Source organism: Oryza glaberrima, chromosome 1 (genome assembly GCF_000147395.1).
Source record: "Oryza glaberrima chromosome 1, OglaRS2, whole genome shotgun sequence".
In the NCBI taxonomy this organism is placed as follows: Eukaryota; Viridiplantae; Streptophyta; class Magnoliopsida; order Poales; family Poaceae; genus Oryza; species Oryza glaberrima.
Window position 1 is genome coordinate 4,138,538 of NC_068326.1, and position 117,640 is coordinate 4,256,177.

At 41.5% G+C, this 117,640-nt stretch overlaps 12 protein-coding genes and 1 long non-coding RNA gene across 19 annotated transcripts; 6 read left to right on the forward strand and 7 right to left on the reverse strand.

The window, feature by feature from the left end:
* The first annotated feature begins 3,940 nt into the window (after positions 1–3,940).
* Positions 3,941–15,350, forward strand: LOC127775157 (uncharacterized). The gene is made up of 22 exons (XM_052301482.1): positions 3,941–4,977; positions 5,841–5,956; positions 6,261–6,469; positions 7,532–7,651; positions 7,764–7,892; positions 7,973–8,098; positions 9,033–9,088; positions 9,187–9,286; positions 9,377–9,494; positions 9,910–10,119; positions 10,208–10,520; positions 11,117–11,210; positions 11,432–11,540; positions 11,820–12,091; positions 12,178–12,305; positions 12,413–12,647; positions 13,150–13,338; positions 13,425–13,708; positions 13,798–13,978; positions 14,066–14,308; positions 14,484–14,566; positions 14,699–15,350. The coding sequence occupies exons 1-22, from the start codon at positions 4,145–4,147 to the stop codon at positions 14,844–14,846; spliced, it is 4,296 nt and encodes a 1,431-aa protein (XP_052157442.1). The 5' UTR covers positions 3,941–4,144; the 3' UTR covers positions 14,847–15,350.
* Positions 15,351–18,700: 3,350 nt separating this feature from the next.
* LOC127760380 (zinc finger CCCH domain-containing protein 17-like) lies at positions 18,701–23,215 on the forward strand. The gene is made up of 7 exons (XM_052284629.1): positions 18,701–19,253; positions 19,516–19,611; positions 20,197–20,286; positions 20,403–20,651; positions 20,755–20,934; positions 22,622–22,722; positions 22,811–23,215. Exons 1-7 carry the CDS (start codon positions 18,828–18,830, stop codon positions 22,998–23,000), a joined length of 1,332 nt encoding a protein of 443 aa, XP_052140589.1. The 5' UTR covers positions 18,701–18,827; the 3' UTR covers positions 23,001–23,215.
* An 8,164-nt stretch (positions 23,216–31,379) lies between these two features.
* On the reverse strand, positions 31,380–34,298 carry LOC127755391 (cytokinin dehydrogenase 1). The gene is made up of 3 exons (XM_052281061.1): positions 33,558–34,298; positions 32,081–32,771; positions 31,380–31,985 (listed from the first exon to the last, which is right to left on the reverse strand). Exons 1-3 carry the CDS (start codon positions 34,168–34,170, stop codon positions 31,691–31,693), a joined length of 1,599 nt encoding a protein of 532 aa, XP_052137021.1. The 5' UTR covers positions 34,171–34,298; the 3' UTR covers positions 31,380–31,690.
* A 7,130-nt stretch (positions 34,299–41,428) lies between these two features.
* On the reverse strand, positions 41,429–49,166 carry LOC127756939 (uncharacterized). Of its 2 annotated transcripts, XM_052282326.1 has the most exons (3): positions 48,828–49,164; positions 43,819–43,868; positions 41,429–41,597 (listed from the first exon to the last, which is right to left on the reverse strand). In XM_052282326.1, the coding sequence occupies exons 1-3, from the start codon at positions 49,099–49,101 to the stop codon at positions 41,565–41,567; spliced, it is 357 nt and encodes a 118-aa protein (XP_052138286.1). In that variant the 5' UTR covers positions 49,102–49,164; the 3' UTR covers positions 41,429–41,564. The 2 variants fall into 2 exon arrangements, 1 of the variants encoding a protein (XP_052138286.1); XR_008013336.1 differs by lacking the exons at positions 41,429–41,597; positions 43,819–43,868 and adding an exon at positions 47,047–47,619 and having other exon boundaries at positions 48,828–49,166.
* An 877-nt stretch (positions 49,167–50,043) lies between these two features.
* LOC127767435 (transcription factor MYBS3-like) lies at positions 50,044–54,065 on the reverse strand. Its single transcript, XM_052292795.1, has 3 exons — positions 53,633–54,065; positions 50,960–51,168; positions 50,044–50,830 (listed from the first exon to the last, which is right to left on the reverse strand). Exons 1-3 carry the CDS (start codon positions 53,949–53,951, stop codon positions 50,258–50,260), a joined length of 1,101 nt encoding a protein of 366 aa, XP_052148755.1. The 5' UTR covers positions 53,952–54,065; the 3' UTR covers positions 50,044–50,257.
* A 2,246-nt stretch (positions 54,066–56,311) lies between these two features.
* LOC127762790 (uncharacterized) lies at positions 56,312–57,455 on the forward strand. The gene is made up of 3 exons (XR_008015665.1): positions 56,312–56,470; positions 56,575–56,660; positions 56,782–57,455. It is a non-coding gene; the product is annotated as an uncharacterized LOC127762790 (long non-coding RNA).
* A 4,427-nt stretch (positions 57,456–61,882) lies between these two features.
* On the forward strand, positions 61,883–66,571 carry LOC127772271 (2-oxoglutarate-Fe(II) type oxidoreductase hxnY). 3 transcript variants are annotated; one of them, XM_052298303.1, is made up of 11 exons: positions 61,885–62,218; positions 63,631–63,826; positions 64,077–64,175; positions 64,633–64,684; positions 64,903–65,039; positions 65,121–65,221; positions 65,313–65,371; positions 65,526–65,582; positions 65,717–65,762; positions 65,891–65,970; positions 66,074–66,571. In XM_052298303.1, exons 1-11 carry the CDS (start codon positions 62,132–62,134, stop codon positions 66,162–66,164), a joined length of 1,005 nt encoding a protein of 334 aa, XP_052154263.1. In that variant the 5' UTR covers positions 61,885–62,131; the 3' UTR covers positions 66,165–66,571. The 3 variants fall into 3 exon arrangements, with proteins under 3 accessions (XP_052154254.1, XP_052154263.1, XP_052154271.1); XM_052298311.1 differs by having other exon boundaries at positions 64,903–65,024; XM_052298294.1 differs by having other exon boundaries at positions 61,883–62,218; positions 64,903–65,221.
* Positions 66,572–66,934: 363 nt separating this feature from the next.
* Positions 66,935–72,869, reverse strand: LOC127772262 (uncharacterized). The gene is made up of 7 exons (XM_052298283.1): positions 72,710–72,869; positions 72,178–72,617; positions 71,904–72,089; positions 70,942–71,049; positions 70,285–70,488; positions 68,072–70,200; positions 66,935–67,843 (listed from the first exon to the last, which is right to left on the reverse strand). The coding sequence occupies exons 1-7, from the start codon at positions 72,786–72,788 to the stop codon at positions 67,294–67,296; spliced, it is 3,696 nt and encodes a 1,231-aa protein (XP_052154243.1). The 5' UTR covers positions 72,789–72,869; the 3' UTR covers positions 66,935–67,293.
* A 1,648-nt stretch (positions 72,870–74,517) lies between these two features.
* On the reverse strand, positions 74,518–79,701 carry LOC127778863 (NADP-dependent malic enzyme, chloroplastic). The gene is made up of 20 exons (XM_052305508.1): positions 79,566–79,701; positions 79,207–79,445; positions 78,033–78,153; positions 77,875–77,949; positions 77,591–77,742; positions 77,389–77,494; positions 77,253–77,318; positions 77,053–77,148; positions 76,891–76,962; positions 76,699–76,782; positions 76,475–76,573; positions 76,327–76,374; positions 76,177–76,230; positions 75,985–76,083; positions 75,772–75,861; positions 75,603–75,680; positions 75,346–75,420; positions 75,164–75,254; positions 74,943–75,071; positions 74,518–74,850 (listed from the first exon to the last, which is right to left on the reverse strand). The coding sequence occupies exons 1-20, from the start codon at positions 79,617–79,619 to the stop codon at positions 74,762–74,764; spliced, it is 1,917 nt and encodes a 638-aa protein (XP_052161468.1). The 5' UTR covers positions 79,620–79,701; the 3' UTR covers positions 74,518–74,761.
* Positions 79,702–89,800: 10,099 nt separating this feature from the next.
* Positions 89,801–91,875, reverse strand: LOC127767814 (uncharacterized). Its single transcript, XM_052293267.1, has one exon. The coding sequence runs from the start codon at positions 91,837–91,839 to the stop codon at positions 90,298–90,300; it is 1,542 nt and encodes a 513-aa protein (XP_052149227.1). The 5' UTR covers positions 91,840–91,875; the 3' UTR covers positions 89,801–90,297.
* Positions 91,876–93,552: 1,677 nt separating this feature from the next.
* Positions 93,553–95,697, forward strand: LOC127760866 (clavaminate synthase-like protein At3g21360). Its single transcript, XM_052285190.1, has 3 exons — positions 93,553–94,035; positions 94,153–94,406; positions 95,182–95,697. Exons 1-3 carry the CDS (start codon positions 93,652–93,654, stop codon positions 95,540–95,542), a joined length of 999 nt encoding a protein of 332 aa, XP_052141150.1. The 5' UTR covers positions 93,553–93,651; the 3' UTR covers positions 95,543–95,697.
* A 12,761-nt stretch (positions 95,698–108,458) lies between these two features.
* LOC127775629 (auxin-responsive protein IAA2) lies at positions 108,459–110,559 on the forward strand. 2 transcript variants are annotated; one of them, XM_052301900.1, is made up of 5 exons: positions 108,459–109,292; positions 109,382–109,668; positions 109,766–109,895; positions 109,976–110,039; positions 110,112–110,559. In XM_052301900.1, the coding sequence occupies exons 1-5, from the start codon at positions 109,108–109,110 to the stop codon at positions 110,157–110,159; spliced, it is 714 nt and encodes a 237-aa protein (XP_052157860.1). In that variant the 5' UTR covers positions 108,459–109,107; the 3' UTR covers positions 110,160–110,559. The 2 variants fall into 2 exon arrangements, with proteins under 2 accessions (XP_052157860.1, XP_052157869.1); XM_052301909.1 differs by having other exon boundaries at positions 109,385–109,668.
* Positions 110,560–111,465: 906 nt separating this feature from the next.
* LOC127775599 (hexokinase-8) lies at positions 111,466–114,998 on the reverse strand. Of its 3 annotated transcripts, XM_052301861.1 has the most exons (10): positions 114,607–114,998; positions 114,292–114,513; positions 113,996–114,146; positions 113,694–113,876; positions 113,357–113,431; positions 113,106–113,261; positions 112,866–112,964; positions 112,640–112,770; positions 112,381–112,504; positions 111,466–112,307 (listed from the first exon to the last, which is right to left on the reverse strand). In XM_052301861.1, exons 2-10 carry the CDS (start codon positions 114,480–114,482, stop codon positions 111,987–111,989), a joined length of 1,431 nt encoding a protein of 476 aa, XP_052157821.1. In that variant the 5' UTR covers positions 114,483–114,513; positions 114,607–114,998; the 3' UTR covers positions 111,466–111,986. The 3 variants fall into 3 exon arrangements, with proteins under 3 accessions (XP_052157821.1, XP_052157836.1, XP_052157830.1); XM_052301876.1 differs by lacking the exon at positions 114,607–114,998 and having other exon boundaries at positions 114,292–114,604; XM_052301870.1 differs by having other exon boundaries at positions 111,519–112,307; positions 112,381–112,462; positions 114,292–114,994.
* Between the last annotated feature and the right edge of the window lie 2,642 nt (positions 114,999–117,640).

The following is a 117,640-nucleotide window of genomic DNA, read 5'->3' on the forward strand; positions in this document are numbered from 1 at the left end:
AGAACATTGGATTTGACCTATTGAAAATGAGATCAGAAGAAGCACTCCTAATGGTGTCAATGTGATGTTAGTACCCCTTTTCTGCCTAATCTCCACCCCAGATTCTCTCCCAGGTTGAGAAAAAGAAGAAAACCTAGAAAAAAAAGTGGCTTTCTGTGATGGACGGTTTTGTTTGGCATGTTTGGCTGTGGCCCTCTATATCACTGCTGCTCTATCTATCTATCATTCTATCTCTGCACTGTGCCACTGTGCTACTGTGCTCCTGCTTTAGCCTTAGGGGCTAATAAAACCTTGTCAAGTTGCAATTTGTGTGGTGATTATGCTCTGAAAATCTTAACAGTGCCTGGGGTGGCAGGGTCATGACAAGGCACTTTTGCTGTGTATCTTGGTGTGGGGTTTTCATGTCCACTCGTAATCAGAAATATTTCCACATGTTTCTGCATAAAAAGCATGTGCTTCATTAATTCTTGAGAAATGTCGAGCTAAACCAGGCTAATAATTTGTAACAACGCAATGTTATTTAACATGTGTCCATTGATGTATGATGCTTATCAGTCCCAACGTTTCATCTACAATTGGTTATCACAACATTAGCGACAAAAAATAATTTTTGATAAAAATTTTATATATGATTTTTTGACGATTTAAAAGCTAATATTAAAAAAAGCTATGAAAAAAAATCCAACTCTAAAATTAAGATTTTAAATCAAAATTTTGGTTGCAGCTAACAAGCTGCATAGGAAATGATGAAGCAATATGTATATAGTAATAGTACTATATATGCTATTGCAATTAACACTAATATCCAGTTAGCAAGCTATTAACTAGTGTGGAACATATGTGAATTTATGATATACCATGACGTCGAAGTGGAAATAATACGATGACGTTAGAGCCATTGTAACTTATCTAATAATTTACAAAATACATCAAAATGTACAAGTACAACCTAAATTGCAACTTGTTTATGGTTGACCGACAACGTTGGATTTGTTAATCTTGCCTAAAGCCGACCTTAACTGCTTCTTGTAAATCCAGACAAACTAGTATTCCTTGGACTGTGACATCTTGAGTCATCCTTGAAAGCTCAATGTATGACAAGATGAACGACAAAGTGCAAAGCATAATTTCCATTTTATTCTGTAATCACCTTCTCTGCACGTTGGTGAAATCTTAACTTCGAATTATCACAATTTCCATTTCTCCCTCCATGGATGAACGTAAAACTGGTGGTCCACACCACACGAGTCATCAAAGCCATCCAACATCTAAAATTTCTTCTGAATTCTCACAATCCTTTGTAGTGTTTTTTTATACAAATCATAGCTAAATACACAATCATGCACAGTACACACCATGCATCTCTTAATAAAATTTGGCCGGGGAACATTTGTTGGCTCAGCAAAAAATCTTGTTTCATTTTCCTTTTTTTTTTCTAAATACCATGGCCTCCTGAAACAGATCTTATCCCAACATTTTCTGATGTGGTCTTCTTTTAGAACAACAAAACCATGAGTATATCACAATCTCCAAAAAGGTGAACCGAGCAATGTCAATATAAAAGCAGCCGTGCACAAACTAAAAACTGAAGGAAAAGAACAAATTAAAAGTGGGAAAAGTCTATACGTACTAACTTTTTCTTACTAAATTTTTACTAACATTGACATGTCGTGCTATGAGTGCATCTAGATTTTTTATATCTTCCATCTACTTGAATCAACCGGTTGAAATGATTGTTAGTACAAATTTAGTAAGAAAAATTTAGTACGTGTAGCAGTGCTCTTAAAAGTGCATTTATCTGTCGTGTGCCTGCATCACTAGATCACTGCTGGTACACATATATAGGCTGCCCAATTTTTTTTCCTGCATATATTAGCAGAAAAAAGAAAGGAGATAAAGCACCGTTTACTTCTTTCGGCCACCGATTTCTCCAAAAACGCACGCTTCTTTCTGTCTGAACTTCCTTCAGCATCAAGCCCTTTCTTTTCAGAATATCTTCAGTCTCACTCTTCAGGCATCTGTATATATCACAACACCACCTGGTGCTTAGGTTTGTTAGAGAGAAAAAAAGTGTATTTAATTAGTGTTAATTGCAAGTTATGATGCAATGTTATATCCTTTTGGTTTTGGAGGCAGCATTAAGTTGATTTGTGTAAATGATTTGTTTTCTTCCAAGAAAACTTCATCTGAAAGTGTTCTTTTCTTCAGAGCAGCAGAGCATGTGTGCAGTGTTCCTGATCAGTACTTGTGTACTATTACCTGTCAATTGCTAAGAGCCTTTACCAAAAAGTTTCAATTATTTGGAGAGACAACACACTTATTGACAAAGGGAAATAAAGCATTTTTTGGCACTAGAAACAAAAAGCAAATTATATCCAGTTTATAATAAGGCAAAGAAATGGTGAAAAAAGAAAGTAATAATACATGAATGGATCTGCAAAAAACGTGATGACTTTCTAGATGTCTTCCTCTTCAGGCATCAAACCACCACCTGGGGCTTAAGTTTGTTAGAGAAAAAAAAGTGTATTTAATTAGCGTTAATTGCAAGTTATGATGCAATATTCCACCCTTTTGATTTGTAGGCAGCATGAAGGCCCGTTCTTTTCTGATTTTGAGATGCTCATTTTCGTTTGCACGCTTCGCCTCTGTGTTTTTTAAATAAATTATATATAAATATTTTCTTGAATACCTTTTAAAAACAAACTTTCTTCTTTTTAGTAGTTAATTTATTCTTTTATACCCTCAAACAGCTATCAAAAAATCAAATTATCCATCAATCCATAAATTTTAGCCATTTTAAACTGGGCCTTAGGCCTGGTTTAGTTCCCAACTTTTTTTTCAAACTTCTAACTTTTTTAACACATCAAAAATTTCCTACACACATAAACTTTCAACTTTTCCGTCACATCGTTATAATTTCAATAAAACTTCTAATTTTAACATGAACTAAACACACCCTTAGTTAATTTGTGTAAATAATTGTTTTCTTTCCAGAAAACTTCATCTGGAAGTATGCTTTTCTTCAGAGCATGTGTGCAGTGTTCCCCAGTGCTACTTGCCAAATAGTATTGCCAAGAGCCTTTACAAAAAGTTTAATTTATTTGGACCTAACACGCTTATTTATAAGGGAAATAAAGCATATTTTGCACTAGAAACAAAAAGCAAATATACCCAGTTTATACTACAAGGCAAAGAAACGGTGCAAAAAAAGAAAAACAACACAAACAAAAAAAGTAGTACTAATACAGGAATGGATAAGCTGGTGACCTCATTGCAAAAAAAAGAGGGGCGTATTTGCAAAACGTGAAGACTTTCTAGATGTCTTCCTCGATAAGGTTCCAGATAAGTCCAATAACTTCCATCTTTTTATTTTTTTTTCTTTTGAAAAGCTCACCTATGCACTTTCATCAAGCTAACATGTCATTTTAAACTAACCACCAAACTGCTTTGTGAGCTCTGGGAAAAAGAAAAAAAATACAAGCAAAAATAAAATGTCAACCAAACTTCTATAGGCACTGTAGATGATAATATTAATAGGCTTTTACTACACACCATATCTGTCTAAAACAAGTTAACTAATGTAATAGCGGCGCATAAATGCAAAAGAAAAACTCTACAATTCTGGATTTACAGAGGGATAAATAAAACAGAATAAATCCAATAATAAATGTGTTTTTTTCTAAAGCTAAATAAATCTAATTTAACACACTTAAGCAAAGCAGCTGAGAAGAAAAGGCGAGGAAAAAAAGAAAAAAAAAACCCGGCGTCTTCTCCAGTTCTGCTCCACTTGTCCGTAGTCTCTCTTCCACTACAGTCCACACACAACGCCAAACCCCGCAGTGCCTACCTACCCGCACGAATCTCAAAGCACCATCCGACGCCTCCCCCAGCTTCTCCCTCCCCCCCTCTCCCCCCATCGAGAAGAAGAGGAGAAAAAGAAGAGGAGAGAGAAAGAGAAGAGACTAGTAGAGGAGAGGAGAGAGAAACTAAACCCAACCCAAATAGGGGAAGGAGGAGGAGGAGGCGCAACCAAACCCGCCGCCGCCGCCGCCGCCGACGAGGGCGAGGATCTCCGGCGAAGGCCCACCGGAGCTCAGCTTGCGGGGAACACTTCTAGCGGCTGGAGTCTGATGCGTCCCAGCCCATGGCACCCCACCTCCACCTCCGGTTGCTGCTGGTCGTCGGCGTGGCCCTCGGGAGCGCGGGGCTGGGCTGGGGGGGAGGAGGAGGGGAGGGGGAGGCGACAGATCGGGAGGCGCCGGACCCGTACTCGATCCTGACGTGGCACGACTACTCGCCGCCGTCGCCGCCGCCGCCGCCGCCGCCGCCGGTGGCGCCCGCGGCCACCTGCGAGGGGGACCTGCACGGGCAGGGGAACTTCAGCACCCGCTGCGAGGTCTCCGAGGAGGTGGAGCTCGGCGGGGACGTCTACATCACCGGGGAGGGCAGCCTCGTGCTCCTCGCCGGCGCCGCCCTCACCTGCCAGAGGCCCGGCTGCGTCATCTCCGCCAACCTCTCCGGCGAGGTCCGCCTCGGCCGCGGCGTCCGCGTCATCGCCGGGAGGGTCTCCCTCGCCGCGGCCAACGTCACAATCGCCGACACGGTCGTTGTCAACACCACCGCGCTCGCCGGCGATCCGCCCGAGCGGACCAGCGGGGTGCCCACGGGGACGCACGGCGACGGCGGCGGCCACGGTGGCCGTGGCGCCAGCTGCTACGTCAAGGATGGGCAGACGCAGGAGGACTCGTGGGGCGGTGACGCCTACGCGTGGTCCGACCTCGAGCACCCGTTTAGCTATGGAAGCAAAGGGGGCTCTACCAGCGTTGAGAAGGACTACGGCGGAAGCGGTGGCGGTATCGTGTGGCTGTATGCCGATGACCTGATAATGAATGGCACAGTGCTCGCCGATGGAGGGGATAGCAGCGAGAAGGGCGGTGGTGGTTCTGGGGGAAGCATCTATATCAAGTCTAAGACTATGTAAGTGTTCTTAGAATTGCTTCAAATTCCTTGCTGCTTCCTACATGTGCTAATTGAAATGATGCATGGGCATTTAAACTGCCTAACAAACTTGCAGATTAGGAAACAGTTTCCAAAGCTGAGGTCACATATGAATATATTGGTTCAGTAGGATCTTTTTCGTATTTATACCTGTTTTTCATTTTGTTATTAATGAGTCATGGATGCGGGGAGGTAGTACTAAACATATTAGGGATTTACAGAGGCTTGCTCGGTCTAATAGTTATGAGAACAAGATTTCCTGTCATGCTGTTTATATTTTTGTTAATAAACGATTAGCCGCCACAATGGAATTGCAGCTTCTTCAACGAACAAAAAGAACATGAAGTTATTAAATGTTCAGTCTGGTTGTAATTTGTCTTAACACTTGAGAAGTTAAGGACTAATGTGATAGGAATGTATGAGTTTAGCATATTTAGTATGTAGTCATGAGCTCAAGCTTGACTATGGTACTAGACAATTGGATTTGAGGATTTTTTTTTTTGCACTAGGTGTTAATAAGAGAAATTAATGTCACAGTCCAGATTAGTTCAGTGGCTAAATTATGCATATAATTGATTGACTAATAAATGAATATAGGAATAGTTTCATTTTATTGTTACCAACTTTCACAATTGCACATATTTGGTAGTTCAAACCAATCCAGCTAAACACTAGACCACCAATGCAGTAATGAGTGGCATTTGAGTTGAGGAATGCTTTCATTAGCTTGAACTAGCTGTTATTTTGGTTTGTTATAAATCTGTTGACTATGCGCTCTAGTATATTCAATAAGCCCATGCAGAATTGCAAACTTTCCCCTTCTGATCTTCTGTTTGCAACAGGCATGGTGCTGGCAAGATAAGTGCTTCAGGAGGGAATGGTCTGGCTGGGGGTGGTGGAGGACGCGTTTCTATTAACGTTTTCAGTAGACATGATGACACCCAAGTTTTTGCTCATGGTATTGTGCTTGGTCTTATGCACACTGTGACACTGATCCTTTCTTATATCCCTGAAATGCAGATTATCAAATAGCAACTATATATTTGCAGGCAGCATGATCGTACTGTATTGTTTGTCGCAAAATATTCTGAGACTCCTTTTTATTACTGTTAGGCCTCAGTATGTTAGTAGTCTTTTGTTTAATGAGATGAAGCTCATATTCTGAGTAACTTTCTGATGATATATAGAATATGGATGGAGCTATAGTGTAGACAATTTTATTGTTTTGTTTATGTTTGAATTAACGTTTATACCTTTTTCAGGGGGGAAGAGTTCGGGCTGTCCAGATAATGCAGGAGCTGCCGGAACTCTTTATGAGGCTGTACCTAAGAGTCTTGTTGTTAGCAACAACAACTTGAGTACACAAACTGACACTCTTCTTTTAGAGTTCCCAAATCAACCACTATGGACCAATGTTTTTGTCAAGAATCATGCTAAAGTTGCTGTTCCCTTGCTATGGAGTCGTGTTCAGGTATGAATCTGTATCTTTCAGATGTTCATTAATTCTCTCTCTACAGATCATGGTTTCTTTACTCTTTAGTATGATATTTGCCATTTTGCTGTCATAAATTCATTGGTTTCTATAATACTTACATGCATATGCACTTCAAATTGTAAGACTGTTAATCTATACTTACTCTTGTTCCTCTTTTTGCATCAGTGGTAGCACGTTGAACAAGTGTGGATAAATTTGTACTGTTAGTGGTGGATCCACCCATTTGGTAGGTTGGGTCGGCTGGCCCAGCTATGGTCCATGTCACCCCACACTCCCCAGAACCCCCTTTTAGTACTGGGCCGCCCATATTAGCCATTATCCACCAGACCATAAGAAGCCCATAAAATTAATTAAGTACTCCAGTCCAGGCATGAGACAATCAATCGTTGTTCCATCTTTCAATTTCGTGATGATGTACCTCTTTGCCAGAGCACCTGACTATTCATCTTTATTGCTTGTCGCTCGACACTTGTCCTCTTCGCTGTGCCGGTTACTATGCTAGCCGCCAGAGTCAGTCTGTGCTAACACTGTGCCGTGCGCGGGCCCGTGGGCACACGACCGCGCCTCTGCCGGTCTGCCCGATGCCCTAGCCAGCAGCCAGCTATGGAGAGGCGACTCTAGAATTATACTCTATTGTGTATCTTTGATGTTCTTTTGTGCCTTAGTTTATTGACTGTAATATGTTTTTTTAATACAATTACAATATAAATATGGTACAGTATATGTTGCGTTTTATTATCTTTATCGAGCATTTTTGCCCCCATCTTTATTTTATAGCTGCGTCTGCCACTGGTACAGTATGATAATTTACACTCAATCAGTAAGGTCTATACATGTTCTTTTTCTGAGTTTGAGGCTGTCTCTGCATTTTGGCAAGTCACATATTTCTTACAGTTTCCATTATTTTGCACTGCACTTCCTTCACGTACATTATGCAAACGTGGGAGTTGCCATTACCTGATAATTAGGAAAATGCTTGTCAATATTGCTTTGTGCAATATTTAACGATAGTCCGCAACTTTTTATTTATACTTTCAGGTCCAAGGGCAACTTAGCCTTCTATCCGGTGCTATTCTAACTTTTGGTTTGACCCGTTATCCATACTCGGAGTTTGAATTGATGGCTGAGGAGCTTCTTATGAGTGACTCAACAATCAAGGTGTTATTTTACTATTTGTTCTTGCCATGTATTGTGTTGTTTTATGGTATTCACCTTACTATATGTGCTAAACGCATGCCAATTTCTATGCACCAATATGAATTGTTTTCAGGTGTTTGGTGCCTTGAGAATGTCTGTAAAGATGCTTCTTATGTGGAACTCCAAAATGTTAATTGATGGTGGTGGAGATTCAATAGTTGCAACATCGTTACTTGATGCTAGCAATTTGATAGTTCTAAAGGTAATGTTCACTGTCAATGACTCTTTTTCTCTTCTCTGCCTTAACACTTCGCATAAAAGTTCTGCTCATATATTTGTCAGGAATCATCTGTAATACACTCTAATGCTAATCTTGGAGTTCGTGGTCAAGGCCTGTTGAATTTATCTGGAGAAGGAGACATAATTGAAGCACAACGACTTATTTTATCTCTATTCTACAGTATAAAGGTATGATAACCCTTTGTTCTACTGCATTTTGCTTTAATTCTCCACAGCTTTTCTGTAGTTATTTATTTTTATCTACCACATGGTTGTCGCACCTTCAAAGGAAAGGCTTTTGACTTTAACATGGTGGGTCTGGATTGGCTTCTTTGCCTTAGTTCCCATAAAGGAAAGAAAGTAAAGACTACATTTGCTCCTTGAACTCTGCTCGGAGTCCACTTTCCACCTTGTAACTAAAAAAATGGTTACTTTTTACTCCCATAACAAAACTGGACAAATGTCACTGACAGACAGGTTTTAGTTTTAGTGGTGGTTTTGCCACATCACTCTTTTGTGCCATGGTGCTGACACGTTTAGGGGGTGTACGTTGTTCTGACTGTCTCAGTAAAGAGTGGCAGTGGGGGCGTGCACCTGCGCATATTTAGAGCAGCTCTTGCTGGTGCTGGAGTGGTGAAATGTAAGGTGATGTTCTTCCAATGACAGCTGGACACCATTCATAAGTGTGGTCCACCTCAATGGAAACCACCATTAAAACTAGTATTGGGTGATATTTGCCGGATTTGGAAGTTACTTTTGTATTTTTTGGGGGTGGGTGGGTTGAAAATGGCTGGATTTTGGCTTAGGTTGAATATTAGACTCCTGCCAGAGTTAGGGGGCCAAAAAAGTACTTTATTTTAAAAAGGAAAGACATGACAGTGAGACAGACAGCCAGCTTTCTAAAGAAACCTGTCTGTGATGTGATTTGCTTATGTATATTGGATTATTGGATAAAATTTTCTTCACCTGCTGTGTGCTATTGCAGAATTAATTATGACGTGATCACTTCTGCATACTTTCTTTGTTTTGGTGTATTATTTTGTATTTTCCCTGTACTTGTAGTTTTAGGATCTGTACTTGTACTATTATTAAGAAGAGGTTGTGATAAGCATTTCTTTTGTAGGTTGGACCTGGCTCCATTTTACGGGGTCCACTTGTAAATGGAAGTAGCGGTGACGTGTAAATACTGCCACCTTCAACATTGAATTGAAATTATCTTTTCTTATGTTTTATATGCCAAAAGATTCATCTCATTTATTCTTGTGTGCATCTATTAGGGCACCAAAGCTGAACTGTGAAGATGACATCTGTCCTGTGGAAATAATACACCCACCAGAAGATTGCAATCTGAACTCATCACTGTCATTTACTCTTCAGGTGCATTCAGTTTTTGAACCTTACCTTGTGATGTGTCATGGATGGGTTCCTTTGCTAGTGTAATGCAAAATTTGACCACTTCTCTTTCAGGTATGTCGTGTTGAAGATATTGACATCTGGGGTCTCGTACAAGGAACTGTAATTCATTTCAATAGAGCTAGAAGTGTCAGTGTGCACACATCTGGTACCATCAGTGCAACAGGCTTGGGTAATTTTTGTACCTTCCTTTTGTTTGCCATTCTGTATCATTGGCTTGTTCCCTGCACTTCTGGATCAATGCTGCAGAAATTTGTAGAGTTGCTGGGTTTCTAAGCTTAAGAGAGTTTAAGCTTCTGGATATGGTGCACATGTACTACGATGTTGAAACTCAGAGGGCTTTGTCATCTCAAGTTGCAGTATACTGTTCACATACCTTGCAGCTTCTTCAGTGGCTAATTCATAAATAATGATGAGAGGAGCTATGCATTTGTTTTATTTTCTATTTTGCTTCATAATTCAAAAAAATGCTTTAGTATACTTAACTACATCTGGTTGTAACTATTTCACCACAGGACGATCTTTTGTTTGATGGTATGCTGTTGGCAACTGATTCCAGAATTAATTTTCGTATCTTCTAATTTCAGGCTGCCGAAGTGGAGTAGGACAAGGAAAGATATTAAACAGTGGTGTAAGTGGTGGTGGTGGACATGGTGGTAGAGGGGGGGATGGCTTTTATAATGAAAGCCATGCTGAGGGTGGATCTATGTACGGTAGTGCTGATTTACCATGTGAACTTGGCAGTGGCAGTGGTAATGACACCACAAAGCTTTCCACTGCTGGTGGTGGTATAATAGGTAACACAATTGTTCAATTAGCTTACCTACGTTTATTATTAAGTTCATAGATTTTAGGACTCATGCTATTGCTGTAACTGCACTCCAGTGATGGGCTCATGGGAGTATTCTCTACCAAGTCTTTCCCTCTATGGTTCAGTAGAATCAAATGGTCAAAGTTCCACTGATGTGGTAACAAATGCTTCTATTGGAGGACCCGGTGGTGGTTCTGGGGGCACAATTCTTCTTTTTGTACGTGCTTTGTCCCTAGCGGAGAGCTCCATCCTTTCAAGTGTTGGTGGTCTTGGAAACTTTGGCAGTGGTGGAGGTGGAGGGGGAAGGATTCACTTCCATTGGTCAAACATTCCAACTGGAGATGAGTATGTTCCTGTTGCAGCTGTTAAAGGATCAATACGTACAAGGTCGGTCTGATTCTTTCTCCTATACATGTTCTAGTATTCTAGTTCTCCAGGGGAATGTTCAACACTGTGATACAAGTCGAATATGGTTTGTCTCATACAATTTGCTTAGTTTTAGTATGGACCCTTGTGATGGCTACGTATTGTGACTTGTTCACTACATTGAAGCTTTTTCTTTATGACATTATCACTCAGTTATCAGGGTATGAAACACCTTAAGCAATAATTACTGGTCTGAGGGCAATGTAAGATATGAAAAAGCATCATTACAGGAAAATGTTTGCTTTGATAATTTTTTTGACTTTTGACCCTAATCCGTAATGACCAAATTGAAAATGTTAAGACGGTATTTATGTGTAGAAATACTTTGATCTTATGGAATTCTGGCGTAGAAACAAGTCACTGAATTCTGATTGATTATACTATTATAAACGTGCTGTGATTGAAATTTGAATCTGTAGCTTTCTGCAAATTCCATGATGCGGTGTAATTTGAATTCTGTCCTTTCATTGCCAGTTGTTTGTGCAAACAATAGACATGTGGCATGCCTGGAATTTTTATGTGTTCCTCTCGTGCACTGACCAAATATCCTTATACAGTGGAGGAATCAGCAAAGGGAAAGGGTTTCCTGGCGAGAACGGAACAGTTACAGGAAAAGCTTGCCCAAAGGGTCTCTATGGTACATTTTGCAAGGTAACTTGCTAATATTTCATTGTTCCATCTGCCCCTTGTCTTATTATTTAGTTGTAACTTGCATTGTAAAAGTTGATTCAAATACACCAAACAACCTACTCAATTGTTCTGTCATTATAATATTTGATATATTACCCCATCTAGTGGCATTCTGTTGCTTACATCTGCTGTAATGCTGTTGCTACCTAATGTGGTTGTAATTATTTCTGTGGAAAATGCAGGAATGCCCCTTGGGAACGTATAAGAACGTTACTGGATCTTCTAAATCTCTGTGCGTTCAATGCCCTCCAGATGAACTCCCTCATCGTGCGATTTACACAAGTGTCCGAGGTAATTCTTTCTCTATGCAGTTTTTGATGTGATATAGCGGAAATGCAGCCAAGGACAAAATTTTAACTTGTTTATCTAATTTCTAAATCATTAGGTATCATAAATCTACTGTTTTTAGATTTATCTTTTGTTTTTCTCCTTTGTAACATGCAGCTTCATCTATATTACTTTGCTATTGGCCTTGCATTTACTTAAGTTTCAATACTGTTGTGCAAGCTTCAGAAGATGCTTTAACTTTGCTTGAACATTCTAATCTCTAACCTAGCTTATGTTTGACAGGAGGTGCTTATGAAACCCCATGCCCATACAAATGTGTATCAGATAGATATCGTATGCCTCACTGTTATACTGCTCTGGAAGAGTTGATATACACTTTTGGGGGACCTTGGTTATTTGGCCTATTACTTTCAGGTCTTCTTGTTTTGTTAGCTCTTGTTTTAAGTGTTGCCAGGATGAAATTTGTTGGTACTGATGAGTTACCTGGGCCTGCACCAACTCAACAAGGATCCCAAATTGATCATTCTTTTCCTTTCCTAGAATCTCTAAATGAGGTATTTTATACACTGCTTCCGTCACTCATGTTGTGTGCCATATGACCATCATGGGTTCTCATAGAAGTTTTTTTTGTTTGTTGCAGGTCTTGGAAACTAATAGGGCTGAGGAATCGCATGGGCATGTACACAGGATGTATTTCATGGGCCCCAACACCTTCAGTGAACCTTGGCATCTCCCACACACCCCACCAGAACAGATTTCTGAGATTGTGTATGTGTACATGCCCTCACATAGATCTAACTACTACCTGAACAAATTCAATGTATCTTCTATTTTGGTAATTGCATATGTTTTATCCGTGTTACTTTTGCATGCAGGTATGAGGATGCATTTAACCGATTTGTCGATGAGATAAACACTCTTGCAGCTTACCAGTGGTGGGAAGGATCGATTCACAGTATCCTCTGTGTACTTGCATACCCCTTGGCCTGGTCATGGCAACAGTTCCGTAGGAGAAAGAAATTGCAAAGACTTCGTGAATTTGTTCGCTCTGAGTATGACCATTCGTGCTTACGTTCTTGCCGTTCACGTGCGCTTTATGAAGGGCTCAAGGTTTGTAGTTCTGTTTTAACTATTTCTAGATTGCTACCACATGCTTATCTCTGAGGTCATCCTTCCCTAGCCTAAGAACTGAAATCCTTTGATGTTTCACTCTATGATTTTTTTTTTTTTACACTTCAATAGCAGAGTACCTACTGCATGCTTCTATAACTGAATGCTATCAGAGGATTGGAGTGCAAAGTTACCAGTCATAGAAGTTGTATATCTTAAATATGCCATATTGCATGAATAAGAGTTGTGTTGAATGTATAATTAGAAAATAATATCTATAATTAGAAAATATCATGCATGGTTGGTTGAACCATTTGTGAGTAACTGCTATAAATCTTTCATGCTCTTTTCCATTTTGGTTCTTTGGACAATTATGAACTCATTACATGTTTTTACCTTCCCAGAATTGATTATATCTTGGAATAAAATTATTAAATGAATGTCATGTTTGATAGTGTTGTGATGCTTGGAATTAACATCTGCCTACTTCATAAATCTTTAGGTGACTGCAACTCCTGATCTTATGCTGGGCTATTTAGATTTCTTCCTTGGGGGAGATGAAAAAAGGCCTGATCTTCCACCTCGTCTTCGCCAAAGGTTTCCAATGTGCTTGATCTTTGGAGGTGATGGAAGTTACATGGCTCCATTTTCACTCCATAGTGATAGTGTACTCACTAGCCTTATGAGTCAGGTATGATTTTAAGATCTTTCTAACTGCATTAGTTATGTTCTGAAGCTTTTTCTTATACTTCTATAACACTATTTTAAACATTACAGGCTGTTCCCTCATCGATATGGCACCGTCTTGTAGCTGGATTGAATGCCCAGTTGCGTTTGGTTCGACGTGGAAATCTCAGAGGAACATTTCTTCCTGTCCTCGACTGGCTTGAAACCCATGCTAATCCCTCTCTGGGTGTGAATGGTGTTCGTGTTGATCTTGCCTGGTTCCAAGCTACAGCATTAGGGTATTGCCAACTTGGTCTTGTCGTTTATGCTGTTGAAGAACCAGTGAGTGCAGAACTTGATGGTAGCCCTAGAATTAAAATAGAGCAACATTCACTGTGAGTTACTATTTTTATTCGTCCTGATCATTTGTTTTCTTTCCCTTTTTCATTACTATTTATTCCTAATGACTTGTTGCATCATACAGAACACAGAACATGCATGCTGATACTCAACTAGGCCATTCTAGAACTAAGGAAGCTCTTATGCGCAAAAGGATCACAGGCGGAATTCTTGATAGTAATAGCTTAAGGACGCTTAAAGACAGGAGAGATTTGTTTTACCCGTTTTCTCTCATCTTGCACAACACTAAACCAGTTGGCCATCAGGTTTTTCTCTGCCATTATTACATAAGACTGTTATGATAAAATTCCTGGCATTTGCACTTACCATAATTCTCTTGTTCTTAAATGCAGGATCTTGTTGGCTTAGTAATCTCAATATTGCTTCTCGCAGATTTTAGCTTAGTGTTACTGACTTTTCTCCAGCTATATTCATACTCTATGGCCGATGTTCTCTTAGTTTTATTTGTTCTTCCACTTGGGATACTATCACCTTTTCCTGCTGGAATAAATGCTCTTTTTAGTCATGGACCACGGCGATCAGCAGGCCTTGCTCGTGTGTATGCATTATGGAACATTACTTCACTGGTCAATGTTGTAAGTATGCTATGACCATCTGCATTTCATTGTTGCTTGCTTATTTGTCTATATTGTATTTTGAGATCCTAAGACGGCTGTAGTTAGTGTCTGCCATTATTCACTGGTTTTAGCTTTCCCCGATTTTGTTCTTATTGTTGATTTATCTTCATAATCCTCTTCCCATGATATTCAGGTTGTGGCTTTTGCTTGCGGCCTTGTACACTACAAGTCATCAACCAAAAGACATCCTAGTACGCAGCCATGGAACCTTGGAACGTAAGTGCCATTTCCCTTTGCAGTTATATACAATACAACTAAATGCAATTAGGATATGGATGCATTTTTTTCCCCTTTGCCTTGTCTTGATCCTCCTTTCATCTCATCGGCGCATTTTCAATTCTATCACAGGGATGAAAGTGGCTGGTGGCTCTTCCCTACTGGACTCATGTTGCTGAAATGCATCCAAGCAAGGCTTGTCGATTGGCATGTGGCTAATTTAGAGATTCAAGACCGTGCAGTATATAGCAATGACCCAAGCATATTTTGGCAGTCATGACACTTGGCATTACTACTACTAAAGGTTCTTTTGGGAGCTTTTTACAACTCAATTTTTTGGGAGTTGATAAAAGGAAGGGTGGGGGTACTCAAAGCACGGCCTTTCTTTATTGACCTTTGGCCGAAGAAGAAGCAACTACTACAGTGGGTTATAGATGCAATTTCCGCGTCCCTCTGCTAATCATATGTGCAGTCACAACCAACCTGTATTTTTGGTGTTGTATATATAAAAAAGGTGTACTTGATCCATTATTTGTAGGATTTAGACACCATAGAGTTTATAAACAGTTCCCAAGCTAACTGAAGAGATGTGATTTTGTTGTTGTTGCTACTGCTCTTGTTGTCGGTGCTATGTACTTTGCCTCTAGATGTTGAGCTGGGCAAGGCAGGCATTGACTGTGAAACTTGTACTACCTGATTGGATAACACAAGTGCTAACTTGACTGATGGTTTTCATCCCTCATCATTAACCCAATGCAATGCTGATACCACCGAGTTGTGACAATGTGTTCGCTCTTGGATGTGCAATGCGCGTGGATGTGCTATGTGTGGTTAGTGTGTTAATCTTGTTATAAACGTGTGTTCTGACTTGTGAGTGTGGTATATCAATCTCTTATAAAATGTTATTGTTGGAAATTTGGTTACAATTCAGCATATTTTAATCCAAAATATTAAGATAATAAACGTGACGCTTATAGGATATGATCTAGTGCAATTGATAAATTGGAGCATCATGAACATGTTTAATACTCTCTCCGTTTCAAAATATTTGACACCGTTGACTTTTTAGTACGTGTTTAACCATTTGTCTTATTCAAAAAATTTAATATTTATTCTTTTCATATCATTTGATTTATTGTTAAATATACTTTTATGTACACATGTAGTTTTACATATTTTACAAATTTTTCTAATAAGACGAACGGTCAAACATGTGCTAAAAAGTCAACGGCGTCAAACATTTTATTTATTGTTAAATATACTTTTATGTACGCATATAGTTTTACATATTTCACAAATTTTTCTAATAAGACGAACGGTCAAAAATGTACTAAAAAGTCAACGGCGTCAAACATTTTGAAACGGAGGGAGTATAAAATAAGCATCACCATATACAAGACAATGCAATAACATTGCGACTGATAGTAGCAGAAAATGGAGAACCAACAGTAACAGTAAAAGGTTATACCCGAGAATGGCCAAAATGGAGAACCAACGGTAACAGTAAAATAAAATGTTATACTCCGAGAATGGCTCTCCGCTGGAGTTTGAGAAAGTATTGCATCCCCGAGAATGGCCAAAATGGATAACCAATGGTAATAGTAAAAGGTTATACTCCGAGAATGGCCCTCCGTTGGAGTTTGCGAAAGTATTGCATCCTTTGATGTTGTTAGAGTTTGAGAAAGTATTGTATCCGTTGGTGTTGTCATTCCCATTCACCTCCTTGTCTCCGGTGTTCTCCGTGGACATGTTGGTGAAGGCGCAGATGAACAGGAGCAGTCGCATGTTGGTGAAGGTGCAGCCAAAAACTTGAGCGCCCGCCTACCCGTGCAAGAACGTAAGCAGACGCAGTTCCGGAGGTATGCGAAGGTAGCACAGGAATAGAAGAGCATCTGGAAAGAAAGTGCGAGAGTTGGAGGAAGAATAGAAGTGCAAGCTCCCTCTGTTCGTCCCGTTAGCGAAAGATTTGTAGTGCATGCGAGAGTTCATTCAGAGAATTCAATCAACGCGATTAACCTGAGCCGTTAGCGAAGGATTTGTAGCGCATGCGAGAGTTACATTCAGAGAATTCAATCCACGCGATTAACCCGAGTTAAAGCGATTAATCACCAATCCGTTACGCGAGTTAATACGCGCGATTAATCACCGATCCACGACTTAATACAAAACGAGAGAGAGAGAGAGAGCAGCCGCCTCGCCCAGCTCGCTCGGCGCGCGTGCGTGTGGCTGACTGCCCACCATCTCAACTGGACACACAGAGACTCTCTGCTAGCTTCATTTTTAAGTTGAGGCCTCTACGCTTAGTTTTCCAATGTGGTATTAATACCCATAGCACTAAATGTGGGCATTGAAATTTATTAGGATTTAATTGGGCCTAGCCTATTAATCTAACAGTTATGGCATATCAATCTCTCATCTAGATTCACTTATGTACATATGAATTTTAACACATCAAATACACATAAATCCGCATGAACCTATTCAAGACCCAAAACTTCTTATAAGTAAAACGGAGGAAGTAAAAATTAAGGCATGCTAAAAACGGATGTAGCCTCGATTGATAGCGATCAGTATACATATATTCTACAATTTCCTTCATTTCAAATTATAAGACATTTCAGATTTTGAATAGATTCATACGCGGATCAATATATGTGCTCCATATATATGTAAATTCATATGTATGTTAATGAATGTAGACAAGGATTAAGAGGCTAAAACGTTTTATAATATGAAATTGAGGGTGCATTTTTATTTGTTCTAGTCCCATATTTTGGTTTTGTGGTTTAAGTAAAAAAAATTTATACTTAATCATCAAATTTTAATTTTAAAAATTTATATAGTGTAACATTGTAAGATTTAGGTTTTTGGATTAAAAAAAAACTTCTATACTAGCAGTAATTGCTAGCATAGGATTTTTATGACACAAGTAGTAATACTGCCATTTTTAAGTGTAACTGTGCCTTTTTTTTCCAAAGTTTGACCGTCTATCTTATTTGAAATTTTTTATGTTTAGTATTTTTACTATTATTAGATGATAAAATATGAATAACATTTTATACGTGACTTATTATTTTTTATTTTTATAATTTTTAGATAAGAGGAACAGTCAAACATTATATATAGAAACCAACGCACTTAAAATAGGATGGAGAAAGCAGTACTAATTCACTACATCGGCGGTTTGTTTAGCAATTTGAGGAAAGGAGATTGAGAGTTTACATGAGGGAGGAATTCCCTCCCAATTCCACCCTTACCTCAATTTCCCATCCCCATCTCTGTTCCACCAAAATTCCGATGTCTCCAAACCAAATAAAACAATTAATACCTCACTCCTCACACAATCCCTCCTAAGGCTGTGTTCGCTAGAGCATATTCCCAACCAGAACATTGCACACAGAAAACGGAACGGTCCATTAACGCGTGATTAATTAAGTATTAGATAATTTTTTAAGCAACTTTCATATAGAAGCATTTTGAAAAAACGCACTATTTAACTGTTTGAAAAGCGTGCGCGCAGAAAACGAAAAAGATGAGTATTCCCTCCAGTTTCATTTTAATTGACGTTTTGGACAATGACACGGTCTACAAGATACATTTTTGACCTTATTTTTCTATTATAATATATATAATAAATAAATGCATGTTTACTTTTATTATAGTATTTTAAAAGACAAATCTATATATGTTGTTCTAGTTCCTTTAAACTGAATATTTTTAAAGTTATTAATAGTCTAAGTTATAAAAGTTTGATCTCAGCCTTGTTCAAAACGTCAATTAATATGAAACCGAAGGGAGTAGGGTAACTAGGCTGGCTGTGTCCCTAGCACGCAAAACAAGCATTGTTTAGCGCATGCTTAATCAAGTACTCCAGCTAAAACAAATTTTAAAAATAAATTAATGTGATTTTTTAGAGTAATATTCCTATAAAAACTTCTGTAATACTCTGTTTATTAGTTTGAAAAATATACGTGCGAAAAACGAGAAAGGTGAGTTGAGAAAGTGAAGATAATAAGAACTCAGTCTAAAACTACCTCTAAACTAGCGGGCCGCGGCTGTAAAGAAAAAAGAAAGGAAAAATTACTACACCTAGTCCGACCCCGACCGCGTCTCGTCGGTTCCCCGCCACAAGCCCACAAATATTATGCGAGAGAGAGCACCCGTTACCGCCTCCCTCACCTCACGCTGACGATCGCCACCGCCTCCCCCGCAAAACCGTCGCGCCGACTCACTCTCGCCGCCGCCGCGAGATCCGATCGCCATGACGATCTCCTCGTCCCTCGCCTCCCGCCTCGGCCCCGGCGGCCCCACGAGGTGGAGCCCCTACGCCCGGGCCCCCGATCCCGGCCACGGGGCGGGGAGGAGCTCCGTTCCTCCCGGTGGTGGTGGTAACTCCCGCCCTCCCCTCCGCGTCGCCCCCGCCACGGCGAGGCTCCTCGGCCACCCCGCGCGGAAGGGGGCCACGGCGCCGCCCGGATCGAGGTGCCGCGCGGAGGCGGAGGCGGAGGCCACAGCCGCCTCCGATGCTGCCTGCCCTAACCCGCCGCGGCGTGGGTGCGAAGAGACGAACCCGAACCCGAAGCCTAAGAGAAACCCTAAGCCGGCGGAGAGAGGGGAGGAGCCGCCCGTCCGCGCCGGCGGCTGCGGCGGATTCGCCTTCCTCTGCGCCCTCGCTGGCCACACCGAGGTGATTATTGTCTCCCCCCACTCAACTATTTTCTGCGATGAATTTGCGTCGATTCTATAACCTAATCATATGATGAGTGAGGATTTTGCTATATTCTATATAACCTAATCATCTGAGGAGTGAGGAATTTGGTCGATTCTATAACCTAATCATCTGATGAGTGAGGAATTTGCTCGATTCTATAACCTAATCATCTGATTGAGAGGAATTTGCGTCGATTCTATAACCTAATCTTCTGATGAGTAATTGTCCAACGCTGCAGGCTATCAGTGGGATCTCTCTGCCTGTGGGTTCCGACAAGCTTTACTCCGGCAGCGCTGACGGCTCCGTCCGCGTCTTGGACTGCAACTCTGGCAAGGTAGCTGGGCTCTCCGCTCTCGGCACTCCCTTCAGGCTCTTTATGCACGATTCAAGTTGAGTAAATTCAAGTTGGGGGTTGCATCTGCGTCGATTCCTCCGTTGATTGTGGCGGTCTTTGAAGTGCTTCCATGAGATCAATTGGGGAGTACTATCTGATTGTTTCCTGTGGTCAGACATATTGGTACCAAATCAGTTTTTTCTTTGCAAGATTGGGATTATCGGCATGCTGGACCGAATTGTTACGGGAATCTTTTCGCCTGCTTGTGTACTGTTGATCAGTATATCAGGGTCAGTTTGCGAGCAAGGCAATGAGGCTGGTTTGGCTGATAAGCAAGGGGCTCTCTGGAATTACATTACAGTTCTCTCTGGCTGATGGTCCATACATGGTTTTGTAAAAAAAAAAAAAGTAGTGAAAAAAAGAAAGAGAAAGTAAAAAAAAAAAAGAAAAAAAAGATGAGAGATGATTGATGATTATATTTTCTTGGAAAGAGAAGACTGAACAAGGAGGAAAAATAGTTGTCTGGCTGATAAAAAATTCTAATATTTATTACATTGCATTGTTTTCTTAATGTTTCTGTCATAGTGCGTTGATGCCATCAAGATGGGAGGCAAGATTGGTTGCATGATTACCCATGGCCCATGGATATTTGTTGGAATCACGAAGTCTGTGGAGGTAATATTTTAATTTCGTTGATTTTTTTTTGTGGGAGTAGTCCATTTTGTGTTACATATTGCGATGTTACTATTGTGCATTGAACTGTTGATATTGATCCCTACAATGAATTGTAGGCATGGAACACACAAACAGGGATGAAGTCCAGTCTCCATGGACCTTCTGGTCTGGTTTGTTCCATGACTATCAAGGATGAGATGTTGTTTGCTGGTACCGGAGATGGTCGCATCATGGCTTGGAAAATTCCTGACAAGAAGGGTGACTCTGGACCAGTGGCAATCCTCAGTGGCCATGAGCGCCAAGTGATTTCGCTCGGTGTCTCAGCAACAAGGCTTTACTCTGGCTCACTTGACAAGACCATCAAAGTATGGAAATGCTGCAAAACTTGTGCAAACTTGTGCTTCTGTGTTGGCTACTAAGGAGTATTATGTTAGTACTAGTATTTGACCATAAAACTCTATTCATCAGGTATGGGACCTTAAAACTCTGCAGTGTGTCCAAACACTCTCTGAGCACAAAGCTGCTGTAACATCTGTGCTTTGTTGGGATGAAAAACTATTATCTTGCTCTCTGGACAAGACTGTAAAGATCTGGGCTGCTTCAAAGTCTGGAGACCTTCAAGTGATATATACCCATTCTGAGGAGCATGTAAGTTCTACTCTGGCCTGCATCCTCTGTAGCAATGGTTGCACAAGTTTTATAGCATTGAAATTTCAGGCACAAATTTATTTAGCTACTTAACCAGTTAAAATAGTCAATAAGATGACATTTTTGTGTATCTAAACTGCATATTAGGTTGACATGTTTTTTGACTGGAGGGAGTACTATTGTGCGTATTTTCTTGTGTTGAACATTACTATTCTCCAACACAAATAGTTTCTGGCTGCTAAATCACTTAGGGCATTTTTATTTCAGATGATGTAGTAACTAAATTAAACTTGGTTTAAGAGTTAAGTCACATTACTTTCTGTTTTTAAACTGCATTTCAATGCTAATGCAGTTATACTATGTTGAATGGGAGCACTACGTAGCTTTTGCACAATTAAAAAAAAGACACTATGTTGAAACCTTTTTTTTTTTTGGGGTGGTCGTGCCTAGCACCAAATATGGTATATAAACTGCACTGTTTACTATCTACTTTACTTTTCTATCTTTTATTTATATTAAGTTTTTCTTGGCGTGTTCTATGCATTGAGCAGCTCCTTCCTGTTGTCGAATGGCAGCAAAATCCCTTCATAAGCACAATTAGTTCTCTTAATTGACTTGGAAGATCTTTGCTCAAGAGTAGTTTTGTTGCCGCAATTGGTCTTGTGTTATTTATGTCTATTAATGAGTCCATCTTCATTCAGTCAAGCAAGGGTACCTTCAATATGTAGGATTTCAGTGTTCTAGACTTATTCTGTACTGTATGGGTGGTTCAGTGTTCTTGGTTAGCTGGTAGTGAAGAGTGAACTTATAATACTCCCTCCATTCCATAATGATCAGCATATTTCATTGTGGCATCAAGACCGAGAGACCCTATACCCGTTTTCTATTTAATCCTTGTAATTAATCTCCATATTAATCGGCTTGGAGAAACGAAACGACGTTACTGCCGCTGCATGATTGCACAGGCAAGGAATGTTCCATGCTGCATGCAGCTCGAAAATTGCATGGCCTACTCGATCTCCGTGATAACTAGTTAATCCATCCAACATGCACATGCTACCAGCGTTAATATGCTGATCAAATCGGAATATCTCCACTTTCGTTATGTGCTGATCATTATGGAATGGAGGGAGTAATAATTTGGTTGGCTGGTAGTGAAGAGTGAACTTAAAGTAATAAGGACTAAACATCCGCTTGGGAAACTTTAGAAGGCTGCTCAGTTCATCTGGTTCCCTTGAAAGAGTATCAATAAGGGAGTATGATGTAATTGAGGAAGCTATTGATGGAAGTGTCTCAGGCTCTCAGCAACAATTGAATGATTTGTACAATCTGCATCAAAGCATGAACAAATGGGGTCGTGAATTGTCAATTCTTAGTTCTGGATATTCTTCTTGCTTTTCTGCCCAGTATTGCTACCAACCCTCTATATCCAAGTATTCTTTAATCCTTTTCAAGATACTGCTCTAGAATCTGTTGATCGCTTTGGGTGTTTTTGTTGTGGTGCTTGTTGTGGAGAAACATTCTGTATTTATTGTGGTGCATGGTTATGGAAACCATGTAAGTTCAATGCTAGTGTCCAGTTTGCAAGTTCAGTTTTCTTTGGATGAGAATGCTCTGCTTCTGAACCTTACTCCTTTCAACAGTCTTCAGTTGTTCCCCTGTTGCTAAACATGCACTTCTGTTGCAGGGAGTACGCACGCTCTTTGGCATGCACCGTGTTGGAAAGACGCCAGTTCTGTTCTGCTCCCTCCACAACAGCAACTGCATACGTCTGTTCGACCTGCCATCGTAAGTGCATAAAAAATCTGTAGGCCATCGAAGAACGTACTGCTCCCTTACTGGAAGTCTCAAAAATGGTTTGGTCTTGGTCTTTCAGGTTCGACGAGATGGGCAAGCTTTTCTCCAAGAAGGAAGTGAGGACCATCGAGCTCGCAGCCGGCGGCCTCCTCTTCACCGGCGACGCCGCCGGCGAGCTGAAGGTGTGGAGGTGGGCGCCCGAGGAGGAGCCTGCAACCCCGGCGCTCGTGAAATCATCAATGCAGAAGCACTGTAGCGTCGTTGAGTAAAGATAGCAGCTCCTGCGAATTGTCGTGAGCTCCATCTCAGAATCCATGTAGTAATAACTTATGACAATGCTGATGTAAATATATTTGCCCAATCCTGAGGCCTGATTAGCAATATTATGTTCCATTCTCCCATGCACTGTCTCCATTAACTGACGCTTGAGTTGCGTGCCATACCAAGCCTCTACTTCGAATGTCCACATATACTCCATCTGAATGTACGACGACGACCATTCTTTTATTTTAGAAAAATATATATAAATATGATTTTTTTAAGGTATAAATATTATTTATTTTATTCTGCCTGGTGGTTTTATCATAAAACACTATAAGTATTAACTTACACCTTCACATATTTATAGTTTTATACTAAATTTTTAAATAAGATAAATTATTAAACGTTATATGATAAATCACGGTATCATATATTCATTACGGGGGAGTATATATAAATATGATTATTTTAAGGTATAAATATTATTTATTTTATTGTGACTGGTTTTATCATAAAAAAATTATAGTATTAACTTACACCTTCACATATTTACAATATTTACAGTTTTATACTAAATTTTTAAATAAGATAAATTATTAAACGTTATATGATAAATCATGGTATCATATATTCATTACGGAGGTACTCCATCCATTTCAGGTTATAAGACGTTTTGACTTTGGTTAAAGTCAAACTACTCTGAGTTTGACTAATTATGTAGAAAAAATAGTAATGTTTACAACACTAGCATAGTTTTATTATAAATATATAATTGAATAAATTTTTATAATATACTATAAAAAATGTCTGTGCGTTGCAACGGGTGAAGTCTATTTTAATCCTATTATTGTTATATGGTTTAGTTAAGATGAAATTCACTGTGGGAGTTCGCTTGGATATATATATTTTAAGAAAATCAGTTAGGAGTCCGATCGTCTCAAGTTAGCATGCATGTTTTTTTAAACATATTTCTTATATGATTCCTTCTGAATTATCAAAAGTGAACGATAGAACTGACTCAAATACGGATATGTATTTGCAAAAGCAAACGAACTTAAAAACCGACTCATACACGGATGACGTAAAAAATACTGGCAAAAACATCTTCAATTTTTATAATTGTAGAGATTTGTCTTGGGTTAAAAATATTACTACTTTTTTTCTATAAAATTAATCAAATCTAGAGTAGTTTGACTTTGACCAAAGTCAAAAATGTCTTATAAACTGAAATGGAGGGACTAGTATGTCATTTTCAACATTTGAAGTTTGTACACAAATATAAGCATTTCTTATCTAACTTCATCTTATGATTTTTTGTATTTACTAGCTTATTGCACGTGTGTTGCAACCGGGTTTTAATTAAAGAAAATTATTATCATATCTTAATTTTAATTGTTGTAAACATTTGTTACTTACATGTGAACCTTGTTAGCTCCACAGTTTTTTCCTCCCACAAAAGTAGTTGGTGGGAGTAGTTGACATGTGGGTAAGGCCTGGTTTAGTTCCCAAAATAAAAACTTTTCACCCATCACATCGAATGTTTAGACACATGCATAGAGTATTAAATGTGGACGAAAAAAAACAAATTACACAGTTCGTCAGGAAATTGCGAGACTAATCTTTTAAATGTAATCGCGCCATGATTTGACAATGTGGTGTTATAGTAAACATTTGCTAATGACGGATTAATTAGTCTTAATATATTCGTCTCGCAGTTTCTTAGCGGAATCTATAATTTGTTTTGTTATTAGACTACGTTTAATACTTCAAACGTATGTCCGTATATTCGATGTGACAACCAAACCTAAAAATTTTCCCCAACTAAACAAAGCCTAAACCTCACATGTCGTTTTTTTTAAAAAAAGAAGATGGGAGTTGGCACTAACACTACTCTCTTTTATAAGGAGTATGGATTGCTACATTGCCGATGTATCAAAATAGTTTTACCTCAGTCTTAATCTCTTCTAAAATTGCTATAAATGATTACATTTGAACTACTAGAAATGATTGTGTTTGTAGATGAAGGGATTGCTCTACCGATGCATACAAATCTCTGACTGCTAGAAATGATTATATTAATTTGCTAAAAATGATTGTATTTGTAGATGAAGGGAGTACGCTACCATTATACCAATACATACAAATCTCCACTAAAACTGCTAGAAATGATTATATATTTGTAGAAGAAGGAATACTCTACCTATGCACGCAAGAAATGGCATGCTTTGGCAATGTGGACCGTACACTTTGCAGGTGCAGTAGCAGCAACACCAACCGTGTGGAGCTCTCAAAATGGCTAGACAAACTAAAGAGCCTCTAATTAATACAACCAATGTTGTGTAACATCGCTAGCTGCTGCGTTGCTGCCAAACTCCCATTGACCCCAGCCACATAGGAGTATTAATCTGACGCTATGAAACAAACACGCCCACAGATCACACCCACAAAGCGATGTCTTTATCTGTTAATGACGCAAAGGATCGATTAATTGTCGCCGACATGATCCATCTCGTCGCTGTTCTTGTAAACAAATGCAATTAAGTAGCAAGAGTTTGCATGTTTTCTTGCTCTTGCTTGTACGGTCAAAATGTTAGTGGTAGTTTATTGCTTGAAAAAGAAAGAATATTTGGATGTTAACTCGTACAATCAAACGATAGGCTCTAGCCTGGGATTGCGTATAATCATGGTAACTAAGTAATAATCTATGACCACTGGTATCTTTTATCGAGGTCAACTATATATGGGGCTAGCTTATCACGTCTGGAGAAAAGAAAAACCCAATGTTGCTTAGCTTTGCTGGAGTAAATCTCTCTATATTTGTGCTCGAAAAGTCAACGAGCAAATGGATGCATGTGGTAAATGCTGAGCAAATAAGCAAAAAGTCTTGGGTCAACTATTATTTTCTTAATTGCACAGCACACACCACTATACACGTAACACCGCACTCACATCCCACGAATGCATCCCCTAACACATACTTTAAGAGACGGAAACCATTAATACATCGTTAATTTCAAAGTCAGCGTTGAAAGCTACTTGCATGTGCGTAATATTTGCGGACATTAAGATTTAAACCCTGGTGTGTGGAGTCATGTATCCACGACTCCAGCGCCACCACACCACTGATGCTTCCCCTTCGGGTCAACTATTATGGTTAGCAGCCGACTTGCAAATGATCATTGCCGATTTAGTTACGTAACAGCCATGTAGTTTAATGAGATTCCCAGTAACATCTACAAGATCTCGTCCATGCTCATCATAGATAGAGATGCATTTTTCAACCCGTGTGAAACAAAGGTCTTCGTTTGGAAGATGAAAGTTTCAAACATAAAAATGTAGAATTGTTTTTTCTAACATGCACAGTCCTGCTTATAAGAAACATATGCGCTGCTCTCATTAAATATGTGATCCTCACTAAATACATGGCCACTTATTGGATTTGACAATAAGCCCCGTTGCAAAGGTTTGAACACAAAGATAGGATGCAACATGCATGTCATGAGTTTGAAAACAACGGTCATGCAAATTTTTATCGACTATGATTAAAGTTTAACAATAGGATATGTGGCGAAACAATGTGTCTCTATCTATTGGTGTTTGGTTTTATTTTCTCATCTCTATTTTTTAATATATAACACCGTTGATTTTTAATTGACCATTCATCTTATTTATTTTTTTTGCAAATATAAAAATATTTGATAATAAATTAAGTCACAATAAAATAAATAATAATTACATTTTTTAATAAGACGAATAGTCAAATACAATGTATTTAAAAAATCAATGACGTCACACATAAAAAAACAGAGTGAATACTTTAAAACTACATACTTTGTAATAATTTATTATAGCTCTTTAAAGTAAAGGATGGATTTCTCATTATATTTTAAAAAGTATTCTACCGCAATAATGCACCCACAAATTTACCACTATCAAGTGTGTTGTTTCTAAAATGTAATATTTTTTTAATCACCAATCAATTTAGTCTTTGTACTATGAATTAGGGAAAAGGAGACCCGAAGTGCGGGAAAAAGTACATTAACATGTTACAGCGATACGTCTACTATAAGGGCTTATTCGTTTTAAAGGATTTTTTCATTCATAGGATTAGGAAAAATTAAGGAATAGAGATGGTTGTGGAGTTCAATCCTATGGGAAGCTAAACCTCAGGAATTGAAAAAAAATGTGCATTCGGATACACCACAGGAGAAGTGTAGGAAATCTGCCATTTGAAATATATTTTTTTTAAGTTTGCATCAACTGACATCGGCCCTCAACTAGCCGTTAGCTTTGAAGTGCATAAATAGCCCTCGTTAGCCTTGTGCACCATTCTCCCCTGTTCTTTCTATTTGCTCATCAACTGTGGAAGAAGCTTGCTGATCCTTTGTTCTTCTCTTCACTATCTGCATAATTTTTCCAGAAGCTTTACTCATCGTCTAGCCACCATAGCTAGACGTTACTTGCTCGTGTAACAACAAGGTACTACTTGTTCATCTGGTGCACCAAAATTGTTTTTTCCTCAGCAAAAGTCTTGATTTTTAGCTCTCTTCTATTTGAGTTTACAGCATCAGTTTGGTAGCATCTGCACACCATGAATCCAAGCTACCGACGTATATCAGAAAGTGATGATGAGTTCATTCATTTTGTTCTGCCTACTTTAGGAGATTCATCACAATCATCTTGTATTAGGAGACCAATGCACACGTCAAAACTTACAGGGGGTTGCCGTGTACATGAGATTTTAACAGGACATGAAAGATTATGCAAAAGAAACTTCCGTATGGAGGTCGACATTTTTCATGCACTAGTCAATAAGTTACGTGAGAAAGAGTACCTAACTGACACAATATATGTTTCAGTAGAAGAGCAGATTGCTATATTCTTATATACAGTGGCAAAAAATGCAACCAATGAAACACTTCAAGATTGGTTTCAGCATAGTCCAGATACAATACATAGATATTTCAAAGCAGTGCTGGAAGCAATCACAAATCTCACATCTATCTACATTCGTGCACCATCCCTACACCCACATCCAATCTTGAGGAAACCACAATTTTACCCCTTTTTTCATGTATGGCCACTTGTTAAGTTGTTCTGATTTCATATTTTGAATATCCTATTTTTTCATGAACTGGACAAAAATAACTTTGATACGTCTTGTGTAGAATTGTATTGGTGCTATAGATGGTACTCATATCCCTATGAAACTTCCATTGGATGAGCAAGAGCCATATAGAAATAGGAAGCAAACAATCTCTCAAAATTGTATGGTTGCTTGTGATTTTGATTTGAAGTTTGTGCATATACATCCTGGATGGGAGGGATCAGCTTCAGATGCAAGAGTTTTACATGATGCACTTAATCATGGTTTTCAAGTTCCTGGTGGTAAATTTTATCTCGTAGATGCTGGTTATGCAAATACACCGCAATTTCTAGCTCCATATCGTGGTACTAGGTATCATTTAAAAGAACAAGGAAGAGCTCGTCAAAAGCCACAAAATTACAAGGAATTATTTAATCTTCGACATGCTCAACTTCGGAATCATGTTGAGAGAATTATTGGCATATGGAAAATGAGATTTCCTATACTGAAAGTTGCTTCACATTTTCCAAAAGAAAAACAGGTTGACATATCGGTTGCATGTGCTATTCTACATAACTTTATACGCCTACAGAATGGAAATATGACTTGGCCTAGTAATGCTACCATGGATATTGATCAAGACAAGATTGTTGATGTGCCAGATGGAGACGATGACTACCAAGCTAATATACAAGAATTTAATAACTCTAGGGAAGCAGGAAATCAAATGCGAGATAACATAGCACGACAAATGTGGGATCAGTACGTATCACGGAGAACTTTAAGATAGGAACACAGTGATGAGGCTTGCAAGTTGTATTACCATCCCATGTACTTGGAATATTAATGTTGTACTGCATTAATATATCTATTCATAAGTTTTTCCTACTCAGTATATTAGCATTGATGTAGTCTGAATAAATATGGTAACCACCACATAACCAAAATACGCTAACCTGGGCTCCTGCAGTCTGACCAAAATGTGCTAACCACCACATAACCAAAATATGCTAACCTGGGCTCCTGCGGTCCGACCAATATATTCTAACCACCGCAACCAAAATATGCTATACCGGGTTGCTGCAAGCTGACCAAAATATTAACATTCCTGCAATCTGACCAAAGGTACTAGTTCTATAACTGATAATTTGGGTTGGTACGTGCAATCTCCCTTGTAATCCAAGCCAACCGTAGTGCATCACTAGAATATGATAGGAAAATTTCCCTGTTATCCTTTGATTGGAATATATCTGATGCCATTAGAATGTCACTCGTTTGTAGACCATCTAACCCTTCAAGAGCTGTGATGCACTTGTTAATGCTGTACGGATCCTCTAGTTTCTTTTCCTCAATAGCTGCAAAGCGGTCTATTTCTTCCTTCTTCAATTGTAGGTATTTCTCATGAAATCCATCAACAGGTTCAGTAGTTATCTTCTGTTTTTTTGGACGTTTATTGCTAGGCTTCTCGTGAAAAGATTGTGTGGGCATTGGTGTTGATTTAATGTGTTGCACAGGTGTTGATGGCTGCTGGGCAGAATCCAATTTTTTGTCCTCAACCTCTTCTTCAACAGAGAAACACAAACCAGATTCACCTGGACCTTGTAAACTAGGTGATGCCGTCTGATAAGAATCAACCTTCTCATCAACAGAAATAAAAGCATTATGTGCCTTGCTTGCATAATAGTCCATGCCACGGCGAGTCCTTCCTTCAGCATAACGACCTATATTTCAAGACAAAAGAGCAGGTCAACAAAAATATAAATAAAGTATGTTGTTCAATTGACAAAGCACTAAGTCTATTTCACTAACCATCGTAAAGTGCAGCCAATTTATCATAGTATGGGAAAGACTTGTCTCGCCATTGGAGGGCGTCCTTACTCTTCTTGCGAGCAGCAAATGTGTCCCAAACACTATCTGGTGCATCTACCATCATTCTCTCGTTATCCCATCCAAAGCCACTTTCAGTTACCAAATCTTTTACACTTCGATAATCTTTCTTCAAATCTTGCTCTTTTTGCTTGACTTGGTTAACAGTTAACGATACACCAAACTTACAATTTAATTGGGAAACAATACTTGTCCATGCATCCTTGCTCCATGCATTGTGTGTTCGAAAACCAGGCACATCATGATCTTTCAACTGCTGAATAAGAAACAACTTCATTTGGTGACTCCATTTAGCTCTAGAACAAGCCCTTATGGTACCTAAAGCAGACAAAACATGCTCAATTTTAGTTACAGTGATCCTTCTAAGAAAGTAGCAGAACAAGCTAATTGAACTAACTAAAAAATATAGCAATACCTGTTTGTTGAGAAAGCTGTGAGGTTGAAATATCAGCTTCAACATTACTGACTCCTTGTGATTGTGAACGATGGCCTTGTTGCTCATAGTTCCGACGATTAGACATCTGTAATAAATCATAAATAGTACAGGGAGGATAAAACAGAACAAAAATTAAAGTTGGATGCTATTAAAAAATTGTGAACTGATAACTGATATGCTCATTCTGCTCATCAAGATGCTAGCTAAGTAGCTAGAAGAAGGACCTTAATTTTACATGCATAAACATATATAGAATATGGATGAAAGAACCATATCATCCAATCGTCACCGTTAGGTGATTCATCAAACACAAACCACAAATACAGGGCTAGCTCGCCTACTACTTGTTGCTGCTCATCGCCGCCGCCCGCCGGCAACAACTTCTCTGAACCAAACAAGATTGCCATTGGGCAGACACTACGAACCCTTGTGTGTTACAGCTACGACCCCATCCGCGGCGACCCAAATGCTAAGGTGTATGCAAGGAAGCAGCAGGGGGCATCAGATCTACGCATAACAACGCAAAAGGAGGCACCAAACCTGGGATCAACGCGTCCTTGCCGATCTCTGCCGTGGCTCTTCCCGTTGTTGCCGTTGCGTCCTGTCACCTGGGCGGCGAAGGTGCATCCGGTGCCGGCGATCGATGTGGGAGAGGAGGTCCAGTACCCAATCGTGGAGACAGGAGAGGAAGTGGTATAGGAGACGGGATCAAAGGCGATGGCTTCTATGTGAGTCTGTTTGCCTCCTGTGATTTTTTTTTATTTTCCTTTCAGCGGTACCTACCTTTTTTGTCGTGAGAGCGAAAAGATTACGCGCGCGGTGCGCTCGTGGCGCGCTCTTTTCGTGCCAGGAAAATTTCCAAGAGGTTGTACTGGATGCAAAAATTCCTGTGTTTTACCGATACAGCTGGCACAAAAGGAAATTTCCCTTCAAATTTCCTATAGCTCAATCCTGTAAACCGAATGCTGTATACAGGATTCAAATCCTCTGTTTTGGAAATCCTTTGGTTTTCCTTAGAAACGAATAAGCCCTAAGTGGCAGTTGTACATTTTTACAAACAAAGGAGCATGCGTTAAGTTGTATTACTAGTTTCATCATCTTCTTTTTTATTGCTTGTAACCCCCATCTCATCCTTCCATCATACAAGATGCGAGGAGGAGCTACACACTTTTGTTTTCAAGTCACAGTAACTACTTATCAACAGTAAGTTCTCGACAACATTATGTTTATTTTATTTTTTGACTAAAGTTAACCGCTGTAACTAATTAATTAATTAATTAATTAATCAATCAGTTGAAGATGTCCTGGCCAGGGGAGAGCAGCTTCTTGGGGTCGTACTTGTCCTTCCTCTGCACGAAGCGATCCCATTTGGCGCCAAAATGCCTCACCCAGTCGCCGCGGCTGTCGTAGTGCGCCAGGTACGCCTTGTACCCGATCCCGGCGAGGTCGCAGAACCTCAGTATCCTCCTGTTCTGCGCCTCCAGCGCCGCCACGTCGTTCGCCACCGCCGAGAACAGCAGCGACACCACGTAGAACACCTCCTCCTCCCCCTCCGGCGTCACCGCCGACATCGCCGCATCCCACCTACACCCACCCACATATTGTACAGTGCATCGTGACGATGATGATCTTCGAGAAAAGTGACAATGTCGGCGATAATGTCAATGTGTTGTGTTTACTTGGATTTGTTGACGGGGTAGATGATGAGAGGTCCGGCGATGTCGGTGGCCGTCTGGAGGATGCCCTTGAAGACGCCGCGGTCGAAGTCGGCGATGCGGGAGCCCGGGACGAACAGGTTGAGCCACGGGTGCGGGACGCGCCATAGCCCGGCCTTCTCGAGGGCCTCCTCCTCGCCGTACACCCGGTCGAGGAACTCCTCGTAGGTGACGTCGCGGGAGAAGGAGAACCCCGCCTCGAAGTGGAGATCGCCGAGCGCCGCCGCCACCGCCGCGTCCACGGACGACGGCGTCGCGTTCGCGGCGTAGTTGAGCGTCGCCTCGATGCTGTACACGGCGGTGGCGTTCCTCGCCGCGGCGAGCGCGACGACGCGCGCGGCGTCGGCGTCGGAGAAGAACCCGCCGGAGCTCTTGAGCGCCACGGCGAGGCCGCGGCCGGCAAGGTACACCGCGCCCTCCACGTAGCTCCACGGCCCGTGCGACCCGTCGGGCCGCGCCGCGACGAGGCGCTCCTGGTCGGCGGAGAAGGCGGCGAAGTCGGCGTACACGAGGCGCACCCACCGCGCCCGCGCCGGCGCCGGCTCGACGGCGACGCGCGCGCGCGTGATCACGCCGAACTGGCCCAGCCCGCCCAGGACGGCGTCGAACAGGTCCGAGTTGACCGCCTTGGAGCACGTCACCGTCTCGCCATGCCCTGAATGCGCCCCGAGTCAACGTCGTCCATGTAAACTTTCAATTAATCGCGGAAATTATTTCAAAAGTCAACCCCCCTTGTTGCGAGCCGCCAAATGTACTTATCAAAGACGTCGCCGGCCAACCAGCCAGCCATGGCCGGCGCAGCTAGCATTGAGTGCTGGACACTAACTTGTACCCACTAATTATAAGTAACCTTTAATTATCATTTAAGAACACTGTATTAAAAACACGAATATTAGAGAAGGATCTAATATTAAATTATTAGAAGGGGCAAGGCTTCAAACCCAAATCGTCTAGCCCACCATCTTGTGGAGCTAGCCGGAAGGCCCTAGGAGGAAAAAATATGTATGTGGGTAACAAGATTAAAATTAGTTAGTTAACAATATGTAAAAAAAATTCTAATTATGCATGTGGACACATTATTTTTGAACAGATTTTTTAAAAATAATGAAAATAATTTACATCTTCGACCTCTATTAATAGATGTGTAGGTAATAAATTAGATAAACATAAAACTCGAGGTTATGAGACAAATGCATGTATCCCTTTTGATCACAGCATCCTACTTAAATACCGAATAGAAAACACGTAGAATAATTCTATAGGAATATCACATTTCACTCTGATGTAGTATAGTATATTTAAATTTTATAAATGTTGATTGCACGGTTAGTTCTTGATCACGAGGTTTGTATGTGTGAGGATTAATTAGCTAGCAAAAGGAGTTGCAGTGAGGTGTACGTAATTAGCTAGCTAGAGGCAGGCGGTTGCTTGCTGTGATTACCGGTGATGACGTCGAGCTCGAGCACGTTGGAGATCTGTGGCCCGTGCCGGTAAGTCTGCCCGCTGACGCCGGCGTTGGAGAGGGTGCCGCCGACGGTGAGGTGGAGGTAGTCCGTCCACGACCGCGGCGCCACGCCGCGCGCCAGCGCGGCGCGGAGCACGTCGACCCACAGCTGCTCGCCGCCGGCGTCCACGTACGCGCCGTCCGCCGACACGTTGATCCGCGGCGCGCCGCCGCCGCCCATGGACTGCATGTGGACGACGACGCCGCCGGCGGCGAGGGCCTGGCCCATGGTGGAGTGGCCGCGGCCGCGGAACGAGACGGTGAACGGCCGCCCCGGGGCGGCGTAGGCGGCGCGCAGGAGCTCCGCCACGTCGCCGGGGGAGCCCGGGAACAGCACGGCCGCCGGCAGCGCCGCCGTGATGTTGCCGAAGTCCATCGACGCCGGCACGGTGGCGTTCGGGTCGGTCCGGAGCTTGCCGGACGCGGCGAGGTCGCCGGGGAACGGGAGAGGCGCCGCCGCCGCCACCGGAACGCCGCCGCCGGCGCCATGCGCGGCGAGTGCATGGGAGGAGGCGATCAGCGCGGCGATCAGCAGGTAAATCGCCGCCATTAGCGGCGCGTTTAAGCTCGCTAATACCACTTTAATTAATCCGCGAGATCGATCGATGAGAGTGTTTGGTAATTAGGGATTAATAAGGGTGTTGTGCTCTTGCACTTGAACTTGCACACCTATATATATAGATAGATGATCTATCTAACTATGCGTGTACATTTATATCCAGGAGATTGTTGCCAAAATTAAAGCATTAAATCACAATGGGATTCTTTGACGTATAGGTGATCTTCAGTTTCTATTTCTACTGTTGACCAGAGAAAAAAAAAGTAATATGTATACGTGTTGATTTCCGTAGAATACTGGTATATATACCACGTATTTTTACGTTACATGTACATATTTTTAGGTGTACACAATTAATATTTAGCTAGATGTGGATTTGGCAGTATATGTACGTGTAGTTAATGTAGTAAATATGTGCAATAATGCACTGAATATGATCGATGATCACATTAATTTAATTTTGTGGTCTTGTATTAATAGGTATATATGACTGAACATTAATTAATTATTTGTAGACCAGATACATCAAAGTCCTTGTATTAATTGAAGGTGCCATATATACTGCACAAATAAATTTTCTTTGAAAAAGCAAGGAGATAGAATAATATGGTACTAAAATTTAATTGCACTGACTTTTTTTAAGCTTTCATGTCACTTTAAGTCATCTTAACATTCATAAGCAACGCTAGAGAAAAGGACACAAAATTAACAACAATTCCATACCTGATTGTGACATATCCTAGTCAACAAGTGATCATTTATTAGATTGAATTACCTGAGGCAAGAAAATGTGCTCAAAACTATTCCAGAATTGCAGTCAGTTGGGCCGCCTGTTGGATGACATTTTTTTTCAGAGACTAATGATCTGGGGTGTTAACAAGCAAATCTGAGTAAACATTAATTATATATAGCCATTGCTATTAACGTTTAGTTCATATACTTGCCTCTGGTTTTGCAAATGTACTAAGATGTATGACTGCGTGTGCATGACACACTCTTTTTTGTCCATTTCAGTAAAATTAAGAAAAGAACATGTTGATGACTAGGTGTGGAATTAAATTGCTAGCTGTTTGACTCTTCTGCTGTTTTCTCCTAGTAAATATTTAACCTACGGTAGATGTAAAGAAAACACATATTACTTTAGCAGAGACGACATGGATGTCAATTTAATTGATCAACACTACATAACAACATGTAATCGTAAAAAGAACATCGGTTCTTCGGAAGAATTTCCTACTTGGAATTTTGGTGAGCACTCGATGACTTAACTATTAAGTGTTACTGATCTGAAAAGGACAAAATAATATATAGGTCCCAGATCCCTTCTGTAATTCTATATATATCTAGCATTTTTATGACTTTACATCACTATCTTTTATAGAATTTATTATATTATCCTCACAAAATTTCGCAATATCATAAACATAAACAAAATCGTCAAATCTAGAGTGGTGTAGTTTTAATATGTCCAACTTGGGTAATTTTTACAAATATAACTAGCACAAATTAAGTTTATATAACTGTTGGTTTGTACTGATCAAGCGTTTGGAAAAATATGTTTAGTGTGAAAATATATCTTCTACTTCCTCCGTCCCATAATATAAGGGATTTTGAGTTTCTACTTGCACGGTTTGACCACTCGTCTTATTCAAAAATTTTTGGAATCATTATTTACTTTTTTGTGACTTACTTTATTATCCAAAATACTTTACACACAATTTTTCGTTTTTTATATTTGCATAAATTTTTTGAATAAGACGAGTGGTCAAACACTACAAGCAAAAACTTAAAATCCCTTATATTATAGGACGGAGGGAGTAGATGATGTGTGAAGTGACATGACCAGGTTACACGATACACACGCGTGCGTGACGTTTTCATAATATTGGAAACTTCTGAACCATGCATGTGAAAATTTGGTTTAATTTGCACTAATTTGACACTTTTTAAAGACATTGCTCCCTTGGGTCGACAGATGTATATGCAAGTCCCCATCGATCAGCTAATTAGAACACATGCATGCCAAAGTACACGACAAGGGTTTAATTAGATCAACATCCACATGCTGCAAGTTGCAACACGTCGTATCTAATCAAGTTATTTTTAGTTATGCATTACGTTGCAGTCTGATCGATCGTGTTTTGTTGAATGTTGACCCATATTATTCCCCTTTTGAATGTATGACGTGGTTAATTTTTAATATACGTTTGATGATTTGTGTTGTTAAAATAATTAGTGTAAATATATATGAATATAAGCCAAAATTAAATTACCAATAAAACAAATCATAATAAAAATAGCTATATAATTTTTTAGTAAGATAAAACAGTTTGTCAAAAATCGACAATGTTATATATTAAAAAAACTTAGAGAATACTCCCTTCGTCCCTAAATATTTGACGCCGTTGATTTTTTAAAACATGTTTGACCATTCATCTTATTCAAAAATTTTTAAGTAATTATTAATTATTTTCCTATCATGTGATTCATTGTTAAATGTACTACTACTACTCAAGTTTTTAAATAATATTCATAGAAGTTTTTAAATAAGACAAACGTTTAAACATATTTAAAAAAATCAACGGCGTCAAATATTTAGAAAATGAGGGAGTATAATTAATTATATACTCCATGAATACCTGATCGATCGATGCACACTGATCGATCGACTGGCGTATACGTGCTGCCTGCGTGTGTATGATGATCTTGGAAACATACCTCTCATCACGCGCACCGAAGCAAATTAAGCAGAAGCAGTAGCGTGTCAGGCTATATAGCTTCCTCTGAATTTCTCCATGATATGTACATGTAAGTATGCATCTGCCAATGGAAGCTAGCTACATACAATGCTAGGTAACCAACCGTACGTGTGTCACCCATGAAGTTTTTTTAGGTCATCTTCTGCCGTATTTCAGTCATCTCTTGTGCCTGAAGTTTTCAGTCATCTTCTGCCTAACGTGCGTGTCCTCCTAGCCGAGATGGTGGATTGATTCTGTGGTCATAGATCTTAGTTGTTTCTCATGTTGGTGGGATCAGCATCCTCCAACATGGCAACATATATATGCAGTAGGTTTGTGCATCGAAAGATTTTGTTTCTCGAAGGTTATATTAAAGATCTTGGTTGACCATGAAGGGAAATGTAGTAACTTTGACGAATTAATGGTACGATTCGATTATGATATATTTGTAGTATATTTGTGCAATCAACTTTGTCTTTTTACAAAGACTAGTAATTTTTTTTTGCGCATTACAATGGATCGGAGGTGTGATGGTGGAGTTGTGGGTGTATGCATGACTTTATCCATCATAATTTAAATTCTGCTGTCCACGAATACTATGCACACGTAAAGTACGTTTTCAATAGAAATTCAATGGGACTATGGATATGTGAGTGTGTGTTAGAGGGTGCACTCGTGGATGTGTGAGTGTGGTCTGTCTGCGTGTACGTTAATACACTACCCGTGTAATAAAAAAAAGAAAAGTGTTGATGTAAAATCCAGCCTAGTTGGCTTAGGTGAGAAAATGGAGGATCGATTTTCATGTGGGAATACCTAGGTACGGTTTAGGCCTGTTTTCACGTGGGAGTGGGTTAGTTTTTTTATAGGGGTGGTTGCACGCTATGGTTGATGGTTAGGAGGGGTTAACATGTGAAATTCCCTTTTATCGTAGCAGAGGTTTATGATTGATTTTCTATTATTTAATATATCGTTATAATTACTATTTAATTATTAGGTCATCAATTTATCGGATACAGGGAGCAACTTTGATGCGTACGTTACTTGACTAGTGGAGTTGAGCATTGCTATGTGTATGTGTCCATGATGGTGTGTGCATCTTTCATATAATTGAAAAAAAAATTAATATGATCCTACGGAATATGATAGCTATATATCTAAGCTAGGCAAACGCCGGGTTAGATAAACGTCCCTAAGCTTGGTCATGTTATACTATAGCTATATACCTAGTCTAGTTTAATTACTTCCTCCATTGTAAAATAAGTGAATTTCTAGTTTTTTCTTAAGTCAAACTATCATAAAGTTGAATTATAGCAATCTTATACTAGATAAGAGTATTAAGTATTTACCATGCTAATTAAATGAATAAACTATAAAATTATCACTACAACAAAACAACCCAAAGTAGACATCTTATTTGTAAGATAGAGACATTTTATTTCGTCTCGACAGATAACTTAAAGCGTCGTACGATCGTCTCTGTTTGCACCGTCTCAGAATTATGGAGACGCTTTTTAAAGCGTACCTATATTATTTAAGACGTTGCTAGAGACGTGTAAATTACATCTCTACAAAATATAGAGACGCTTTTATATAGGCACGCACATCTTAATATATTTGATATTAATGCTTTCATCTGGGCTCGAACACAGCACCTGCAGATTGCAAAGTTCATGCACTAACCAAGTCACTAACGTGACAATCTTGAAGGTAAATAGATTTTTTTTTTTATATTGCAACTCTGCAAACATGCGTCCTGTAGCGGTACTCTTCTTTTTTAATTTAAGACTGAATATTAAATATTTATTTTTTCCAAATAATTATAATATTATTATAATGGTATTTGATGATGACGATTAGGAACAGTGTGTTTATTTTCTTATTTTTCTATATAAATAATTATATATTATCTAATAACGATGACACGGATATAATAAAAACGTCTCAAAACTCATTTCTACACATGAGACGTTCCAAAAACGTCTCAATATTCGTCTCTAAACGATTTAATTTTGTGCTAACATGTAAAGCGTTTTAAACTATGTCCTCAACTAATAAAGCGTCTCAAACATCGTCCCTATTTCAATTTCACTTATAAAAAAGAGACGACTTATAGAATGACTTAAGTGAAACGTCTTAAAACAAACAATGGTTTTGTTGTAGTGTATATTTTGGATTTAATGATGCTCATTCTTTTTCTTCGGGGAAGAGGGAATATATCACTCAATCATAATGTTCTCCCGCACTAAATGCGAGATAATATTACAACTTTCCCCCAACCAAAATCCAGAGAAGGATTCAGCTCTAGCCTTATTTGCCAAATAATGGCTGATAATATTCTTACTACGGCATATTTTATTAACAGAGATAACCCTCTCCCCAACCAAGAGCAACTTTGCTCATTCGATATCCTATTTTTTTTAAATGTGTCAAAACCAGGATATACACATATTTGGGACTGAGGGAGTATATATGTCATAGAACTCAAAAAGGAAAAAAATACATATATCGATACATCGAGTTTATAAAGTGTGTTATTTTTTCATGACAAGTTTGCAAACACTGGTACTAGTTGTATTAATTAATTAATCAAATTTGCATTATCTTACAATGGGGATTGAGTCGATCGAAGGCAGTTACGTAACGAAATGTTGAAAACAGTGTGTGGCGTATACGTACGGCGCCTACAAGTGTACACTAGCTAGAAGGGCACAGTGTCCTAGATCCTCTCTTCTTCCAACTTAAACAGATCTTGCAGTATCTTTGCAAGATCTTGATGAGGACGAAAAGAGCAAGTTTAATAGTATAGTCATCTACTAGCTTTAATTCATCTATAGCCAGTCTAATAGCTCATTCGTACAATAGGTACATACTACACTATTAATATCTGGTCTCACCTGTTATACACACACTGCGTCTTGGAGTTCGTGCTACAGCTGGCTACAAATCTATAGCCCGCTGCTCTTCTCTCTTCTTATTTATCTTCTTAAAATATGTTTGAAGCTGGCTTATAACATGCTATTGTACCTGCTCTAAGCATGCATGGCGATGAATCGGAGACCAGGAATGCAAGCAAGCTAGCTAGACTTCGATCAGCTCAATTATATTGGCCGTACATATATGCAGACATCATCGTCGATATGGTGGTTACATTAATTTGTGCTGTTCTGCAGTTTGATCAAGACTTGGTTGACCCCGTTTTAAATGTGAAATTTTGTACGTCTGTGCCGAATTTTTTTAGATAATTTGCGCCTCAATGTACACTTGCTTCACAAATTCGAGTTAGTCTCTGTACTTTGGTGGCCAAATCCAGGGAATAGTGGCTGACTAATAAGTGTCTCTTCTTGAGTTCTTTCCTAGCATATACTCCAGATGATTTAATTAGGTTTAGCTCATGTTTTTTTAACTTTTAGTCTATGTTGCGATGCGCTTCAAATCTTTTTTTATACACATCTAACCAGTGGCGGAGCCAAGATAAAATTATAGTGGGGGCTTCTCAGCCTTTTGGGCCTTCTAACAATCTCAGACAAAATCTATTTTAGCCCTCTTCCAATAGATATATGGATTTAAATTTTAGGGGGGGTCTTAATAGGGGCTCTAATGATTCATTAGGGGGTAGGGGGGCCCCCCAGCCCCCACGCTGCCTCCGCCACTGCATCAATGCATATGTTTTATACCAAACTTTCAATAAAAAAAAGAAATAAAGTTTTTTTTTCTTCAAAATCCTCTGGAATACTTGTCTTGAAATCTTGGGCGCACTCCAGGAAAAAAGATGGAGTAGGACCAAATCAGTTCTTTTTACTCAAAACTTAATTTATGGCTATTTGATTGTCTCGAGATTTGGGCATACGAGAGCTTGCTTCGCTAGCCAGCTGGTATACAAAATACATATAGGTTACATTCTAATTACTATAGTTACATGTGAAAGCTTTAAAAAACTAACGGATATTGTATAGCTACTCTATTTGTAAGTTAAAGTGCCTTGGAGGTAAAGGTTGTTCAAAACTTAAAAAATATGCTCCCTTTGTTCTTAGCTTTTCTTTTTAAAAAAAGTCAAAGAAAATGATTTGTGTTTCCAGCCTCTATCGTTAGGCAATCAATTTAGTTCGGACTTTAATTTAAAATATTTAAAAGATATGAGGTTATGTGACAAGGGAAAGCATCCTATATGCACATAAGCTTTCTCATGTATATATCGTGCACATCAACTAATAAATATCATAAAACATTCTTAAAAAATATACATATACTTTCAATAGTACTATATATGCGTATAGTGTCACATCTTCAAATTCATTATACAGAGAAAGAAAGAATTCTGACATATTTATGGTCTTAAAACTGTCAAAATTCCTTTTTTAGGCTGGAATATAATGAACTTAAGGTTAAAACTTTACACATAGATGTAATACTATTGAAAGTATATACATATTTTTTTAATTTATTGTGATATTTGTTAGTTGCTATGCAATATGCATAAGAAACTTGTGTACACATAATACATATACTTCCATGTGACAAACCCCATCTCCCTTCAAAGAAATGAGTTGAACTAATAAAAAGACATCACATAAATTTCTATAACAGAAGTTTATAGGAACTAGCTACGTACACCACCTAAAGTAGGACGAAAGACTCTTGATCATAGATTTATTGCACCACTGCATAAAGTATCCTGCAACCCTGTAATAACACCATAGATCCAGAGTGAAACCAGGTAGAAGAAATGGATATAACATTTATTGTTGGATAGATCATTTTAGGATGCATGCAAAGTCGCTAATATACTGAATTTTTTTGAGAGATTTGAAAACAATGTTAGTAGATTTGTCAAAAAAAAAATCTTTGATTTACTTGTACTTTTATTTTTTTTTATGAATATATGAATAGGAAAACAATGAACCAATGATCAATCATTCTCGCTGGAAACCTTATATATGTTCTGAACAAGTAATGCAGAGTATGTAAGATAGGGAGAAACTATTGAAGCAATTACTTTTCTCTGCAGAGTATGTAAAAATGATTTTTGGCATCTACCATTCAGATCCACATGCAAGCCTGTGACTTGTAAATTAAAACGACTGAGGCGTTTTAAACTTAACTTCGCTCGATTTTTTAACTATACTTAATTGAGGACCTCCATTGTTGTGACACGTGTATAATTACACGTAGCCGTCCAATGTCGTCATTTGGGAGATTCGCTGAGGTATCGAAGTCTCTTGACTGGCTCCAAAGATACGCCTTCATCTGTATCTCCCATGATGACGAACTACTAAGAGATAATTAAGCTAGGCTAATCAGTGCCTACTAAATTTAATTGACGTCCTGGACAGTTACTAGGATTTTTCTTGCTGATATATATATGACCACGTTAACTTGGTCAGTTATATCACACTTCAACAGTAAAAATTTTCAAAAGAAAATGTCGCTCCTCGATCGTACGTACGTATAAATTTTGACTTTTTGACCAGTTTGTAACAAATTCCATAAAAATTCCACCAACATCCTCATCTTATGTGTTCTATCAATTTTTATTGTTAAAATTTATGTGTATTTATAAGGATGAGTATGTCCATACGCGTATGTTTATATGAATATCTACGTTTATACTATATTTTAAGAAAAATATCCCCCACAGTAAATTGATTTTTGCGAGGCCTCAACGAGTAGACTAAGAGCAGGTATAATAGCATGCTATAAACCAGCTATAAACATAATTTAAAGAGATAAAATAGGAGAGATAAGAGCGGCGGGCTACATATTTGTAGCCAGCAGCAGCACAGACTTCAAGACGTATGTGTGTATAACAGGTGGGATCAAATATTGATTGTGTTGTATATGTTTATACGTAACTATTGTATGAATTAGCTATTAAGTTGATTATAGATGATTTGAAGCCCACAGTTAGCTATACTATTAAACTTGCTCTAAGTGTTAGAGATTAATCAAGCAGATATGATGTTAATGAACTGATGCATGCAAAGCCAGACCGATCGATATCATATCGAAGGTCATGATCATCAATATATGATCCGAGGATTAAACACAAAACTCAAGATCTCATTAGGTACAAGGATCATGAGTGACATCGATCGATGAACCATCAGAAGAAGCCTTCTAGCTTGTTTGACACGGCCAATTTTAACTTCTCCAGATCTACGAAGATAATCGAAGATCTAATCGTGTACCGATTCTAATGGTTGACGATCTCTCATGCTGGGACTGTCTGACATACTATTATATAACGAACTCGATTATCATCTGGATTAATACGCGAGATTTCAGATCAGACCGAATCGCTCATGATGACGATGAGGAAATATTTTGCTTGACATGAATGGCACGAGTTTCTTCTGTGTTTTTATGACAGCTGGTTCAGAAATATTGACTTAAGTTGGGATCGTAGGAAGAAGTAGGCACAACGTTTTTCTGGTTGGATGGCACTGCCAGTCACAGCTGCGGCCACATTGTCCTAATCAATGTACTGGTCCTATGCTTTGCATCAATGTAGTCCATTTGTCATGCACACGTAAAAACAAAAATAATATTTTTCCCCGCAAATAATAATAATAATTTTGATTGCAAATAGTACTACGTCATATTCACAGTTAAATTTGACCTTGCATATTAATTTATGAAATATATATCATGTATTGATCTATATGTCAATTTTTGTTTTAGATTGTTTTAGCTTTTTTTACCCATGTAAAAATAAGATATCCCTCGAGGGATGAATAGATTTTCCGCCTGCATGACTACATTGCATTTTCATGGAAAGGGTGGTGATTGTCAATGTCATGGCAACTTGGGAGATATCTTCCATTGATCGTAAAGTTGACAATTGTTAGCAAGCAAATTTAGCTTCTTTCAATGAACTGGTACCCTCATGTATATGTATATATACCTGTTTGGCTGCCTTTTCTTCTAGATTACAACACTTTTGCCGGCCATTGCCTGCACAACAAGGTCAAAGGAGAAAGATGTATCAAATATTTGCAAGTTCGTAGGGTATGGGGAATATTTTAAAATTTTGAATGTTTCTAAATAAATTAATGATTACTCCTACTTACTAACTTCCTGCTATTTCTGAACGTTGGCACGCCAGTGTGAGTGACAATCACGACAATAATGCCGCGGCTATGATGGTTTGGCCACAAAACTGTGGGCAGCTCCCACCATGGCGAGGCAACATGGTGTGTATTTCAAAGTAATTTCGAAGTAAGTTTCGTGTGTGTGTTTTCTTTAAAAAGCTTAAAAAAATTCCTAAGCTATGTATGCACATGTATAGCTAGTTGATGCTACTTACTCTCTTCTCTTCTGGTGATACATATTTAGGCCCCCTTTGATTCGAAGGAAATTTATAGGAATTTTAAAGGATTTCATTCCTATAGGAATTTTTCCTATATATCCCTTTGAATCAAAGGAATGAATCCTATGGGATCCTATGAAATTCCTATGGAATGCCTCTTCCCATGCAAATTTTGGAGAAAATTTAACATGAGGTTCTACCTCATTTTAAGAATCCTTTGAGTCTTTCTCTCTCCTCAAATTCCTGTGTTTTTTCTACGGCTCAATCAAACGGTCATTCCTATGTTTTTCCTGTGTTTTGCAATTCTCTGTTTTACACTTGTATTCCTATTAAAATTCTATATTTTTCCTATTCCTCCGTTTTTTTCATTCATGTGATTAAAAGGGGCCCTAGCTTGTTTGTTTTGGAGGAAAAACAAAGGATCTAGATTCCTAAGGATTAATTCCTATGTCATTCGGTTTATATGATTGAAGTATAGGAAAACCAGTAGAAAATTTCCGTTCCTACAAATTGTATAGCGAAAACATAGGAATTTTTCCATCCACTGAAACCTGTTGGAAAAATTCTTATAGATTGATGTGTGCACATATTCCTATTTCTTCACGTTTGAATAGCAGGATTGAAAAAAAACGGAGTAATAGAAAAAACACATGATTCTGATAGGACTGCAAGTGTAAAACAGAAGATTGCAAAACACAGGAAAAACACATGAATGGCCGTTTGATTGGACCGCAGGAAAAACATAGGAATCAGATGAGAGAGATAAACTCAAAAGAAATTTACCAAGAGGTTAGAGTGGATGTTAAATTTCCTACGTTTTTCCTCTAGAATCATAGGAATAGGAAAGTTTCCTACGTTTTTCCTTTTCTCATCCCTACGAATCAAAGGCATAAATAGTGTAGAATTTCAATTCCTTTGTTTTTCCTTTATTTTTCCTCCAATTCAAAGGAGGCTTATTAACATTTAGGATGAGACTTAATCAAAATTCTTGGTCAAAAGAAACAGATTTGATCAAAATTTTGAACTTTGATTATCAATATATATAACTACTCAAATGCTTAGTTTAAAAATAAAAGAAATGGTACGTGTTGCCTCGGAAAGCATTGTTATCATATCATAAACTTATTAGATTTTATAAACTAATATAAAATTGATGATAGAAAATTTAAAAGCTTTAACCCAATAATATCCTAAATGTGAAATATTTATGACCAGAAGGAGTAATAGGGAACTCTTTTTTCATCAAATAGTGGGGGACATGTGTTTTACTCCTCCCTCGGTTATAACTATAAATATTTCTAGAATTCAAATTTTGTATCACAATACAAGCATTTGTGTGTGGATTCCCATGATTCTCATTACTTCAATGATTCGAAAATCAATCCAAGTATGAAGTATCTAAGCAATTCAAAATTCAAAAATTGGCAAATGAAGTAACTAAAAAGGAATCATTTGATCTAACCTCTGTTAAATAATTTAGAAATCCTTATATTTTGGAACGGATGGAGTACTAGAAAAGCATTAGCATTTCTTGTAGACGATGCATCTAGCATCTTATTTTCAAATTCGCATTCATTTCATTCATCCGTTGATGTCTTTCTCTATTATGTTTTTTTTATAAATAAAAAATATAATAGAGAAAAGGATCTGAGCTGAGCCCAACAAAATAAAAGAATCAGAGCTGAGCCCCAAAAAAATAGAAGATTCAGAGGATTAAAATTATTAAGAAGTTCGCAATCTTCACATCTCTATATGTGCGACTATCAGTTCATGTACTACTACTAATAAGTGAACTCATCACTTGCCAAAAAGAAAAGGTCAACTCGTCAGGTGTAGTGACATATATATGCAGGGACTAGCTAGTAACACGTTGTGCAGTGCAAATAAAGTACTGAAAATTAAGTTTTATGCACCGAATTTGACAAGTTAACTTAATTAACAAATCAACATTAATAGCCATGGTCAACAGCTGATGGAGCATCTCCAGTTCTCCACCGTGATTAATTGGCTCAACACAGAAAAAAGAACTGCATACTGTATTAACATAAGGGCGTTGGAAGATCATATTTTTCCAAGGAACACAATTTAGTTAAGTTTCAGTTTATAAGGCATTGACCGTAACCGTTCCAACTTCCATTTCTTGAGGAAATGACTTCTTCAAATAATAACTCAGGGGAGATGTACCACATCTATAAGTTACTTGTCCACAATTTATCCCCATATTTTATCACATCTTCCAATATTCAAGAGAAAAATATTTGATTACTTGTTCCTTGAGTTTTCCATAACATGTTTTTTTATGTTATTCAGAGATCAGAAAAATGTACCATTTATGCTATTGGTTAGAACTCATTAGGATGTAGTCAGTTAAAATGTCATAATTTTGAATTCAATCAATCATTGAGAAGAAGAAAATTAGTCCAATAAATCATATCCCAAAGTCTTGCTGAGTGCTGACACACCATAAACAAACTTATAACGATATAAAAAGAAAGAAGTATCTATACCTTGCTTTTTTTTATTTATCTATATTTCCAATTAAGATGAATAACATGTATAGCAGCACTAGGAAATTCGTAGTCAACCAGTGAAACGTCTGATAAACAATATGCCTGTATTATACTTTGTTAATCTCCAGCAGTTTGACTACATTTGAGATTATACTATGAATGAATAGTAAATAATTTCCTTACATATATAACTATATGATCCTTTTCTTCATCATGTTGGCAAATAAATGCTAATCTTTGTACAGAGGATATCATTTTCTTGTACCAATCAGATTATTTATCCCAGTCTAAATGAAGGGAAATAGGGCTTGAAAGTGTCAGATGGGCAGAACTCTTGGTTATGCATCTCTTGCAGAGACCAAGAGCCGGTCCTTCCATTATCTAGATAGATGTGCATAAGTGATAAGTCTAGTGTATTGACTAGAAAATTAGCGCGCCACATTATAGCCCATGTGTACTTGCTAAGTAGTTTCCAAAATTCATGTCTATAAAAGGTTGGTAAATGAAATATTCCATGGTGTTATTAACCGATGCAACAAGTTAAGCTAAATTAGCTTCCATGGCACTTATCCTAAAAAAAAGTAACTATTACCCTTTAAGAACAATCATCAAAAACTGGATAGAACCATAGATAAATATATATTTACATGAATTCACTAAGATAAAAAAGCCTGATACTACCACAGTTGTATACAGTCTTTTTTTTTTAAAGAATACAGTCGTTTCCGGTCTAGCTTCTAGCTACGGCACAAAGAAGAAACACAACAATGTAGTTACACAAAAAAATTTCAGAACCATAGTCTTTCACATATTTTAAATCCGGAGGTCATGATTTCGAGCACCTTGTAGGCGGCAACAATTTATATCTTTGGTATCTTGCATATCCCTAGAAATATAAGGAGGTGAACACAAATTAGTTGGACCTATACTGACTATAGAAGGAGATCAAGAGCAAGAGACAAGGTTAAGCCAGATTGTTCTGGTGGGCTAGTGGCACAGCAGCAAAAGCTATCAGAGACATGGCAGTAAAACTATGACTATTTTTAGATTGAAACAGCAGTTCCAGATCTAAAGGAAAACTATTGTTTGTCAATTGTTAGTTCTTATTATGGGTGCATTCAAATGATAATGGAACAACCTGTTGATAGGCCCATCAAAGTGATAACATCCACCCAACAGAACAAAACGAATGGGGGAGAGGGATACAGAGAAAAAAAATCTCTTTAGGAAATATTTTATCTTTATATATTTGTCAGATAATCGCAAAAATCCATGTTCAGATAACACTATATTTTTTTCCATATATAGAGAATGTGGATAGAAATATAACAAGCTCATGATGTATTAACTTAAGAATGTGGTCATCATGAACAGTTGCAATCGGTCGCAACTTCAAAATTTCTGAAGTAATACTCAGGACAATCCCTTGAATAGAACACTTGCAAGTTGCAATGAGCGCACTAACCAATTATGATGCAAATGTCAGTAAATTGCGCCACTTTTATAGATCATTTTCTTTTGTCAGGAGGAGAAGTACTCTCGAAATAAACTACTGAGCAGGATTGAGACCAAAGAAAAAACTATGTATCAATGCAGAATTATTTTCATGATTATAAATGTTATTAGAAAGGGTATTCAGAAGAAAAAATCAAACTTGAGTTTTGTCAAGAACCATTCCTGATTATGTTCTTCTAGCGCATTAATATTTCTTTTCCAATTATGCTAACTGTATATATACTAATAGCTCTAACTCATGTATAATTCGATTGCTGCTACGATGGAATCAGTAATACATAACTTAACTGATTAGTAATCCATATAAGAGTTTCATAACTTAGCATCAAATTCTGCAATTTCTAGTTGTGTGTTTCTCCTGGATTTCTGCAGAAGTAGTATAGTAGCAATAGAGCAATTAATACACTATCCAACAAAATAGTCCTAACTGTGCTATCAAATGCAACTCTAAGAAAGAACAAGATATATTCTTTCTTGGTCATTTCATCGAACACCATGAATGCACAGTTCGCACTACAAATCAGCAACCACACGTTCAGGAAAATAAATTGAACAAACATTACACTGTAGCTTGCTCACCACTGCCGGCCATGGCGACGACCGATAAGCGCGCTCTGCTGGCCGCCGAGAACGGCCATGGCGGCGGCGGTCCAGTCGCCGTGTCGTTCAACACCAATGCCATCGTCCTGCTCGCCCTCCTCGTTTGCGGCCTCGGTGCAGTCGCGCTCCACGTCGTCCTCCAGTGCGCGCTCCGCGTCACGCCGTAGGCTGGGATCCCTGTCGTTGGCTCGCCGGCGCCGTTACCGGGAGCGGGAGGCGTCGAGATGAGATCGATTGGAAGGGGAAGAGGCATGAGGTCGATCGACCCTTCAGGAGAGGACGAGAGGCTAACTTTTTTGCATTTTACTCCTTCGCTAGATCATATTTTACATTTTAGCCCTTCACGGGAAGAGCGTATGCACGAACCACGCAGCGCCACGTGGCCTCGCTAATCACACGCTAATCTGCATAGATTTCGATATATAGAGATAGAGATGGCTTGTCCGCTATTGATTAGCAAATATCATATGTATTTCCCATAGAATTGCACTTAATACTATTATATTATCACTTTCAGTACTAGGATTATTTTATATAACACACATGAAATACATTTCCTTGTCTTACTAAACTAACAGAGAAGAGGACATTGTAGTTCTAAAAAAAAAAGAGGACATTGTACCTGAAAATGGGCCTCCATACACTGTACATGAAAATGGGCCACCAAAATTCTGCTCGGCTTGCTACCTCACTATCTTCTGGAATGACCTGTAGCACTCAAAAGAAAACGGATAAAAAGGATATACATTAGCAACACAGCATTCAGCAATGCGGATTCTTGATATTTCAGTTTGATTCAAACAGCAAGCAAACACCCTACAGCTAAAACAGATATGACAAACAAAAGAAACATTACAGATTAGCAGAACTACATGCTTTTCAGCATCTTAAGCCTCCAAGCAGAAAAGGGTACTACAATGGTGTGGATATAAGATATTGTGAGCAAATTCAGAAGTCAGGAATTATATTATGGAACCAATACAAGATTACCAACCCTGATCAACAGAAGTTAACAGACCAACCCACTACATCCAAATCATACTAACAGCAAAACAACTTTATACAAGAAAAACCTTCAGATCATTTTTCTCCAGATAATGTGAGAAATTATAGTAGTAGTAGTATAGCATCCCAACAGGCTACCGGGTGTCAATACTGTCTGACTAAAATGCAGGCAACATTTACGCACCAAAACTGAAAACCATTTTCTCCAAAGGATGGAGGATGTATTATCAAAGGTATATGCATACAACATTTTTCATTATCGATATCAAAGAACATAATATGGTGATACAACTCAGAAGCTGCTACAAAAGTACATGCTCAGGACCTTATGCAACATTCTATGGTATTGGGGAAGTAATATATAATCTATAAGATTTGACCCAGCAGGCCTTTTCCATGCTTTCTCAAACTGCATGAATTGGGCTGTTGTTTCTCTTATTTAGGTCAGGTCCAGCCATTGGTGGGTTCACATGAAAAGCTGATTGTCTTGTATTTGTCGGTCCAGTAAGCTGAAGGGAAAGAGCAGAGGGTTCTATGGAGTTAGAGCTGCCGTCATCTATGGTAAGCTTGGACATGCCAACAACCTCATCAGCCTTATTGATCACCTCCTTTCCATTCACTGGAGTGGGCTTTAGGATTTCATGATTTGTGCCTGAATCACCCACATTAGCAACATTTGGAGGCCAAAGAGTTAGTGGAACAGGTATTAATGCCGGGTAGAATGTTGGCATTGTCAGAACAAATTTAGTCTTGAAAGGTGCAGCATGGTTCATCTCCAAGTCTAGTGCTGCTAGTGAAGGTTCTGTGAACTCAGATTCCTCATGCTTCCTTAGCTGCAAATCCGACAGGTGTCTAGCAAACTCAGGTTCCTTCTGTTTCACAAGATGTGATATTGGCAATTGATTTGAGCTTGTGGCTTCGTCTTGAGTACTATGGAGCATAAGCTGTTCTACGACCACTGGGGATTCGTCCATGGGCTGCAGGTTGAAGATGAAATTTGAACATAAGATGGTCGTGATATAGAAATATCAGGACACAATTTAACATATATGGAGATAATAGACACCTCCTGTCTCAAGCGAAAATTGCAAGCAAAAATTGCATACCATTTCTGGGACCATGTCAAACAAGCTTGACCTCCTCTTCCTTCTTGATGAGTTTGTCTGTCTAATGAAGTACTTTTGAGCATGGCTAGCCACCTGAGTTGGTGTCCTGGAAACAACAAAATTACGAGAGATCCCACGCCAGTCTCCTTTACCAAGTTTCTGCAGACCCATTAGAAACATTCTATGCTCTTCTTCAGTCCAAGGTGTACCTGAAGCACAACATCAGCCCTTGAGTTGAAACTGGACTGAAAAATCCCAGATGGTTTCTGTGAAAAAATAATCCACGACCCCATTTTTTTAGAGGAAAGATCATTATATTGATAGTGACCTGGCTTTTTCAGAGAGCCAACAGTAGTTCAACAAAGAGGTAAAACCAACTCACACACCGAGGGTTACACCCACTGGATCATTCCAGCTACGGAGTACATGACAAGCTCAGCCAAAAAACACACTGGAACTGCAGGGACCAGCACTGTAGCATACTCCCTCTAACACCAGAATACTCCCCATTCACTAGCATGTATTCATTACAACAAAGACAAAGCATCAGTCACTATTTTTGAGCTTGACTACAATCTCAAGCTTTGGGTTTCTTACTTTGTTTATATATAATAACCATCAACCTTGATGCATCTCAATCTAGTGAGTTTAATATTAGATCAGTAATGCTATTCTCTGTAGAATAATATGCATGAGTCTATAATTGATTCATCTGATTCCATCTCACAAACAATGGACACTCCAGAACCACAATAATAGCTTTGTAAAGAAGAAAGGGTAGATAAGTTTGCCTTCTATTCAGTACTACTCCCTCCGTTTCAAAATGTTTGACACCGTTGACTTTTTAGCACATGTTTGACCGTTCGTCTTATTCAAAAACTTTTGTGAAATATGTAAAATTATGTGCCTACATAAAAATATATTTAACAATGAATCAAATGATAGGAAAAGAATTAATAATTACTTAAATTTTTTGAATAAGACGAACGGTCAAACATGTGCTAAAAAGTCAACGGCGTCAAACATTTCGAAACGGAGGGAGTAACATAGTTGAATTCTGGGTATGCATAATCTAGAATCTCTGTTCACCAAGATCAACCGCTCAAGCAGCAGGCTTTTCCAGCACAAGAAAAATATGAAAGGGGAAAGGAAAATAACTTTGCCTCTCATCATTAATACGATTAAGCTCTGAAGCTGCCCAACTTGGATGTACATGCTGCAAGTCCTCCATAGAAAGTATGGATATAGACTAAATAATACAGCATAGCACTTGTGGTGGACACTCACGGTTCAAAGGCCTTTCAATTTTTAACCATGTAAAAAGAATGTCCAGAAAGCATGACAAATAACTATTGGCAAATTCATTACCATAAAGTTTTACAGCAGAATCAGCATGATGCTGTCATGTAGTAGGGACAGGTGCTTTTGTTTCAACTAAAGATGTTGCTCATACAAGGGAACTCCATTGTGAGTTCCCTTTTGAGATTTGTTCTTAATTCTTTTAGATAGATGGCTTCATCCCATAACCACTAGCGCCAGCTGATTCATAATAATCAAAACAGACTCAGGCTCTAGCTTGGTCTATAAGTAAACTAGGAATTGCCCCTACAGTTTCTTTGAAGCCAAGTGCCAGTAAAGTCTCTTCTACATGTACCAAAAAAATAGCATATCACTACCAAACCAAATACATTAAGAAAGTACATAGTGCACACCTAGGACTGGTCAAACCAACTGGAAACCAATGTGGCTAGATTCCATTAGGATCAGGTGATTAAATTATAGGTCAAAGAGACGTGGGGTCCTTAGCCCGGGCCAGTCAGTGTCCCTCTCGAAATGTGATCTATACAGGTCTTCTTGCGATGCACATGTGCACGTAACTTAATCAGATGGGAAAAGATATTTAGCTAGGTTGATTAGTGTCGGCCATTCTGGACGGTTCCTATAGATTGCATCTTCAGCAATGATAGCGGCTATACCTTGAGTCTAGCGAACAAAATAGGGAGGCGTGACTATTAAAACATGTCTCCGAAATATTGAATTCATTACAAGAAGATAGCTTGATCTTCTCTACAAAATTGTCAATCATTTGTTAATTTCTTGAATCAAATTGGGTCTTTAACTCTTTGATATCAAAAGGATACATCTTTTTGTTTCTGTTGATGATTTTCCTTATCTTTAATGTTGCTATCTTGGTTGCATAAAGGATCCGTGAAAGTAGAGGAACATACCACATACCGACAAATTAAAAGGAACAGTACATTATGCGATTCAACCACAAAATTTTGTTTTCCTTGCGCACAAGTTGCGATACCTGAAGCAATCGAACTAGAATATTTTATTTCACAAAAAGGAAACCCATATTTTTCCTTGTCTTGGCAGCAAGAAATGAAAATAGAAAAGATTCCTACCGCTCGCTGAGCCGAGCGTGCTCCATGAGGCGGTAGGTGCATGGAACGCGACGCGTTAATCAGAAGCAAACAAACGCAAAACGCAGCATTTCTACTTGCTCAGTTGATTCACCAAGCAGAAGAGTATGAACAGCGCGCAGCTGTACCTCTCGTCGCCGCATTTCATTTCACCGAGCACGCAGCTAGCATGGACAGGATGCAAGCTAGAGTGTATGTTTGAACGGAATTACAGAAGGAAGAAGAAAGAAGAAAAAAGGAATCTAACCTTTCTTCCGCTCGCCGCGGCCATTCGTCGAGCAGGAGGCGTGCGTGGGGTCGTCGGACGCGTACCCGGCCGCGCCCTCTCCCCCTCCTCCTCCTCCCCTTCCCGTTCCCGCCGGCGACGAACCCCCTGACCCACCGCCACTCCCGAGCGACGACGCGATGCAGCTCATGCTCGCGCTCTTCTTCATCGCCACCTCCGGCGGCGACGTGAGCCGCACGCCGAACAGCCTCACCCCGCCTCCGCCTCCACCGCCGCCGCGGGCGGGGCAGGTCCGCGCGTTGTGGCCGTTGTTGCTGCAGTGCGAGCACCGCCTCGTCATCGCACACGCACCGTGACACCACGAGATCACCAAAATGCGTCGCCTCGTCGACCCTCGCCGCCGCCGCCGCCGCTGCCGCGCGCGGTGGGTTTTCTCCTTCTCTATCTGTCTTGTTCTTTTCCGGGGAAGATGATATTTTTGGCCACTTAAGAAGAGCGGCGAGTTGAAGTGAAATGACGGAAAAGGACATGGGCTGCGGTAGTGGGGGCCGGGGGTATTTTGGGAATTGGCGGCTTAGCTGTGGCCACGAGATGGACAGGAAGCGACGGTGGCGAGCGTTTCACCGGCGAGTGAAGCGGAGGAGGCGGACACGTGGCGCCTCCCGCCGCCGCCTACGACAAAGTACGACGCTTAATTAACTACAGTAAAACTGCCTACGGCCCGTACTCGTAAACACAAGTTTGACTTCTTGTTTTTATAAAAATATTTATTGTAAAGTGATATATGTATACTTTTATAAAAGTATTTTTTAAGACAAATTTATTTATATATTTTTTACATTTTTAAACTCAATAATTTGAGAGTTATTCATGATTTATATTCCTAAAATTTAACTTAAACATTATCCTAAACGACTTCCTTTATAAGTATGGAGAGAGTACTTTCTTTGTAAAAAAAACTAACTTCTGAAAATGAGTCTGAAAAATTATTTATCTAAACTTATTCCTAAAATGTTATTTTTTTAATGAATGGTGCATTACTCTCTCTTAAAAAAATCCTAACTACGAATCTAGATAATATGTTAGATTCATAAATAAGATTAGTTTTTTTTTATGGAGGGGTAGGTAGCTAGCTTGATCACAATTAAAACGGTACTCCCTTTGGTTTTAAATTGGAGTACAAAATTTTTAAGCTTTGGCTAGTCTCTGTTTCTTAAACACTTTAATTAATATTGTACGTTTTAGTCCCTTCATCCCAAAACTCTCTCCATTTCTTTTTTATTTGGCATTGCTTAGTTAAAAAGGAATGAAGGGATATATGCATTTTTAGATTCTTAGCAAACAAAGTGTTCTAATCTCTACAGATAGAGCTAGCTACTTAATTCTTCATTTATAGTGAGCATGTTTCCCAAATTGCTAAGCAGTGCAATTTTTTAAAACTTTCTATGTGAAAGTTTTTTAAAAAATATAAATAAGTTAATTTGTAAGTTTGTAATAATTGATACTTAATTAATCATATCCTAATCACTCACTCACCTCGTTTTGTGTGCAAAGAAAACTCTGCAACCAAACACACCTTCGAACGAAGCCTAAGTTTAACAGAAGATAGTTTCTTTTAGTCATTTTAGTGGTAAAATTTTGAATTCTGAATAGCTTATGTTCCCTTTCCAAGCATCTCACTGGCTGAAAATGCATAAATTCCATGCATATATTGAAATCAATGTCCCAGAAAATGCTATATTATGATATAAATTTTAAATCTTAAACATACTTATATTTTAAAACATAGGGAATATCGTAAATATAATCAGAAAAAGATACTATATATACATACTAATTTATTCTTATAGAACTTTTACAAACACTAATGTGTATATAGTGTTGCAAGTACATCTAATTAAATTCTCTATAACTCTCATATTTTATATAGTAAAATTAAATGGTTGAGATTATTGTTTGGAAGAGTTCTTTTAGTTTCGTGTAGAAAACCATGACGACTTTCATTAATAGTAGTTTTGATACGATTAATATATAGTCAACCGTGACAAATACATATTAGGATATACTAGTAACAATTGTACAATGATTTTACATTTAATTAGCATATTGACTTCTTGATTTTAATTAACCGCGGCTGTTACTTGCTCCTGCATCTTCTTCTTCACCAAGACAACAACACACCTCTGAATTAATTATACAGTAGATTCTGCCATATTCACTGCATCTCGTTGTGTGATGAAGGTATCGCATGCATTGCATGGAGATCTCGGAATGAACGATGGCTAGCTAGCTACAACTCCAGCTTAATTAAGCCATTGACTTGATGATAGTTCATACCTAGGCATAGCAGCAGCAGCTTTTTTTTTCCTCTCCTTTTTCCCCTTTTTTTCTCGACGCCGTGAACGCACGTCTCTTATCTTGTCGTAGATAAAGAAGAAAAGAAGATCCATCTATCCATCCATGCTACGAAACAGAATTAGAAACGCGTCTCTCTCTCTCTGACTTCCTTGCTAGCTTCTCCTACCACTATGAACTATCCTATACGCTATAGCTACTATCAGATCTTCTATTCATGAAAGTCATATGATCTTTCTTTTTTAGTTTTTAGATATATTTATGAGAGTGTGATATTTTTTTATATATATAGATAATAATATGAGTGAGATTTTTGGATGTTTTCTCTTCTCCATCCATCTCTTCCATTGCATCCATGCATCCATGCCAACTAATTATACTCACTAGCTGCTAGCTATCTAGTTCCTGTCTACAGAAAAGAAAACCTTATCTTCCTCTCTCAGCAGCTTCGTAGCAAGCTCACAATTCATTCATTTTATGCATGCCATGGAATGTTCCAGAAACGTACGTGAACCTCATGGAAAATTACACGACCTGCTGTGCAGTCAATACGTATGTAATACACGCTCGTGCTATTACTTTAACTCACCGCTGGAATATTATTACAGGATTAAGGGAGCACATCATGTTCAACTTGCAGAAAAAAAAACTGACTTAATCGGCTCCACACACCCCAATTCTTCAGATAAAACAGGTATAAATTACCGATTTATCTCTCTGCGTGTGTACTGCAAATTCAGATATATAAGTGTTAGCTCAAGAGCATAAACATGTTCTTGCATACTTTTGACTCTGAATTATTTATTTTTCTTCAGATAAAAAGGGGGCAAGAAACTTTCGGTATCTGTCTGAAAGAGCTAGCTAGCTCCAAAGTCTCCAAAGTAGGTCAGGAACCTCTCTGCAACTTTGGAGCATCTAGGATAGCAACTCACTTGCTCACTCCAGACGTCCATGTCGTTTTCATAATCTTCTATCTTTTATTTTGGATCTCATGTATAATCTGAACTCTGTATGCACTACGCAAAGTGCCTGCATGCTGCGTCTGTCATTTATTTTATCTTATCTTCTCTGCACAGGTGTTCGTTCCTAGTTAAAATTGACAGTTTGCAAGCTAGTAGTAAACAAATGCTAATCATTGAGACGCAAAAAGGCTCAGATCGATATCGATCGAGCAAGTAGCTAGGGAATCGAGATTAATTACTGTTCTAAACTGCATCCGCTGTATCATTAGTGCGCTGCAGAATCTGATTTGCTGTCAGGAGCGTTCAGTTTACCGGTTTCAGACTTTCAGTGATTCTGCTTGTTATATTCTGGCTTAGAGGAGATGCTAAATCAAAAGGTTATTATATGTGCAGATTTTGTCTTCTAGTTCCAAGAATTGCCGAATAAGTAAACATAGTTTAATTAATGAGTGAACTGATTGATGGTTACCGAAAAGATTGGGATGCCAATTCGATCAACAGCTCGATCCCCTGTAGATACAGTTGCATCAAGCCGAATATATTACACGAACTGTTTTACAAAAGCTATAACATTCAGTGATATTTGTTCCATTAATTGTCAAAAGGAACATTGATTTGTCAAATCAAAAGGGGGGCATCAGTTCATCACTGAAGCATGCATGCCTTCACTTAAATTAGTTCTCATGTATATATTCAGTTCAGGAAGCCCATATGCATCTTTTCTTTATCCATGTGCAGGCCGGTTTAGCAAAGCAAACAACTAAAGCTGGGTCAGCTACTGGGCAAGTGTGGTCACGTGTTCTTTGCCTTATCAACTAAGGCATGGACTGATCAAACCCATGAAATGATAAAACGCATGTGCTTTTGCAGTCGCAGTGCCTGTTCTTTTCAGCTTTCAGTAATAGGAAAAAAAAAAGATGAGATTTGAAGGGAGAAACGTCCCTCCAAATATTTTTAAAAAGAAATTATAAGCGTATTGAGGATTGAACACAGGAGTTCAGAGTTGAAACCACACATGACACAATCGAGTGCATCTCTAGTAGTAGAAAAAATAAAAAAAAAATATGAAGGAAAGAGATGGAGAAAGTGGCGGTGTGTGTGTGCGATTGCTGGAGATTTCGGCCCAGGTTTAGCCCAATGATACAAGAGCGACCCAATTTGCCAAAATTATGAAGCCCACCTAGCTATATCCAGGTTTACAAAATGCGATAACCACGGTTATTATTACCGATGAAAATCAGCGAAATTCGATAAAAAATTGCCAACCATTTAAATTTTGATTTTACATCTTTCTGGGCTAACTGCCTGTCTACAGCTAGAAGACCTGCTTGGCCAGAAAATTGGCCACGGCGTCGAGGATGACGTAGGCACGACTGTGGTGTGGGATCGCTGTCATGAGCTGGGAAACTGTTTTAACAAAATAGCTCGAGTGGATGTACACCCATTTATTACATGTCATCTAAATTGTTATGAAAAAATAAAAAAAATATGAACAAGATAGATCAATATGTAATATATCAATGCACAAATATGCAAGTTAAAATTCAACTTCTACAAATTGTAACAAAAATAACAAACAAAACTCAAATTACTATATGTATATTTGCAATTAAATTTGTTATTTTTGTTACAACTTGTAGAAGTTGAATTTGAACTTGTATATTTGTGAAGTGATATATTACATATTGATCAATGTTTTTGAAAAATTTTCGTAATTATCTAGTTGACATGCAATAAACGGGTGAACGTCCACTCGAAGTAGAATCCATCTCCGTCGTGAGCTCTCCCTACTTGCTGTACTTGAGGCTGAAAGCCGTCAGGGGATGACATAGGGGCCCCACACTATTTTTTTAATTTATGTGATGAGTGGTTTGCCATGTGGACTCAACGAAAACCGTCTAAAAAGCAATTGAGGGAGACGTTTGAAAAGGTTTTAATAGTTAGTGGGGTGAGGATATCCGGTTTTTAGAGTTAAAAGGATAACAGTAAGATTTTGGCATTCTAACCTATATTGAGGGACTCAGGTTGAACTTTTTGCAAGCCGAATCGATTTGATAGATCGAGTCCGAATTGTAGCGGATTCTCAAGGCCCGCAACCATACTAGCCCACTAGTCCGAGTTGCTAGAATTTGTTGACTTATCAGGCCCAGTAGAATCTGGAGATTTCAACACGAGCTAAGCCCAAAATATTGCGGCCCAAATCTTTCAGCTCGATGGACTGGCCCCAAATGGAAAACGTCCACTTTGACTCCCTTAAAAGTAGGCCGAATCTAATTCATACCCCTCAATTTTTAAACAATTCCCGAACTATTGAAACCAGTGCAATTTGGCTCTCTTAGCGGTTTTGAAGGGTAGTTTTGCTGATGTGACGCTAATGTGGTGGTGTTGACCTAGTCTTTATCCCATGTGGCGCCTATGTGACAATAAAATTAAAAAAAATCGGAGAGACCCATTTGTCATTCAAATAAAAAACTATTGTGGAGCCCACCTATCTTCCTTTCTCTCTCCAACCTTTCTTCCTCCTCCCTCTCTCTCTCCCTTGCCTCTCTCTTTTCTTTCCTCTTCCGTGGTGACGGCGGCGAGCGGCGCTACCCCTGCAGAGACAGCGGGAAATGGCTGGTCGGGGGGCGGAGGTGGCTGGCGTTCGGGGGCGTCAGTGCCGTCCGATTTTCCGTCGGATAGCTTCGACGACCGGCGGCAGAAGCAGGTGTTCGTCCGTGGCCGGATGCCCAGCGCGGCCGCCGTCGCCGGGTACGTGGTCCTGTCGGTCATGTCCACCATTGTTGTACCGCGCCTCTACACTGAGCTGAAGTGCCACCACGTCGCCGTCGCCTGCATCGTCGCGCTGGTGCTCGCCTTCTGCAACACGTACGTCACCAGCGTCATCGACGTGAACATCGCGACCACCTTCGGCAAGGTGGTGGTCCTCGCATTCGGCTCGTGGGTGGGGCTCAAGGACAGCGGCGTGGTCACCGTGCTCGCCGCCTACGGCGTCATCGTGGCGACCGTCTCCACCGCCTCCGACCTCACCCAGGCCTTCAGGACGGGCTACCTCACCCTCACCTCGCTGCGCGCCACCTTCCTCAGCCAGGCCGCCGGCATGCCGCTCGGCTGAGTCATCAATCACGTCATCTTCTGGGTGTTCCACAACGGCGGCGGCGCGTGAGCGTAACGACGTCAGGAAATTGCTCCCGGATTTGGAGCGGATTCTTGCCTTGTAGGAAGATCCTAACCTATCATATCTTATTCTACCCGAGCTTTGCGAGCGTTTCCTGAAATCTTCCTGTGCATCTTCAAGAAGTCATTTATCTCTTTCCCTAAAACGCATTCGGTTCCAAATTAAGGCTGACTTGTATAAACGCTACTATTAGCCCGTAATAACACGGTAATTCTTGTTTGGTTCAAAATCTTGGGTAATGAGTAGTAGCAAGCTCGCCATCACGAGGAGACGTCCGCGGGACTCCACCAGGTAGCGGACAACTCGGATACTGCTCGCCTCGCCGGCAAAACGGGTCCACCTCGACCTCGCCGTCCCCGGCCATCTTCCCCGCACCCCCGCGCCGTCCTTGGCCTCCTCCTGCAGCCGCACCCGTAGTCCCGCCCGCCGCCGCCGCCACGAATAGGAAAGAAAAGAGAGAGACAAGGGAGAGAGAGGGAGGAGGAAGAAGGGTTGGAGAGAGAAAGGATGATAGGTGGGCTCAACAATATTTTTTTATTTGAATGATAAGTGGGTCTCTCATATTTTTTTTAATTTTAATGCCACGTAGGCGTCACATGGAATGAAGACCAGGTCAGCCCCACCACATCAGCGCCACGTCAGTAAGATCACTCTTCAAAACTGCTGAGGGAGTCAAATTGTATTGGTTTTAATAGTTAGGGAAGTTGTCTTATCTGATTTTCTGGTTGAGGGGTACGAATTAGATTTAGGCTATTTTTAAGAGAGTCAAAGTGAACTTTTTCCCCTCCAAATTGCATCTGTTTTTAGGTGGGCTAGCTACTCGTCTGAATCATGGATGCTAAAGATTAGCAGAGGGATCAAGCACACTAATCACGTTCATTTGTGTCGGAAGACACGACAAATCAATTTTTGTTGATTGTTATTATCCATCGCCACGTGCAGAGTGACGTAACGTGAATGCACAGGAGACGAGTGTTTGGCGTAGCAGGATGTGATTAGTTAGTTAGCAGTCGGGATTGTCTACAGTACTGCTAATATAATAGCAAACACTAATATATAAATTCGAATTCATATGTCAACCACTGTTATCGCGTCAGCAATATTGCGTAGGATTTGCATCCTTTAGTTGGTGATGAACAAGCCTCAGGTACACCCTGGACCCTAGAGTATTTGGTACTACAAGCAGATGCAGTTTTCGTTTCTTATTTTTGCAAAGTCGGAAAAAGGAGGAGAGTACTTTTGGGGTTACAAGTCAACATGAGTCAACACTACTAGAGACTGCGCACATGACAAAGGTGACAGATAAGAGAGAACAAAGAACAAAGAAAGTTCCCCTGCCCATCCATAGTTGATCAGATTCGGACGTGACACTAAAATTCACAAGAAGAAAAGAAATCTATAAAGTTCTTAATAAGTACTGCTAGTATTCTCTCTATTTTATAATATACATATATTATAAATCGTTTGTCTTTTTCCTATTAAAACTTTGTTAAGTTTAATAATGCTTTTTTAAAATATATTTTAATAATATGTTTGTTTTGGGTTGAAAATACTATTTATTTTTCGATAACTTGATCAAACTTAAAAAACATTTTATTAGCAAAAAGAAATAAAATAATTTATAATATAAAACAGAGGGATCAATAAAGAAAAAGAAAAACACAAATATCAATGAAATAACCAAAAAGAAAATCCAGAAAGGGGAGGAATTTTTCTTGGCCCAAACACCCTGACCGTCCGAGGCCACCAAGAAAGAAAGAGAGAGATCCCTTTTTTCTTTGCGCTTTTGCAAACCCTTTTCCAATTCTTCTTCTTTGCGCCTCTCCAACCTTCCTCCGTATATATCAATCATCGTCCAACTCCAGCTCCCAACTCCCTTCCCTCTCTTCTCCTCTCCTCTCCTCATCCGGAGACGCCACGCCGACACGCAGCTGCGTGTGCGAGGAGGAAGAAACCCAGAGGAGCAGCAGAAGCGAAGCAGGAAGGAAGCAGGGGAGAGGGAATCCAAGGTGAGGGAGGGAGAGCATGGAGTGCTCCATCTCGAGGACGAATCTGAATTGCATCAGCCTGGGTGACCCGGACACCAAGAAATCGGTCGCGCTCCTCAAGCAGGTCTTCTTCCCTTCTTGGAATTCGCGATTTTCTTTAGGCTGTACTACTACTCTGGATGGATGGATGGATGGATTGTCTTGACACTCTGGATAGGATAGCAGAAAGCCTGGAGCTTTCTTCGTTGAGAATTACGATCATCGCTAAATTTCCCATCTTTGTGTTACTGCTATCCTAGTTTCTTATCTGTACCTGTCCAGGGTTGTTTTTCCACCTCCATAAAACGTTCTTCGATTTTGTTTTTCTAATAACAAGAAGGTACTCTAGCATCTAGGAATCTGCGTGTTACAACCGTTTCTTTTTTCTTTTTGGGGTCCATGTAGCAGTTCATTGGGTTGGTCCGTAGAAGTAGATTTCTGGATTTCAGCTATGTGCATCGGTTCAACAAAGAAAACGTGTCCTTTGTTATTGTTTACTCTGCTTGGTTTAGTAGAGTTATTTGCACTGATTTGTGCTACCCTTTGTCAACTGTTGCTTTGGCCTGGATGCTAATACCTCGTCCTTAGCATGATTGCACCTTAAATTAAGGATTAGTAGTACTAAAGATTTGCTGAGGTGAGATGAGAGTGACATGCCATGGCCTGCCTCTCTGATCTACTATCCAACTGCCATGGAAGCACCACTGAAGACTGGCTTCTCCGACCTTCCACCCGATCCTGGGCGATCCCGGATCGAGCCGGATATTGCCTGGAGGCCCTTCTCCCTATGTTTGACTCATCCTAGATGGGTTCACACTTGTCGATTCCGGTCAAAGAAAAAAGCTTTTTCACGGTCCCATCACACCAATCTACGCAACTTGCAGTCGTCGAGCTTGGATGGACCATGTTCGGTGCTACTTGTTTGGTGTGGTCATATCATTACCTGGATTTGTACTACATTCATTTTCGATCACAATTCCCCACTGTGCAAATTTGACCTCAGTTTCTGTTACATATGCCCAGTTTTAGAAGAATATCAAAGTACAACGCGTTGCGTGGAATTATTCTAGCTGTACCATTACATTAGTTATCTCATCTATTAGTCGGTTAATCTGTGCCATTTGTCTAAACTATTAATGTTCATCTTACCTATAGGAACTGAATGAGAATAAGATGGCACTTTGCAGTCATATGCATAAACTTCTAACATCATAGTATTATATTCCTAGTTCTACTAAAACTGTCCAAGGACTACCATTTGTGCCTTGAGAAACATTTTACAAGGTTAGAAGCTGATATAGCTAAGTTTTCTATTATCATCAGATGAAAAATATAGCAACTGAATTACATGTTCTATCAGTGCTGTAAGTGGGTCATTAGGCATGTCTTTGATGTGAACTTTCAGACTTCATTGTCACTGTGCTCTGCTGGTTCTATGTATTTTAATAGTTTTTAACCATATTTTTTCCTAAACAAATGTTTCATCCTTCTTCATAGGCATGTCTGGATTCAGGCTTCTTCTATGTGGTGGATCATGGAATAAGCCAGGAGTTAATGGATGATGTTTTTGCCCAGAGCAAGAAATTCTTTGACCTTCCCATCAATGAGAAAATGGAGCTTCTCCGGGATGAGAAGAATCGAGGCTATACACCCATGCTAGATGAGATTCTTGATCCAGAAAATCAAGTGAATGGTAATAATATTTAACTCCTGCATGTGTTGTTTATTATTAAAATTGCATGTCATGATGTACTGACATACTCTTGGTTTTGAGATTATTAGCAAGCTATTAAAATTGGTAGCAACAGTACCTCCCAAAGAACAGTTGATAAAAAAAATGTTATGCATAGACAGCTGCCTTGAGTAAACCTCATTTCATTTTCTACAGTTTTGTAGTTTTTCCTGCTCCAGGTTTCATACTATTCATACTTGTGCATTTTCAGGTGACTACAAGGAAGGGTATTATATAGGTATTGAGGTACCAGAAGATGATCCACAAGCAAACAGACCATTCTATGGTCCAAATCAGTGGCCATCCGATGGTGAGTTGTCTTTCTTCTGTTATTAGAAAAAAGAAAAGATCTCTTCCAAAACTGAATGCTAATGAATAAAATACACACTGTCTAAGTTATTCCATCTATACTATGCTGTTATGAACAACAGTGCAGTGAACAATATATACATGGCGAACTTCACCAGCTCAACTATTATACTCACTTCGTTACAAAATATAAGGTATTTTGATTGGATGGGACACATCTTATATCCAGATTTGTAGTACCAAGATATCTCTCATCCAACCAAAATACCTTATATTTTGGGATGAAGTGAGTATGTTGGTGTGGCAGTAAATCCACCGAATAAGCTTAGCATCCATTAGAAGTACTAACCCTTTGATCTACAATTCTTATACTTTGGTACTTGATAGGAAGGAAAGTTCCTCGGAATTGCATGGTTTTATTTACTTATTTTGCAAAATTTTCCCTTGCATTATTTCAGAAGTATTGCCAAGATGGAGGAAGGTGATGGAGCAGTATCATAGCGAGGCCCTGTAAGTTTTGGACATGCTGAACACACAATCAAATTACACTTTGCTATATATGGATCAGTTCAACAATTAATATTGTCAAGTGATCAGTGATGATCAATTAGGTTTAAATACTTATCAACTAGCCGTTCTCTAAACCTGACTTTGCAGCAAGTTTTGGTGATGCTCTTTTTGTATGATTTATTACTGTAATGATTTGATTTGCATTCTAATGAATTCAGGAGGGTGGCAAAATCAATTGCAAGGATTATTGCCCTTGCTCTAAACCTAGAAGAGGACTTCTTTGATAAACCAGAAATGCTTGGCGAGCCTATAGCCACATTAAGGCTCCTGCATTATGAAGGTGGACAAAAAACAGGTCATGCATTCTTGCCGTTCAGTATTTTATTACACAAGAAACATAACGAATTCTGTCGTTTGATGTTCCTTTTTTCATCAGGTAAAGTATCAAATCCTGCAAAGGGAGTTTTTGGAGCAGGTGCCCATTCTGATTATGGCCTAATCACTCTACTGGCAACCGATGATGTAGTTGGTCTCCAAGTAAATGCATCTTGAATCGACACCTTATCAAATGTTTCATTGATTTTCGTGACTTCTAATAAAATGGTAGTTTTCCATCTGAATTATGCAGATATGCAAGGACAGGAATGCTCAGCCTCAAGTATGGGAATATGTAGCTCCTGTAAAAGGGTGAGCTTGCTAATCTAATCACTTAGCAATATTTATGCCAAATTCTGATTTCTGTGTTGGCAGTATAAAATTGGGATGTATCAATCATAAGGTATTCTACGGCCTATGCCAACTGTTAGTGAAGATCCTTACATGTTTTCCCTCTATTTCCCAGAGGTTTTATTGTCAATCTTGGCGATATGCTCGAACGGTGGAGTAACTGTATTTTCAGGTTGGCCAAACCATCCCTTAAAGCATGTTCTTTGGAGTCATTGTTTTTCTTTAGGAGAACCATCTTGGTGTCATTGTTTTTTTTACTAACTGTTACTGTTCTTTATTATAATACGGCTGTCTGCATACCTGTAGGTCAACCTTACATCGAGTGGTCTTAGATGGACGAGAACGTCATTCTGTAAGTTTCTTCTCATACATAAATCTTCATACAAGATGAGCTAACTTGTTAACGGCGCTGCAAGCCTCTACAAATCTTACAAATAAATCGAATGGCTTTAATTACTCCTTTTCCAATTCTTCAAACAGATTGCGTTCTTTGTGGAACCAAGCCACGATTGCGTAGTCGAGTGCCTGCCAACCTGCAAATCTGAATCAAATCCTCCAAAGTAAGGACACATTCCCTTTGATGATCACAATTCAGCCCATGTCCATAACCATTGTTCATCTTCACCGGGGCGAGAAACATAATGTGTTCCATTGTCCAACCAGGTTCCCTCCGATCACTTGCTCGGCATACCTATCGCAGCGGTACGAGGATACGCATGCCGATCTGACCGCTTACAGCAGCAACAAGGCCTAGAAGGCCAAGCGCCATTTTGATCTCATCCAAGCTCTCAGCTGTACTTAAGATGTACAACCTGCAATAATAATCCCTTAGGATGGATTGATGGTGTTCTATACTAATTAAATTAATCCCAGTGTACCTGTAACCCCAGTCTCATAGTGATATAGTAGTATACTAGTGATAGTACATTGTTCATGAAGTGAGGAGTGAGCAGTGGCATCTGTTTTTGTACTACCATATGTGTGGGTGAGCTCCAGGGCTCATGCTTTTCGCTGTCGATTTCCCATCTGCTTTGGGGCAGATATAGCTTTCGAGTTGGATGTGTGGATAATTCTGGTGTCTGCATCTGTTTTTTGGATGGTTGGTAGGTTGGTCCGGTCCCCGTTTGTGGTTGTGGCCGGGATATGCGTCGTGAACGCGTGGCTGCGTCTCACGCCAGGAACTGTGCGAAATGCGTAGCGTCACGGTGTCATGAGGCGTCGAGATCTGGGTAGGAATCTGCCCTTTCTTTTGGATCAATAATTTCCAGTTGCACGCTATTGAGCTTGTGGTGTGTGCGAGAGTAAACGGAAAGGATGACTACAAGTAGAATTGACACTTCTATTTGGGAATTTACCGTGTACAGTACTTGCATGTGACAGCGATTTCAGGGTCACTAAGTAGTAGAATTGACACTTCTATCTGGGAATTCGATCAGTAGCTGTCGTAGTTATTTCATTGATGTACACTTCTATTTGGGAATTCGATCAGTAGCTGTCGTGGTTATTTGATTGATGTGCTGCAAATCGTACTGATCATGCAAACGGCTCGTTGCTTCAAAGGATAAGGATGTTCAACTTTGATTAGTTATATCTCTCTTTCTGTTAGGTGCCTTAATAAATGCTTCTGGCGGTAGCAGAAATCAAAGAACAGGTCAGGGAAGGGCTTTTGCTGTTGGGGAAAATAGGAGATTTGCGGCCCATTACAATGGGGACTAAAACTATGTGCTTATTGCACTCATTATAATCGATCTAAAGAATGACAAACACTGGTGGTACACATGGAGATTGCTTCCATAATGTTACAACAGATGATTTATATAGACAGATAAAATGCCTTGCAGCAGCAGCAACGGCGACAATGGCAACACAACATAGCAGTATCTCTACTGCATTGGAGACGAGCGAACGGAGAAGGCTGTGCCGTCGTTGAGAGGCAGCAAGCTATAATAGGCGCCATCTTTGTCGATGCAGCACGCATGCCACTTCATCTTGTATGAACCCTGAGGAAATTCAGACACATCCAGCAGGCAGCTAGAGAATCCCACCCCACTGTCACTCGCTTCGAAACGCGCAAATGCTGTCACCATATCCTTCTGCTCAACATGGACCTTCTTCCTCCTTTTCTTCTCCCTCTTCTTTCCCAAATCATTCTGTACGAACTGCATAAGCTTGGTATTAAGACCAACCATTCCAGCAGTTTTCTTGCGTATCTCAAACTGTTTGCTTCTTGTTCCTGTTACATCTAAGCAGGAGGATGCTGAGCTTGCAGCTAAAACGCAGTATAGCTTCGAGATATCAATGTCACTCCTCTCTAACACACATTTCCACTGCAAGCAAAGGGTCAGGGAAAGCTGGAAACCACTTGGTACTGATATCCCGTCTCTGTTTTCTGGATTTGAATCATATAAATGAAGTTCAGCACCAAAGCAAGGCCTGCATGATATATAGTAAACAAGTTAACCATTATTACAGATCTCCCTGACCGATGCATTACTGAAACACAAATTTCAGAGAGGAATGGTGAGATATACATAAAATAAAAAACTCTGTGATCATCTACCTAGGCACATGTGGCTTCTGAAAAAAAAAATTAAGTTATCCAGCATGGTGAACTTCTCATCCACAACAACTAATTTTAAGAGAACAACATGCATACGATACCTTACTCTGAAGAAGTATTTGGGTAGAACAAATGGCAATTCCATAACCCTCTGCAAAATGTTGGACAGAAATTGCATCCCTTCATGCAAAGGAGATACACTGTCCTCTCCAGTCGCTATTCCTCCGGTGTCCCCACGTAAGCGAAGCAAATATGCCACAGCAAACTTGCAAAGACGATAAGAATCCTTTTCCAGAATACCTGAACAATTCATTCTTGTGACAATCTGTATGGAGTGCACTTCATCACAACAAATGGGCATTAATTGTTGCAGTTGTGAAACAATTTGGCTATCAGTCCTATCCACTCTTTCATGTAAATCTTGTACAACTGAAGCATGATAAAACCTCTCTGGAAGCCTGCAAGGCTCCACACTACTATGTACCTTTGAGAAATCCACAGAAAATGCAATACAAAATGCCAGAAGTGAGCACATGAAAGCAAGCCTGGCTATGCTAGAAAAACTTTGGTGATCCATGTCCCCATGGGATACAGCAAGCAGATCATAACTATGTGCCAGTTCACTTAATCCTAACGAACAATTCACCAAAGCAAGTAATTGGCTGTTATTATGCTCTCTAGGTACACTTGAATGGTCTCCAATAGCATCATGATGAGATTCGTCTCTCTGATCAGTTAAATCTGCAGTAAGGATACCAAGAAAATCTGCTAGGATCTCAAGAAACGATGCCCTGAGACTAATAAACCACCTCTGGAAAAACAGCTCATGACTTGAAGAGGTGTTTGATAAGAGGGGATCAGTAGCTAAGAACGTTCTGCTGCAAATATCGGTAATCTTTGCTTGGGAACCATGCAACTCTGAAGAGTCAGCAAGACTACTGTCAACATTTGTTTCAACCCAGTAAAAGTTCTCATGAAGATTGCAATCTGTTTTAAGCTCATTGACCAACTTAATGATAGCTGAAGGGAAAAGCAGTAGCTTCATCTCAATCTCTCCAGCTGAAATAAGCAGCAATGATTTGAACCAAAAACTGAAAGAGCCTGACCCAAAATCATCTGCAAGTTTTCTGAAGACAGACGACGCCGCAAACCAGAGGCCTTCACGACAACAGTACATAGCAGATCTATAGGCATCCCAATACCTCTGGTTTCTGGAAAGCATTTTTGTTATCCGAATTGCACACAACTCCTGAGTTAACCAAACAGAAGGACTAAAGAATATGTCAGGTTGTTCTTTTGAATCCCCTGATTCTTGATTGACATCTCGAGTTTTACAAGCATACCATGAAATACAAGCACACATTACCAGATGGAAAGATTCGTATGTGCTACAATACAGAGAAGTATTCTGCTGCACACACTCAATCAGCTCCTTGATGCTATCATAAAGATTGCAGCTAGCACCAGGTGTTTTAGAAAGCATATTATGACAAGAATTTGCAAACTTGAGTGTCCAAAGAATTATATTATGCACTATAGATACTTCCTTCTTGCTACTAAATTCAGCGGGGTCGAATTTTAACTTATCAAAATCTGTTCCCATGTGAGAAGCCTTCATACTAGCAGATACTGGCTTGACAATATCATTTGAAGTGTCAAGTACTTCACGGGCAGAATTTGTTTGAAATGATTCAACATTGGCAACAGAAACTTCGGAGCAATCACTGTCATCTAGTCGGGCTAGTTCTTTTATCAGGCATCTTAGTTTATCAAGAGCAACAGCAGCAGCAGAAGGGTAGCACACAAGAAGTTTTAGCATACTGCTTAACATAGATCTGTACATCTTGAATTCAGAGGACATATAGGTATGTTTCCTTATTGTTTCCTTGTTTCCAGTGCTTATTATTTGATTGACCAGGGATATATTATGATTTACCATTGATGTTACAATCTTATGCACGAATTTGTCCTCCGCATTTTCTACTGTTGACAGGAAGTTGCTGGTAATCCCTTGACACCCATTGTATGTCAATGATGAACCTTCCTGAGTAATCATGTTCTGATGTGACCTTGTTTGCTGAAGAAAACATAAGGTGCCAGCAATAACTTTAAGAGCAGTACCTTGCATCTCCCAGGAAGAAGAATGCAAAGAACTTTCAGCAGCCAGAACAAGCTTAGATAGCTCACAAGTATTGACTAAATGAACAATTGGAGCTTTGCCACAGACTATCTGAAAAGTTTTTATAAATCAATCAGATATAATGAGGAAAAAGAGATGTCTAGACAGCACGAACAGTAAGACCTTAGTGTTCACCTTTTGAAGAACCATAAATGCATCTCTCTTACAATCAAGTGGGAAATCATCATCATCAATTAGCTGTAATAACGTCCCAAAAACAGTCTTTAAAACAGGAAAATGGCAGATGCTTCCGTGAAACATGAAACATAAACATTTCAATGACACAGTCTTCATGCAATGAGAAGATTCATGCTCCAGGAACAATAACAGCAATTCCACCTGAAATAGAAAAATCGAAATAAAGTTTACTTTGAAGTCAATTCACAAAGGAAACAGAGAGCATTGGTATTAATGCCCCCAGCTTCTCAGCAAGAGGGTAAAAATACATAGCTAGTAATTCTAAAAGAAATTTGAATCACCTGATTCTTGATTGTCATCTCTAATTTTAAAATGTGACTAAGGTGTCCTTTAGTAGCATGCCAATCACAGGAAATGACACAAGGAAATGGGATGCGATTAATAGCATCTTCAGATGTTTGAGAAAACACGAATCAGGTTATAAAGTGCCAAGCATTCGAAAGAAAGAGAGTATATTTACTTCTATAAACAGAAAACACATGCATATGATTATTGCAAAGTGAACTAAATGATGTAACACAGAACATAATTGCAGCGATGAGTTAGAACAAATTAAGTCAAATACATATGCTACCAACTAGTGGATTACACTACCTGATTGCAAAACAGAACAACTGATTTGGATGCCAATCTTGAAAGTGACAAGAGCATGTCAGCTTTGAAATTATCTTCCAACGTGCCCAGAACGATCTGCTTTCCAACCTGTGACATCAAGAGTGAAAAATGCTTCTTTAAAATGTGATGAAAACAACTGCAAGAAAAAAAATCAGAGATCCCACCTAAGATTGGTGTATAAAGCAAAATATATCATTAGTCTTTTATGTTCTACTACTCCATTTCAGAAAACTAGCCAGTTTTATTGGTAGGTCCAATTTCACAAGATAAAGTCGACAGATAGCATCGAGACTATCATCACATATTTACCTATTTCATAGACTTATTTTTTCATTGGATGTTTTCAGAGCTTTGGTCTTCACATTAACCCGTAATGCAAAAACTAACTTACATCTGTACTCCCTCCATTCCTAATTGATCATCATATTACATGAGTGCACCAAGACCAAGAAAATATAATAACTCTCTCATGCTACATTTACTTTAGCAATAAACTTGATGCATGCACAATCCCCACTATTTTCTAGCCAATAGCAAATCAAAACACTTGTGTGTATGGATGCATGCATCAATGCTCATTTACCCCAATGCACAAATAACGAATAAACTTAATGAATGAACACAAATATGATGATCATTTAGGAATATTTTCAAAAAAATTATATGATGATCAATTTGGAATGGAGGGAGTAATAACTAACAGCTTAGGTGTTCAAGGACTAGATTACTATTGTTGTAAATCAGAGCAATGTGTAGTTTTAAATTTTCTTTCCTTGATGATTCCTTGGAGTATGTGCACATGATTGGTAGGCATATGGAGTATTGTTAAAGCAATGAATCCGTAAGAGTGAGAAAGCAATGCAAATGTTGGGCAACTTAAGAGTAAATAAAAAAAGATTAAAAAACGAAGTTAAGCAAGAAACACGTATATCCATGAACACCTCATGAACTCTATGGATGACAGCCAACGTACAGTCAAGCTTGGGGAAAATCTTAATCGCTGCCATGATAATTTGAGGTTGTGATGTTGGTGAAGAAATTAATCTTCGAAGTGCTTCAAGTGTAATGTATGAGAAATCCACTGATAGCCTAGAAAAACAGGCAGCTGCAAACAAAGCCGCTTTGACCTGCCAGATGATAACCATAATACCATAATAATTAGGTGAGTTGAGAAATCCCAAGCCAAATTAGATGGATTATTGAGGTTATTACAACCTGTGGCGCATTGGAGGAAGAGAAGGTGGAGAGGATGAGAGAGCGGAGGTGGAGGCTGTGGTGGGCGAGGTGGGCGAGGCATCCGAACATCCGCAGCGCGAGAGCCCTGGCCCGCGGGCAGCCAGCGTCGTAGGCGGCCTTGACCCTCGCGAGCACCGCCACCTGATGTTGGGGTTCCGCCGCCACGCATGCCATGGTCATGGGCAGCGAGCCGTCGAGGCCGAGGAGGAGGAGGGCGCGGAGGATGCGGGCCCGGACGGCGTTGTCGGCGGTGGCGAAGTGGGTGGCGAGGCGGAGGAGGATGGTGTGGGCGAAGAGGCGCGGTTCGGAGGGGAGGACGCCCAAGGCGGAGGCGACCGCGGGGGGGACGGCGGCCGGCGGCGAGGCTCCGAGCTCCCGGAGACGCGGGGCGACGGCGTCGACGGCGCGGAGGCGCGTGGCTGCAGGGAGATTGATTATTTGAGATTTGAGAGAGAGAGAGTGAGGTGAGGGTGAAGCCTCCATGGATGGAGGGGGGGTTTACTCTACTCACCGGAGTGGCGGGAGCGGAGAGCCCTGTCGAGGTCGATGCTCCATTGCATGGCGGACGACGCCGCCGGTAACTTGTCCATCGCCGCCGACGCCGACGCCGACGATGGCGGCGGAAACCTCTTTTTGTGGAGAGGCCCTTGTGTTTGTCTTGTTTTACGGGTTCCTCTCCTCCTCTAGTGGCCGATAGGGGTGGAAACAGTACCGAAATTTCCGGGATTTCCGGCTGTTTTCGGTTTGAATCGACCGTTTTAATCGGTATCGATAATTGTTGGAGTTGTAAATGAAAATAATAACATATTTCGAAAATAGTAGCAGAAATAGGATAGAGATTTTTCTAATTATTTGGTCAGTAACCGTATTTATCTAGTAATTTCCGTTCAAATTTGGAGAAAATTCCGAAAGTTCCCTGGCGGCCCGGCCAGCCCAACCCATTGAAAACCAATGAATGAAGAAAGCCTAGCAGGCTTGCAGCCCATCAGAGAGGGAAAATGATAAGGGGAAAACATTGTTAACCCTAGCACGTAGCATGTGGACTTTTCTGAACTTTGGTCTTTTCAACTTATCGATATTGAAAAATTGTTGAACTTTGTTTATATTGTTCGTCGAACTTATTATTATATCATTAATCATCATATATTCATATAATGGTATTACGTAAAGTGTTATGGTGCAAGAATAAAATTATGAAGTCTCCTTCATGTATAGTTAAATATGTGATTATGCCACACCCCCATTGTATCTGAAGTGAATTTTTTACTTTCAACCAGCATCGGTTACCGATCCAACTGTCCAGCTTCCAATATAGCAATATCATGGATATGCTATCGCTTTCGGCTCTACCATTTCGATTCTGTTTTTGAGAAAAAAAAATGGAAATGAAAATTTCAGACCGTTTTCATCCATAATCGGAGGAGATGGGGCATCCCCACCCTTACGCGCCGGCGGAGCTTCACCTACCGGGCTTCGTGCCTCTGCAACTGTCTGCCCTACCTTGCCACCTCCATCTTCGTCCTCCTCGCCGTCTGGCTCATCTCCGGTACGCTGTTTATTCCCCTTCTTCCCTCCTCATTCTGCAACCGTCCCCAAATCCAATTTCTCTCTGGAATTCAGAGTATATCTTTGATTTGCTTCGGAGTACCAAGACCGATTTGCCGATTTCCCATCTGCTTTGGGGCAGATAGCTTTCGAGTGGGATGTGGTGGATGTGTGGATAATTCTGGTGTCTGCGTCTGCTTTTGGATGGTTGGTCGGTTGGTCCGGTCCCCGTTTGTGGTTGTGGCCGGGATGCGTCGTGAACGCGTGGCGGCGTCTCATGCCAGGAACCGGGCGAAATGCGTAGCGTCACGGTGCCCTGAGGCGTCGAGATCTGAGTAGGAATCTGGTTTTCTTTTGGATCAATAATTTCCTGTTGCACTACTGAGCTTGTGGTGTGCGAGAGAGTAAACGCCAAGGATGGCATGTTGCAACTGGCAAGTATATACTCCATGTAATGTAAATACTTGCATTGGACAGCGATTTCAGGGTCAATTCAAGTAGAATTGACACTTATTTGGGGGGATTAGATCAGTAGCTGTCATAGTTATTTCAATGATGTCCTGCAGATCGTAGTGATCTTGCGAAGGCCTCGTTGCTTCGAAGGATGAGGATGTTCAACTTCGATTAGTTGGATCTCTTTCTGTTTTCCTGTCTTGATGAATGCTGTTCTAAACCATGGTACGTTGGCATTCGGGCCCTGGTATGTTCTGTTTCTGGAAGTTTGAAGAGGTCGAACAGGGCAGGGCTTTGCTGTTGGAGAGAATACTGTAGAGATATGCTGCCCATTAAAATGGGAGCTAAAACTATGTGCTTATTGCACTCTTTATAATCGATCAAAGAATGAAACACTGGTGGTACACATGGAGATTGCTTCCATAACGTTACAACAGGTGATTTATATAGACAGATACAATGCCTTGCAGCAGCAACGGCCAACGGCGACAATGGCAACACAACATAGCAGTATCCCCTACTGCATTGGTAGGTTTTATTACTGCAAAATTTGATCTCCGCGGCGTTACCGGTAGCTGCGGTATACGGGGGTGTACATGCAGCTCTCTGCGTATTTCTCCAGATCCCTGGGTTGAGGCAGCCGGGTCGCCAGTCCTGCACAGAACGATTGGCCGTGTCAGAGGCCACGGTTTTTTGGCACAGGACATGGATGGTCGTGGAAAGTGTGACTAGAGTAAACGACATACCAAGTTCATAGGCTTTTGCAGCCACGCTTGCGGCAATGCGAGCAGAAATCTTTCTGATGTTTGTGAAGGGCGGGAAGATCGATCCCTTCTCAAAGTTCTCCTGAGTGGCCTGATCAGCTAGTGTTTCCGCTGTTTATGAGAATGGAATTAGTTCTGGTGTAGTACTGCGGTACGCGTCATAACTGTTTCGGATTTGAGCAAACATTCGACTGAGTACTTACAGGCAGCTAGAAGCATATCCTCGTGAACACGGACAGCTCCAGAGATTACGACACCGAGGCCAAATCCAGGGAAAATGTAGGCATTGTTCGACTGTTGTGAATAGCGAATCAATTAGTAACAGTCAATTTCTATTTTGGCTTTGCTGTCTCTTGGAATAAGTATTTAAGCAAGGAAGCAGTACCTGGCCTGGCACATGTATCTTTCCATTGTACTCCACAGGGTCAAACGGACTGCCGCTGGCAAATACTGCACGACCCTGCAAGGATACGGATGGATCATCATGAGTTATGCATTATCACGTTTTACAAAATCATTTTTTTGTGCTAAATATGCATAGCACGATGTCTCTTTAGTAAAAGTTGGTAGTCAAATGGCATAGGATTTAAAACAGTGAGTTCATAATGCCAGATGCTCAACAAGTACAGATTTGCAGCTCACCTGGCTCCAATTATATGCTTCTTCAGCAGTACACTCAGAGTGTGATGTGGGGTTTGACAGCGAGAAAATGACGGGTCGCTGCATTTTGGGATTTCCAATATCAGAAGTTAGCCAATCATCTGGTAAATACCACAAAGTTACAACTTGACGACAAAGATGTCCAACTAACCTCGTTAAAGGAAGCCATGGCCTCAATAACTTCTTTAGTAAAAGTTTTGCCAACTCCGGATGTTCCAATCAGCACAGTAGGTTTGATGGACTACAGAAAGAATAGGTAAACATTAACCATTAGGATACAAGAAAACAAGCATAAACAGCACAAGTTTCGGCAAAACCATCAGCTAATAATTGAATAAATCTTGGATGTGCATCAGATGAATACCTGGACAGCATCTAACAGTGTCGTTACAGGTTCATGCTCATGTGCCCAAGGCTTTTTAAATGCCTGGAGGGATTCTTTTCGTGAGTTAACGATCAACCCCTACAAAATAGCACAAATTGTATGGTGTTAAAACTGTTGGATGCAGAGGTGAAATGTTGCATTAACAGCATTCTATTCCTTTTGGTTCTATACCTTTGAATCCAGCAGCCAAACCTTCTTGCGGCACTCCTCAATTGGAGCCTTTGTCTGAAAACCAATTGAAACCAGCAAAGTTATAAGCCGTAAGTACCATAATGAATTATTATAACAGTACAGCAGTTAGATTGTGAAACACTATATTACCTGTTTTGAAATCTCAAGAGCAATGAGTTCTGCAATACCAGTTCCAGCCTGCATGCAAATGCATCATGTTATGTGTTTCAGGGATTACGTCATGTTTCAACAGTTGAGCAAAGATTACAATAAGCCGATAAGAGAAATCTTGACCAACCTCACCAGCACCAAGGAACAAATAAGTGTGTTCAGCCAGGGTTCCACCAACCACCTTTAGTGATGATAAAAGACCTGCAAGGACCACAGATGCTGTTCCCTGCAATCCATACATTTTGGTTTAATTTAGAGGGCAACAAACAGAACAGTGGAAATTTATTCTATAAGAATATATTGTGGTGAAACTAAAAATATCATGGCTCAAACAACAAGTGGTTCATTTACCTGGATATCATCATTGAAAACAAGATGACTCTTGCTGTATTTTGCAAGCAAATCAAATGCGTTGTGATTGGCGAAGTCCTCAAACTGGCACAAGGAAGATTCAGTTTCATTAGCCCTTATATTATGTCTATTATGAAAACAATGAAAAGATCAAATAATAAAAATATATTTTACTATGAGGCTGGGGCAGACCTGTATCAGAACTTTCTCACCATAGATTTGCTTAACGGCACTCATAAATTCTTCCATGAGCTCATGGTACTCCTGCCATCAAGGACAAGACAAGGTTCAGATCTTAAGTTGTCAATTTATACAACACCTTCATTACTCCAAGCAAACCCTTTTTGGTGGTACCTTGCCAGTAGCACGCCTTTGCCGGAGCCCAATGTAGAATTCATCATTCAACAATTGCTCATTGTTTGTACCAACATCAATCGTGATAGGTAAACACTACAAAGTAAAAGTGCAATTTGCAAATTCAGATGATTTGGCTGTTTTTACAGTTTTCTGGTAGAAACAGCCGAAACCATAATGTAATGGATATGAATGCTTACAGCTGACGGGCGAACTCCTCCAAGGGCAGTGTACAGAGAAAGTTTACCAACAGGAATACCCATTCCCTGTAGGAAAGATCATTGCAACAACAATAAGTAAAGTTTCTGAAGTAAGCAACTAATCAGACAATCATACCTGACAACCCAAATCTCCAAGCCCCAAAATGCGCTCACCATCAGTAACAACAATAACTTGAATGTTTCTCTCTGGCCAGTTCCTTAGCACATCAAGAACCTTTCCCCTAGAATGCACTTCCAGTCAGTCCAAATCGAATAGGTAGAGAGAATAAAATCAACACACTATTCTTGGATATTCAAGCAAAGCTAGGCAAACATACTTGTCCTTCAAGCTGACATAGAGACCCTGTGGTTGTCTAAATATGCTCCCATACTTCTGGCAGGCCTCACCTACTGTTGGTGTATACACCACAGGGAGAAGCTCCTCCACATTATCAATCAAAAGCTTGTAGAAGAGCCTCTCGTTCCTCTCCTGATAAACACAAAGGTATTATTATCATATCTTCAACATGCTGTTCCTCCACATTGCCCAATGCCCAGTCATTTTTGTTAAATTGTAAATCATTCAAGAAGTCATCAGGTAAAAAAGATTAATTTGGATTACCTGGAGATCCATCATGGCCATGTAACGCTGCAAAGGTACACTGTACTGGCGAAGATTATGCATGATCTTCTTCACCTGCACAAAACATTAAGGAGGGCTTAAAATAAACGCCACAGAGTGATAAACAGGTTATAGTTGCTTATTGATGTAGCTCGTACTTGAAGATCCTGAGACACAACTGCCGGAGGAAGAAGGCCACGTAAGTAATGAGCATCCCGCTCCTTCTCACTAAAGGCAAGGCCCTTGTTGTGATGTGGATCCCTCAAAAGGGTGTAACCACTGTTGCACAAGATCAATTACATCAGCAACTCCATTTCAGCATGGTGAACGAAATAAATCAGTTCTCAGTGCACAAAATTATGGCTACTTATTCGTATGAAAAAAAAACTGCCAGGCCAACATTCTATAGTAGCACGATTCTCCTTATGAGTGCCTAAATTGGTGTTTTGCAGTACTTGCTGTAAGTTACTGTTCTCAGCTGTATTTTACGATCTAGGTGATAATTATTGTTATATAACTCAGCACATGTGTGTTAAATTTATAATTAATTTCCAGCTAAATTTCATTGTCAAGGGATGGCGGAGAAAACAAAGACAGACAATATTGGCATGGCATGGGCCAGATTAGAATATACCCCACCCACAGGAGTGCAGGAAATATAAAAAGCTACTAGTAGAAGAAAACAATCAAATCTTCTTTTCTCAGCTACCCGGGACCTACTCAAAATCCATCCAACATTAACCCAGTTCAGATTACTCCAGCAGTATAAATTATCAAAAAAAAAAACACCAACAGTGATATTCTGCGAATTTTTTTTTTGAAACCGATATTCTGCGAATAAAATGAATATACTGTAAAAAAATAAGAACCGTATAATCCGCTGACTTGAGGCAAGAAAGAAGAAAACAAATTTGAGCTGAACTGATTGTAATATGTTTCTTCGTGAGGAGAAGGCTGCGGTAAATTACGCAAACAAACAAATGAAAGGGACAGATTCAGCTTTGGCAACTGCCACACGACAAAGAAATCGACTGGATCAACAAAAATTCGAGATTTAGCACGATTCGAGCAAACAAGCAACAAAACAAACCGAGCTGCGAGAAGGCGACGCATCCTCACTTCTAGGCACGTCAAAATTCCAAAACGGATTAGAATATTTATCACGCGGGCGAAACCGTATACCTAACCCAGATCAACGCGCAAGCTGAGCTAAATCGGCAAAAAAAAAATCCCCAAAAAAGTGCTTCAGATCGACGCATCGTAACGTCCGCCGCGACCCCACCAAGATCCAGCCCCCCCACGGCGATCCGATCCGATTCGAGCACCGCTCACCTCGCGACGGAGAAGGCCCATGGCGTGACGGGCACCTCCTCGGTAGCCATGTCCTCAACCCCGCCGCCGGCCGCCGCAACCTCCTCCTTCTCGGTCTCCGCCGCGGACTCCATCGCGACCGCCTCCACCCTCCTCGGCGCCGCCGCACGGACCCTCACCGCCGCGGCCCTCCTCCGCACCTCCCTGCAGCTCGTGCATCCGCTCCCGCTCCCGCTGCTGCCACCCTCGCCGCGCTTCCACTGCAGAGGCACAAAAACACAAACACGTCACGCTCGTTCGTTCGTATCCCCACCCCCCCCCCCACCCCAAAACCCCCCAAAACCACACAAGCAAACTCCTCGCTCGAGGGGAGTACGTACCAGCGGGGAGGCGGCGGCGGCGGCGGCGGTGGCGGCGGCGCGCGCGGACAGCATGGCGGCGAGGTCGGCGGAGGCGGTGGTGGTTGGTGGGGCGCGTCGCGTCCTCGCGTCGCCGATGGCTGGGGGGAAGAGGAAGCGAGCGCGTGAGGGGGTAATGGGAGGGAGGAGGCCGGTATAAAAAGGGAAGGGGGTTGCGTTGCGGAGGGTGGCGCGGCACACGTGACGTGGACGAGGCCGTCGGGTCGGAGTGTTTTACGGTTTATTTTATTTTACACGCGGGGGGGAGGGGTATATGTGGTGGGTTGTGCGCGGTGTGGTGCGGTGATGTTTCCGCACGCCTCGCCGGACCAGGCCACCCGGTCGCATGTCGCAGTCGGCGACGCTCGCTGGATCCAGTACGTTGTATTTGCGTCCATTATAAGGTTTTGCATAAGTCGGCTGTGGGTTTAACTTAACCTAAACTTGCGGCTCTCACGCACGAATAATCTATGTATTTTTTAATAACCGAATAATCTATGAAAAGTTAAAGTTATCGCACTATTTTACTTTTTAAAAAAATTACACAGCACATGCACGCTCACAAACCCCTATGAACACACACGTAAACCCTACATCTATGAGCATATTTGAAGACTGAACCGGTAAATCCTGAAGATTGACAAAGTCACCACGGGCATCTCGTTGTCGACGGGTACGTCGCCTACTCCTGAAAACACGATACTGTTAAATCCTGAAAAATTCGCTCCCATGAAAAGTCGAGCCCAGCACTATTTTACTTGGTGATGCACAAATAGAGTAGTGAGATTCATATATAAGTAAAAATGATTTTGGTTTAGTATATGTATGTACTCTACGATTGTATAGTTGATACAATGATATTCTGCGATATATTATCTGATTATGGATAAATGGCATCTTTATATCTTCTACGTTTTATATCTCTTTGTATGGCTGACTTGTAATATTATCTTGGTTTTTAGTTGAGGGTATGTGTTACTAGGTTTATTTTTAGGGACGAAGAGAGTGCATATAAATGTATAATAGGGTTTATTAGTCATCTTGATAAGCCGATCACCAATATAAAAATCCATATTCCACGTCTATTTATTACTATCTCGCGTATACCTTGATAGAATTAATCTCCATACTCGACAATACCATTGCCGGCTATATCCCGTCGACATCATTTTCCTAATTCAATTTTTTGTTTTGTTCAACTAGTAGTTTTCTTCTTCTCTCTTAAATTATCTTATATGTAACTTTTTTTCTTCTTTTCAGAAACTTTAAAGGCCCGAGGAGAAAGGGAACACTGAGCGTAATAAGTGAAACTTACGGTAAGTCGGTAAGTCGTATTTCTTGTAATGGAACTTTGAGGCATAAGATATTTAAAATTTTCACTCGCAATTAAGAGGGAACAAATAATCTTTGGGTCTGCCAGATTAACACTAGTTGAATTCAGGAAAATTGCAAATGGATCATCATTTTTTTACGCAAAAAAATATATGAAATAAGTTTTTTTGAACGAGAATGTTCAGAACAACTTGAAACTGTCCCATAGTCATAGCCTCACAGGTCTGCACTGCCGGCATAGAGTACATCGAACACATCAGATTTATTTGCTTGTCACTTGTCCTTGTCATATGGCTCGCTAATCACCTGTAGGCACAGCACATGCCTATCAATAATTATGAGCTGGTTGGTTAGAATGGAGCAAACCCAAGATTGTGGCTCCAAATCACCGTGTAATTAAGCTTTGGGATGTTAGTTGAACCGTGGACCATATGGCCATCAGCGTGTGTGGTTGTGTGGACTTTGGGCGTCAAGCCAGTACACGTCGAAGATCGAATCGTCGTGTGTCAATTCAAGCCACCTTTGATTGAGCACTGGTAATATGTGGTCCTGATCACTACTGATTCCATCACACAGCTATATATGATTCCATCCCACAGATTTGGGGGAGGGGGGGGGGGGGCATAAAAAAGAAGGCACTTGCCTTTTCCTATGTGAAGGTCGGAGTAGGCATGACGATGGGTTGTTTGGTTAGTAGCTAACTTTGACAAACCACAAGACATGTGGGATCATATGACTAAAAAGTGTGGCAAGCCACAGTTGTGATAATGAACCAAACGATTGTCTAAAAAGTTATGGTATAACTATCCTTAGACATGGCAAATTGAAGATAGCAACCAAACAGTCCCGTAGTATGTCTTATAGCGAACAAGAGGTTTTCAAACTTCCATCCGGCTTCTACTAGTAGTAGAAAATAATTTGAACCATTGATTTCATTTGATCGAAGGGTTCGGATCTATTTATAATATCACCCTACTAGTTATCCGTAGAAACAAGGAGTGGCGTTATTATATAAAAAAAGGTACATAGGGATATAATCGTTATTTGGCAGGGACTATTTTTTTATTCGATGAAATATAAGTAATGCCAACGCAATGGATAACCACATATCGATCTAGCAAAAAAACATAAATGAACAAGTTATATATATTCACTATATTAGTAAATTATTGATTACTCTTAATAATAATAAATAGTTCAGATTATTTCTATGGTAGGATAATACTTTTCTTTTGCGGGGTACTGGTAGAGTAATACTAATAATAAGAGCAGCAGAGAATCGCTGAAAGAAAAAAAAAAACAGCTTCGCCATACATATTTCACAGTAAGTATATGCAAATTTACAAATGCGTTTTGCATGACTACTTTTACTGACACGGCAAAAAAACATAAATAAATCTTCACATACCGCTACACTTTTTTGCATGATACTACTACAGCTACATCCCAGCATGTTCCAGCATGGCGTTCGGGGCCCAATTAAGAGCGACCGGACGGATCGGCCTAGAACCAAAACGAGCAGATCTAGTTCCAGTTCATTCATTCGAGAGGGCGCACACGCATGTGGTGGCGTATCAAAAGCGTGGATCGGATCGATGCATCGACGCGCGCATGAGCGTCTCGTCGATCGGCTCGTCGTCGCTGGCGTGCCACGGTGCCAGTGCTGTTGGCTATGGGCTCATGCATGGCCAGGTGGGAAGTGCGGCCAAGTGGGAGCAGCTAGCAAGCAAGTGGTGGTGGTGTGCGAGAGTACGAGCGTACCACTCCAGTTAGGCCACGGGAAAGGAAATTCGAGCGGGTTACTGTACGATTACCACGTGCCGTAATTTTCTCTGCTTTAAAGCACGATATAGTTCGGGCTACATGTTACTCGTTCCGTCTCAAAATATAATAATGTCCAGATTTATAGCTAAAATTTATTATATTTAGGACAGAGTTCCGTAAAAAAATGTTCCGTTAAAAAAATATTTTGGGATGGAGATAGTAAATCGTAGGGTAATGGTAACCCCATCTCAAATAATTTGTTAAAACTCGATTTGGAGTGCATTTGCTAATTACGGTTCCCTTTGGTGTGCTACACGATTTTTTATTATTGTGCATATGAAAAACGAGGCACTCCATTCAAAATTTGCGCAAGAGTTCCGTCAAAAAAAAAAGAAATTGCGCAAGAGAAAGGTGGGTCTTCTACAATTTTGCTGCTGCCACGCTATTTGACTCGTGCACAGTGACCTCGCGTTTTATGGACACAATATCCCACCCCAATTAAATTGCCCGTGGCTCGTGGGGGTCACACGACACGAGGCGAGAGAGAGAGAGAGAGGTGCGTGTCAGTGCGATGTCGCAGTCTCGCAGAAATCTCGCACAAGCGTGCTACTCGCTTGTTCTAAAATATATACAAAGTTTTGAGATTAAACACAATTATTAGAAAAATATATAAAATTAAAATAAAATAATATTATAATTAGTTGAAAAATGAGGATAAATGAAAAAAGAATGATATGGAATTGTGATTGGTTGGAAAGAAAATAAAGTTGTTATATAGTGAAATAAATTCAGAGTAAAAGTTAAGCTCTGTTTAGATTCCAACCTATTTTTTTCACCATATCATATGAAACGTTTGAACATATGTAGAACCTTTGGGAGTCCCTGTTTATGAGTACAAGCCAAGGAAGGTAGACGATAAAGGCAAAAAAACCTGTGATGCAGTCTCGGCTCAGTTCTCCGGACAGCCATGAAAGGAATCACACTACGACTATGGGATGGACCCCCCCGCCGATGGGCTGGGTTAAAGCAAATGTGGATGGCTCCTTCATTCAGAGTTCGGAAGCTGCTAGTGCTGGAATTGTCATTCGTGACCACACTGGCTCAGTACTGCTCACTTCCTGGAGAATTATCAGCCATTGTGGATCAGCGGAAGAGGCGGAAGCGACTGCATGCTGGGAAGGGGTGAATCTCGCAGCTGAGTGGGTGAAAAAACCGTTAATTCTTGAGACAGACTGTGCCAACTTGGTATCTATGCTTACGAGCTCTGGATTTGATCGAGCGCAGCTCTGCCATGTCCTCCGGAGTATTAAATTTTTACTCCAAGCTTGCCTGATTTTCGTGTGCAGAAGATTAGAAGGGAACGCAATAGAGTAGCCCATGATTTAGCTAAATTTGCCATGCGTACGAACCATTCAGCTGTTTGGCGTATGCAGGCTCCTTCTTGTGTTTTTGGGGCTCTGGCAAATGATTGTAATCACATTGACGAGTAATCAATAAAGCGTTCCCTTCCCCCGCAAAAAAAATGCATGAAATATTAAATATATGCTAAAAAATAACTAATAACATAGATTGTGACTAATTTACGAGATAAATTTTTTAAATCTAATTGCTCCATGATCTAATAATATGGTGTTACAGTAAACATTTAATAATAATATATTAATTAGGCTTAATAAATTTATCTCACAATATAAAAGCGAAATTTATAATTTATTTTATTATTACTATAAATTTAATATTTTAAATATGTGTTTATATATCTAATTTGATACGCAAAACCTTTTAAACCCTCATGTAAAGACAGCCTTTTGGAGTAGTAATCTCCCCGCAGGCGGTGCGCAAGCACAAGCAGAAGCAAAGCGGACGCGTGGCGCGAAAGGGGGGCGCGCATTCACTGGCGCGCCGCGGCGAGTAGCCCCGCAAAGGGGTGGGCCCCTGCGCCGACCGCTTCTCGGTCCCCCTCCCAATCCTCCCCCTCACTCACCGCGAGCCCCCAAACCGAAGGACACTGACCAATGGACCCCACAGGGAAAAGTGGCCCACACGGCAGCGACCGGATGAACGCGACGAGAAGGTACGAGGCGGGGGCGGGGGCGGGGCCGGGAGAGAAAAGTGGACAGGAGTTGGGGAGTTGAGGCCTCCCCTGGGTGCCGCCTTCGCGCCTCGGCCTCGCCCGACGCGACCGGTCCACACGTGATACTGGACTTCCCTTTCTCTCTCTCCGCCGTTGCTTCCTCCGCTGCTTCTTGTTTGTTTTGTTTTGTTTGTAGCGGTGGATGGAGATGGATGGTAGTGCTAGTGCGTTGCGTAGGCCCGTACGTGCAGGAAATGGGCAATACTCCTCCTACGACGATGCTAGTACTGCAGTTTCGTCCGTGACGATTGCTCGTTATTATTCCTACCGTCCTACGCACTCCTACTCCCGTATTAGTACTAGTATTAAGACTCACAATGCATGGATTTCACATTTTTCGAGTTTGCCTCGGCCGGCTGGGGGCGGCTACTGATACCACATCACAGCCACTCGATCCAATGCATGCACCGATCGAATCCCAGGGAAAACCACACACACATAGAGATCTCGATCGGGCGGTGGCACAGTACGCAACGTGCTCCGGTTTTGTTGGGTCCCCGTTCGTACGATCTTTCGCACGCGGACGCAGCGTGCGTGCACCGCACCAGTCCCTCCCACTCTGGTTTCGCATTGATCCGTTTTGATCGGTCGCGCTTCCCCGATCGCTACATATGCACGCTGCCCAGCAGCTCTCTGTAAAGGCTGCTGCTAGCGTTAAATACACCAAAACTGCCTAACAACAAATTCCAACTACTCCTACATCCCCAAATGATTTATTTCTTCATTTTTTTCTTCTACTTTTTATTTGAGGAAATATCGCATGGTTAACTTGTTACTCCCTCGTCCCATAATAAGGGATTTTGATTTTTTTCTTCCAACGTTTGACCACTCGTCTTATTCAATTTTTTTTAAATATAAAAAACAAAAAGTTGTGCTTAAATTATTGTAGATAATAAAGTAAGTCACAAATAAAATAAATAATAATTTCAAAATTTTTTAAATAAGACGAGTGGTCAAACGTTGCAAATAAAAACTCAAAATCCCTTATATTATGGGACGGAGGGAGCAGTTCCCTACTGCACTGTGCTCGGAGAATTCTGGGCTCCATCTTTTGACCTAAATAAGCCAAAGTCAAATTCAAAATTAATTTTGAACTTGATTTGAAGACATTTTCAACATAGTTTATTTTATGTTGGCTTTTAAAACGTTAAGGACATAAGTATAGAAGTTTTACTGTTTTATTATTAGGAAATGTGGGTAACTGATGAGGCTGTCTGATGCAATGCGGTCGCTGTTTCACTTTGTGATTTTACATCTGCTGTCGTCTCTTCTGCACTGCTGAACTCGAGTGTTGGTCGCTGGATTTGCATCCGACGAACGCTGCGTGTATGCTACTCCATGTTTCTGCAGTTTCAGCTGGATGCCTGGATCGCTATCAGAGTCGGGTGGGTTTGCATGATTAATTGCGAGAGGCACCCATCGTTTTCCCCGGTGCAGCCAAGGATTCCCCTACTGAGCTCGCTACTGATTCGACGAGATCCTCTTAATTCTCATCGCTTAATGTCGCCGAATCCAATTATTGCCAAAAAAAGATAAATCATCATTGCATTTGTGAACCTTATTGGACACCCAAAGGCAAATTCGATGGAGGAGTTAGCAAGGCCAGGAGCAAAAATATGTAAGACAAGCAGGGATATCCTTTTCCTCGCCGTCGAAAGAACTCTTGTATGAGTATTACAAAAAAAACTTAAAAGAAAAAAATGCGACGAATATGTGCTTTGGTTTCTGGTTAGAGGCTCAACAACAATCAATCAACTGAATCTTTCCCGGTCCACCCAACAAAAGACCTGAAAGGTGCCTGCATTAATTTGTTTTACTTCTCTTTTCTGCAGCCGTGAATGGACAAATGGAGATGGAAATGAGGCATAGGAGTACTACATGCAGATGCAGCTTCATGCGAGATGGAAAAATTAGCTGCTGAGTGCGTGCTGACTGGACAGCCATCGATTTCGATATGTACACATGACGACGAGACCGATTCTGCTAAACCAGTCAGCGCATGTGTTCCAGGAAGCGACTTTTTTATTTTTATGTGAAACGACAGTGTCCAGCTTCAGTGACGCACGGGTCACGCAAACTATGAATCTGACATCTTAAAACTTGGCGACTCTGCTATTAATTGATTATTACGTGAAGATACACGCGATTCGCCGTTCAGTTTTGTACAGATACTGCCCAATATACAAAGTTGGTCATCACTCACCAGCTTAATCAGTCGACCACCGATAGCCAGCCAGAGGAGAATTAAGTAATTTAATGGTGAAAGATACTAGCAGCTGATCTCCTGGTAACAGTTCATTCAATCTCATACAGGCCATTACATCATACAATACCAGCTACTAACATGTGCAGTTAGCACAAGAGAAAGATCATGATCAGTGGATGCAAATAAAGTAATTAAAGCACACGACTACACGAGCTTGGTGTTAATTTATGGGGGGCAGGAGAATTTCGATCTTGAGACTGCTGCTAAGTCTTAAACTGCACTAGCTGCCAATGGCTTGAGACGGCAGAGTCAAAATCTATGGACGGCGAGGAGAGTTTTTGTTGGGGGGTTTGAGCACAGTACAGCCCGGACAGCCCATCAGGCCCACGGTTTGGAGACCATTTTGTAGTGGGCTTCGTCACAGAGCATGACCGTTAGTAGGTCCTGAGCATTTAAAATGGGGACGTTGATTGAGAACTGCCGTTGCAAATTCTACCTGCAGGTAGCACACTGAAAAGCCGAAATCATGCACTGAATTCGTAGGATTCTTTTCTAGTCAAGATACAGATTTTATCTCGGTTATCAATAGCATGCCTTTTAAACTATTAAACGGTACGTTCTATACGAAAACTTTCTATATATAAATTACTTTTAAATATGAAATATATCCATTTGTCAAGTTTGTAACAATTAAAACTTAATTAATTATATGCTAATAGCTTTCTTATTTTACGTGCACTAACTTAACATTCTTAATCAGTTTCAAACACCACAGTTACGTACACGTACTACTCCATTAGTGGTACTCCAGTTAGGCTCACGTCGTGGGTATGTACTACTCCCTTCATCTCATAATATAAGGCGCCCACACATTTTAAGATTTTACATTCAAAATATTTTGACCAACATTTAGTACAATATGAATTGAATTTTACTTGCTAAAAATTATATCATTGAAATTGAATTCACATTTGAATTTACTTTCATATGATTATAATTTTGTTACTACAAACCTTATAGTATATGAGTAAGACAAACATTTTATGGAGACCGCGTTAAGTTCGACCATGCCTTATATTATAGGATAGAGGGAGTATGATCTAATATACCTTATACGCTTATGCAGACTACACGACACAATCTGCGTTGATCTTAATATATTGAAGTGGTGGATTTATGTATTTTAGACTCTGCTGAATAAATTTTGCCGGACAGTGAACTGTAGTCACGAATACATCAGCATCGGTCGCCAATTAACGAGTTGGTGTCAACTTTTTTTTTTCTGGGTGGGTTGGGATCAGCTTTTCGATCTGATCAATCTCGCTTGATGAGTTGCTTCCTGGTCATGGCGTTCTCCAATCTCAGTCAGGACTTTAGGCAACCATATAAATTGCCACGATCCATCTCAAATTCCATTACGAAAACCTCAACATGCCTTCCAAATTGAAGGCACTCGTTAATTAAGCAGTAGTGCTAGGAATGATGGAATCGAGTGACCAATCAATAGCCAATTAGGGCATGTTTGGTACACCTCCAACTTCTAAGTTTAACTTTAGGAGTTGGGTTTAGAGTGGAGTTGTGGAGCTGCTTAAACCCAGTTCCATAACTCTAGTTCATTTTGTGAGAGAGCTCCACCCAGCTCCATTCTTATTTTTTTAGTGGAGCTGTAACTGTTTAGCTGAGCTCCAGCTCTGAAGCTGTGACAATCAGGCCTAATGGCATCACACAACTGAGAGAGCGAGAGAGCCACCGTGTGCTGGCGCGGCGCGGAGATCGTCGATCGATCGAGATGGTGTTCGTCAGTTTTGTGCACGCATGAACAAGTCCATCTGCGATGCTGCGGCCCACTATAGCATAGCATACACAAGTTGGGCCGGGCCCATCTCTGTTTTCTTTGGGAATACACGAGGGGAGTCCCGTACATCTCTCTCGTGATCGATGTTGATGAGGAACTGCATCAAAGCATGCAAATTCTACATGCTAGCATACTGACAAAGTCTGAAATTAAAGCCAAAAATCATAAGTTGCAGGTTCGGCAATTGAGGCATTGACGTTCGATTCGAACAACCATGCATATAAACTGCCTCACATCTACTAATCTCATCTCCCATCGCCTCAAAGCTCAACGCTCTGATAGCGTTCCCGTGGAGGCGGACGCCGATCGATCAAGGTCACCGAGGAGAGAGAGGAGGAGGGTCGGAATTTAATTCACCGAAGCCCACCAGCTGATGAATTGCTGGTCATGGCGTTCTCCAGATGCCGCTCGTCCTCCGCGTCGGTGTACTGTTCAGCATGTTAGCAAGCGAGAATCATGAAATGTATCCGACAGAATTGTCAGAATTGGAATTGGCTCTTTGTTTGAGTAGGGATCGGAGTTTTGTTCTCCGACCAACACCCAATTTGCGTGGGCTTTGTAATAGTGGCGCCCTTTGATCATCTCTGATCGAGCGGCCTTGCACACACCCGGGGCACAACTGTCAACACTGTTGCTCTGGAAGAAATAGAAAACGATACGAGTGAAAATAGAACAGACAAATCCACACATTTCAAATCGACAAGAAACCTAGATGCACATGTATTTCTAATTTCATGATGAAACTAGGCGGTGCACGTGTCACGGACCTGGATCATCTCCAATACTTATTTTGGTGTGAAGGAATTGTGGCCAAACTGACCTCTCGTTCTTTTTTCGCAGGAGGTTCGGAGTTTCTTTTTCCGAACCCCTGCCTTACATATTATATGGACAATGTGAGGGTTTGGAGTTTTGTTTTCCGACCCCAGTTTCCCGTGCTTCTTGTGATCGATTTTGATGGAGAACTGCACCATCTAGCATGAAAATTCTACATGCTTGCATACTGAAAGTCTGAAAGCCAAAATCATATAGGCTCAAATTGCAGGTTCGGGCCATTGACATTCGAACAATCCCAAATTATATCTACTATATATCCACGCAAAACGGTGTGGGGGAATGATATAGCGAAATTGGTATACAAGAGACAGCAATCTGGAATTTGGTAAAGTTGGAGTTTTAAGCTTTGGTGGTGGTTCGTGCTCTTCAAAATTGAAGGTCTGTATATGTATATTTTATCCTCCACTGATTAAATTTTTGCATGACATCTAGGAGTGGCAACGGGGCGGGTTAGAGATGGTTTGGGCCAGAACGCCACCACCGAGTGTGCGCGTGTTATGAACAACTATGTTCATACTGTATTTTTTTTTTTAAAAAAAATTGCATGATAGTGAACTGTAGCGACGAATACATCAGCATCGATCGCCAATTAACCAGTATACTTTTTTTGTTTTTTTGGAAATCCCATCTTCCCATTCTCTTCGATCTCGATCGCATCATGAGTTGCTGGCCATAGCGGTCCTTCCAAAAACCTTTTGATGGTTTTTCCAGACAGGTAAGATGGCATTTCGCTGGAGATGAAGGAGAGCCCCTCAGACATCCTTCTGGCAGTAGAAGAGCTTCCTTTGTTGGAATAACCGGTACAATCTAGTAGAACCTTCTTCTTCATGTGCACCTTGATCATCCACGTTGTGGCATTGGGGTCAGCAGTGTGGTAGCGCTCGTTCAACAAGAAGCAAACGGCGTAAGGGTTTTCCATATCAACAACGGGGAATTCAGGTCGGACATTTGGAAGGCGGTTTTCAGAATCGAGTTCCCAAAGTTGGGCAGCATCCAATGTTGCATCTTCTCGCCATGTCTGATCCTCGTGCCACGACCACAGGGTGATGCTGAAGCTTCTGCTGCTGCTGCCGCCATGTTGGTTAACATTGACGAACTTGATGCCATGGTGGGTGGCACACAGACTACGGGAGGCTTGAGGGCATCCTCGCCCACGATCAATGTCAGCAACTGGATCGACCGGAAGTGGCACGTACCATAGAACAGGCTCCGGTGGGTCAACCCTTCCTGGATGTTCTACATTGGCGACGATCATCCCTGCTACCAAGTAGTCCACCCAGATCATGTAGCGATCGTGGCACGACAACACCGCATCAGTCGTCCAGCAGCACAGGTGAGCGAGGGCGTCGCCATGGCGGATCGGCACATTCCTGAAGACTCTCCAGTCGTCAGAGCCAGAAGCGAAGAGGTAGACGTTGGTTTCGGAAGATTGGCATGATCTTCTCTCGAGCTCAGCCACAACGAACGACGAAGAATTCTTGCTGCTGCATGACAAAATACATGTGCCTTCCCTGCTCATGATGCGCGGGCGGATGGTGTCTCCCCTCCTCCAGTAGGAGACGGGCAGCCGCGTCAATGAGGGGTGGTGGTTGCTGCTGCTGCTGCGGCTGGCATTGTAGACGAAGTAGTCGATGGCGGAAGGGCGAGCGCACTTGTCGGGGGAGATGATCTGGAACAGGACGACGTTGTCGTGCGCGGCGATGACGTATGGGTAGGAAGTGGTTCCCGCCGACGGGCGGGGCCCCTGCGGCCAGTCGAGGGTGAGGAGGGAGGTCTCCGGCGGCTTCACGAGCTCGAAGGAGACGGAGATCTGGTCGCCGCCGGAGGTGTAGGAGACCGCCGACGTGGTGCGGTCGCGGTCGTCGCCGCGGAAGGAATCCCTCCGGGCGCCGTACCGATTCAGGATCGCCCAGGTTGAGGCTGGATTGGAGGCGCCCGCGTCGTCCAACGATAGGGTTGAGGAGGATCGCTTCGGCGGCCGCCCGGGAATCTCCGTTTCCTTGGTCGGCGTTGGTCCGCGACGGGATGCGTCGGCCCGGTGTACGGCCCGCGAACCGTCGGACGATCCCTTGCGCCGCCTGTGGCTGCGTGTCCCCGTCCCCGTCTCCGTCTCCGTCGTGGGGATCCGCATGGCGGCGGCGGCGGCGAGGGTTTGGTGTTTGGTGCGCGAAGGGGAAAACAAAGGCGAGACGAAGATAAACTACTCTTGAGTGCAACCCGATACGGATACGGGCGACCCAAGTGCCAACGCAATTGCTTGGCCTGGCTGGGAGGCTGGGAGAGTCCTTGTCGTGTAGGAGAGGAATTAGTTCACTTTTGGTCCCTTCTATTTATCGCTCAATCCGATTTTCATCACTTCATTGCAAAACCGGCACAACAGGTCCCCCAACTTACAAAACCGTTTAAATAAGATCCCTTGGCCATATTGTGTCTGGTTTTAATGCTTACATGTCTCCTTTACTAAGTCTTTACCTAACGTGTTATTGAAACCAATAGAACCCACGTGTCAGTTGCACACACAAATAATAAAAAAAATGGTGGGCCCATGCGGACCCACACGTCATCCTCACTACCCCTTCTCTCTATCCCCTCTTCTCTCTCTCCAGCCGGCGGAGCGGGGTGGGCGGCGGTCGGAGCGGGCGACGACGACTCCCGCTGCTTAAAGTCCTCCAGACCCCGTGACACGGCGCGCTGGACGTCGGCAACGCTGCGCAGGGTGGCCAGAGCCTGCAGTCGCGGTGTCCCAGCACGCGGACCTCACCCACGCCTCACGCCCACTCCGCTGACGCCGGTCTCACCGTACCCACGAATTGAGTACGTTAGCCACGCGCGCATTGCTCTACGCCCATGCAATGCCGGTGACACCAACCGCATCCACCTGCTCCCGCCTACCCGCAACGTCTCCCTGCCACCATGACTTTCGGCCGCAAGCAGCAGCACCTCGACAACCGCCGGACCGAAGAGCATCCTCTGGACTGCCTCGGTTCAAACCTCCCCTGCATGGCCTCTGTGCCACCTTGCTGTTGCTGCTGCTGCCCCGCCGAGTCAAGCTACGCCGCTCTGGCTGTCGGCCACTCCGCCCCACAGTCACCCTCTCTGACCCCGCGCCGTCGGCTAGAGAGAAAGAAGAGGGAGAGAGGATAGAGAGAAGAGGGCACTTCATCAAGCTTTTATTCTATGTAATTTATTATGACTATAAGTAACATGAGACTACGTATTTATAATTGGAAGTTGGTTTTTAAACCGTAGAATTTGATTTTGATTTTCATAACAATTTTAGCATTTTTTTCACTATGCTTAGCACTCGTTTCACAATCGGGTCTAGAAAATCTAATCTAAATTTCAAAAATGCTTTGAATTAATTCTAATCTGCAACATAACTTTTTTACAATGGCTTGTACTACTCCGTTTCACAATGTAAGTCATTCTAGCATTTCCCACATTCATACTGATATTAATGAATCTAGTCATATATATCTATCTAAACTCATTAACATCAATATGAATATAGGAAATGCTAGAATAACTTATATTGTGAAACGGATGAAGTAGATTCTATACCTTTAGTTGTACTCTCTACGTTGTTACGTTATAACTAAAATTTTAGACTGGGTCCGTCAATGTTTACAGGCTAATCCGATTATATCTTTGATACTTTCTCCCTGCCATAATGTAATAATTTTTGAGATTGAACGGAGGTAGTAGCCATCAACACCAGGGTAATGCACGTTGCCATCATCATGAGTCGTGAGTCGTGACAAGTGTGACGTCCAGCTTGACTGAGCTAGTACAAGCCACCATCCCGACACTGTTCGAGAACCCGTCCACGTTCATCCCAAGCATATGCATCATCCCCCCCAAAAAATCCCACCGAATCCAACGCCCTTTGTCATACACCTCGTTTCGCTCGCTCGCTCGCACACACCCCACCCAACGGATTAACATGGTGGCGCCGGCGGGGAGCTTCTTCCAGGAGGCCGCCCTCCCGGAGCAGCGGCTCGTCGAGGGCGTCGCCTTCCCGGCGGTGCTCGTCCCGAGCGACGCCGCCACCGCTGCCGGTGGCGGCCTCGACGCGTTCCTGGACGCCGTGCGGTCGGAGAGGGCGTCCACGGTGGAGCCGCTGCTGCGGGGCGCCGGCGCGGTGCTGCTCCGCGGGTTCCCGGCGCGCGCCGCGGCGGACTTCGACCGCGCCGTGGACGCCTTCGGGTACCCGGAGCTCCCCTACGTCGGCGGCGCCGCCCCGCGGAGCAACGTGGTGGGGCGTGTCTTCACCGCCAACGAGTCGCCGCCCGACCAGAAGATCCCCTTCCACCACGAGATGGCGCAGGTCCACCATACAATCACAGCAAATCGAATTCAATTCGAGTTCAAGAAAATGCTTTCGCTACAAGCTTATACTAATGTTTAAAATTAAGCTGAGATTTCATATATGTTTTTGGTTCAGGTTCCGACATTTCCCGCGAAGCTGTTCTTCTTCTGCGAGGTGGAACCAAAGAGCGGTGGTGAGACACCGATAGTGTTGAGCCACTACGTTTACAAGAGGATGAAGGAAAAGTATCCAGAATTTGTTGAGAAATTGGAGAAGGATGGGCTGATATACACGAGGGTGTTAGGAGAGGGTGATGATCCATCTTCTCCTATTGGCCGTGGATGGCACTCTACATTTCTAACTAGAGATAGGAGCATCGCTGAGGAAAGGTCTGGCTTTCTTTTCTGAAAAATCTTCAGTTACACTGATATATACTGCTATTCCCTCCATTTCACAATGTAAGTTATTCTAGTATTTCTCACATTTATACTGATGTTAATGAATCTAGATAAATATAAAACGGAGGAAGTATATCGTAATCTTGTCATGAGTTCTGAATATTTGCACTTGCATTCAGATTCAGAAACCCACTGCAACATCGACACATTCCACCATAATACTCCCTCTGGTCATAAATCTTTAACGTTTAGGATTCGATCAAACTTTTAAAATTCAAACCATCAACAATTTCTCAAATGCTTAGATTACGTGCAATAGAAATCGTATACATAGATTCGCCTCGAAAAATACAGTTATAATATCATAAACTTATATTTTACAAAAGAAATAAAGTAATAAAACTGGTGGACGAAATTTTGAAACTTTGACTAAATCTTATCCTAAACGTGAAATATTTTATGACCGGAGGGAGTACGTTTCATTGACCTGCATGCATGATTCAATTTAGAACCAGTGGAACTACAGAGTTTCAGTTCTGCATGACCACTTTCAGTAATTAGCCACATGAAAAAACCTTCAATAATTCAAGCCATTTTAGCTGCTCATCACCGATTCCATCGGCCCATCACACAAATCACACTACAGGGTTTCTCACTTGAACTGGAATTCTAACGATACCTTCAGCAGAGGTACCAATGTATCATCCATGCTGCAGCTACTAACTGAAGTTACTGAACTGTCACTCTGTTAATTAATTGCACTTAGGGCTGCGAAGCTCGGGATGAAGCTGGAATGGACTGAAGACGGGGTGAAGACGATCATGGGCCCGATACCAGCAGTCAAATGGGACGAGAGCAGGGGGAGGAAGATATGGTTCAACAGCATGGTGGCCGCCTACACCGGGTGGAAGGACGCCCGGAACGACCCCGTCAGGGCCGTCACCTTCGGCGACGGCTCGCCGCTGCCGGCCGACGTCATCGCCGGCTGCGGCGAGATCCTGGAGGAGGAGTGCGTCGCCGTCCCGTGGCGGCAGGGCGACACCCTGCTCATCGACAACTGGGCGGTGCTTCACTCCCGGCGATCTTTCGAGCCTCCTCGCCGCATTCTTGCTTCGCTCTGTAAGTAAGTAAAACAGTTTGTGTAGAATTTGAGAATTGTGGATGCATGATCGGTGTGGGCAATAGTGTGAGGAATTAGTCTGCAGTATGTATGTGTAGCATGATTTGCAGGCAAGAACCCTGAATAATTTGATCTGTGCCAATTTGGATGTGTAGTTGTGTAGTACCAATCTGAATCTGTGTTGTCGAACGGTCTGACGAACCTGCAAGCTCTGCAATCTTAGTTCTTCAGAGAGACCTGCGATTAGTCCATAGAGAGGGCAGCTTCTATATCAGGTTGGGCTGGGCCTATCAGAATTTTCGGTTGCAGAAGTAGGCAGCATGACTGCTTGGGCTAGATTTGATGGCCCACATAGCCGGCCCCATTGTTCCCTTTATACTTATACTTATACTAGAAAAAATGTCTTTCAACGGGTGAAGGTTCTTTTAGTTATTAATATACGGTTTACCTAAGGTGAAATTCACCGTGAGAATTCGCTTGGATTTGTTTATTTTTACAAAATCATGAGCGGTAATTAGGAATCTGATCGTCTCAAGTTAGCATGCGAGTTTTTTAAAAGAGATTTCTTATACGACTCTCCTTCTATATATTTTCAAAAGCAAACGATCTTAAAAACCGACTCAAACACGGATCTGTATTTCCAAAAGTGAGTGAATTTAAAAACCGCCTCAAACACGGATGGCGTATCAAAATACCGGCAAAAACATCTTCAATTTTTATAATAGTAGATACTTATATAAGCAAAATTTTAAAATTAAATTTTAAAGTTGATTTTATGATTTTTTTTATTGTGGTTTATTTTATAGAATATTGATAAGGATACATATATAAAATCTTTACTCATTTTTTCCTAATAAGCAATACAAATAAATATAAGGATAAGCGAAACGATATGGCCATGCATTTCTATCAGGGTTCGGTCCCGAGTGTACGTAAGCGGCGAACTCCGGCCACAGTCCTCAGTGTCGATGAGGTCACAGTTGGCGAGCACACCTCGGCGCTTACTCGCCATACGTGATCTCCCATACAAGGTTCAAAATTTAGGAACGATATTTCGGTCCCATCCCCCCCCCCCCCCCCCCCCCACTCCCGATATGATATTTTTCTGGGTCAAAATTTCCTTTTTTTTTTATGAATTTGACAATATTTTGTTCAGATTTGACCAAATTCTGTTCGAAATTTTGGATCAAAATTTTCGAAATTTCAGTATATCGGCACCCTCCACTACAAAAGCCAAAAAACGAAACATTGAACTCTGCTCCCACATCTCCGGCTGATTGCTTGAAAACTGGGCGGCTCGATCGGAAACAGCAAAAGGAAGGCCAAGGTCTCCGGCTATAATTTCTCCCCTGTTCGCGTTTGCACTCTGAATAGTAATTCCACTTGATGATCGAGAAGATCTCGTGTTCCATGCCGAGCCGGTTGGTTCAGGCTTAGCTAGAGAAGACGTCAGTGTCATCAGGTAACAACAACAACAACAATGCAACCACATGGCCTCCTCCACGGTAATCTTTTCTTCGAGCAGTCTCTTCGAGATGCAGTGGTAGGACAGTAGCACTCCATAATGGTAAGGTTTTTAGCTATAGCTCGTTGTCGGCACGCGACTGATTGATGATTCAGTCGCACTAACTGAACAACACCAAGTGCGCGAGGGCATCTGATCTCCTCCAACTTTTGCATTTCATATCGCAGATGGATGGATGGATGGATGGATATATATAGATGCGCCAAACCGAAAGAAACTGATCTGTCCGTGCAAAAGCAACCCCAACAACAGTTTCGATCGATCGATCGATGCAAGGACGTTAAGAGACACAAAGCAACAGCAACAATGGTAATAGTACTAGTACTTCCTCCGTCCTAAAATATATAGTAATCTTGTACTGCATAGGATAGAGGGAATAGTAATTACTAGTACGGTATTCTTTGTCCTTTACTTCAAGAGCCGATTAGTTTCAGGGTTGTTGAGACTGACGAGACTTCAGATTTGGACTCGTCTGATGCATGCACTATGTTAAGTTTTCACTTGTACTCATTACTGCTAATCATGTAAGTAGTAGTATAGTACTACCAGCTAGTAGTGCAAACACACCGTCATTAGCCTTTGTTTAATCGTTGAGCTTGTAGAGATTAAGTGGTAGTAAACGTTAATTGGTTCCTCATCCAAGTCTAGGAAAGTTGACGTAATCCCGTCTCTAGACAAAGATTCAGACCAAGAATAAAATAATCTAGACTCTAGAGAGTAGTAGTGTTATGACGCATTTTTCTGAAGAGTTCTGCATAGCCCAAAACAGGAAAGGTAACAAGAGATTGTGCTTATCTATAATAAAGCTGGATGCTAAGAGCATCAGTAATGGGTGCTCCTGGACTAGTACCCCTAGCGCCTTCCGTTCGTCTCCGTTACCTTTTTCGCCAGCGTCGTTCCCCCATGATGCCACACGTGTCTCTGCTGAGGGACGCGGCCCTAGCTCGCTTTTGGCATAGGCACGCAGCCGAGGAATGCTTGGGCGCGAGGTGTGGCTCGTGGACACTGTTCCCAGCTGAAAAAATTCCTCTTCCACCCCTGGCCCCTCTCACTCTCGACCGTGGTTCTCCTTTGAGCTCCTCGGCGAGGCGGCGAAGTGGTGGAGGAGCCACGACGGCGGGGACGGCGCAGGCGACCGGATCTGGCATCCCGACCAGCCACGGAGGGAGAGAGAAGCGGCGACTGGCGGAGGAGAAAGAGGCGTGGCTCCAGCGGCGGCCCTCCTCATCCCTCTCGCGGCCGCCGGCGACGGGAGAGAGAGGGAGAGGGATAGAGGCGCCTCCACCACCGGGACCAAGCTCTGCGTTCTCGATGCGGCTACCGCCACCTTAGGAGGTGTGGTTTCGCCTTGAGCTTGCGGAAGATGGTGGTGACCTCCACGTCTCGCGTGTACGTGGGGAGTAGAGCAGATCGATCGCTCTCGCGGCCGCCGGCGACGGGAAAGAGAAGCACCTCCACCACCAGGACCAGGACGGTCTCCTCTGCGCCCTCGATGCGGCCACCGCTAGCGCCGCCATCATCTCCTCCTCGATGCGGCGCGGCCGGCGACGGCGTCGGCCTAGGTCGTTCCACTGGCTCACGACCCGGCGACGACCCCATGACAGAGACGATGACGATGACCCCTCGACGGCGACGGTGCAATGGGCTACGATGCCACGCTCGTCGTCTATCACCCCGCCCCGCTCACCGCAGGGAGAGAGAGAGAAGAGATGGCCTCCGCGCGCTCCAGCCCTCGACGCGGTGTGACAGACGGGGATGTTGGCGGCGGCGGCGACTAGAAGGTTGGCGACGGCGGCGGCGGGGCGGGGCCAACGGATGAGGATGCTTGGGCGGAGAAGACGAGAACGCGTGGAGGAGGAGCTGAGGAGGATGCGCGGAGGATGGGGAAAAACAGGGAATGACTTGTGGGTGGGCTGAGTAAATGAGAGAGAGAAAGAGGCTAGGGGTAGGGAGGGAAATAATACCTGTGGCTATATGGGTTGGAGCAACCCGTTGTAGGCTGGAGTAGCCCCATCCAGTTGTCTAAGATTTTGAAGAAACCAGCTACGAGTATCCTCCATTGCAAGGTAAGTGTCCCATGGAGTAGTTTTGGTTAGTGAGGACACCTATAGAGTGTTTTTGATTGCTGATGCCTTAAAGATGGCATCAGAGACTAGTGTCACATCATCATGTTATCACTTCCTAGGAGTATATATGTTCCGGTTTAAATCAAATGGACATAAATGTGCAAAGAATGTGAATGTGAATAGTAACACTGTCACTTCTACCTAGAAAGCAATTGACGTTATGCACTTATGCGTATAGACCAATTTTGACGTAGTAATTTTCCAGGTTTTGTTATTCAAACCGGTACTACTTCCTCCGTTTTACAATGTAAGTCATTCTAGCATTTCCTACATTCATACCGATGTTAATGAATCTATAAAGATATGTTTAGATTCATTAACATCAATATTAATATAGGAAATGCTAACAGAGAGAGTACTTGCTAAGCTATTCCAGTATCCAATGCCATGCCTGGTTGGTGCAGATGCGTGACAGGCTTTCAGTGGGTCGATCGTGGAAGCTGGCCCGTTTAGTTCCAAAAAGTTTTTCCCAAAAACATCACATCGAATATATAGACACATGTATAGAGTATTAAATAAAAAGAAAAACTAATTACATAGTTATGAGGGAAATAGCGAGATAAATCTTTTGAGTCTAATTAGTTCGTGATTAGCTATAAGTGCTACAGTAACCCACATGTGCTAATGACGGCTTAATTAGGCTCAAAAGATTCGTCTCGCGGTTTCCCGGCGAGTTTTGAAATTAGTTTTTTCATTCGTGTCCAAAAATTCCTTCCGACATCCGGTCAAACGTCCGATGTGACAACCAAAAATTTTCTTTTCCCCAACTAAACACGCTTTATTGGTAGTTAATCCTTCATCAGCTCGTATATACTCCTATCTTGCTAGCTTCACTTTTTATATTTGATGGAGAAAAATATCATGGGGTACCACATCACACGCTGTCACGTACTGATTCGTAAAAGTGAAAGTCTTGCGATTGATCAATCACGATGCCTGCTCACTGTGGTGATAGCACGCGCACGCAACGCCATCACACAAATGATGCGTTCTAGCACTACTCTGGTCCGGTTTGCAACCACTATAGTCCCGTTACGCTTATAAACCGAGATCCTTTTTAGTCCTGATTTTATTGGAATTGGGACTATTATAGAATTTGGTCGACTAACCAGAATTTTTAGTCATAGTTTTTATTGGAACCAAAACTATTGTGGAATTTGGTCGACCGACCAAAGATGATTTCTCCAGTAGTGTAGCAGCGGCAACCAATGAAATTAACCTCGTAGTGGTAAACAGCGTGTTTTACACAGTACGTGTGTACGAACCTGCCCGTGTTTTCCCGGCACGGACAGATGTTCTAGTAAGTGGTATGAACCTGACAGCCGCCGCCGCCGCATGCGCCGCCGCCGGCGGCGAGGCGCCGGAGGTGTCCGGCCGTGCCGGTGAAAAAGAACATGATCGATCGATGTCGTGATAAGATGTGGACATATGGCTGTGCCGCCACCACCGCCACTAGCTTTTGATCGATTGGAAAAAAAAAGGCTCGCCCGCCGCATGCAGGCCCGCAGCCCTGGATTGCGGCGCGCCGCGTGTGGTGGTGGTGGTGGCTCTCGCGCGTGGTCCAAAAACGTGCGACATATCAGGTCATCTCTCGTCTCCCCCCGTCGCGCGCGCGCGGGGGATCGGAGAGAAAACCACGGGCGCGCGCGCGCGACGTCGTCGAGACAGCGAGCGAGCCGGCGCGTGCGTTCTCCAATCTCCAGTGGTCACCACCGCGCCAACCGCGCGCGCCGCGCGCATGCATGCGGCGCGCGCGCGCGCGGCAGCTTTCCGATCGATCAGGGGGGGGGGGGGGGGGGGGGCTGCGCTTTAGCTTTATTAGCTTTAGGTTATTCCATGGGAGGATACGAATATATGGTGTTTTGGGCACATGGCTCTGCCCGGCTGATCTCCATTGGTTCGTAAAAGAGGCTACGATGAATTGATGGATGTGGGGATTCGGTCAGGCCAGATGTGTTTGTTTTTTCTCCGGGGTATGATGGATGAACGGATGAATGAGTTGATCATCATTTAGCAGCAGTTTCTTTGATCATTCCTTAGCTTTTATATATACTTTCTTAGTACTACATGTGTTTGTAGAAAAAGAGCATAAAAGAGGGAGGTTTTGTTATCTGTGTGCATTTTATGATGTAGAGTATGAGATGTCTGTTCCACCCTCATCGGAAAAAAGAACATGATATAAAAAAGCTATTTAAAATTCGACGGAAAATTCTCTAAAAACACATAAAATGTAGCTATAGTATAATTATAGTTTAAGTATGATGCTAGTTAGCATGTACAGAATAGTTGCAATTTAATTTGGGTGTAACTAAATAAACTATCGTAGCTTAGTGCTTGCAATTCTAAGGTCACGGGATCGAGTACTTATCGAACAACCAGCACGAATCTAGACAGATATCTCACGGTAAAAGAAGTACAACTAATATCGCACATACTCCCTCCATAAAGAAAAAGTCCAATTTTAGAGAAAAAGTCCAATTCTAGACACACGTGTCAGATTCATTCTTAGAATTTGATTTTTTTTTTTTTTGATGTATGGAGTATTGAACGGCCAGCACGAATCTCAAACAACACCTATCAGTCAAAACGTGCAATATGCACACATCAAATTTCTATCAACAGACAGACAGCAAATTCCCCCTAAAAAGGTAACACCCAAAGATCAAGGTTAGCTGCTGTGTGCATTTTCATGATCCAAAGGCCGATAACTTTCTCCATTGTCATGAGGAAGAAAAACAAGTGTTAATCTGCGCGACTTCATCTGGATATGCCTTTTTTTTTTTCCCTCCTTTCAGTTGGATTCACTGTAGCATAGCCTGGTTCGCAACTGTGGTTTGCTGTAGTGGAGCAGTGGTATGTGAATGTGAACAAAGGCCAGAGCCGAAAGAAAGTGGGCCCGGCGTTCAGGACCAAAGAAACAAAGAAATCCCGTTTGATAGTGACGGGCCCATGAAATAGCCCAAGTGTTGTTTGTAGGGTCCCCTGGATGAGGAAGCCGCCTTGCTCCAAAGATTCCATGTAGTATTGCACTATTTCTGCACAGCAGCCTCCATCCATGGCACCATCAGAGTCAGGGTATACTTGTTTGTCGATTCTCTTCTTTTTCCAAGGAAGACAGCTATACACTTTACTCCCTCCATCTCTAAAAACACTTCTCTATATATATTTGGATGTAACAAACTCCATATGTCCAGATACATATAGTCAGAAAGTTGTTTTTTTTTACGGAGGGAGTATATATTAGTAATAATACTCTCTCCGTTCCATTTTAAATGCAGTTGTAGGTTTCTGTGTCTAACGTTTGACATTCCGTCTTATTTAAAAAATTTATAAAAAGAATTAAAAAAATCATGTATAAAGTAATATTCATATTTTATCATCTAATAATAATAAAAATACTAATTATAAAAAGTTTCAAATAAGATGGACGGTGAAGCGTTGAACGCAGAAATCCACACCTACACTTAAAATTAGCATCTGATGTCGCGTATTCGCGTGACTCTATACCTTCTATTATGTGGTACGTGAGAGTGACAATCCTTTTTTATGGGTTTCTCGTTGCCTGTAAAAAAAACATTGGTCATGCTGATTAATATTATGATAATAACAATAAATAGCTTAATATTTACCATGCCAATATAATTTTGCAAAGTTTAAGATATGCAATCGGTATCTCAATGACATGTAGGACCCACATGAGTCAATGACATGTGGGTCAAGATGTCATATCTCAAATTTTACAAAATTATAATGGCATGGTTCCAATTTTTCCTTAATAATTTATCACAAATTTTATAAGTTTTGTCTTATAGGTCTTCATGGTTGCATGACCTCATATTTTTTATTGGTGCGTGCTCTTTATAGCCTATGCACAAATATCATTTTTAGGTTTTTATGGAATGAGTTTGATTTCATTTCAAATTCATGTGAAAATTATTAAACCTATATTCGGGCGACCATGACTCTGCATGTCCTTATAGCATTTTTTTCTCAAATATATTAAAATAAACTGTTAGAAATAAAATTAATCAAATGAACCTGCATTTTGTATTTGCCCTAAATAGCTCAATCTTGACCGGTGAATCTTTGGTTATGATGAGGGTTTATTTATAAAGTAGTTTACACAATAGATGCAAATCGTAAATTATATGCATAACCTTATACTTATTCTTTTGCTTTTCCCCCTTCCTTGCTTTCTTTCGTCTTCTAGTAGTTTCATCTCCGGAAACCTCTTGAATTATTATGTTCACATCCATCAAATTCAACGGTCAAGATTCATTTATCCTCTTTCATCTTGTAATGAATCCAACGGTTAATATTTATAGAATGATGTGACTCATCCTCGTTTCATTTTGAGTTTCACTTTTCATTAGTTAAGATGGGACGAAGGGAGTACTTGTATTTAGACAACTTTAAAAAGGGAAGCATATGTACTCTTACTAAATGGAATGGAATATTGAATATTAGTTTAATGATTTGTGATATTATCATATGGTATAAACAAATGAATTAATTGTTATGATGCTGAAAATAAATGCAAGATAGTATTATAAGAAACTAATGTATTGAGAATTCTTTATAAAATGCACCATTTGAAAGCTCGAGAAGCATGCCGTTGAATGGAATTGTTCCATTCCTGTAAAAACAACACCCCTTTTAATTAAAAGATGGATATTACAGGATGTAGAGGTGAATTGGGTATAACATAAACTTGACTGAAAACTCATCGTGGAGTATGGGAGTATGGGGTAGTCAGTCTATTCGGCAAAGCCGGGCCACAACACCCGCAACAACTGCCTTTACACTTGAGGAACTGTCTGTGCTAGCTACTACTATAACGCAGTCGTAGCCCAGCCAGCCGAACAACCTTGTAATTTTAGCATTGGTCAGATTCGTAGTTAGAATGTATCGTACTCATATTAGTTTTTCTTTTTAAGTTTAGACTGAGGAAATACTATGTGTGCAAGATTTGAAAGGTTTTTAAGTTTAGACTGAGGAAATACTATGTGTGCAAGATTTGAAAGGTTTTTAAGTTTAGACTGAGGAAATACTATGTGTGCAAGATTTGAAAGGTTATACTCAGGCCATTCACATTGCGGTTTGCTCATTTGAAGAGCCCTAGATGCCACATAAGCACAACACATTTAGGCCACACACCCCTACACCCCACAGTAAAGGTCACACCTAGTTGTTTTTTTTAATTTCGGACCCGCATGTCAGCCCCTTCCTATACCTTTTCTCCTCCCTACCCCTCTCTTTCTCACCTGATCCCCTTCTCTGCCGGAATCGCCGCATCTCGTTCTCGCTCCGCCAGCGCCAGCCTCTTCTTCCCTCTGCCGTCGTCTCTCCTCTCCACCACCGCCACTCCTCCTCCTCGCTGGCGGCGCAAGAAATGAAGCTGAAAGGGCGGCCGGAGGTGACAGTGACAAGGCCCTCTTTCTCTCTACGAATCGAGCTCCGACGGCGGTGGATCGAGCTCCGATGGTGTTGCCGCGCAATGGATTGAGCTCGCGCTCATATTCTTGGAGCCGGCATCGATGGCTACTTGCGGCGTCCCACGCTCCATGAAGATGGCCACCTCGTCCTCCTCTCGCTGGCCGATCTACTCGCAACAGCGGCATCACCGCTGAATCTTCTTGGGTGGTAGAGTTGGCGACTGATCTGCTGGCGGCCTGACGGCGACCACAATGGCTCTCGGCGACGACAACCACACTACTAGAAAAATCATTTGTTACCACGAAAAAAATCGTGGCATCAATACTAAAATTGTGGCAATAGATACATATTGCCACAATTTTAAAGTCGTTGCTAGCTGTGGTAATAAATAGCATGATAATAGGTTATTGCAATATTTTTTATTTAGTGGTAATAAATTTTGATGTTGCCATGACGTGCAGCGCCGCCGCTTCTCCTTCTCCCCTTCCCGCTGCTTTTGTGGACCCTGCATTAGATGTATGCAGTTGCAGGCGAGGCTCTCGAAGCCAAAATGAGATACGGGAAGCAAACTAAGGTCATGGCCCCCATCTACTTTTTTGTCCACCACAGCGAGTGTCCTACGTGGCTGAGCGAGTCCACACGCCACGTAGGAGCGCTGTGAATGGCCTCAAAGAGAAGAAGAGTTGATTAGAGGAAGTTTAATAGTATAGCCAATTACTAGCTCAAAATCATCTATAATCAATTTAATAGCCAATTTATACAATAGTTGCCTACAAACATATACTATGCTATTAATATTTGGTCCCACATATTACACATGTTGCTTCTTGAAGTTTGTGCTGCAGTTAGCTATAAATTTGTAGCTCGTTGCTCTTCTCTCTTATTTTTGTCTCCTTAAAATATATTTATAGCTAGCTTATATCTGCTGTTATATTAGGGCTTTGCTCGTACCATAGATGACGTCAAAAGGAGAAAAATGATCTCTAGCAAGTTTAATAGTATAGCCCACTACTAGCCCCAAATCGTCAATAGCTATGTAATAGTCAATTTATACAATAGTTGTTTACTATACTATTAATATATGGTCCCACATGTCATACGCATATTACGTTTTGGAGTCTGTGCTATAGCCCGATGCTTTTTTATCTATTCCTTTATCTCTTTAAAATATTGTTTATAGTTGGCTTATAGCCTGCTAACCTGCTGTAAACTTTCTTTCTCCCCATCGATGAGAGATGAGGGCTATGGCTGTGGTGCAATGTGTAGCATAGATGGCTACTACTCCTCCGGCTAGTGGTAATTGCTTGTTGTAGGAGGGGGAAATGATGATGCTAGATTTGGGGTGGTCGGGCCGTGTGGACCAAAGTCAAGTCACGACGACGCAGCCACCCCGCCATCCATCCATCCATCCATCCATCCTCAAACGCCAAAGCAGCAGCAGCAGCTAGCCTAGGGAGTCGTAGTACAGCCACCCAGTGGCCACTGCCCCGTACGTCCATCTCCAGCCATGTGGTCCCTACGACGCCGACGACGACACAAAATCACGCGACACGTTTCGCCTCCTCGTTGGCCGTCATCACACACCTGCTCTCTGCTGGTACAGCCTCTCTTCCCATGCACTCTGCCATCAGATTTCTCCTCCCGGGCTGTAAAACGTTTAACGTAGGGTGTGTTTTCACGTTAAAATTAGAAGTTTGGTTGAAATTAAAACAATGAGATGAAAAAGTTAAAAGTTTATGTGTGTAGAAAAGTTTAGATGTGATAGAAAAGTTAGAAGTTTGAAGAAAAAGTTTGGAACTAAACTCGGCCGTACTGTAACTCATAATCAAGCTTGTAAGATGAGAGTATATACACGCCGTCAAACAGAGAGTGGTGTCATTTAATTGAAATCAAGTTTGGACTGATACACATGTCTAAATTTAAATTGAGTGGAGGTGCAAATATGTTAAAAATAGATAAACTATAGCTAAATAAATTTATTGACCGGTTCCTAGGCACCCCCTCTCATACCTAGTTCTTCCCTTGCACTTCGTATAGATGTGATAAATTTACTTATCGTTTCTATCGAAAATCAAGATTAAGTTAGTACACGAAAAATAATAAAATCGTTAGTGCATGATTAATTGAATTTCAATTGTTATATACTTAGAAAATAAATTAATTTTACATAGTGCCCCGGATTATTGCCAAAAATCATTTTCTCCGTACTTTCTTTCGCTGCAATGCTTACCACTGCAATTTTACATAGACAGTCTTTTTTAAAAAAATATTTAATTTGTTCATGTAATCGAGAAAATAATCCACGATAATTTTATATAAGTTAGATCGCCTATATAAAATTTTAGATAAGCCACTGCGCTTTGTTATATGGTGCTAATCAACCATCTTTGAGCCAAGAAACCGTTCAGTAAACCAGTTAAAACCAAAAAAGAATAAAGTACTGCGAGCAGTTTTTTTTTCTTTTGCAAAGGTTGTCCGAGTTTCATTGGTTCTCGTCGATTATATCAAAGCAGTAATATACTCCCTGCAATAATCCATCGGCGAGATCTTCCGAAACCCTTCGGAGTTTTCTCACTGCGTTGTTCAGATAGTATGACTTTCTCTTCGGCTACTTGCTTTACTTTTTTTTTTTTTGGCCTTTTAACAGTTTTGACATGTGCTGTTGCAGTGTTGGTAGTACCTGCCTACCTGGAAGAAATGTGCGTTAATTCTACAAGAGGGGGGACCAATCGTTTTTGCCAATATTCTGTTCAATCAACAAACTGACGACACTGACTGTGATTAAAAGAGCTTAACCAGTTAAAGAGCCCAGCAGTAACTAAAATAGCTTGATCAATTACAGCTCATTAACTTTCTAGGAAACACAATACTCCTAAAATTGTTTTCAGATTTATGCATGCAGTGATACAATGAACCTCGACTCCTTGAGATTGCAGGGGGGAAAAAAGGAAATATTATCATCATCTTGAGATAAGTATAATGTGGTAGGAGAATCAATTATCAAAGAAAAGGAGATGGTGTATAGTAATAACCACAAGCTGAGCAGCCTGAGCTTATCTTATCTGATCCTCTCACCCTCTATGTCCAACACCGGCATTCCTGTCACTTTAACACATGCCTCTTCTACTAATCAAACATGACCCACCGGCCACTACAGCTTTGCATTATTGTAGACATTGCCACTGTCTCTCCCTGTGTCTCTTGGGATAAGCCACCAATCACCTTTGCTCTGTGTTTCTGATGCTGTACAGTGCAAATCCACCAAAGATTCACCAGGTTTCTAGTTAGGCAGCGATAAAATTGAGCAAACATTTTTGTCTACCAACTCCCTCGTTTTTGTCTAGTAACAACTTCTACCCTAGAATGCTTAATAATTTTCCTAAGTTCAGATTTAAGGGTTCGTTTGTTTGAGCATTTTTATCTAACATTTTTCTTCTTTTATGATCGCGTTTCTTGAACTGCTAAATTTGTTATAAATAAATAAACTTATTTTTAAATTTATAGTAATTAACACTTTGAACACCTTTTGACGTGCAGTTGTTTAGCTCAGCTAATAAACATAGCCTCAAGCTAGACTACTACCTTCGTCACAAAATATAATAATTTTTAGCTATAAATCGTTATCTAGATTTATAGCTAAAAATGTTTATATTTTGGAACGGGTGGAGTAGTTAGGAGTACAATTTAGCCGCATCAGAATTGGATAGGAAGATATGTTTGCACAAAATTACGCAGTGCTCCCCACAAGGAATCTTTAATGCAGGAGATGATCATACACGAAAAGAAAAGGCTTGTGGTGGCGCCACATCCCCCCTCCGATTTATAAAGCCCAACCAGAGCACTCGCAACACACTCACTCCTGCCCTTGCGAGCTTCGCACTCGCATCGCACGCAGCGATCGAGAGATAGAACAGCGAGATAATGGTAGTTGCTTGCTTGCTTTGGCTTAGCTAAGCTCAAGCTAGCTCCTACTACTCCTACCTGCTTCAGCTTTGCTTCCTGCGCATGAGCTAGATGCTCCCTCGCATCCATCTCCTAGCTTTCCTTCCCTTTCTCTCGCTGCTGCTGCTGCATCCTCCTCTCCTGTGACCTGTCACAGCTTGGCCTAGGACTAGTAGGGAGTAGTGATACTGTGGTTTGCTTGCTCGCTTTGTCTCTCTGAATCCTTGCAGCTTGGCTTGGCCTTGGCCTTGGCTGCTTTGAATAGTACCTGACGGCCTCGTGGCGCGCAAACCTTGTCCCTTTTCCCCGCAAATCCTTGCCGCCTTTTGGTCGCTCTCTGCTCCTCCTCGTCCCTCGCGCCGTCACCACCTGCTCTGTCTCCTCTCCTTCTTGCAGCTCGTCGTCGTCGTCGTTGATCTTTGGCTATATATTACTCCCTCCTGCTGCTGCTGCACGGACGCAGTGAGGAGGAAGAGCTCGTGACTTGTTTTCATCAGGAGTACAGTTGTCAGTCGCTGATCGAGGTCGTCGTCGTCGCCATCCATGGCGTGGAGGAGAGGGTTCGGGGAGGAGGATGGCGCGGCGGCGGCGGGGGAGAGCGGCCTCGAGCTCTGCCTTGGCCTCCCCGCCTACTTCTCCTCCTCCTCCTCCTCCAAGCCATCGGAGGGATCAACCGCTGCTCCTGCTTTTGCTCTCCGATCCAATGGAACCAATGCCTCCAAGCCAAGGTTTGTTCATTTGTTCGACAGAAATGGAGGTGGAAAGAAGCTAATTAATTCAATTTTGATGCTTAATTTATGTGTGAAAATGCATGTAGCAGGGCAGCGGCGGCGGTGCCGGTTGTGGGGTGGCCGCCGGTGCGGTCGTTCCGGCGGAACCTCGCCTCGTCGTCGTCATCGTCGTCCAAGCAGGCGCCGCCGCCGCCGTCGTCGTCGCCGCAGAACGGCGACAAGGCGAGCAAAGACGGCGGCGCGGAGAAGGGCATGTTCGTGAAGATCAACATGGACGGCGTCCCGATCGGGAGGAAGGTCGACCTCACGGCGTACGGCGGCTACGCCCAGCTCTCCGCCGCCGTCGACAAGCTCTTCCGCGGCCTCCTCGCCGGTGAGCTCAGCTTTACCTTGCGCCGCCCGCCGCGTGGTGCGGTTTGCTCTTTGCTGTGACCTCATGCGAACACGATGCTATGCTATTGCTCGTGCAGCTCAGAGCGCTGCCGCTGACGGCGAGGCCGACGCGGCCGCCGCCGGAGAGATGGTCGGCGGCGGCGAGTACACGCTCGTCTACGAGGACGACGAGGGCGACCGGATGCTCGTCGGCGACGTTCCCTGGCAGTAAGTTGGACAAAACTACACATCCGTAGCTAGCTTCCATCCCAAATGAATTTCTCGTCTCATCGATCGATCCACTGCAGGATGTTCATCGCCACCGCGAAGAGGCTGCGCGTGCTCAAGAGCTCCGACCTGCCGCCGCCGTCGGTGAGCCTACCACCCACCAACCACCATGATCAATCAAAATGAATTTACTCCTGATTCGTTCTGAATTTGCAGCTGATGAGGGCGGCAGGGAGCAGGAAGAGGGCAGCAGCTGACAGCTGAACTAATCACTGTCAATTTCAGCTGCTGCTGCCGATGATGATGAATTGATCATGGTGTGGTGCTTGGATTGAGATCCCTCTGCAGTCAAATACACGGTCACCTAGGGATTATCCGGCCTATATGTTAATGATAACGTCACGTGACTTTAACTGCAGAGGATTTTGATCTGTGGTGCTTGGCTTTATGGCCATTTTGATGTCTTTGGGCTGCATAATTATATGTATACTTACGAGAGATCATGACGGTATTAGTGGTCATGATTAGTAGTACGATCGAGTAGCATGGAACAGTGTTGTTAATTACTAGTAGCTGGGTGATTAAGCTAATCTATGGCGCCTTTGGTGGTGTAATTTTGGATGTAGGCAGGCATGTGAAATTAGTTATGTGTTTTGTTAATTAAGCGATCTAGTTAATGCGTTTAAGTTAATTATGGTGCCATGCATGTCTGCAAAAATGTGAGCTCCATCGTCGTGTCGGCGTTTCATCTCGATCAAGTTGTCATCATGGGCTCTAGTATTGCTATCCACCTCGGCAACTCAAAAGTGGGCTCACTTTTAGATTCGGCTAGTTTCAACTCAAAATCGAAGTGGATTTCGGCGTAGCTTCCACACACAATCCCTCGCGTGAAAATTTTGCCAAAAAAAAAACACAACTTAAAGGTAAACATTGGAGCTTTCAAACCAAAAGTTGGAATGATTCTCAAACTTGGGGCTCCGAGACACGCCGCATCCTGCCGCACTCTCCGCGCGCCATCCAACGGTCGTAACACGGCACACGTAGGCACAATTTCGCCTGATTGAATGAAATCATCTCCACATCTACTAACAGTACAGTACAACTTAAGATGTAAAGACAGTTTAGTGGAGGTGTTAACATGGGAATTTCTTCTTGTTCATTCGAGATATATTTTCATATCATGACATAATTCTTGTTGCATTATCATCATTGTTAATCCAGTCTTAACATGTATACCTAGCTTATAGGGTTTACTAACAAAAATACTATAAACAGTACTTGTACATACTCCTCCGTCCAAAAAAAAAAACCAATCTAGAATTAGATGGGATATAACCTAATACAAGGAATCTGGACATGCTAAATAAAAGTTTTATCCAATACTAGATAGAATTTTTTGGACAGCGGGAGTACTGGAGTATGATCGAGAATCATTCTTGACGTTTCAACTTTCAGGGTAAAAACTTTCCTTGTTGTAGCATGTTGTTATTGAAAGTGCACATCTAACTGAAACCTAAGGACCGAGATTAACGTTGGGGATTTAACGGAAGAGTCACCGCTGCTGGTTTTACACGATGATTTCAGAGACAGGGATGCTAGCAAAATGTTTTTAGGGGAACATTCACCTGAACAAATAATGCTGGGATCACATTTTCCTTCCTTTGTTGTTACTTGCTGAGTTTTAGAGCAGAATATTATACTCCGTATTACACAGATTGTAAATTTTATACATTCTCAAACAGTTATAAATGGCTAGATTTGATTGGTTATCCTTACTACTGCAGAATTTAATTCATGGAAGTAGCGCATAATATAATTCATTGCACACACATCTTTACAGCCAATTCGGAATATTTAAAAAAATCCCCAAAAGGGATAATTATAGGTAACAATGAAGGTTTTGCAGTTCCAATTTTATTTCAGGTTACAACTATGCAGGGCGACAGTATATCAAGCCTCATTTTGGTTACAGACTGCTTCCAGTTCCACCATGCCCAAGCAGCACATACAACAAAGCTAGGTTTTTTCAATAATTTTTTTCACTCCAGAGCAAAAATGGACGGCATATACTACTATTTATCTAGCAAATTTTCATCGAGATTGAGAGGCTGCAATAAGGGCAGCCCCTATCCCTGACCCGTCGTTCGCGTGCTTGACGGCTACCGACTTGGAAGCCTCCTCTCCCAGCAACTCACCCAATGTGCTCTCCAAACATTCCCTGAATTTGGTGTAGTGTTCGAACAAACCTCCATCAATGGCGATGACCGAGCGCTGATTGTCGATGCCGCCATTTCTTCCAAGTTTCATGAGGATCCCTGCAACACCAGCAGCAGCCAGCCGAGCTGCCCTCCTTGCCACGATATCGCATATTTCGACAACCATTTTCCTTGTCTCTAAGGATGTATGTGTAATCTGCAGGCATACATACCATGTCACTACAGAGAATACACATGCAGAATATGAGCTTTTTCAGAAGCATGGATACCTCTAGGATTTGATGCAATTTTTCAGCCACTATCTTTAGGTCAGGTGTTTCATCATGGTGCATTGCAGAAATGTGCGGAGTCCTGTTCGCCACATTAATGGATATTTTAGGGTCAGCCTTGAATCTGTTATAGAATTTTCTACACTTTATAAAACAGTCTTATGAGCATTCATATCATATGGGCTGCATTTGAAAGCAACCTACTCAATCCTGAATTGCATAAGAGCGCTAATTGTGAAAACAAAAGGAAATGACATACCGCAGATGGAAACGAGTTTTGAGCTTGGAGTTATCTATAGAACCGAAAATTCCAGACTGCAAGGACAGTTTAAGCAGCACTCTTCTTACGATGTCACCTAAATACATTCCTGATGTTAACTTCTCATATATCTGAAAAAGAAAACAAAACTATATGGTTGAGCCAAGACCCAAGATCCAACAGTACAGGCATGCAGGGTAGGTGGTCTTTTGCTGAAGAAACTTGCCTGCTCTCCAGGGTTTAAGCTTTCCTTGTCTAATGCTTCATCGTATTCAGTAACTGGAAGATGCGATGAATAGAAATTACCCCATTCCATATTGATGACCTGAAATACGATAAACGCACTTAAAAAAAACTTAGAAATTGAATAAAGATACAACAAAAAAGTTGAGTAAAATAAACTTATGTGAGTTAATTTATTGCTTAAATTTCAATGGAAGGTGGGAGTATGGCCTTTGTCCCTTACCATATCCCCTGAATTGGGCAACTCCCCTTCCCATTTTGGTATAGCATTTGCCTTCTCAACATATGCAGCATTTGTGCCAGTACCAAATATCACACCTGCGACAACATCTTCATCGTAGTATCTTGCTCCAGCCAATGTTCCAACAGCATCATTAATCTATTTCATCAAAAAAGTTCTCTCAGACTAAAAATGTTTACCTGACATTGTAGATATATTATGTTTATGAAAGGTAAAAGCCAGTCAATACTCACCAATGCAGCTACATGCATGTCGAGACCTTGTTTCACCATAGCCGTTTGTAGTTCAGCCACCACATCTTCACCTACCTGATTTCAGAGAAATGTTTTATCTGATAGAAGATTCACTCATATCAGCTTAAAAATGGATATTTTGTTTGCATGAAACTGATCTACTAGTAAGAGCTAGTAAGTATTAATGACAAGGCTTGTGACTAGAACAACGTTCATATCGCAAGATGTTCATATAAATAATGGGTTTTGCAGAGCTGTAGTTACTAATTAGGACTATTTTTTACATCACCACAAAAAATGTATGCGATGCATGTTGAGTTTATGAAGGACGCCTTACTGCATCATCAATGGAAAACGCCTTTGTCCACTTGACAAGGGTACCCGATGCCACAGATCGTTGCCTCACAGGAAAAGAGAAGGTGAATCCTAGCTCTTTCTTCTTGCCGTTTGGCATGTCAGTACCCTCCTCCTCTTCAGCAACAAACTTGCCTAATTCCCCAGCAATGAAACCAAACAATTCCTGCAGACATATAGTAAAACAACGAATATCGTCAAATAAAAAAATGCACAACAGTGGAACAACATCAAAATGGAGCAAAACTCGGTCAAATGATGATGATTCAGCATACAAAAACCCACCGAGGAGGTCCCTGACATCAGGTGTGGTGGGATGCTGACTTCCCTGGATTCAGAGTTGACGACATGCTTCTTGCTGCCACCAAGATGCACCTTGAGCACCCGGAAGTTTGTTCCTCCTAGGTCCAATCCATAGAACAATCCTTCCTCTCTCCTGAATTCGTGGCACAAAACTGATCAGTGTAAACCCATCATTTTCAGAGATGTATCTACTGTCACTCTTGTTTCTGACGCTATGAACACAAATCAGAAATTCAGAATTCAGAGGAGGCGATGCATATGCAGGTATACTGACTGACCCAGTGGGGAGCTTGTCGACGTAGGAGAGCAGCATCTTGACCCTGCTCCCACCCTCCTTCTCCAGGCCGGCGCCCATCTCGCCGGCCATCGCCGCCGCCACATCCCACAGCAGCGACGCCGGCGTCGCGCACCTCTCCCGCAGCTCCGCCACCACCTTCTCCGCCTCCACCTCCACCTCCACCGCCGCCATGATCCCGGTCCCCGACAGGCGAATCGAAAAGCTAAAGAAAAGCTTCAGAGCAAGAAAGGCGAGACCTTTGGAGTTCGGTTCAGACAAAAAAAAACAAACAAAAAAAAAACTTGAGATACCCAACCACGATCAAAAGACGCTCCGGAAATGCGCGCGGAATCGCATTCACGGGGCTCGATCGATCGATCTATAGAAAAATAATCTGGGATTGGAGGGAGGCACGTGAAAGTTTTGTGTTTTTGTCTAAAGCACTCAACTTTTTTTCATCCGTAGTTTAGTTGATCCCTTTCAGTGGCGGTTTTGATCCATCTACCGATCGACACGGCGGCAGCGGAAAGGGATAAGCGTCGTGCTCTTCTTGTTCTGTTCCTTAGCTTTTCGGTAACTGCACACTGCGTAGCAACAGGGGGAGGAAACATTGTCCATGGTCGGATCGGATGGATATCTATCCAAGAACAGAAGAGAATCCAGCAACCAAATTGGATCGTGGATTGGATTGGATTGGATGGATTTACTCGCGTCACATTGGCATGGAGGTGAATGGAGAAGTTGGCCGGAGTCGGGGTCGCCGGTCGCCGCCGCCGTCGCCTTCGCCGTGCGTTGGGCTTTTCGCGGTGCGGGCCTTAGATGGGCCGTCGACGAGGGGGGCTCACGGCCCACGTTGATGGCTGGGCCGATCCAGCGGCGGCGCTGGCACCTAGGTCGCCGCGCCGCCGGCCACCGCGGATTTTACCTGCAGTTTCCCTTTCTCGTAGACCGTGTGGCGGCGAGCGAGAAAACCGTGCAAACTTTTTATTACCGCGATCAATTCACCTCTCCATCTCGTATAGGAATTGAATTGAAATTTTGCTGTTTTGGTTAAAAATCGAGGGGCGTTGTGTCGTAGGTTCAAATTTCCATGATGCCTCTGATTCCATCCGCCCTTCTTTGTTTCTCGTTTCAAAAAAACCCATTGATTCCCCCACATCATACTTGCATCGCAACGTGACAACAAAGAATTTTTTTAAAAAAATATTCGTGTGACAGTCCACACCATGCGTGCCGTGCCCCCCAAAAATCCAGCCAGCAAATGTGCACCTGCCGGTTGCCGCCGTACACATTTATTTACAGCTTCTGCGTCTCACGAAATATCACAAGTTTTCACTTGGATATTTTCAAAAAAACCTGGCCGGTCAATGGCAGCTGTTAAATTTCGTGCCAATCCGTTTCGTTTCATCACGGTCTGCTGTTAAAATTCATATTTGTGGTTTCGATGCGATCGCGGCCTGAGTCAAAGCCTGTGAAAACGGATGAGGCTTTCACTTCTGTACGAGGCTGTGTTGAGTTCCCTTCGAATTTTTAACTTTTTCATCACATTAAATGTTTGGACACATGCATGAAACATTAAAATGTGAACGAAAAAACCAATTACACAGTTTATATGTAAATTGCAACACAAATCTTTTTAGCCTAATTATGCCATGATTTAATAATGTGATGCTACAGTAAACATTTACTAATGACAGATTAATTAGACTTAATAGATTCGTCTCGCAGTTTACAGGTGGAATCTGTAATTTATTTTGTTATTATATTTAATACTTCAAATGTGTGTCCGTATGCATTAAAATTTATTTGCCAAAACAACTAAACACGGCCTCTCCTTTTACTAGTACACCTCAGAGTCAGCAGGGGCCAGCTCAGCAAAGATCACACTGGGGCGAGTTGACCCTGCAAAAAAATTGAAACGAACAGGGTCATTTACTGCGTGAGATAGTACCACGACGCGAGGTCACAAAGATCGTGGTGGTACATAAAAAAAAAAAACTCCTGTACGTGGTACGCGCCTCTCACCCAGCTGCACTGCATCGTCATGTTCGTTCAAATCACCCACGCACAGCAACAGTTTCGCCACCAGGCACCAGCAGCAGTAGTAGTAACATGTTTTTGACACATTGCGCACACAGCACGCCCTACCTGATCCTGCACGTGCGACCCGCGAGGACACGCACGTACTACTACTACAGGTACAGTAATTTACATTCACGTATCCTTTTAAACAAAAATAAAACTACAACAAAACCAAAATTTTTCTTTTAGAAATACAGTACGACTGCAGAGCTACGTACTAACGCACGGACACACTACCCTTATAAACGTATCCGAAAAATTAGGACGATATATATTAAGATTGATGAATGCATCACGGATACCTCATTATCAACGAATACGTCACGTATCCTGATAAAAATAATTAGTCCTAAATACGAGCATATGTGTCAAATCCAGAATTTAAACCCGGATAAGCTGGTTTTATCGTAAGAAATCTAATCGATTGAATTAAGCTCACTACTTCGTGAGGATGAAATTAAATTTAACCCAAAACCAAACTCAAATCTGATATAGGAGTACTACCCTACAGTGGACGACGATTTGGAATCTTTTATCATAGTAGCGGTGATGCGCCAGATCGATCGATCGATGGCTCGATGGATCAATAATTCGATATTCCCAAGGACCCACTCGTCCTGTGAGCCCTCCTGTGGCTCGATCCCGATGACGTCATCGCCCAAAAGATCCTTTTCTCTGCTTTGCACCGGCATACTACAACTGCTGCTACAAGTCAAAGTGCAGCTCACGAGAGTGGCGCCAGGGTACAAAAGCCCACACGCTCCAATGGCCCAAAAAGAAAAAAAGAAAAGTACAGCTGCTAGTGCTAGTAAAAAGAAACTACTGCGTACGTACGTACACGATGTGTGTATGTGTACGAAGGCTGCACTGTGCGTACGTACGTACGTACGTACGCGTGCATGCATATACGTTAATCGACATGATCGTTGGAGGTTTTGGAGGTGTAGGGATGGCAAGTTTGGGTGCGCGCCGTCGTGGAAAGAGGCCAAAGGTGTTTGTATTTTTCACCGTCTTTTTTGCAACGCTCCCATCACGTGCCAGGTAGTAGTAGACTAGTGCTCTCCATGCTGCTTAGTGCTTACCCACAGCTGCGATAACCCCTCTGATGGTATTTTCGGTGCAACAAAGAGTCTTCTATGATAAAACGTATTGTGTAGAGCGACGAATTTGAAACACACTCTCTATTTGAATTCATTGTAGTATATACCGCTGTGTAGAAAACCCACCATATAGAACCGAGGGAATACTCTCTATGTAAAAAAACAATT

Coding starts and splice junctions, on each gene's coding strand:
- LOC127775157 (XM_052301482.1), top strand. CDS start 4,145: ATGGCACCCCACCTCCACCTCCGGTTGCTGCTGGTCGTCGGCGTGGCC. Junction 12,306..12,412: donor GAACAGATTTCTGAGATTGT/GTATGTGTACAT, acceptor TTTTGCATGCAG/GTATGAGGATGCATTTAACC. Junction 13,709..13,797: donor AAAATAGAGCAACATTCACT/GTGAGTTACTAT, acceptor TGCATCATACAG/AACACAGAACATGCATGCTG.
- LOC127760380 (XM_052284629.1), top strand. CDS start 18,828: ATGACGATCTCCTCGTCCCTCGCCTCCCGCCTCGGCCCCGGCGGCCCC. Junction 20,287..20,402: donor GAATCACGAAGTCTGTGGAG/GTAATATTTTAA, acceptor AATGAATTGTAG/GCATGGAACACACAAACAGG. Junction 20,935..22,621: donor ATACCCATTCTGAGGAGCAT/GTAAGTTCTACT, acceptor CTTCTGTTGCAG/GGAGTACGCACGCTCTTTGG.
- LOC127755391 (XM_052281061.1), bottom strand. CDS start 34,170: ATGGCGGCGATTTACCTGCTGATCGCCGCGCTGATCGCCTCCTCCCAT. Junction 32,772..33,557: donor CGAGCTCGACGTCATCACCG/GTAATCACAGCA, acceptor GGGCGCATTCAG/GGCATGGCGAGACGGTGACG. Junction 31,986..32,080: donor TACCCCGTCAACAAATCCAA/GTAAACACAACA, acceptor GGGTGGGTGTAG/GTGGGATGCGGCGATGTCGG.
- LOC127756939 (XM_052282326.1), bottom strand. CDS start 49,101: ATGCCTCTTCCCCTTCCAATCGATCTCATCTCGACGCCTCCCGCTCCC. Junction 43,869..48,827: donor CGTCGCCATGGCCGGCAGTG/GTGAGCAAGCTA, acceptor CTTGTTGTGCAG/GCAATGGCCGGCAAAAGTGT. Junction 41,598..43,818: donor AAGAAAAGGCAGCCAAACAG/GTATATATACAT, acceptor GTGTTATTACAG/GGTTGCAGGATACTTTATGC.
- LOC127767435 (XM_052292795.1), bottom strand. CDS start 53,951: ATGACGAGGCGGTGCTCGCACTGCAGCAACAACGGCCACAACGCGCGG. Junction 51,169..53,632: donor CCGCGGCGAGCGGAAGAAAG/GTTAGATTCCTT, acceptor GTTGTGCTTCAG/GTACACCTTGGACTGAAGAA. Junction 50,831..50,959: donor TTGACATGGTCCCAGAAATG/GTATGCAATTTT, acceptor TTCAACCTGCAG/CCCATGGACGAATCCCCAGT.
- LOC127772271 (XM_052298294.1), top strand. CDS start 62,132: ATGGAGTGCTCCATCTCGAGGACGAATCTGAATTGCATCAGCCTGGGT. Junction 65,222..65,312: donor ATGATGTAGTTGGTCTCCAA/GTAAATGCATCT, acceptor TGAATTATGCAG/ATATGCAAGGACAGGAATGC. Junction 65,763..65,890: donor ATGGACGAGAACGTCATTCT/GTAAGTTTCTTC, acceptor TTCTTCAAACAG/ATTGCGTTCTTTGTGGAACC.
- LOC127772262 (XM_052298283.1), bottom strand. CDS start 72,788: ATGGACAAGTTACCGGCGGCGTCGTCCGCCATGCAATGGAGCATCGAC. Junction 70,201..70,284: donor CATTTATGGTTCTTCAAAAG/GTGAACACTAAG, acceptor AAAACTTTTCAG/ATAGTCTGTGGCAAAGCTCC. Junction 67,844..68,071: donor AAATACTTCTTCAGAGTAAG/GTATCGTATGCA, acceptor TATATCATGCAG/GCCTTGCTTTGGTGCTGAAC.
- LOC127778863 (XM_052305508.1), bottom strand. CDS start 79,619: ATGCTGTCCGCGCGCGCCGCCGCCACCGCCGCCGCCGCCGCCGCCTCC. Junction 76,963..77,052: donor AAAGGCGTGCTACTGGCAAG/GTACCACCAAAA, acceptor CCTTGATGGCAG/GAGTACCATGAGCTCATGGA. Junction 75,862..75,984: donor CACTGTTAGATGCTGTCCAG/GTATTCATCTGA, acceptor TTCTTTCTGTAG/TCCATCAAACCTACTGTGCT.
- LOC127767814 (XM_052293267.1), bottom strand. CDS start 91,839: ATGCGGATCCCCACGACGGAGACGGAGACGGGGACGGGGACACGCAGC.
- LOC127760866 (XM_052285190.1), top strand. CDS start 93,652: ATGGTGGCGCCGGCGGGGAGCTTCTTCCAGGAGGCCGCCCTCCCGGAG. Junction 94,036..94,152: donor TCCACCACGAGATGGCGCAG/GTCCACCATACA, acceptor TTTTTGGTTCAG/GTTCCGACATTTCCCGCGAA. Junction 94,407..95,181: donor AGGAGCATCGCTGAGGAAAG/GTCTGGCTTTCT, acceptor AATTGCACTTAG/GGCTGCGAAGCTCGGGATGA.
- LOC127775629 (XM_052301900.1), top strand. CDS start 109,108: ATGGCGTGGAGGAGAGGGTTCGGGGAGGAGGATGGCGCGGCGGCGGCG. Junction 109,293..109,381: donor ACCAATGCCTCCAAGCCAAG/GTTTGTTCATTT, acceptor AAATGCATGTAG/CAGGGCAGCGGCGGCGGTGC. Junction 110,040..110,111: donor CCGACCTGCCGCCGCCGTCG/GTGAGCCTACCA, acceptor CTGAATTTGCAG/CTGATGAGGGCGGCAGGGAG.
- LOC127775599 (XM_052301861.1), bottom strand. CDS start 114,482: ATGGCGGCGGTGGAGGTGGAGGTGGAGGCGGAGAAGGTGGTGGCGGAG. Junction 112,771..112,865: donor GCTTAAACCCTGGAGAGCAG/GCAAGTTTCTTC, acceptor TTTCTTTTTCAG/ATATATGAGAAGTTAACATC. Junction 112,308..112,380: donor AATTGCATCAAATCCTAGAG/GTATCCATGCTT, acceptor GTATGCCTGCAG/ATTACACATACATCCTTAGA.